General features: G+C 34.4%; 1 protein-coding gene across 2 annotated transcripts; it reads right to left on the reverse strand.

Moving 5' to 3' along the window:
• Nucleotides 1-31,271: 31,271 nt before the first annotated feature.
• On the reverse strand, nucleotides 31,272-121,239 carry LOC124368682 (single-stranded DNA-binding protein 3-like). 2 transcript variants are annotated; one of them, XM_046825967.1, is made up of 15 exons: nucleotides 120,983-121,239; nucleotides 106,777-106,849; nucleotides 104,589-104,650; nucleotides 99,273-99,357; nucleotides 98,472-98,561; nucleotides 93,766-93,843; nucleotides 91,418-91,466; nucleotides 87,659-87,688; nucleotides 83,399-83,634; nucleotides 78,558-78,596; nucleotides 74,773-74,833; nucleotides 65,392-65,457; nucleotides 51,367-51,437; nucleotides 47,360-47,557; nucleotides 31,272-33,148 (listed from the first exon to the last, which is right to left on the reverse strand). In XM_046825967.1, the coding sequence occupies exons 1-15, from the start codon at nucleotides 121,036-121,038 to the stop codon at nucleotides 33,044-33,046; spliced, it is 1,299 nt and encodes a 432-aa protein (XP_046681923.1). In that variant the 5' UTR covers nucleotides 121,039-121,239; the 3' UTR covers nucleotides 31,272-33,043. The 2 variants fall into 2 exon arrangements, with proteins under 2 accessions (XP_046681923.1, XP_046681924.1); XM_046825968.1 differs by lacking the exon at nucleotides 65,392-65,457.
• Nucleotides 121,240-133,511: the final 12,272 nt, after the last annotated feature.

The following is a 133,511-nucleotide window of genomic DNA, read 5'->3' on the forward strand; positions in this document are numbered from 1 at the left end:
TTGGAGGCTGTAATGTAAAGCTTTTTCTGTTGAATTAGTTATGACTATGTGTAGTCCTTTTGCTGTGCCATGTTGAAGAAGGAGTATTGTGTCATCTGCGTATATATAAGGAGGCGTTTCTGTGGTTAATGAAGTCATAGACACCATAAATAAACGTCACAAATAAGAAAGGACCCAGAACTGAGCCTTGGAGAACTTCTCTCCTTACTGGCTGAGCGTGGGATTGTAAATGAGTCCTAACCAACCAAATAGAGAGGTCTATAACGTAAGAGGTCTAACCTACAAACTCGTATATATAGACTTACTCATCTCTTAAACAGCCTCCAGCCTACAATACTAATACTGAATGAAAATGGGTCACTCATTTTAAATTTATAGAAAAACAACCCACACAGATCTTCTAATGTCCTCGTCCTCTAACCATCCCTGGAAACACAAATTAGCAGCATTTCACTACATTGTAAATAGAATGTTAAATATACCAATAAGTGGTGAGAATATAAAAAAGGAAATACAAGTAACAATACAAAATTAAGATGTGAAAATTTGATACTAACCCTTTATTGTAGACAAAAAATTAAGATGAAAACAAGAAAAATCAATAAAACCAACACAACAAAACCTAGTCCTACTCTAAATAAAATCAGAAATATATATGTGTACCTTTCAATATTAATTAATTAAATAACGCTTGTCGAAAAACCTTTCAAAAGTAAAAATTTTTATATCAGTTAAAAAACGAGAAATAATACATTTAAACTCATTGAAAACGAATTAAACCAAGTTGATCGCGAACAAGAATTATACAAACAATCTGGAGTATACAAAATTATTATATTGGACAAACTGGAAGAAATTTTAGTACACGGTTTAAGGAACATATACAAGCTTCATAAACAAATGGCATTTCTACATTAAAATTAAATTTCACTGAAACTGTATTAAAAGACTGACCATATATACAAAATTATTGAGTAGAACATGAAAATTTTAGATATTGAAGAGAAAGGAATAAAATTAAACACATAAGAAGCATTGAATGTTTATTAAAACTATAGTAAATATCCTCAAATATTCTAAACATTAATCTGAAAAACAAGACAAACCCAATTTTTGAAAAATCTAAAGTATTAAATCCGGAAAACTGATCATATTTACAACTTACTATATATATTTGTTTGTTTTAGACGTTATTCAAATATACACTGAAGATGGCTTGATGCCGAAACACGTGTATGTAAAATATATGTTTTAAAAAGGGGTTTTAATTTTTCTATTTTTACACTAATTTTGTTGTTATTAAAAAAAGAAAGTCCGTTCTCCATCCTCGACAGCCAGATTGTCTCTTACTAGTAATTTCTCCAGAGCAATGCCCGTCACAAACAGTCAGTTTTACTTCGATAAAAAGTTGTTTTTGCGAAAGACACATCCTTCTTTTACATAGTTGAAGCCTAAATTACAAAATTCTATTTACTAAAAACGATTCTGATGAGAAATTGTTGAAGCCTTATATTTTGCTTTAATTAATTCTAGATTGCAACAATACACAATCTGATGTTTTGGCGGAAAGTTTAAATATTGTATGGATTACGATTTTTTTTATTCAAATTTTTGCGGATCACAGTAAGTAAAAGTACAATAGATAGTTAACTTCCCCTTATCTCTGAATTAAAAACCCTTCCAGCCTTTAGATTTTAATATTTATGATTATTTTTTGACAATAGTGGTGACATTTTTAATGCAGCTTATATAAAAAAGCAAGTACAGATGTCTTATTATACCAGGCGAAGTTAGGGCTAAGAAACCCCCTCTAACACTAAAGCGGGCTGCTAAAGGATATACTAAAGGATATTTGCGAAAAACGTTTCGAATACCCAAAGTAAATAGATCATACTTTAAAATGTTGTGTATAGAATTTTATTTGAGGTTGCTCTACAATGAACGCACATTCGGGTTTTGGCGCTTTAAATTCTAACATCAAATTGCTTTAAAGAAAGTTTCCGAACTTTAAAAAAAATTTCAATTAGAATATAGAGTGTTTGCCATAAACTACTCACACCTTTTTCTAAAAAATTTATAATTTAAACACAGCGTGTGTAGTTCCTAACTACAAGCCTCCGCACATATCTATGGGACTGAGTCATTGTAAAAAAACGCACCTGTATAAATATTTTCAAGTGCAAAATGTTTTCGTACAGATCATTGGAGAAACATTAAATACCCTTTGAAGTTATGGATTCTCTAAACCCCCAGTTAGATCACAGCTCCCAATATACTAGTTCTATAAATAGCACTGAACAAGAAAGACACGTTCACGAACTCGGTTGCGCAATAACGTTACCTTGAACACACTCAGCTGGCACTTCCTCGTCACACGTAGTAATCTCACAAAAACATGCCAACATTAACCTTGTGGCATTATCACCGTGACGTCAGTAATAAGTTCTCTGATCGACATACGAAACGGTGGAAACGAAGTATTCTCACTAAAACATGCCTACATTAACCTTGTGGCATTATCACCGTGACGTCAGTAATAAGTTCTCTGATCGACATACGAAACGGTGGAAACGAAGTATTCTCACTAAAACATGCCTACATTAACCTTGTGGCATTATCACCGTGACGTCAGTAATAAGTTCTCTGATCGACATACGAAACGGTGGAAACGAATTATTCTCACTAAAACATGCCTACATTAACCTTGTGGCATTATCACCGTGACGTCAGTAATAAGTTCTCTGATCGACATACGAAACGGTGGAAACGAAGTATTCTCACTAAAACATGCCTACATTAACCGTGTGGCATTATCACTGTGACGTCAGTAATAAGTTCTCTGATCGACATACGAAACGGTGGAAACGAAGTATTCTCACTAAAACATGCCTACATTAACCGTGTGGCATTATCACTGTGACGTTAGTTATACGTCCACTGGTCGACACACAAAGTGATGGAAACGTAGTATTCTCACTAAAACATGCCTATATCAACCGTGTGGCATTATCGCCGTGACGTTAGTAATAAGCTCTCTGATCGACATACGAAGCGGTGGAAACGAATTATTCTCACTAAAACATGCCTACATTAACCGTGTGGCATTATCACTGTGACGTTAGTTATACGTCCTCTGGTCGACACACAAAGTGATGGAAACGTAGTATTCTCACTAAAACATGCCTATATCAACCGTGTGGCATTATCACTGTGACGTTAGTTATACGTCCTCTGGTCGACACACAAAGTGATGGAAACGAATTATTCTCACTAAAACATGCCTACATTAACCGTGTGGCATTATCACTGTGACGTTAGTTATACGTCCTCTGGTCGACACACAAAGTGATGGAAACGTAGTATTCTCACTAAAACATGCCTATATCAACCGTGTGGCATTATCACCGTGACGTTAGTAATAAGCTCTCTGATCGACATACGAAGCGGTGGAAACGAATTATTCTCACTAAAACATGCCTACATTAACCTTGTGGCATTATCACTGTGACGTTAGTTATACGTCCTCTGGTCGACACACAAAGTGATGGAAACGAAGTATTCTCACTAAAACATGCCTATATCAACCGTGTGCCATTATCACCGTGACGTTAGTAATAAGCTCTCTGATCGACATACGAAGCGGTGGAAACGAATTATTCTCACTAAAACATGCCTACATTAACCGTGTGGCATTATCACTGTGACGTTAGTTATACGTCCTCTGGTCGACACACAAAGTGATGGAAACGAAGTATTCTCACTAAAACATGCCTATATCAACCGTGTGGCATTATCACCGTGACGTTAGTAATAAGCTCTCTGATCGACATACGAAGCGGTGGAAACGAATTATTCTCACTAAAACATGCCTACATTAACCGTGTGGCATTATCACTGTGACGTTAGTTATACGTCCTCTGGTCGACACACAAAGTGATGGAAACGAAGTATTCTCACTAAAACATGCCTACATTACCTTGTGGCATTATCACTGTGACGTTAGTTATACGTCCTCTGGTCGACACACAAAGTGATGGAAACGAAGTATTCTCACTAAAACATGCCTACATTACCTTGTGGCATTATCACTGTGACGTTAGTTATACGTCCTCTGATCGATTCACAAAGTGATGGGAACGTAGTATTCTTGATAAAACATGCCTACACTGATACTGTAATAAACGCTTAATGTACTTACGGCGAAATTGTACCAGATTCTGAGTGAATGTAAAACGCAATGACGCACTTAATGAGAGGGTGCTACACGAACTTAATCAAAATTATTTAGAATAATATTGAAACCCTCAAAAACGTATACAATAACATTATGAGCCAGGAAAACGCCAGGTAGTTTTTAAAGGTGCACAATGCAACGTTGGGAAGTGCGAGATGGGTAGTAGAATATTGTCGTTTATCTATTAAGCGAATACCCCTGGTCACTATCTCGAAAATGAGTATGTTAACAAAGCCGAAATTTCTCATGTTGTTCCCTCGAGCTCTTATGTACAGGGTGTTCAGGTGTTTTCTTGAGTATACACCCTGCAATATTTCCAGTTTATATACGCTTCATAAAGATAAAATATACTCATGATATTCACGAACCTATTTCCTATAATCTTTTACGTGTTTTAGGTTAAGTGTAAGAAAGGGTAATATGGCCATAGCCTTGTATGTATAAATAGTGAATTTTTCATTTCCGTAGCTATTTCCAACTATTAGATGATCTTAAACTAACTCAAACCATTATTTGTTATTTAAATAACAATTACGGTTGCTCAAAAACTCTACTTTATTAGATCGTTTAAAGATTGTGCCTGCATTTGAAAGCACATCTGGAAAACCACATGGCCTATAAATCTGAAATATTGTCTGGTGGTTCTTATACGAGTAATACTGCAGAAACACCACACGGCTGTGGTTTAAAATTTCGCATAGTTGTTTAGATTTTGTCTTTTTCTAAACAATTAAAATTGCTCCTTTTCACAGTTTTCTTTTTTTAGAGGATAATCACGAATATTATGGTATTTGTTACTTACTATCGCTGAATATGATCTGCTAACTTAGTTATTTATCTTCCGCGACCAGGAGCATGGCTTTACCTGATATTATTCTCTTATAACCAATACCGCTAGTAAAGATAAATTCGGCATTTTTTATATATTCCCCTAACTAGTACTATCATACCTATTTCATTCCCTGCAAGTTTACAAGACGTATTTCAATTTACACAACTCTCTTTGTTTCTTATTAATTACCGAACTGATCCGTCAATTATAATGGCTCCTTGCATTTAGTTGTTTTGCAAAATTACTGTTAAAATTGTATACAAACTAAACTATTCGTTATTTTGAACGTGTAAGTATAGTTAATTTCGTTATTTCAGCCCTACATATTGGGCCTAGAGCACTGAAATCACAGGCTGCATGATTAGTGCCAACCATCAAGACAAGAACACAATCGGTACAATTTTCTTAGCTTCTTGTCCTAGGAATACAAAGAAAAGATAAAAACGTAGCCAGGAAATATTCTGGGGAGGGTCAAAACAACTGATATTTTTCCGTAGTGGACAGAACGTAAGTGCAGTCAACCGCTCATTTCCCATTTTGTTACTTAAGAAGTTCTTAACCCATTTCAATGTTGAGACCGATCTGTCAGCAGTACATGTCAGTAATACTGAATTATTTAAATAATAATAATAATTTCCTACGATTAAATACTAAAAAAAGTAATTGAACAAATTTCAGATTTTGTGGGTCCGGACCCACTTGGGGCTCCTCGCTGGCTACGCCCTTGCATCAAGGCCGTCACTACTGGATAGAGAAATAGAAATCCGACTCCTCCGTAAAAGCGCAACATGATAAACGTGGAACTGAAAAATCATAAAAATACTTTTATTTAATGAATGAGTTAGTTGATACAGTATTAATTGATATTAGTTAAATACTGTCTGTACGTAGAATTATCTATGTTCTGTTGCATTACAGCACAACCATCACCGAGTTTCTTTATATTATGAGTCTATAACTATATTATTAAAAACTCACGGTAGGGAAAGGTAAAGAATAAATTGCTAGTATTCTAAAAGTAGCAAGAGTAGAGGAAGATAAATTGGAACAAATATGATTGGCGATTATCAGCAAAATATGTTTCAAATCTTCTTGCAAAGGCTGATGGTTTATTACGAACGTTCTAGAGTTTTGGATCCGGAACAATACGGCTTTATAAAGCGATGCGGTCGCCAGTGTGTTGGCGTGTCGATGGGGTTTCGTTCTGCGCATCACATTTGATTCAAAAGCTTTTGACTCAAAAATACATTTTAGAGAGCTTTGTTGTCTTGAAGACACTGCTGCACCAGTTAGATAAATGCGGTGTTCGTTGCCTTCCGTACACACTGCACTATATTGTAGATGTTACACCCAAGTTAATGTAAAAAGATGTCTTTTATACCAGACAAAGACATAACTCAGTAACGTTCTTAAGAACGCAACCTGGGGGACAGCGCCCTAAAAGCAAATTTGAAACCATCACCAATTGCCGAGCAGGCGGAATATTGTCACCAATAATCCTCCGGGAGCAGCAAAGATTGTATTGTGACAATGCAACTACCTTGGCTTATAAAGTATGATACCCTTAGAGCACCTACGCAATAGAAGCGGTAACCGCACTTACGTAACACTAATACAAGGATTTTTCGACGCGGAAACGTAGACAACAGTCATGACCATGACTGCGTAGGCATAGGATCTAAGATTAGTATCAAATGTTCAGGTCTCGTGGGGACTTTATAATTGACCATTAACCTATACCCACGTTTATCTTTTCAACCAAAATAACAAATCATTCAGAAACGTTAATTCTCAGTTCAAAAAATCATACTCACTATTTAGGTTAAGATTAATCTGATGTTTCTAATATCTTAAAGCTATTTAAAATTAAAACTATATCTTGGTTAAAATTGTAGGTAAAATCTTTAATGATACAGACTTAAATTTTTGAAAACCAATTCCAAATTCAACTATTTATGTATCCATTTAGAAATTTAACTAGGATGGTAAATGTGAATTGTTGAAATTAAGATTAATCCACCCATGAATATCAAACCACAAACTTGTATTTTAATCTCCCTATCTCAGACGGCTAATTAAAAACCTGCGTTACGAATACATTTAGGATAACTAAACGAAGATATATATTGAATGTTCTTGATCGATCTCACTACTCAATGATTGTGTTGTGATCATATCGAAAACCTCTGATTTTACTGCATCGACTTTATACGATAACACTCTCTCGGAGTATAGAAATAGTGGAGGGATTGACGACGCGGTGCGCTCACCGCTACAAATACTCTCTGATCAGTGGGGGGACCCGCGGGCAGCGGGCCGCGCGCGTGGTGTGCGGGATGCGGGATGCGGGACGCACAACGCTCGTTGCCCTCGTCCCTTCTCGGAAGCCGCGGTCACTTACTCTAACAGGTGGAGGGAGACCAACTCTAATTATAAACATGAAACACAATTTTCGTTTGTTCGAACGGCGGACGTGTGCCAGAACCTGTGATAGACGGTCTTTGTGCTCACCGGTCAGTTTGCACCTGGGCAGGCCAGTGACGTTCACTGTCCCGCACCGAATTCGCGGATATTGTTTATATTCTCCTGGCATGCTCGCGGATCTGCCTGTTCGGCAAACATCGGGCACAGTGTTGAGATGTCTTGGTAACACCGAATTCACGGTTATTGTTTATATTCTCCTGGCGTGCTCTCGGACCTGCCTGTTCGGCAAACATCGGGCACAGTGTTGAGATGCCTTGGTAATACCGAATTCGCGGATATTGTTTATATTCTCCTGGCATGCTCGCGGATCTGCCTGTTCGGCAAACATCGGGCACAGTGTTGAGATGTCTTGGTAACACCGAATTCGCGGTTATTGTTTATATTCTCCTGGCATGCTCGCGGACCTGCCTGTTCGGCAAACATCGGGCACAGTGTTGAGATGTCTTGGTAACACTGATTTCACGGATATTGTTTATTTTCTCATGGAGGTTGAAACTGAATGGCACGATGCGGCGGTACAGTCTTTGACGACCCGGAAGGTGGTTTACAGGAGCTTCATACTAACAGGCGCCTTTAGCTTTTGTCTGGTGGAGGCATTCTTTGACAATCTTAATCAGTGGCACAGATGGCATTCATGATAACTGGAAGTGGCATTAAAGATCTTCTTAAACCGGTGACTTCGAGGGATACCATTACAAATATCATACGGCTTTTTCTGTCTGGATGGGTGGACAACAACAGATATATGTTATTGAGCTTGAAATCTGAAAAAGATCCAGATCAAATTTCCTTGTTTAACAATTCGAGTGTTATGCCAAAAGAAAGCGAAGCAGTGTAAGGCGTGTCCTTGGACTTAATAAAATGAGTAAGTAAGAGTGCAAACCTTGATCCTCTCCTTGAAAGCGTGGCCTCAAATTGACCTTGAATTGGAAAAGGTCAATATAACTTCTCATTTACATGAGGACAGATCATTGAGGCCGGTGCAGTGAAGCAGGTGGCATCCCTTGTCAAAAATCCTACTGATTTATTCTATTGACACTTTTGTAATCACAATTCTCTCCATGTCCACCGATGCCCAAACATCGGATTTCACGTGTTGTTTAAATGTATGCTCGATCTCTTAATCCACACTTCTATCCCAGAACTCCACCTCAGGGAATCCAGTGAACGACACACATTAAATACAGTGAAAATTGTAAACCAATGTTGAATAGTGTTCAATACTACAGAGAGTTGACATTCATTAACAGCCTCCATGTTTGTATTTCTTACATCACTAACTGGTAATTCCCGTCTAAACCTTTGGCAACTGCAGTTGAAAGTAATATTCAAAGTGTTACAACTGACCGAAAGGATGGTTTTGGACATGTTTGTACAGTCATAAACATAATCTAACTCATTTAATCATAGTTCCAACTGTACACTTTGATAAACGAACTGTGCTATAACAAACCCCAACTACGGCTATCTCCGAAAAAGCAGTTTGTTGACTGAAAATTATAGGATAGGTTATTTAGCTCATATCATCTTTATTAATTTTAAACCCATTTAAAACAGGATTCAAAGCACTAAATGCTATGGCAGATTAATAACAAGCTCTCAAAACTTGAAATGGTTTTCAATGTCCGTTCAAATTGTATTATTATTATTTTGGATTCATCGAGCCCTTCGAAATTACTTATATGTTTATCTACACGTAAATGTAAGATTTTCTCGAGCTATTACGCGATAACCTCTATGAGGACATATAATATCATTTACATCAAGTTTTACAATTTGTATTTTCTACGTTGATTTGTTAATTTTTGCTTATTAGGTTGAAACTTGTTCAAGTGAACCGTCCTCACGTGGCGATAGTACATAGCTGTATGTCAGTCATTTACATCCGAGTTACGAAGAACATTCTACTTCCTCCCCTACAGGAATTGTTAGTTTTGTCGAGAGTGGAATGTATCTGAAATTCCTAACTTTCATATTCAATATTCAAATTAATTTTTGTTTGTATGTGTTAAAACAACCGAATCAAACTTCCCTCTGGATGGAATTTGCTCGGACTTCTTAGCCAAGATCGATGTAACCAATGTGCAACTTTTTTAATCTCGTTTAGCACTTTGTAAACACATGTCACGCATATAAACTGTACTCTCCATCTTAAATATATTATCTTGGTGTATACATCAACTAGAACACATCTACTCACTTAGTAATTACTATCCGCCTAAAAGAATTGAGATCATCGGCATACTATAGTGTTATATCTAGCGGTAGTAACAAATTAACCCCATTAGAAATATTTGATTGATGCTTCTAATTTGAGGTGGGTAAAACAGACCATGATGACAAAAATGTCCTCAATATCACAAACTGAATCATAGGAGAGATTTGTGGTAGCTATTAGGAAAGAAGTACTGAAGCTAGAGAGAAGAGGGCGAAAGGGAATAGCCTACGGAAGGAAGAGAGATAACGTCGTAGAAGCTGTCAGACTGTAGCGAAGAAATGAACAGGAAAGGAATAAAAAAGTTTGGCGCCAAATATTGTGTCACGCGTTCAAACCACAAAAGTAGGATTGAAGCAACAACAATTCCAAAGGCACAGGAGTCAAAGATCCGATAGTCCTGGTCCGAAGCTCGTCATGATGAAGCAAGAAGGAAAATACAGTGAGAATATGAAGAAACTCCCAAAGAGGCTAACGAAACCATCGGAGATAGTCATATAATTAGAAATGAAATTCTAGTGATGCTGGTTTTACTGACAAGCGATGAAGAAGGAGAGGAAATTAATAGTAATTACGGTGTAGGATATGAACATAGAATTGAAAGACGAGGAGCACAAGACTGAAATGATGCATAAAGAAATGATATCAGTAAAGAGGACGTTAAACAAGAATTTGATACAAAAGAAAAACACACAAACTTGGAAGGACGATGAAGAAAAGCATGGATGTGGATACTGAAGTGGAAAGAAGGTTATGAATGCGTCACAAGAAAGACTTAATTAACATAAATTGGCTGAGCTGCAGTGTAAAGGCTACACCGACCTAAGAAGTAGACTTACGTAGTGTACTGCAAGCTGATGGATCCTCACTCTCATGACTTGATTTTGACAACTAAGAAGGCCTTAGTGGTAAGTAGAGGTAGACGGAACCGTAAATTATTTATTTTGCTTTCCTTAGGCCATTCCATTGTCGTAACAAAGTATTGGACAACAAAACAAAACCTTGGATAAACGTAAAAGGATTTGTTCATAAAGTAAACATTGGTATCACAAATATTGCATTAAATTAGCTTAAGCCATAGCTTACTCAAAAGACACAAATTACAAAAATCTGTCATAAATCCAAAAACAAAATAAAACGTTCAAATCCTACTGAAGAACGGTGTTCTTCGGTGTAATCAACGTTCCAAATCAGGTCCAATTCTGATTTTAGTACAAAAACACAATTTAATAGAGTTTAATTTAATAAAGTTTGTCTCGTTGAAAAATGTTGCTTGTACAGTTTGCTCTGGCAAAATACTTTTCACAAAAGGCAGCAATTGTGTAAATTTTTGAAATTAGTCATTTCTCATGGTAAATCAATTGGCGCAGTTGTTTCCACAATATTATTTATAAGTAAACCCAAATACAACCGGATGCATTTATGTACAAACAGAATAGAGAAATCGTTCAAAATAAACAACCCATAAACAGGCCAAGAATAAGTAGTGGACTAATGGTAAACAATTAGCAATACAGCATTCAACAGAATATTTTGGAGTGAGGTTGGACAATGTCCTCGGCTGATATGTACACAAGACAAATTGGAAAGCAAGTTGGGTAATGGGTTCGTATTGAGGCCAGCGAGTGAAGTTAAAAGTGTTTATCTATTGAATTTCTAAAATTATATATTATAGTCTAATTGAAACCCATATAGCATACTCAATAATCATTAGTGAGCAAAATAAGGCCACCTGAAAACAGTCTTTGCGTGGTAAAAGACCTTACAGCTTTGGCTAGTTTGCCTCCTCACACTCATTCCGCTATGTCGAAACGATTTAAAGGTTCGTTTAGAGCTTCTTCGTCGCCGACTTTGTTTGGACCTCTTCAGAGTGACATGACTCCAGATTCCAGGAGTCAAGTTTGAGACAGCGTCAGATCTCAGACTCTGCAATACCTTTCGACCTTCTGACTCTGGGGTTTAATCCTCGCCGTTCCATGCCTATTCGACATGGATGTCTGATATACGTATAAGTCTCTAATAACGCGAGTTTAAAGCCCAAAAAACATAAACATAACACAATGAACGAAATAGATTAGCTGTTCAACTTAAATTAACAATTTTTTAGTGAAAAACAGATTGATTAGGTAGCAAGTTTATTTGGGTACTTTCTGATTTTTGAGAAGCATAAATAAAGCTCACAAATGTACAGAGCAATTAAAAGTCAATGTAATCAAAAATTATTACTACATCTTTAAATAATATTTCTAATCCTTTGAATAGGAACCCTCCAATCCTTCCGATTCTCAACCTGGATCCCTACTGCCTACAAAACTGCTTACTCTGAAAAGCATGACTTGTACATGAAGAGTGTACATTTGTGGCGTAAGTACGTGTAATAAACAGAGTAAGCCTTGACGAGAGGCAGACAGAAACGTAGCAGGAAACGACTTACCTTGCACACTGTAGGCTTATAGGCTGTCTCACTCGTGATGGTGTTTTGACAACAGAATAAGCCTTGACGAGAGGCAGACAGAAACGTAGCAGGAAATGACTTACCTTGCACACTGTAGGCTTTTAGTCTGTCTCTCTCGTGATGGTGTTTTGACAACAGAGTAAGCCTTGACGAGAGGCAGACAGAAACGTAGCAGGAAACGACTTACCTTGCACACTGTAGGCTTATAGGCTGTCTCACTCGTGATGGTGTTTTGACAACAGAATAAGCCTTGACGAGAGGCAGACAGAAACGTAGCAGGAAATGACTTACCTTGCACACTGTAGGCTTATAGGCTGTCTCACTAGTGATGGTGTTTTGACAACAGAATAAGCCTTGACGAGAGGCAGACAGAAACGTAGCAGAAAATGACTTACCTTGCACACTGTAGGCTTATAGGCTGTCTCACTCGTGATGGTGTTTTGACAACAGAATAAGCCTTGACGAGAGGCAGACAGAAACGTAGCAGGAAATGACTTACCTTGCACACTGTAGGCTTTTAGTCTGTCTCTCTCGTGATGGTGTTTTGACAACAGAATAAGCCTTGACGAGAGGTAGACAGAAACGTAGCAGGAAATGACTTACCTTGCACACTGTAGGCTTTTAGTCTGTCTCTCTCGTGATGGTGTTTTGACAACAGAATAAGCCTTGACGAGAGGCAGACAGAAACGTAGCAGGAAATAACTTACCTTGCACACTGTAGGCTTTTAGTCTGTCTCTCTCGTGATGGTGTTTTGACAACAGAGTAAGCCTTGACGAGAGGCAGACAGAAACGTAGCAGGAAATGACTTACCTTGCACACTGCAGGCTTATAGGCTGTCTCACTCGTGATGGTGTTTTGACAACAGAATAAGCCTTGACGAGAGGCAGACAGAAACGTAGCAGGAAATGACTTACCTTGCACACTGTAGGCTTTTAGTCTGTCTCTCTCGTGATGGTGTTTTGACAACAGAGTAAGCCTTGACGAGAGGCAGACAGAAACGTAGCAGGAAATGACTTACCTTGCACACTGTAGGCTTTTAGTCTGTCTCTCTCGTGATGGTGTTTTGACAACAGAGTAAGCCTTGACGAGAGGTAGACAGAAACGTAGCAGGAAATGACTTACCTTGCACACTGTAGGCTTTTAGTCTGTCTCTCTCGTGATGGTGTTTTGACAACAGAATAAGCCTTGACGAGAGGCAGACAGAAACGTAGCAGGAAATGACTTACCTTGCACACTGTAGGCTTTTAGTCTGTCTCACTCGTGATGGTGTTTTGACAACAGAATAAGCCTTGACGAGAGGCAGACAGAAACGTAGCAGAAAATGACTTACCTTGCACACTGTAGGCTTTTAGTCTGTCTCTCTCGTGATGGTGTTTTGACAACAGAATAAGCCTTGACGAGAGGTAGACAGAAACGTAGCAGGAAATGACTTACCTTGCACACTGTAGGCGTTTAGTCTGTCTCTCTCGTGATGGTGTTTTGACAACAGAGTAAGCCTTGACGAGAGGCAGACAGAAACGTAGCAGGAAATGACTTACCTTGCACACTGTAGGCTTATAGGCTGTCTCTCTCGTGATGGTGTTTTGCCAACAGAGTAAGCCTTGACGAGAGGCAGACAGAAACGTAGCAGAAAATGACTTACCTTGCACACTGTAGGCGTTTAGTCTGTCTCTCTCGTGATGGTGTTTTGACAACAGAGTAAGCCTTGACGAGAGGCAGACAGAAACGTAGCAGGAAATGACTTACCTTGCACACTGTAGGCTTTTAGTCTGTCTCTCTCGTGATGGTGTTTTGACAACAGAATAAGCCTTGACGAGAGGCAGACAGAAACGTAGCAGGAAATGACTTACCTTGCACACTGTAGGCTTAGAGGCTGTCTCTCTCGTGATGGTGTTTTGACAACAGAGTAAGCCTTGACGAGAGGTAGACAGAAACGTAGCAGGAAATGACTTACCTTGCACACTGTAGGCTTATAGGCTGTCTCTCTCGTGATGGTGTTTTGCCAACAGAGTAAGCCTTGACGAGAGGTAGACAGAAACGTAGCAGGAAATGACTTACCTTGCACACTGTAGGCTTATAGGCTGTCTCTCTCGTGATGGTGTTTTGCCAACAGAATAAGCCTTGACGAGAGGTAGACAGAAACGTAGCAGGAAATGACTTACCTTGCACACTGTAGGCTTAGAGGCTGTCTCACTCGTGATGGTGTTTTGACAACAGAGGAAGACCTTGGTTCACCGAATTTAACTCTCGGAACTCTTCTGGAGCACGTGGTATCGGGGAGGTCGTTTGCTTGGACCGGTACTGTTGCCAACTGTTTCGGAAGCAGCTGGTACTTGGCAGCCTCCGCGATTGGCTCCAAAAATATCAACACTATTAACCTTCGCAAAAACGTAGGCCGTCCGTCAAGATTCTGTAATACTGCACAATACTGCGCTTTTTATGGAGTAATGTATTCTTCAAGTGCACAAATGAAATACATTGAAATTGTTTCAATACCGTAATACCTCGGGAATTTTAATTGAGATTGGAAAATCTAATTTATTGTAGGATAGTGGGAATGTATAGGACCCGATATGTAGGCCTATTTCAGTCGAATTTAAAATCAGTGATAAACAAGTCTGGAGTTTACAGGTTTTTAACTTTAATTCTGAAACCTATTCCACAAAGAAGTTATATTGTAACTGTCGAAACTACAACGCTATAATTAACATATTTAATCGGCCGTTCATGTACAGTTGAATAAAGACCAGGAAAAAATTATGAAACTAAAATTGAATATACTATGGATAATCTTAAAAATTGATGAATATTTAAGGTTGTATATTTGTTTTAAAAGATCCAAAATATCCTGTACCACTCTACATAAACAACATAGAACAAGACATAGAGAAACTATGGCTTTTACTACTCAAAATGTTTAAACTCAGATCAAATATGAATTATACACACCCATATCCTCCTTAACATGTTTGAGAGTGATGGGTACGTCAGAAGGTACATTAGAAATCCACGTTGTCCCCATCCAAACCTCTGTATCAGGATTGAAACCAAATTATGGCCTCCAACAAGCATACAATTGGTTATCCTTACTTGGATGTCAAGATTTTCCTCATCTACCCTTAATCAATGGCTGTAATTGGAAGATATCCACATCTTCACACTGTATCCCTTGTCACTGCACTAGGCATCAGAGTCCTATTATACATACAACAAGCATACAATTGGTTATCCTTACTTGGATGTCAAGATTTTCCTCATCTACCCTTAATCAATGGCTGTAATTGGAAGATATCCACATCTTCACACTGTATCCCTTGTCACTGCACTAGGCATCAGAGTCCTATTATACATACAACAAGCATACAATTGGTTATCCTTACTTGGATGTCAAGATTTTCCTCATCTACCCTTAATCAATGGCTGTAATTGGAAGATATCCACATCTTCACACTTTATCCCTTGTCACTGCACTAGGCATCAAGAGTCCTATTATACATACAACAAGCATACAATTGGTTATCCTTACTTGGATGTCAAGATTTTCCTCACCTTCCCTTAATCAATGGCTGTAATTGGAAGATATCCACATCTTCAAACTGTATCCCTTGTCACTGCACTAGGCATCAAGAGTCCTATTATACATACAACAAGCATACAATTGGTTATCCTTACTTGGATGTCAAGATTTTCCTCATCTACCCTTAATCAATGGCTGTAATTGGAAGATATCCACATCTTCACACTTTATCCCTTGTCACTGCACTAGGCATCAAGAGTCCTATTATACATACAACAAGCATACAATTGGTTATCCTTACTTGGATGTCAAGATTTTCCTCACCTTCCCTTAATCAATGGCTGTAATTGGAAGATATCCACATCTTCACACTGTATCCCTTGTCACTGCACTAGGCATCAAGAGTCCTATTATACATACAACAAGCATACAATTGGTTATCCTTACTTGGATGTCAAGATGTTCCTCATCTACCCTTAATCAATGGCTGTAATTGGAAGATATCCACATCTTCACACTTTATCCCTTGTCACTGCACTAGGCATCAAGAGTCCTATTATACATACAACAAGCATACAATTGGTTATCCTTACTTGGATGTCAAGATTTTCCTCACCTTCCCTTAATCAATGGCTGTAATTGGAAGATATCCACATCTTCACACTGTATCCCTTGTCACTGCACTAGGCATCAAGAGTCCTATTATACATACAACAAGCATACAATTGTTTATCCTTACTTGGATGTCAAGATGTTCCTCATCTACCCTTAATCAATGGCTGTAATTGGAAGATATCCACATCTTCACACTTTATCCCTTGTCACTGCACTAGGCATCAAGAGTCCTATTATACATACAACAAGCATACAATTGGTTATCCTTACTTGGATGTCAAGATTTTCCTCACCTTCCCTTAATCAATGGCTGTAATTGGAAGATATCCACATCTTCACACTTTATCCCTTGTCACTGCACTAGGCATCAAGAGTCCTATTATACATACAACAAGCATACAATTGGTTATCCTTACTTGGATGTCAAGATTTTCCTCACCTTCCCTTAATCAATGGCTGTAATTGGAAGATATCCACATCTTCACACTGTATCCCTTGTCACTGCACTAGGCATCAAGAGTCCTATTATACATACAACAAGCATACAATTGGTTATCCTTACTTGGATGTCAAGATGTTCCTCATCTACCCTTAATCAATGGCTGTAATTGGAAGATATCCACATCTTCACACTTTATCCCTTGTCACTGCACTAGGCATCAAGAGTCCTATTATACATACAACAAGCATACAATTGGTTATCCTTACTTGGATGTCAAGATTTTCCTCACCTTCCCTTAATCAATGGCTGTAATTGGAAGATATCCACATCTTCACACTGTATCCCTTGTCACTGCACTAGGCATCAAGAGTCCTATTATACATACAACAAGCATACAATTGTTTATCCTTACTTGGATGTCAAGATGTTCCTCATCTACCCTTAATCAATGGCTGTAATTGGAAGATATCCACATCTTCACACTTTATCCCTTGTCACTGCACTAGGCATCAAGAGTCCTATTATACATACAACAAGCATACAATTGGTTATCCTTACTTGGATGTCAAGATTTTCCTCACCTTCCCTTAATCAATGGCTGTAATTGGAAGATATCCACATCTTCACACTTTATCCCTTGTCACTGCACTAGGCATCAAGAGTCCTATTATACATACAACAAGCATACAATTGGTTATCCTTACTTGGATGTCAAGATTTTCCTCACCTTCCCTTAATCAATGGCTGTAATTGGAAGATATCCACATCTTCACACTTTATCCCTTGTCACTGCACTAGGCATCAAGAGTCCTATTATACGAGTACATACACCAAGATGTCCCCCAAATAACCCAGAGGTCAGTGATAGTCATAGTGAATTCCCTTCCTCTCATCTCACTGTAACCCTATTTCATATTCTGAAAGTGATTGGCATCCTACAGGGACATCATTGGATACCATTGTTTGGTCAAAGAGATGTCCTAAGCATCGCCGAGACAGTGTTGGTTATCGGAAGAAATCCAAACTTTTCACCTTATTCCAGCTCAATTCAACAGACCGAGAAATGCATAGGCTTCAACAGTAACATCATGAAAACCCTCTGTAAGAACGATTTGAGTGTCAGAGTATTAGAGAACCCAGGTGTCAAGCAGGACATTTAAATATTGCTATTAACTTTGGTGTTTGAAGATAAATAGGGGCTTAACACGCATTAAAGATTTCTCAATGAAAACTAAGACGCCTGTTATAATTTATTTAGTTTTTTTTCATGCAAAGAAACAATGTCATAGTCCAACTAGAGCAGCTCACAATATTATTATACATATAAACACATTAAATAAGGAAACAATAAACACCAGTTCTGTCATATATGTACGAAGTTATATTAATTAATTTATTATTCATTAAATTAAGTAGATTTTGTCGCACAAAGTTATGTAGAACTTGTTAGTGAGGTCTAGTTGCAACAAAATGCTGATTCCTCACAACTGTAACGTGTTTGTTCTTGTTGCTCCTGGCTTGTGCAAGCGTACATTTAAAATGGTCATGCTGGCTTATGCGTTGATGGATTACGTTTAAATAAGTACCATTGGAATCGTTACAAAAATTGCAAAATAACTGATATCTTGTAAATTTAAAACAATACTGTTTTTTTCTGACTTTACAATTTTTCAACAGGCGCTATTTTGTTGACGTTAAAGCAAATCACACAAATATTTTGAGTTTTCCTCTTTTTTACTCGTATCAAAACAATGTGCAAAGTTCGATATCTATAGCTTTACTAGTTCTATAGATAAAAACTGTTTAGCAAAAAGTATAAAGTAGCGGCTAAGCAACACATTAAGTTTATAGAACATCTTTTTGGAATTATAAGTAGGTACTATCAGCGACAGAAGCCTGTGTATGTGTATATATATATATATATATATATATATATATATATATATATATATATATATATATATATATATATATATATACAGGGTGATTCGGTTAGTGTTACCGGCACTTTCTGAGCTGATTGTACTATAAAAAATAAAGAAGAAAGTTCATATAAACATGGGTCCGGAAATGCTTCCTTACTGGGTTATGGCCAATTGAAGATTTCACCAAAAATTGTGTGCAGGAGGTCAAATGATGATTTGCCGCGTGTTTATGAAGAGATATTTATAGACGAATGCAACTTTTTCTAACAGATTTTTAGATGAGAAATTGAATAAAGTTCTTCTCATAGCTGTATCTCATTTAGTTTTTTTGTTATACTACAAAAAACAGAAATAAAATAATTTTGAAAACCCTTTTTTAAGGTTTAACGGACAATTATTTTGTTAAATAGGCATTGAAGACCCACATTTTTACAAAGAAACTTGCAGAAAATTTAATTCTGAATAAAATTATGTGCTACACGGCTATTAACAGCGAAGTATTAGTTTCTGGAATTTAATTTTACAACAAACATTCTACCAAGCAAGAAATTCCAAAGCAAAGGAAAACCGCATTTTAATGACATAGAGTAGCCTACACATAAGATTTATTAGGATGCAATTTAAATTAAGTTTTAAATAAATTATTGTTTTTCATCTAAAGCTTATAATACTACGTACCACTTTCATAACAGGTGTTCAAAAATCAGTCCTTGTACTTCAATACACTTAGCAGCTCGCTTTCTGATTGATCGAGTTATCCTCCGCAACGCTGCACGATTGTTTTTGATTTGTGCGGCGGCATCTTCAATTCGATTTATTAACTCTTCACGTGTATTTACTTTTTCCTGGTACACCAGGTTCTTCATCCAACCCCATATACAGAAATCTAATGGAGTTAGATCTGGTGATCTTGGTGGCCAAGTGTGTGGTCCACCGCGACCAATCCATCGCCCGGGAAACTGCTCGTTTAAGTGCATTGTTACATTATGGGAAAAGTGGGCAGGGGCACCATCATGTTGATAAATAATATTGCACCTTGCTGCTAATGGAACATCTTCTAATAATAGTGGTAGTTGTTCTGTAAGGAATTCTAGGTACATGCGGGAATTTAGATGTCCTCGGAGAATGAATGGTCCTATTAATCGATCATGAATGAGTCCACACCATACATTTACACTAAATCTGTGTTGAAAGTTGCGCACGATTGTACTATGTGGATTTACCTCTGCCCAAGTGTGTTCATTGTGAAGGTTGTTGACGCCATCTCGGGTAAATTGAGCTTCATCAGTGAATAAAATGGTTCTATGATGTTGACGGTTTCTAATTAACCAGTTGCAAAATTCCAATCGAAGAGGAGGATCTGTTGGTTGAATACTTTGAACTTGTTGTTTATGGTAAGGGAACATGCTATTTTTGCGCAAAGTTCTCCATACTTCAGACTGAGACACTGCGAATCGCCTAGAAAGACGCCGTGTACTGACACCAGGACTGCGTTCAGTAGCCATGATTATAGCCTCTTCCATATCTACATTATTCTGGGCAGGGCGATCCCGATAATTATTAATACTAGGAAGTTTACCTGTTACTCTTAGGGTACGAAATGATCCACTGATCGTTTTTGGGTTTGGAACTCTGCGATTAGGAAATCGTCTTCGGTATTCTGCAGTAGCAGCGGTTGCATTTCCGTCACAAACGCCTAAGACAAATACCATGTCGGCATATTCTTCCGTTGTAAATAACAAAGGCATTGCAATTGTGATAGTAAGTTACTTTAAAATACACTTCACTAACAAACGAGTAGTAAATTAATTGTATTAAATTGCACTCATTAAACTAGTACAGAATTGGTAACAAATAATTTGGATTCCTCAATACATTGCAGTGTATTGTTGAACAGCTGATTTGTGATACCAACTTATAAAAACATAATTTACCTTCTGTAAAGCTAACGTGACAAAGATATGTAGGTACATGATGTAAACCATTTGGATAGTCCTAAAAAGTAATAGTATTATTGTTTTTTAGTTGAGCATTAATCTATTAAAATCGTATTTACAATTGTATGCTAATCAATTATTTGTGTACCTTATATCATTACATTACGGTGTTTATTTACTAAATACGTATTTCTTGCTTGGTAGAATGTTTGTTGTAAAATTAAATTCCAGAAACTAATACTTCGCTGTTAATAGCCGTGTGGCACATAATTTTATTCAGAATTAAATTTTCTGCAAGTTTCTTTGTAAAAATGTGGGTCTTCAATGCCTATTTAACAAAATAATTGTCCGTTAAACCTTAAAAAAGTGTTTTCAAAATTATTTTATTTCTGTTTTTTGTAGTATAACAAAAAAAACTAAATGAGATACAGCTATGAGATGAACTTTATTCAATTTCTCATCTAAAAATCCGTTAGAAAAAGTTGCATTCGCCTATAAATATCTCTTCATAAACACGCGGCAAATCATCATTTGACCTCCTGCACACAATTTTTGGTGAAATCTTCAATTGGCCATAACCCAGTAAGGAAGCATTTCCGGACCCATGTTTATATGAACTTTTTTCTTTATTTTTTATAGTACAATCAGCTCAGAAAGTGCCGGTAACACTAACCGAATCACCCTGTATATATATATATATATATATATATATATATATATATATATACACGCACACACACATCAGTACCCTCATCTCTCCTTCTCATTCTGCTTGTTGAGATCATTGCGTAGGAAAGTGACACATGAAGATGGACAGAATAGCATAAAAAGGCTTAAAAGGAGATCGGACCCTTTAAAAAAAATGTACTGCCTCACTCACTGGCAGATGTAAGATAACTCCTGTTTAAATTACACAAAATTTCTATTAGACTAGTATTTTTAGATTCCTTAACCTGTAAAACTCTTTTATAAGACATGTAGTTAAATTTAGTTTTTTTTCTATAAAATTTAATACATTCTGTAACCACACAAGTTTTTTTTTTTTATTTCATTTCACAATTTATATTTGAGTGTTCTTCATAGTCCATTTATTTGCTTTATAGTTTACCCCTTTTTTGTTGTTACGTAGTTTATTTCTTTGTTATAGTTTTATAGTAATTTATCTCATTTTTATCATTCTTTTGAAATACACCGTTTATTAATTGAAGAAAATTCCTCCCACGAAGCCCAATTTGACAAAAGAAGAGAAATAAGGCTATGTCTTACACCCACTTCACAATGGAAGTGGGAGTCCAAACAAACTTCCTTTTTTTAGATTTGTTTGTATAAGGATATCCTTAAGACTATATGGTTTTCAGGAAGAAAACACACACAGGAAATCCTTTAAAAAATATTTAAACTATCAATTAAACCATCAAAAATCCTTCAAAGTAGTAGTCTACTTATTACTTGATAGAGCAAAGAGCTTATGATCAGATAAATGAATGAAAATAGGAATTGAATCGGATTTTAGATACAATGGATGCTACTAATAAACTACTGTAAGCGAAACAGAAGAATCATTCCATAGAAAGTAAATCAGAGTGCAAAAACTGTGTTTACGGTAAAAAAAAATAGAAATGTAATTGTAATAGGGAATACAAAGGTTAGAAATAAAGAGCATTAAACACTAGGACGAAAAAATATAATAAAGGGACTAATAGAACAAAAATTGCACATCATTGTTGGTCCGAAGACCATCATACGTTTGTTGAGATGAAGCCAAAATAATATATCAGGAGACTCATTTCTTCATAAGGAAATTAATTGAGGATTTATACATTAAATTGGCAGACCAACCATCAGTCGAAATAAGCCCGGTTTGGTTACCAATTCATAAAAACGAACTTAGAAGTAAACCTAAAGTATCAAACAGATTAGAGATTTGTAATAAACCAATGCAGTCACAGTATAGAATGCACCAACAATAAATAAAGGCCCGCTCTCGATTTCTTTTTTGTCTCCATCTTGTTTCTGCTGTGACGATTGCCATTTACTATTGGCCTCTGGTCAGTTCACTTAGTGTACACCTTTTGTGACCTGTATTCTTACAGTCGGTTTTCATAATTATTGTTTTGTTATTATTAAGTACATGTTTGAGAGTTAGTGTGCATAGAGTTGACAACGCTCTGGTATGATCGATGTATTTTGACCTATATTGTAGTTATGTGTTAGTCTAGTTATTCACCTAAGGAAGAGATCAGATTACAGATAGTTACTGGTTTCTTACATCTCTGAACGGCAAATGTCCGAAAAAATAATGTTTCCTTCATATTTATCATGTTATATTTGTAAGTTATAAAGTGTACATGTAATACATACCTAAGTGTCTTTCTTCGTTATGGGTTTTTAGTTCACACAGATTATTGCAGTGCACTTCTTAATGATACCATTTGTACCATTTGTAGGGTAAATCAAATATGAATGGTAGTTTTTATTTTTACCTTTATTTAAGAACCTTATACACTTTTTATTCTTTTAACATTTTTCAATATACTTTCCTGCGTGATCACACTTGTGCCATCGATTTAGAAGTTTCAGTATTACCTTATCATAGAAAGTCTGAGAGCGAGTTGTAAGCCAATCATGCACGTGCTCCTCGACTTCTTCGTTGCTCTAAAATCGTTTTCTTCCCAGTGATTCCTTCATATAGGCGCGAACAAAAATAGTCACAGGGGGACAAGTCAGGGCTATAAGGAGGGTGCTCAAGGGTTTTCTAGCCAATTTCTTCCAGTTTTTACCTTGTCAAAGCCGTGGTGTGAGGCCTGGCGTTGTCATGGAGGAGAATGACATCTCTGATGGTCATGTCTCTTCTCTTGTTTCTAAAGGTAGTTTCCGCCGACCGTAACAACTGACAGTAGTAAGCTGCATTCTCTGTACGTTGATCGTGCAGAAAATTAACAAATAAAATTCCCCTATAGTCCAAAAATATCATTGCAAGAACTTTTCCCGCAGAATTTGAACATCACGAATATTATCTTCTGTAAGGTTGCCCTTGAGCGTCGAACATAATTTTCGTTTTCAACCCGTTCTCGTCCACTCTTAAACACACGATTTTGAGACAGTGTACTGTCCCAACTGTGACCGCAAACAAGTTAAAATTTTAGACGGTTTAACGCCTTCATTGGTTAAAAACTTTAATCTGTTGCTCAACAGACAAAGGGACTTCTCACTTGGCCATGGCTGTACTGATAGCAATGCCAAATTGAACACTAACCAGACAGTTTCCCCACTCCTGATAAACCAAACATCTACTCCACACAGCATTATCTAGTTAAGCCTGCATTCTAAGAACAATAGCAAAATTGTAGTTAATATTTCATTTACCCACGTACCACCCATTATTATGAGTGGGCAACTGTACTCGGGTGTGTTGCTAAGGAAGTTTTGTAAAACAGCTTCTGGTGTAACTTAAGTCGATTCAGTCTAATTTTGACTTTGCTACAAGCACCAATTAATAACTCAAGAAGTCCTTTTCCCTGGCTTCCAGTGTAAAACTCCACTTTCATAATTGTTAAAGTTTTTCTGCTTATAGTCTGTGTTAATCACACACATTACAGTGGAACCTCAATAAGAAAAATTTTAAGGGCTACAAGCACCAATTAATAACTCAAGAAGTCCTTTTCCCTGGCTTCCAGTGTAAAACTCCACTTTCATAATTGTTAAAGTTTTTCTGCTTATAGTCTGTGTTAATCACACACATTACAGTGGAACCTCAATAAGAAAAATTTTAAGGGCTATGGAAAAAATCCGTCTTATCGAGATATTCTTAATAAAGAGGTTCGTTTTATCGAGGTTTAATACTGCCGTTATTCGTCTTATAAAGGTTTCTCCTGAGAGCTCTGTGATGACTTCTGTAAAACGAAGATATTTGTGGCCAACCTCCGTAATACGAATCGTCATTAACGTAACTGAAGATATTGTTAAATGTTGGCCTAGATCAAAAATAGACTGCGACAATTTAAAAAATACCCTATCCATGTAAATAGTAAATCACTTGTACATATTGTTGTAAAAAATTATACATAACAGATCAATACTTCACAAAAAATAAAAAATTGCGGTCAAGTCTTGAAAAAATCAATTTTTGAAAGTGGAATTTAACTCGAAGATACTTTGTGCAATATAATTAAACAAAATTGTTCACTATACTTTCATGTCAACAACTCTGTGAAAAAAAAAACATTTTAGTACCTTCTCTTGCGTCTTTCGTGGACAGTTCAGATCGATCACTCTCCGTCCGTGCATCCTCCTCATCATCTTCAGCTGATTCATCTTCTTGAGGATTTGAGGGTGAATTATAGAGAAATTAATTCCATTTAAAATTACGTGTATATGTAACAGTTTTGTTAGAATAGAGTTGTTTAATAAATTCAGCCCGAGAAGCCCAGAAGCACATCATGGTAATTAGACTGAGAGAGGGTTAATGCAGACACATTCACCAAACTAAATTCCATACTTACCTTATAACATAATAATTAAAAAGATAAAATCAATGTTTTATAAAAATTATAAACAAGCAGGTTCGGTAATTATTTAACGTTTTGCAAATTTCATTTTGCAGTTCCAACATTACATCTGTTAAAACAAGTGGGAACTCCATTAAACTAAATAGCGATGTCATCTGAGAATCCTTGGATCAAATTCTCCAAATTGGAAATTAACTTAATTTTTTTATGACGAAATCTGTCAGGATTAAATAAAACAAACCATGTTGATTTTGTAGCATATTTAAGGACTGTTAAAAGATTTACATTAAGAATAAAAATCATACAAATAACATTTAAATATGTATACATAATAAACTTTAAACGATGTTAAACAAGAAATAACTTACAATAAAATTTGATCAGGCGTTTGTTGCTTTTGTACATATATAGTAGACAATTAAATATCATTTTCAGAATTTATTATATTACGTTACGTACAAACTGTAGTTTACCTGCAAATAAAAAATAAAAGATTGCAAGGTTTCAATTACTTGAATAAGTACAATTTTTCCTTTCTTCCCATGGTGAACAAATTAAATATATCCTGTGACAGTGTATCGTACTCCAGTATGAATGTGTGATACAATTATTAACAACAAACAAAACAGTAATATTATTATATAATACTTTGTAATATAGAAGGTTGGTATTAAATAAAACTTTGTAATATAGAACGTTGGTATTATACAATACTTTGTTATATAGAATGTGTCTTAACAATTATAAGCCTTAACTTTGGGTCTGTATATGACAAGGTGTTATTTTATGTGATGTATATTAAATAATAATACATTATGTATATTTAAAATCATAATCTGTTGACAACAAAGGAAAATGAAAGACTTTGGTCATAAACATATACTTAAAACAGTGATGCAACAAAATTAAAAATAATATATAAATGACAAATATTATGTAAACTCTTGATTTGAAACAGTAATAATTTTAAGGGTTACATTACAGATTTACAAAATAAAATCTATTAACAGAACCAAGACAGATTAGATTGTTATTCATAAATATTATGTATTATCATTGGAAAATACTGAAGCTCAAATAAAATCAAAATCTTACAAAAAATAACAATTTTAACTTCTAAAAAGCAACAATAAAGATTTATACATTGTGTTTATACATATTATGTAACCCTACAGAAAGAAATAAAGTGAGGTTTCTTATACATAAAACTAATACTCAATACTTGTCAAACAGGTCTACCAGTGGTGGATCAACCCCTTCCTGCTGACCGTTACTTCAGGTCTACAAAGAGATCAAGACTCTGTAACTGCACACTATTTATTTTTGAAAAGACAATATCTTTTTTAATATCCCATAAAAGTATTTTCTTAATATTTAACTAATAAGATTTAAGGTTAAAATTTGGTAAAATACTAGGAAAAATATGTAATTTTCAAATTTTAATAATCAGTATAATAGCGCAAACGTTATGTTAGCTCCATTTCACCTTACGCATAGTTAGTGTCTATATCTGACACTGTCACTAACTTGACTCCCAGAATCTGGAGTCCACATCTGTCTGAAGAGATCCAAAGAAAATCAGTGACAAAGAAGCTCAAAATGATCTCTTTGCCTTGTTTCAACATTAGAGGCACCGAGACTACAAAATCAAGCTTAATCTTGATGAAAAGGAGCTGAACTGAACATTTGCACTGAACCACTCTTCCCATCATATCTACGTTATGCATAATAGCATTACAAGTTCAAAGCTTTTGAACCCTTATGATACTAGCCAATTTTGTTTTAATTTACAAAAATATGCCAACACTATTTTGCAGACCTTTATAAACAATTATTATTACAACTATTATCTGACAAAATTTCAAGACTTATTCAACTAAATCTGAAGTATACTACATTAGAATAAATTAAGAACACGAGGAATCCCGAGCCATTACCGCTATGTTATAATACATCCTGGCCAACTGCCTTCTCTGAGATCCACCACTGTTCCACATATCCACCCATTAACACAATTCACTTTTTTACAACTTAATATAACACTAATACTTTACTTATAAGTGTGTTACCACTTTAATTTCAACCTTAGAAAATAAGGCAGATTTTACAGCAATTCAAAATATACATACATGTTTACTGGTCTTGTGGTACCAATCCAGCCGGAACATGAACACATCTGCAGTTTGTACATTCTATTAATTTAGATTATGACCTAAAATAATCTAGACCAAAATTTTGACCATACAGCCTTACACCCCCTTTTATATACCTGGGGTTCAATTCTCTCTTTTTCAAATGATGTAATGTTATACATCATTTATAAATCTTTATAAATCACACATGTGAGTGAAAACAAAACTTAATTATCTTTTTCATTTCGAAATGGCAACCGAAAAACGGATACATTTAATGGAAGACTACATATTACACCATAATGAATGCAGTTGTGAAGATAAGAAATTTGTATTTTCATATCTGCTTTTACAATAAATTTACAATATTTTGGGTATTCAACATGATAATTTTGTCAATATGTCTCCATGTGGTCCAAGCCTAAATTTGGAATAACATCAAATTATCCTATCTCAAAATCTTTAGATGCTAACTTTTGTATTTGAACATTTTTTCTAGTATTTACATTAGAATAAAATGTGTTTTCAACATTTTAAACATATTTTAAATTTTATAATATAATGTTAAAACTAAAATCAGTGTATTAAACTAAAATAGTTCAAAACCACATATGTTTCATTAACTTAGCTGTTCATACAATTGTTGTTATTAGGCAGCTGTCACCTTGCATCTAAACAATGTATCATTAATTCTTCATTATAACTGTAAACTTTACCTACACAAACACACATCAAACTAGATACTGGTATAAAATGACAAGCCACATGAATTGATATACAAAAGAAAATGTTGAATACAGTTCAAATGGCCTTAACTCGGAATATGATCATGATTTGGTACATGACGTGAAACCTCATTTTAAATGTAAAGTACAGTAATGTTATTTACATTTATCTATTACTACCTGTTTTTGAGCAAGAACTCCAAAACTGGTACTTTTCATTATTAAAAATAGACATTCATTATCTGGTATTAAAGCTAGAAACTGTTACTACTGCATTACTATGGAGTCAGGTTATGTACCATTGTACATAAGATCTCATGAAAGTACGAGGTGTATTCATAAAGTAAGAGCTGTTTGCTCATATTTAAATATTAGTGCTTTGGAACACAGTTTTCAAAGAGGCAGGACCAGTATCCTGACTGATGAAATCGTTTCCCAAGTGGACCAAAAATTGCGATCTGATCGTCAATTGACAATTCATGGCCTGGCTGAATAATTTCCTCAACTTGGATACAATATTGTCAAGGAAAATCTCGGATAACACAAATTGTGTGTAAGGTGGGTACCGAAAATGCTGACCGACCACCACAAAGAGCAAAGAATGTCCTGTGGGCAACAGTTTTTGGGCCATTACCAACAAAGATGTAGAGGATTTGTTTTTCTGCATTGTTACAGGGAATGAGATGTGGATATCCTACATCAATTCAGAAACAAAGTAGCAATCGATGCAGTGGCGACACTCATCTTCACCAAAACCGAAAAAGTTAACGTAACTCCATAAGTAGAAAATTTATGGTACAGTTGTTTGGATATACAAGGTGTTCTTTTTGTATATTTTATGTAGTGTGGGACAACAATTATAATGTGTACTACGAAAAGCTCAATAAGTTGAGATGTGTGATCCAGAATAAACAACATGGGAAACTGTCATCGGGCATAATCCTCCTTCACGATGAAGCACATCCTCACACTGCTACCAAAAACAAGATTTTTGTTGGGAACTCTTTGACCATCCATCATACAGTCCTGACCTTGCACCTAGTGACTACTTCATCTTCTAGCACTTGAAACTTTGGTTCGGTGGACAACATTTTGAAACCAAAGAGGAACTGAAGAACGGAGTTGTAAACTGGTTCAACTCTCAGACAGCCAGCTTCTACACACAGGGGTTAAAGAAGCTGATGCAGCGGTATGAAAAATGCAAGTAAACTGCGATTATGTAGAGAAGTGAAGTAGCTAACTAAATGTGCTAATAAAATGCGTTTCTTATGAGTTTATTTGTTCCTGTGACCAAAACTGCTCTTATTTTATGAATATCCCTTCTATTTTAAACAGACTCCCTGCATGTGATTTAAGAACGTAGAACTCTGTTACAGTTCAAATCATTCTCCAGTTATATATTAAGTAGAACTCCTCATCTGCCTCATCCTGTTAAAGACATTCGAGACGGGTGGTTGGAAACACCCTGTATAACACTCAAATGACTAACTCTACAGATTTATCTACAGGTTGTCAAAAGACGTTACAAACTAAGTAATTTTTATGGATTGGACGCACAGGTAAACGTTGGTGGTTGTCAAAAGACGTTACAAACTAAGTAATTTTTATGGATTGGACGCACAGGTAAACGTTGGTGGTTGTCAAAAGACGTTACAAACTAAGTAATTTTTATGGATTGGACGCACAGGTAAACGTTGGTGGTTGTCAAAAGACGTTACAAACTAAGTAATTTTTATGGATTGGACGCACAGGTAAACGTTGGTGGTTGTCAAAAGACGTTACAAACTAAGTAATTTTTATGGATTGGACGCACAGGTAAACGTTGGTGGTTGTCAAGCTACCCAGTAAAATTATAATAATAACAAGGCTGAAATAAACTGCACCACAAAATCAACAATTATTTTCAATATTTAAAAACCAAACTGATTGGTACCAACAAGACACAAAGCATAATAACATAATTATAATTTCATGTGTTCTTACTACTATCACTAACTGCCAATATACACATTGACACAAAACAATTAATTAAAAGTATCCTATAACTCATTCCAGATTATTAGTTTTCCTTTTTTTACAAAAGAATCTAACAACGAGATCATTCTACAACCTAGGAAGAAGGGAGATTTTCACTCATTATGTAAAATTACACCTATTTGAACAGTGTGAGGCTAGCTACTAATGCTTACCATAGCTTGCTAACAATTTGGAAAACTAAAATAATTAAATTATACAGAGTAACACCAAGAAGGCAATCGACTCAACACCATTCAACCACTTGTGAAATATACAGGGTGATTTGCACAACATTCACCATAACATGTTATAATCACCATAGCATGAGCCGTAAACGACTTGCACAGTAGGGCAACGCGCGCATATGTATTAAGATGGGGTTTACTTTGAAAACCTTTAAATAATTACTTTAACAGTAATTTCAGCACATTTTTTAAGTGATTACTTCTTTTGGCAAAATATGGATGTGTGCTTTCATGGGTTAAAACTTTCGTTTCACGTTTAGTTCATATAAAATTGATTGACTTACTGCATCATTTAATAGCAGTATTTAAAGCTCATCGGATTCTAAATTGAATTTCAGCACGGTTAATATTAATTCAAATTCAAGTTCACTACTAGTTTCATCCAGATCGGATTATAAAAGGAGTAAAAATAAATTGATTACATCTTTTCTAGCAAACAAAGCCAAAGTGTAATTTAATCCTGGAAGAAAATTAGTCTTTTGGTTGAATATAATTATAACCTTTACTAAATTACATTGGCCCTCACCTCTCATTCACTTAAAAAATAAATTACGTAAAAACAGATTTTAATACAAATTGTGCTGAAGAAACTTCTATGCTATTAATTGGCTTTTTAAAAATAAATAAAATTTAACAATGTCAAACGATAAAAACGTAAGTACATAGGGATATGAAACAAACATATATGCTGTGTTTACAAGAAATTTATCAAGATTTTATCAAAAAACCTATAATTTCATATTTAGAATATAAATACAATGAAAATAAATCAATTATTTCAGAAATACAAGATTGTACTGGAAATGATACTGACCCAATTGTAAAAACTAATATAAACTATAATAATGAAAATGTATAAATATTTATTACTTCAATATTTAGCAGTCAGTATGTATAAAATTAATAGGAAATATAACACTTTTTTGTGCTCAAGGATCTAGTGTGTTATTATTATTTTTAAAACTAAAAAAAATAACCATTTAATAATTAGGAATTGTACTTTTTCAAGATATATATATATTCACAGTCCGTTATAAAAAAGTAACTTTTGTCAGTCAGTCCCGCGACTGCCTTTCCATTATTTTGTATAAAATAAAATATTTGTCAAATTGAAACAACTTTCTAACATTCCACTGAAAATAATATTGCACATTGAGTTAGATTTATACTTGTAGTGGCTAAACGATTAAGTGCATCCAAACAATAACAAGAATGAAAAAATCTAAGAAGTTTATGTTTAAACCAAATCAGTAAGAAAAAACAGAGGTTCCCATAAGAAAAAGCCCAAAGCTGACCAACATATTATAAAGTTTTTGAAGTGAGAAAGTAATTGTAATAAGCATAAAAAATAAATACCCAATTTAAAGTTTGCTGTAAAATTGGTACTTTCTGAGATCCCAATGGTGGCCACCTTCAGTTGATCACCCTGTATATACAGGGGTGCTGAAAAGTCTTGAAATAATCTAATATCTTCGGTACTGGTAAACCTACAAACATAAAACTTTCTACAGTCACATAGGGCATAAAATTTAATTTTTTGATTCAATCAATAGCTCTTCACCACCTCAGGGGGATGGCCTATTATAAAGGTCTTAATTAGTAGAACATCATGCTGCAAATTAGACCTCAAAAGGTTAATCCTAAAAAAATTGCGGCACTCGAAAGTTTCAATACTGATCTTAGTGCAAGTTCAAGAATGGCTTCTTTTTATTGTAACCATATCATATGAAGCTACGAAACTTCACACACATACTACAAGACTTTTCAGCACCCCTGTATATAGATGCAAAGTGAAACTATGCCTTATGTATTTCCTGATACTGCAATACAATTTTAAAATACTAACGTATTGACTGTACTATTGGAGAACACTGACATCTAGAACTAGCTAAGATAGCAGATAATATTAAAATTTAGTTTTACACAAAGAACTAAACCGTTCTACAGTTTTACAGTTGCAACGGCCATGTCCTCATGTCTCAGAAGAGATGAGTGCTCAAATTTTAAAATACCTGCTCGTTATATAACTGATCTCATATTGATTCACTGAGATGACTCATGTCTAATGTCATAACAGACCAAGTCATCTAATTGACAACATCAACTAATTATTCAATCCGAGTTTACCGTAAGACACCAGTTTTAAATTAAATTTAAAGTAATTGAGAACAATTGCCTTCCTAATGTTACATTGAATACAACCGAAACACTTGTATTATTCCTAACAAAGGAACTCACTATATTATTATGTTAAACACAGGCAGGTTTAAAATAACAGTAATCATTGGTAAAATTCGGAGTCAAGGGTCCTCAGATCTGATGAGCTGGAGGTTTTGGGAAGAATGCTCATACCCCATAATTTTACCTTTTAACATTTAAACAAATGAAATCTAAAACAGTTATCATTATGTTTCATTATTCAAAATCATAATTTCTGCTATTTCTTCAACATTTATGCATAAAAATGTAGTTTCTGGCTGTTTAAAATGCGAAGTATAATCATTTTTTTCTTTTTTGTATAAAATATATAATTTCTGATCAGATTATTATTTATAGACTGGAACAGAAAAAGAGCTGTGCGAAAAAGGGTATCAGTTGACCTAGGGACCCTGACTCATCAACTGCCTACAGAGACAGGGCAGAGACAGACGAAGTGGGAATGTCGAGAGACTGTGGGCGAGGACGGGAAGAGGGTGTAGAGTGGGCTTGAGGGCAGGGGCAGGGTGGGCTCAGACCACAGGAACTAGGGACAGGTGGGTGTTATTGCATGAAATAATCTGGATGGTCGGAGTCTTTTTCGAACCTCTTCGCTTCTTCTTGCATACTTTCCTTAATTTTGAGAATGGCAGCCGACTCAGTTTGGTCCTGCAAGAAAAACAAAGTCTGTTTGCTTTCTCACTCAATCTAATGAATCCACTCATATCAATCTTCTGAGAAGAGTGTACTTCTTCAAACTATTAAGTAAATTTTGTATCAAATTCGTGAACGATATTTTTTCCAAGAGGAATTAAGCAAGAAGAAATAGAGAATTATGTCATGCAATACACCCTTCTAACGTGAGAGTGAGATGGTGGAATCAGAGAGTGAAGGAAGAGTACAGTAAACTACAGCGTGTCCCATCTCTCCGCTCCGCATCTAGTGTTACCTGAGTGACTGGCAACGACGGATGCAACGACAACACATCGTACACCTACACGCTACGATGGGACACGCTGGAGGTTACTCATTGACTAAACAAATACAACACATTATGTTAATTGCTAAACACTCTACACGTACTGGACATAACCACTTAGGCTATATCCGTACGGTAGAACTCATTTTCTCAATCGTTGTTAATTATAATACTTACAAATTAATCAACTACTTATAGATATTACCAAAATGAAGATAAAAGCTTCCTTTGAAAACAAAAATTGAAGTTATTACTTAGGTTTTATAAAATATTATAAGGCATAAGACTGAATCCATCATATAAGGAAATAAATGTTAACACTTGTTACAACTTGAACTAAAACTATTAAAACATTTTTTATATTAGCAAAAAGCAGACTTTAAGTCATGAATCACAACCATGTAATAATGTTGAGCAATTTCAAGTAACTAATAACTAAACAACACAATATACACCTAAAACTCACATTCTCATGAATCAAGCACAAAACTTGTATTCTAATAAGTACCAGATAAGATGTGACAATGTTACAACAGGCAAAGCTAACACCCAAAAAAAATTAAGTACACATTCATTACACGGGTATCAAGTTTATAAATGATCAGCAATTAATAATTTGATTTATTTTAAGAGAGCTGGTCTAAAAAGTAAATATAAGAAGTAAATCAAATTAAATTTTATTTTCAATCAATGTTTTATGTTAAATCTATGTGATTTTTCAAATAACTTTTACCAATGGGTGCTCATCTCAACAATAGACTAACTAGATATTGTTTCCCATTGTCCTACAACTCAGTCTTTTTAACCCACCCTAAAACTCAAATATCTATTTCTTATCAGTTATTATAAATCTGTCTATATTATACTGGATGGTGCCAAAGGTTGGTTGGATTTGAACTGTGTAGTAGTGATAGAAGAAGGGTCAGTGACTGTTAGCAACAATAAAGACCGGTTTGTACGGAGATGGGACAGTGGAATGTTGTACATTGGATTTGAACTGTGTAGTAGTGATAGAAGAAGGGTCAGTGACTGTTAGCAACAATAAAGACCGGTTTGTACGGAGATGGGACAGTGGAATGTTGTACATTGGATTTGAACTGTGTAGTAATGATAGAAGAAGGGTCAGTGACTGTTAGCAACAATAAAGACCGGTTTGTACGGAGATGGGACAGTGGAATGTTGTACATTGGATTTGAACTGTGTAGTAGTGATAGAAGAAGGGTCAGTGACTGTTAGCAACAATAAAGACCGGTTTGTACGGAGATGGGACAGTGGAATGTTGTACATTGGATTTTCACCGTGGATAATTTCTTTTTCAAGCAACGAACGTTAAACCTACTGGGTGTTCCCATTCAGTAGCAACTCCAGGAAACATGGAGTGTCAGTGCTTCAGAGGCCTCATCGGTCCATTTAGCAGCATGTTGCAATGTTGGTTCTTAGCCATTGTTCGCTACAACGCACTTTACATGAGTTGAACTTTCACAGCGTGTAAAATAATGGTCACTCATAAGCTTCATGAACACCGTTTCAGGAAATAATGCTAGATATGTCATACTCTGGAGATGTGCTCATGATGTCAGATGGTGTTTATTTTGATTTGGACGTGTATGTCAACAAGCAGAATTGTAGGTACTGGGCAATGGGAAATCCTAAACAATTACACCAAAAGCCTCTTCACAGTACCAAATTATCGGTTTGATGTGGAATATCCAAATTGAAGGTTTCTGGTCCGTATTTCTTTGAAGATAATATGGCTACAGTCAAAGTGAACTCAGTGACCTATTTCATTATGCTACAAAACATTTTACGAACACAACTTCGAAAGTTAAGGTTCAATAGGAATCAAATCTGGTTTCAGCCTAATCATGTAAACTCGTGCTTCTGTGACCTGCAATGGCCAGCTCGGTCACCTGATCTTTCAGCCTGTAATTTTGTTCTTTGTTGGTATCTAAAGTCTAAAGTGTATGTATGTAACCTCAACAATTAGATGATCTACAGAAGGCTATCCATTGAGAATTAGCGACACTTCAAAGAGAAACTGTAGTGTAAGTTATGAAGAATTTCTAAGAAAGTCTTCTTACATGTACAAATGAGGAAGGATGCCAGAAGTATATTTTCATAAGTAAATCAACTTTATTTAGACTGATTTGCTGTAACTAGATTAAATTTAAATTATAAAAATATTTTTTTTTATTAAAATTATGTTGATAATTATAGAAGTTATATTTATTTTAAAAGTGACAATTCTTTTTGTGGCCCCCAGAATGACACAAAGATCAATAACTATTAATTATGTATGCACTATAGGTTCCCAACATAAAACACGCACAGTCGATTACTTTGTTCTTCACATATGAGCACTGTAGGTCATAATTTTCCCACGATAAACTAAATAAAGTTGATAATTAAGTTCCACAGTCTTTAAATTTTCTGCCTACACAAAACCTAGCCTAATGTTACAATTAGCCAGAGTTGTCAGAAGCATTGAGTTCTCCTGATCTAAATAACTGAACGTACTAAATGATACAACTAGACTTAGCCGTAGCAATGAAACATGTAGCTGGACATTAAACATCTATTTAAACATCGCTTTCATTACTTCAAGTAAAAAATAAAGGATACTTTCTAGACAGCTTAGAGTATTAAAGTTACATTCATTTCCTTCCAGTCACAAAACATGTTGAACAACTAATATTATTAAATCAAACACTTAAAATTCACAAAATTTGTGAAGAATGCATTGCTCTCAGAAACATAAATGATAAATTGATAAAGAAAAAAATATTAAAACTACAGGCAAGATTTTTATCAAGTGGCAAGAGTAACTTTTATAACTTAAATGATAAATTAGTTTTAACATTATTTTAGTGATGACAGCAGTCATGTTTTGTAATGTACCGTAGATAATTTGGCATACATTGTAGTTTGAATTTAAGATAAAAGATACCTTTTAAATTAATGTTCAAACAGTGTTAAGCTAACCACTGTACCATAATTTTTGACCAAGCTAACTTTTCCTTTACGACTGCAGATTATTCAGAGCACATTTTCATATCTGGGTGTAATCAACATTTATATACCGCACACATTTTTAGTTTTCAAATTTTTAAGTTTGTGGGTTTTATTCTTAATGAACAAAACTTAACTACTTTTCAGTTATTTTTTGTTTAAATTGCAACACAATTCCAACATTTAAAAGGGTTAATTTCAGGGGGGGGTTTTCAAGGGGTTTTTTCAAGTGGAGGAGGCTGTGTACGACGACCCGTGATAACGGAAACGTCAGATGATGATGATGAATTTCATCCTAGTTTATTTACATTAATTACACCTATTCTGTGTTATTCAATTTCTCCCTCCTTTTCAAATACCTCATTTGGATTGTTTATGAGTTTCAAAATTCAAGTCAACTTTTGATTACCCACTAGTTAACAAATCTGATTTTCATATTTACCATGATGGTTTAACAAATTTAAAAAAAAAGAATAAAATTTCCTAAAATCACATGCTGAACATGAAATTAAATATAGAATAAGAAAGTGAAACAATAACCTAACATCAAAAGACCAGCCTGTACTGCAGCACTAAAAGGTAAAAGTTTCCAAATTTCCAGCTATTCCCATCTCTTTGACTAATTTAATTTTAAAATCTTTAGGTAAACATCTCAAACACAATAAGCTACCACTGTATTTGGGGTTCATTATAAACGGATCTCAATTTCCAGAGGCATATTGAAAAGGCAATTTGAAGATAACGACTAAGTTTCAACAGTTAACAGAATTAGCTTGGAGAAGAATGATGAAGTCTTGTGATCATCATCTCTGTACAAGGCTACTCAACTATAAAGTCATGTTTGTTATAGTGTTCATGTGAGAGAAGTTGATGTACACCTGGCCTGGGTAACTGATGGATTAGCTACGGCACCTTACGGCTAATCTTCTTGAATAGCATTATTGTCCCTCGGAATATGAGGCACAAGTTTTATAAAATCTTGTCCATTTATAATTCTTCAATCCCATTTCACAATTACTTATGCCATCATTACTCAAATTTACAAAATTCCCAAATGCATCAACAACTAAATCTCCAATATCAAATTTTGATCTGAGCCAATCTGATTGACATAACTCTGGTGAAGGTGACTTCTGGATGATGAGACATTGTGCTTTTGTTAACAGTGAGAGTAAACCTTAGAAATCTGAACAGAAATCAAGAACTTTGGACACAATATTCAACCTTGTCATAAAGACCTTCGTAAAGAATTCTTACTTTTCATACCAAAACTGTACATAATACAGTTTCATTGATTCTACCAACAGTGCTACCAATTTCAGAAAGAGAAATATTCCCTTTAGCCATGTTCTGCATGAATTTAGGACACAACTTCAGAACCTTTTCTGAATGTACTTTGCTTATAGATGACACTCAAAACTATACAACCACAATCAGTATATTTATATATGGTAGCATTCTGCTACATCATTTATTTCAAAGTAAACAAAAATATACAACCACAATCAGTATATTTTATATATGGTAGCATTCTGCTACATCATTTATTTCAAAGTAAACAAAACTCTAAATTTTAAATTTAAAAAAAAATAGGTAAAGGAATAAAACATTAGAATATTGAAGAATATTCAATAGTTTAAGTTAGAATTGTATGAACAGGTTTAAAACATGTTATGTAGTTCCTACAGCAAGGACTGAACTTAAGGTCCGGTGTGATGTTTAAACAAAGGCAGTTGACTTAGACCAAACAGGTTTCTGTGATGTTGCATTAGACTCAGCTGTTCTCATTCCTGTATTATACTTTTTGCTCATCAACACTTGCCATGACTGAAAGAACCTTACCTAAAAGGTTGGCTGCTTAATGAATTAGATGGCATTGAAATTACTTCAAGGAAATAGAAAAGTGAGGAGGGAATTCCGTTTCTGCGATAGAATTGACTCGGTCACCTGTAGAGTGTGTTCAAGTGTGTCAAGACAGGAAGATCATAAGGGAGTGTGTGTAAGACAGCAGAGTTGTTTTTCATGGTTTTCTTGAATATGATCCGGCTATATAAAGTAATTAAAAAAGTATTGGAGTATATCCATTAAATACAGAAGAAACCTACGAGGCTTCTTTTTCCTGTCATGTCTGGAAAGTTACAAGTTTCATAAGAACGAAATATATAATTTGATTTAATTAAACCGCTTATATCCTTTAATAGATGTTTTTAAAATATAAAAAAATACAAATTCTTGTAAGTTTTGGTAATGAACTTACAATGAGAGGTATTACAAGCGGTCAAGACTATATCAACAAATAGTATAATGTAAATACTCCACTGCTTGCCAGAAATAGAAAATCAGATGGGACAATTACATACAGCACTGAGTATAACTAGTTTAAGCCGGTTCTACGACATTAATGAAATATATGTTCGCTGAGTGTAAGTTATGGGGGGGGGGGAATCAGTTGTAGCATTACCAGGCTTATGGTCAAGGGCAGTTTGATCTAAGCGAGCATATACTGCAGGATAGATGAGAGGGCTTTATATTGTTTCTCAAGGCATTTTGAATTTTTTCCACAGTATTTCATAAGCTGATATATTCTATTTCAATTTTAATTTACATTCAAATTTAATAAAATCCACTTTTAAAATTTGTCTAAATTAATAAAACTTTTCTGTAACTACCACAACAAAGACTAGTTGTCACTTGGAAGTTTAATACCAAGAATCTTTATAAGTTTCAAGTAAATATAATTAATTAAATTTCAGTAATTTTTCTGAGTTTTACATGTTTTTTTTTCAGTTAAATAGGTTTTACTTGAATTTTAGTATATATATACAAGAAAATACTTGTTATTAGTATACTTTTCTTATTTTAGTTTGATTCCTGTTCTTGAGGGAAAGAAAAAAAACAGACTTTAGACTTTTAAAACTGTATTTGTTTGAAAACCGGTTACACATGCACACAGACAGCGTGTGGCCTTGTGGCAAAAGTTTCATTGAGAATATCATGCTTGATTTCAAAATAAATTTTCCAAATCTTGATTTTAAAATTATGTAAAAATTTAATTTGAGTTATAATACCTTGCATATAGTGACCACAGCTTGGAAACAGAAATTAATCTAATATTGGTAAAATTATGGACAATGTTTTGATGTAGCTTCTACAGTGAATACTAAATATATTCAAAGAATAAGATGGTATTTAGAGATCTCTAGTTTCAAGGTTTAATCATTTTAGTTGAAGCAGTGGCTTATGGAAGGAAATTTGAAATAAATCTTAATTCACAGGTATTTTTGTTTGTTTATTGATGTATTAAATAATTTGTTGGGTGTATGTTTTTTTGTTATTGTATAATTCTATTTATTATGTACATTATTACTGTTATTGTTAGGAATTATTTATAGCACTCAGTTAAAAAAAGCTACAGTTGAGTAATCCCACCACTTCCAATCTTGGATATAGTACACGCTCTCTGACACTTACGAGAGTCTAATGTATTGTAATATCTAGTTGAATTTATATGTTGTGTAGTTGCTTGCAGTTTGTTTTGCTTTTGGCATTGTTTTTGTAATAATTATAAATAATGTGATTTTGGTAAATCTGCTGAAAAAAACCTGTCCTGACATTTTTAGGTATAATGTATTTTAATTTTTAAAATGTAAAAATATATATATACACAGTCACAAAGCACAATAAACCCTATATAGGACACGCTTAATAGCCACAGTGTACTCACTCACGTTTGATCAGACACCGACTAGTACACCTATACAGATAGCGTTAAACAACCAAGGTGTACTCACTTCTATACGACCGCTGAGCAATATACCTATATAGGACACGCTTAATAGCCACAGTGTACTCACTCACGTTTGATCAGACACCGACTAGTACAACTATACAGATAGCGTTAAACAACCAAGGTGTACTCACTTCTATACGACCGCTGAGCAATATACCTATATAGGACACGCTTAATAGCCACAGTGTACTCACTCACGTTTGATCAGACACCGACTAGTACACCTATACAGATAGCGTTGAACAACCAAGGTGTACTCACTTCTATATGACCGCTGAGCAATATACCTATATAGGACACGCTTAATAGCCACAGTGTACTCACTCACGTTTGATCAGACACCGACTAGTACACCTATACAGATAACATTGAACAACCAAGATGTACTCACTTCTATATGACCGCTGAGCAATATACCTATATAGGACACGCTTAATAGCCACAGTGTACTCACTCACGTTTGATCAGACACCGACTAGTACACCTATACAGATAGCGTTAAACAACCAAGGTGTACTCACTTCTATATGACCGCTGAGCAATATACCTATATAGGACACGCTTAATAGCCACAGTGTACTCACTCACGTTTGATCAGACACCGACTAGTACACCTATACAGATAGCGTTAAACAACCAAGGTGTACTCACTTCTATATGACCGCTGAGCAATATACCTATATAGGACACGCTTAATAGCCACAGTGTACTCACTCACGTTTGATCAGACACCGACTAGTACACCTATACAGATAACATTGAACAACCAAGATGTACTCACTTCTATATGACCCCTGAGCAATATACCTATATAGGACACGCTTAATAGCCACAGTGTACTCACTCACGTTTGATCAGACACCGACTAGTACACCTATACAGATAGCGTTAAACAACCAAGGTGTACTCACTTCTATATGACCGCTGAGCAATATACCTATATAGGACACGCTTAATAGCCACAGTGTACTCACTCACGTTTGATCAGACACCGACTAGTACACCTATACAGATAGCGTTAAACAACCAAGGTGTACTCACTTCTATATGACCGCTGAGCAATATACCTATATAGGACACGCTTAATAGCCACAGTGTACTCACTCACGTTTGATCAGACACCGACTAGTACACCTATACAGATAGCGTTAAACAACCAAGATGTACTCACTTCTATATGACCGCTGAGCAATATACCTATATAGGACACGCTTAATAGCCACAGTGTACTCACTTATATCTGAACAGTCACCCAGTAGTACACCTATACAGATAGCGTTAAACAACCAAGGTGTACTCACTTCTATATGGCCGCACTCACGTTTGATCAGACACCGACTAGTACACCTATACAGATAGCGTTAAACAACCAAGATGTACTCACTTCTATATGACCGCTGAGCAATATACCTATATAGGACACGCTTAATAGCCACAGTGTACTCACTCACGTTTGATCAGACACCGACTAGTACAACTATACAGATAGCGTTAAACAACCAAGGTGTACTCACTTCTATATGACCGCTGAGCAATATACCTATATAGGACACGCTTAATAGCCACAGTGTACTCACTCACGTTTGATCAGACACCGACTAGTACACCTATACAGATAGCGTTAAACAACCAAGATGTACTCACTTCTATATGACCCCTGAGCAATATACCTATATAGGACACGCTTAATAGCCACAGTGTACTCACTCACGTTTGATCAGACACCGACTAGTACACCTATACAGATAGCGTTAAACAACCAAGATGTACTCACTTCTATATGACCCCTGAGCAATATACCTATATAGGACACGCTTAATAGCCACAGTGTACTCACTCACGTTTGATCAGACACCGACTAGTACACCTATACAGATAGCGTTAAACAACCAAGATGTACTCACTTCTATATGACCCCTGAGCAATATACCTATATAGGACACGCTTAATAGCCACAGTGTACTCACTCACGTTTGATCAGACACCGACTAGTACACCTATACAGATAGCGTTAAACAACCAAGGTGTACTCACTTCTATATGACCCCTGAGCAATATACCTATATAGGACACGCTTAATAGCCACAGTGTACTCACTCACGTTTGATCAGACACCGACTAGTACACCTATACAGATAGCGTTAAACAACCAAGGTGTACTCACTTCTATATGACCCCTGAGCAATATACCTATATAGGACACGCTTAATAGCCACAGTGTACTCACTCACGTTTGATCAGACACCGACTAGTACACCTATACAGATAGCGTTAAACAACCAAGATGTACTCACTTCTATATGACCCCTGAGCAATATACCTATATAGGACACGCTTAATAGCCACAGTGTACTTACTCACGTTTGATCAGACACCGACTAGTACACCTATACAGATAGCGTTAAACAACCAAGATGTACTCACTTCTATATGACCCCTGAGCAATATACCTATATAGGACACGCTTAATAGCCACAGTGTACTCACTTATATCTGAACAGTCACCCAGTAGTACACCTATACAGATAGCGTTAAACAACCAAGGTGTACTCACTTCTATATGACCCCTGAGCAATATACCTATATAGGACACGCTTAATAGCCACAGTGTACTCACTCACGTTTGATCAGACACCGACTAGTACACCTATACAGATAGCGTTAAACAACCAAGATGTACTCACTTCTATATGACCCCTGAGCAATATACCTATATAGGACACGCTTAATAGCCACAGTGTACTCACTCACGTTTGATCAGACACCGACTAGTACACCTATACAGATAGCGTTAAACAACCAAGATGTACTCACTTCTATATGACCCCTGAGCAATATACCTATATAGGACACGCTTAATAGCCACAGTGTACTCACTTATATCTGAACAGACACCCAGTAGTACACCTATACAGATAGCGTTAAACAACCAAGGTGTACTCACTTCTATATGACCCCTGAGCAATATACCTATATAGGACACGCTTAATAGCCACAGTGTACTCACTCACGTTTGATCAGACACCGACTAGTACACCTATACAGATAGCGTTAAACAACCAAGATGTACTCACTTCTATATGACCCCTGAGCAATATACCTATATAGGACACGCTTAATAGCCACAGTGTACTCACTCACGTTTGATCAGACACCGACTAGTACACCTATACAGATAGCGTTAAACAACCAAGATGTACTCACTTCTATATGACCGCTGAGCAATATACCTATATAGGACACGCTTGATAGCCACTCACACATATTATGTCCAGTAACTAGTACATCTATATAGATAGCAGCCATGGCACATGTACATCTATATGGCCACAGACCAGTACATCTATACAGATAATGCTCAAGAGCCACTCTGCATACTCACATCTTTGAGACCACCAACCAGTATATCTATAGATAATGCTCAACAGCCATGTTGCACATTGTGAACACTTGCTGCTAGCCTTCAATAAAAGTGAAAGATTACCAACATTTATCTGTAATAATGGCCAATATTTTATTTCACATTTTAACCCTTTCAGTGCCAGACTTTTTATGCCAAGGGTATTTTAAAGCAGTTATCAAAAAGTGCTGTGCCACTTTTAGCAATTCCCACAAATTTGTTATAAAAGTCATAACTCTGTTATTCATTGGCTAGTTTAAATAATTTTTGTATTTTTTCACAAATGTGTATATTAACATTGTATATACTTGAAAACTTCTTAAAATAGAAAAAAAACACTAAAAATCGTACCTTGTTTTTTTTCAAATTTAACATTTAAAAATAGTACTAAAAAAATTACGCATTCAATAAAATAAAGCACACCAGAAGAACACTTTGTTTTTAAAATATACATAAATTTTTATTAAATTGTCACATAAAATAAAAATATTAATGCATTTTTTTAATGTTACTCACCTTTTAATGAGGAATTACATTCACGTTTTATGAAACTTTCGTCACTGCTACTGATTGATCAGCTGTGTTTGTGCACTATGTGCGATGCTTATCAAAAAGAACATTTATTCATGTATTATATTTTTTTAAACATGCGGTAAACTGGACGTTAGCACTTTATGCACATTCTTAAAACATATAATAAACCAGACGTTGGCACACTATGTACGTTCTTATATCATCCAGTTACCCAGATTTTGGGACTGAAAGGGTTAAGCCATATGATTCTAATTTTTATCAAAGCAGCCTAAGATAAAACTGTGAACTTTTTAAGTACTTTCAGTTAGACCACCTTTGGTTACAAGGTTTACTGTGATATTAAAACACAAATCAGACAAGTCCTAAATTTATATAGCATTACATATTTTGTTTTAGAGCACAGTATTACCTGCAAATACTTTTTATTTGTGGAATTATTTTGACAGATAATTAAGTCACCAGCTGGTTCTATTTGATTTATTTAGTGCTGTCAGAAGTTATAGTGATTTTAACACTTCCTTCTAATCTGTGGAGTATCTGTTTTGTAGAATTTATTTACCTTGCAAGGTTTATACATAGCCTATTGGTTTTTTATTTTTGCCACGTTTTTCTAGCCTTTACTGACTAAACCTATTACATGTATGCTACTTGTTAATTGGGTAATAAAGTTGTCTATTGTCTACAAGACCCCACAATTATTCTACAAAAAGGTCTATTATTACTGCAACTATAACAATTATCCTGAGAGGGACATCAAACATTTAAATACGTTGGCATCATAGGCCAAAATCAAATTTCACTCATCAAAAAAGTCCCAGTTACAAAAGTCGTAACATTTTAATAAACAGCTTGGATTCATTAACTTTGGAAGGTTAACTTTAGGTCTTAGCAGCTATTGTAGGCTAAGAGGTAAGAGGTGTTCTATTGGTTCAAAAATACCCTGTATAAATAAAAAATTATTACAGGTAAATTTAGACATATGTGTTTGTTTATGTAATAGTAGTATGCAAAATCTTTTTCAGAACAAAATGTTTACATTAACTTTTATGTAAGAAAACATTATTATAGCTGTTAGCTACTCTTCAAAGAAATTTTTTAATTTTACGTAAAATTAATCTTTCCTTGTAAAAACAATTATATTATTTTGTAATGAAAACTGTATTTATAAAGGATCTTAAAAAATATTTTATTAAACATAATGTGGCTCGGCAAAAAATATACTGCAGCCGTTGGAAAGGTCTTGCCTGTTCAAAATATGGGGTTTCTCAAATTTGGAAAGGTTTTTGTAACATATATTAATATTAATGACTTGTATCACTTTACATACTGTGGGTTACCATTATTTTAAGGGGTTTTACATGAACAATAGTTCAACAGACTCTCTGATCATATATTTGTTTATATCGATTTACATTTTATTTACTGATGTAATTTAAAACTACTACTTGCAAATTTTATATAAGCCGTTACATTGCTACTGACATATTTTGACGCCGCACATTTTAATGAGCGTTAATAGTTAATACTGGTCAATAATATTAAATAAAAAGGACACGTTCTCTTATGTATTGTAATTGACAATGCAATACACTTGTATGTGTGTTATTTGTAAAACAACACAAGTGTTAGCTGGAAAAATATTGGTTACTCGCTAAAAGTATTCAAATGAATTAAAAAAAAACACACTAATTGGCTAGTGACCATTACACAACTGAATTATATAACTCGTTAAGTGTTAATAATTTAACACTGTTTAACAAGCACTGTACAATTACGGACATCTAAATAAAACAGGTTTAGACATTAAATAATAATTTAAATTACTAATGTACCGCCCTACATTTGTACACAGAGAACACTCATTAATAAAAAGTTTCGTTGTATTTCTTAAGAAATGAATATAAGTATGAATTGTGAAAATACATATAGTTTAAACTACCTTACCTACTGGGATGACAGTAAAAACTTATCAAATATTTATATTTTAAAAGATAGTAATATAGAAATTAAATTTAGTCATAATATATATTGAGCATGTCATACAGAGAATACCATTGGAAACATCATTACAGCAGTACATCATTGAAGCCAACAAATAGGTTGGCCAACCTGAATCACAGCATCATCCATTACATAATGATAACTACTGATCAAGTCAGAACAAATTTTAAAACTTGATCAAAGTTTTTAATTTTGAAGTTGACCCCTAAATATGCGGTATTGTATTTTATAAACCGATACACGATTTTGTGTTCAAAAATCACCTTTATACACAATGAATTAATAAAATGTTAATAATTGATATATTTACACCTCAACTAATGCTGTATCAAACTATACATGCTCTGTAAGTTTCTTAGGCTAGTATTATGATTATTTCTTCTAAAGTACGCAATCACAGGACTCATGAGCTTATGAAATTAAAGCACATGAAAAAATCTTATGTGAAGCAAAAAAAAGTATTAAAGATTATGTAGAAAAATATCTCTCACGAGTGCTGTAATGATATTTACAACAAGTTACAAAACACTGATAGCTTTGAGTTCTACAAAAATACTCAAGGACCAAGGAAAAAAATCACTAATTTCAAAACTACAGAGTAGTTTTATTCAAAGACTTTTAACTCAATCATTTAATGATTGTAATTTTAAAGATATCTTTATAAATTAAAGCCACGACACACAGAGCTGGCATATTGATGGTATAAGCTTTTGAGAACAAGACTGAGACATTACAATAAATAAAAAAACTAGTAATAGTGCACCCATTTTACATATTACAATTTTAAATACATTTTTGACAATGATTACAAAACACATTTTATATGTTGTGCATAATAGGAACAAAAGAATTTAATTCTTCTTTAGTAAATTGTATATTACAAAACATCACTGTTACGTAATTTCTTCTTGTCATGTTTAAACAAAAAAGTTATTCTTTATTGCAAAAAATTGTTATATTAGTTCTGCGAAACGCCACACATTTAGAAACATGACAAATTATGTAACAGTTATACACACAAAGCGATTACAGAGTATTCTAGGACTGATCGATTGTTTTACCTTGGTCCTTGATACAATATTGTAATCCTGACTGGCAACTATTTTACCATTCTTCTTTAGTAGAAAGTTTGGGTTCGGAGAAGTAACCGGCAGACGCCATACTTACATTCTCACCCGGACCAAAGCCCCCAAGATTGTAGTCCCCCATGCCACTGCCACTATCCTCTCGCGGTGTTCCCGGTCCACCGTTTGCGGGAGAGTTCTTCATCCCATCGATCCCGTCCCCATTCATCACGGGCCCCATAGTGCTAGGTCCCATCGGACCCAGGGATCCACCCTCGGGTCCTCCACTCATCGGGAAATCCTGTCACAGACATAATTTAACTTAGTTTCAATGTGTGTTGAAAATTAAAAACTGTAGACGATACATCAAAGCTAAATTGGACAATGATCGGAAGTGGACTATGAAACATGGGACAGTGGATGAAGTGTTACTGTCACCCTAGGAACGGTGTTTGATTAGACTGAGGTGTTAGGCTGAAGTTCTTGTTCCTCCTCCACTCCTGGCACATGACAGAGACTTATTTTCCTGACTTCTTTCCATACATCGTAATCTTTTCCTTCTTTCACCCTGAACACCCGTAGTTAAACCCTACACCTCTGCCTACCTCCTCCAATGCCCAGTGTGCCGAGATCATTGGTTTTCAACTCTTCCTCTGGTTAACTGATCCTACATATTTTATTTGCCAAGCATATTCAGAAAATCCACAGTCCAACTAATTTATTACGTTTTCACCGCTCTTTCATACACTGGACATCCTTTCCATCCTGTATAGTGCTGGTTGTCTTCATGACCTTCTCCCCTACAGTTCACACAGGCTACTCTATCCTTGATGTTCTTTTTCTTACACTCTCTGTATTTATGTTTCTCTTATAGTATTAACTACATAGCACTGCAGTGCTTTGCAACAATCTGAATCTTTAGCACTTGCAGCACTTTGGTAGGTCTATGCAAATCTTTCACCCTGCAGCTATGTCAGTCTATATATAATTCCAATTTTCTTGTAAGTACGTTCCCTAACCTGGTTGAACATTCCACAACTAAATATACCTTTCTTCTAACAGCATTTTATCCACGTTTTACTTCCTTGTATTTATGCTTTATTTTAAAATCTACTGATTTTGTTTTGATATCTACGCTCACATCTTAGATTATGAGTTTTATTGACCACATCCCACCTTCCTTCAGTGCAGCGTTCTACACCAGCTTCTCTGCTAGTTACTCGGCTTCCACTTCTAGTTTGTCTCATTGTTAACTCTTCTTATTGCCATCTGTTTCACCCTGCACAGTTTCAATATTTTCCAGCGGGTTGACCCAGTGTCTCTCCTTTTTTTCACTCTACAACCAATTCTGTATCAGCGAGTTTCTCTTAATTACTGAAAAATGTCCCTGGGGTCGAGTCACCTCTTTCCTTTCCCGACCTTCGTTCCTTCAGATGCTTTCCCTGGAGCTCTTTCTTAACTGCTATCCTGTCTTCTTTCTTTCTTATTCATCCTCCTCAGGCCTGTTAGGGTATCCTTTTTGCCTAAATTTTACATTTGTTCCACCCAGAAAAGCCAACAGTTAACTAACCAACTAATTTTACACTTTCCTTAGGCCAAGGTCTGAATATGCCAACAGTCAAAACTCATTTAGGGGTTTAAGTTCCTCGGTTAATGGGATCTTTCAGTCTATTGCTCCGGCGTTTTCCTCTAACCTTGACCTGTAGGTCAAACTTCCTTGACACCCGTAGGGGCATATAGCCCCTGTAAGACCTACTAAAGTCGCAAGAGTGGCTTATGGGGATATATGCTAGAATACATCAGGAGGGCCCAAACACCCCCAGCAAAGAAGCTGGGCTTGAACTCATGCCATTTCCTATGGTTAAGCCACAGGGGACCTAGATCCCCAGTTCATCAAGGTTTTAAATGACAACCTGGCATTCTTACCTTGTTTTAATGGACTGCCTGCCACTTGAGTTCCCTAAAATTTTTGAGGGCAGCGGCAGACAGTCATTTTTGGCCAAAAGAGATCGGGACACCTAATAGCAGAGAAGCAGTAATAGTTTTTCTTCAACAAACTATGGTTGATGGTACATACTATCCAGGCCACGATATTAATTGACTTGTGTAAGAAGTTTTTATGAAATGGGAAGACAGATCTGTCAATGGGGGAGATTTTAAGATCTTTAAAAAGAACCAGAGCATACAAGTAATACTTTTGAGACAGAGAATATTCTAAACCCCATTTTAGGCAGCCACCTACACCATGCAGGAAATATGTCTAGAATAGCACAGGAGATGGGAGGGGAACAGTGGCAGAGATGGGAAGAGTGGAGGATATGGGAACAGTGGAGGAGATGTAGTGTGGCACTGGGGGCAGTAGTGGAGGTGTAAGACCACTCAGAGGTGAATGATGTAAATTCCTTGTAAATTAAATATTATATAAATTTGTACTCCACACCAATTCTGACTGTGAAATGGGCAATGGAACTGATATTGGTTGCCCAGATGCACTGAGACTTCAGTTACACACATATAATTACACATTATATATGAAGACACAAAATTACAATTTCACAACACAGCACTGAAACAAACATATTATAAATATAACTTTAGCACAAAGTTATCAATTACTTGACACCAGGGGCAGTTAAACTAAACCCATAACCAATAATGGGTAACGCATATTGGGACGAATAAAAGGGTATGTACTACATTCTTATTATTTGTATTAGTGTAGCTTTTAGGAATTTAAAACATTAATTTTGATCTGTCTACCACGTATTAAGTGGTTTTTGAAATGAAGTCCTGTCTGATAATGATGAATATACAACAAAACAAAGCTAACAAGAATTTTAATGTCATTGTGCAGTATCAGCTAATTAGCCACAATTATGATGTATTTTATTTTAACACAGCTACCACAACTCAGACTTGATTAAATGGATGTTGTTCTATTTTTAATGGTGTAATATGAACATATATTGAATAGCAATGTAGTTTTCTATACAGCAAGTGCAGATGAACTAAGACATTTTGTTAGTAAATATATATTTGCTAATGAAAACCACACCATTGTATTGAAACTAAAATGTTGTTGAATAAAATATATAAAGACTAATGTAAGCCAAATAATATATTATAATTTAAGTCATTTTTACATTATAGTAAGAATAATTAGTTATTTTATAAATTGGTTTGTAATAAAATGAATGAATGAATATTTATTTCCTCATAGATACAAAGATATCAACATACATGCAAAAAACAGGAAATGACAACACATGGTCACATGGTGGTTGTAATGTTACAATCCAGTCTGTACTTAACCATGACAAACACATATAGTATAAATAACATAACATCTATGTGGTATCATTATATTTAAAGTGTCTACAAATTTTGTAGTTTAGCAATTATAGTTTTACTTTGATTAAATTAATAATAAATTATGTTTGGTAAATGGATGTGAAAACTCTATTATCGGTCAAGTTCAAGCCACAAGAATAGGACTTGGCCCTGTTCGAAAACCAACCTGACAAATTGTTGTATCCATGGACCAAGTGAAACTGATTTCTTCTTTATTTGAAATAGTTTCCCCCATTTAATTAAATGTGCAAGACAAGTTGCCGATTAGAGAGACAGTTGATTCTGTTTTGTCTCATAAAATTGTTGCTTGTTATTTTCTTGTTTTAATCTAGCTTTTATAAACTTGCATATCTTCTGTTAAACCTAATAATCACATTCATTTCTGAAAGTACATAAATTATTTGTTAAGATTTGGGATAACATTTGAGAATTTGTCAATCTTAATAAAATGGTGAGGGGCAGAATTTTCAAAAATTACCATCTGTGTTTGCTTATATGAGATAGTAATGCAATAAGAGCATTTGTCAGTATAGGACTCAACAGCCTTCAAAAAGTGGAGAAATAAGTATAATTAAAACTTTTTACAAAGTGAAAATTTTTTTTAAATAAATCAATTTTAGAGCTAATGAAGTCTCCAATTTGGTTAATCAGATGAAAATTAGTTTTATATATCTGAATTGTTCATAATACCGTACCAATTGCATGTATTCTTAGAAACATTTTGGTATTAGGCTAAATGACAATATCAGAGATATTTACCCCAGGCATATTGCCACCGGGAACAGGCTTCATCATAGTATACATGTTTTCTCCTCCAGAGTTAGATGAATCTGAAATCAAAATTAACTTTAAGTGACTAGGTCTTAACTAAAAAGCAAATTTGTCAATCACTTACTTATTCATCACAATGTTCTTCATTCAAAGCTCTTAAAGGATTCAAAACAAAATACTTATATAAAACAACAAATGATAATGTTTGAAAAGGTCACAAAAATATTTATTTAAACAAAATAAAATTACAATTTCAATAATAATGAAAAACAAATAAGTGTAATTATAACCACACAACAGTATCAAGACTACTTATACCTAACTAAATAATCTGGTACAAACGCACCGATCAGTAACAACAAATCTGACCTAAACACGAAGCAGGCAACTTCTGTCCCAACAGTATCAAGACTACTTATACCTAACTAAATAATCTGGTACAAACGCACTGATCAGTAACAACAAATCTGACCTAAACACGAAGCAGGCAACTTCTGTCCCAACAGTATCAAGACTACTTATACCTAACTAAATAATCTGGTACAAACGCACTGATCAGTAACAACAAATCTGACCTAAACACGAAGCAGGCAACTTCTGTCCCAACAGTATCAAGACTACTTATACCTAACTAAATAATCTGGTACAAACGCACTGATCAGTAACAACAAATCTGACCTAAACACGAAGCAGGCAACTTCTGTCCCAACAGTATCAAGACTACTTATACCTAACTAAATAATCTGGTACAAACGCACTGATCAGTAACAACAAATCTGACCTAAACACGAAGCAGGCAACTTCTGTCCCAACAGTATCAAGACTACTTATACCTAACTAAATAATCTGGTACAAACGCACTGATCAGTAACAACAAATCTGACCTAAACACGAAGCAGGCAACTTCTGTCCCAACAGTATCAAGACTACTTATACCTAACTAAATAATCTGGTACAAACGCACTGATCAGTAACAACAAATCTGACCTAAACACGAAGCAGGCAACTTCTGTCCCAACAGTATCAAGACTACTTATACCTAACTAAATAATCTGGTACAAACGCACTGATCAGTAACAACAAATCTGACCTAAACACGAAGCAGGCAACTTCTGTCCCAACAGTATCAAGACTACTTATACCTAACTAAATAATCTGGTACAAACGCACTGATCAGTAACAACAAATCTGACCTAAACACGAAGCAGGCAACTTCTGTCCCAACAGTATCAAGACTACTTATACCTAACTAAATAATCTGGTACAAACGCACTGATCAGTAACAACAAATCTGACCTAAACACGAAGCAGGCAACTTCTGTCCCAACAACCTAACAGAATGTACTTCTAACCAAATCAATGATTTCTTGATAACATTTTTCTACTTGTAACTAGCCCACAATCGAGCAGGCACTAGGTCCCATTGATGGATCAACCACATTGTAGACGGTATTTCTATATTTGATCGGTACAATATTCTCTCCTACTGGTATCTGGCCAACAATCTCAAAGATGCAGAACTAGTTTTTCGATTGGCCTGTCCTATTACCTTACAGAAGGCAGCCATACTGATATCTGGTCTGACCACATGGCAGCAGAATCCCAGACTACTCTATGACAACTGTATTCCATCCCTCTGTTTACAACAGTCCTACAGCCCCACTTGACTCACACCACTAAACACAGTGCTGTTTGTGAAACATTTAAACGCATGATGGCTGGAATAATAAAACGTAGATGGCTTAATAAACAAAAACTAGTCTCTACATGCACTGGCCAATCCATAAAAATTACAAATCCACATCCTTATGGAGTAACTTTCAATCCAAGATACTAGAGAATTATATTTAATAATTGACAATAATATTTCGAGATTTAAAATAAAATTTCAATCTCCAATTACAGAAACTTTGTGTCATATTTATAAAAACTCATATTCCTTCAACAGATTTTTGAAACCAAAGACAAAATGGCACAACATAAACGTATGACATTTAGGATTCGTACAAAATTGGACATCATAATAACATTGGTAAAAGGTGAGAACATATACAGTGTTTAGGCCGAATTCAATACAGCATCTTCTACTATATTATATAAAAAAAAGAACTAAACAAATTTGTTGTTGAATTAGCTACTGCTAAGTCTTATCATAAAGCAAACCTGAGGCTCTCGAAATTGTAACAAACTTTCCTTTTATTTATTCTGCTCAGTGAAACGCTTGCATGATAGCACAGCTATTTTAAACATGTATTTTTATCAATTCGTTCTCGACATCAAAGACAACTTTCAAAAACTTGGTGTTCCACAAAACTCTGATTGACAACTACTGAGTTCAGCCTAAAAAACCTGATCTTGTGTCAGAAAATATTATTGTTATTATAATTTAAAAAATACTAACACACAGACTGCCCCATAAGTCAATGTTAATAGTTCAAGGGGTGTTAGGTAAGTTGTTATTTTGACCTTTGTAAAAGTTGCTTAGTTTCCAAGATATCTACACTTTTTGTAAATCACAAAAAATGCAACTCTAGATTTAATTCCTCATGTGCTACTATTTTTTCGTTACAATTTTTTTCTTGAATTGAAGTCACAATGATAGGAAATCTGGTGGTAATGAAAATCATTTGAAAGCCATAACGGTTTTCTCATCAAAATGAAACTTATTTCATTTTACAAGAAAAACAATCATCACCCTATATAACCCATGCCAGCAATAAATCCAAGCCTATGTGGGAGGTTATAAATAAAACTTGGTCAAAAAAAAATAAAATTCATAGTTGAAGTTGATAGGAAAATATTTAACAAATCAACAGAAGTAGCTGAAAAGCTTAAATAATATTTTGTGCTTATTGATGACAAATACTTTAGAACAAAATAAACTGCATTAGTAATCTTATGCCAGTTAAAAAAATCTTTAACTGTCTTAAAAATCATAAAATTTTGCTCTTAAGAACTTCATCATGACTTTACTAAAGGAAGATATAGCATCTGTACAATCAAAATGGTTGAAACTTTAGTAAGCTGTTGCTTAGAAAAGTGAACAGTTAGGACCAGAATATTTCCTAACAGGCAGACTGCCTCAGCCATGATCTATAACAGTAATAGCAAACACATAGTTTCAAAGTTATCTTGAGGGACGGAGACAACTAAATGACACAGAAAGTAGAATATATAAACTTGAAAGGTCCTGTCCCCTACCGAGTTAGTCCAAATAAGGATCTGTTTTGGGGCCAGTGTTTTTATTCTCTTCATTAATGACTTGCCCCGATACGTGGAAGACACTTGCTTAACGTTGATGTACGTTGACAACACAAACCTGGTGTTTAATGAAAATCTGGGTATCACATCTTAAATATCTCTCAATATAGCGTGTCAATACTGCCACAATGACTTAGCAGTAAACACTTCCAAAACTGCCCAAATACAATCTGGAAGGCAATTTGAATGTGTGCCATATATACCAAAGGTGTGATCAATGATGAAGAAAACTTAGGCATTATTCCTGACAGTAAATTATCATGGACACCTCATATGGACAAAATGTTGTTGTAAGAAGCTGAGTTCTAGTCTCTATGCAACTAAAAATATCAAAGCTTCAACAGAAAAAACAACAACAAGAATTACACAGATACTAATATTGAGCGTGTCAAAAACCATTGGTGACAATATTTGCAGGATTGAAACAACTCGACGGCTGCAGAGAAGCCTTAAGGACTCACAAAATCCAATTGCGTCTCTATATTCAGGTAACTGGTATGATCGTAATAAGGTTATATTACTAAGAATTTGTATTACAGTGTGACACTATTACAAAGTAGTATTGACACATTGTACAAAATGTATAAATTTAATACAGATTTGATCGAAGAGAATTCCTGCCTAAACGCAGTTAACTTTACCTATACCATCTGAGAAACATTACATTATATGACCTTCCATTGCACCATCTGACTCAGTTTGAAAAGTAACCAATGTACATGGGAATGAAGCTGCACAAACTCCCTCCACTGGAACTGAGAAACTAGGTGATGAACTCAAACCCGCACTGCACAGATGGCTAATTGATTTTCTCTTCTACTCCATATAAGAATTCTATCGAGGAACTATTAACACATAATTTTGTATACCGACATGTAGCAGTAACTATGATGCAAACATTGTTTGTTCTCAATTAATATGTGAATAAAGAACATTGTCTATTGTCCAGTGTCTATATGAAATACTAAGCAACATACCTCAAACCTCCTAGTTCTCAGTATACCAATGAACTAGTTCAACTACAGTAAGGACACTGTTACTCCAACTTCAATAGATCATCCTCTACACCAAGCACAGTATAACTCACTCTAATCTTCCTTACTACCAGGCCCTTCTACTATACACTATTCACATTGTATCCAACCTGAAGTACAGTGTACCTGTCCTTGGGGAACCTACCTACCAGATCCTCCTATACACTGAGCACAGTATAACTCACTCTAATCTTCCTTACTACCAGGCCCTTCTACTATACACTATTCACATTGTATCCAACCTGAAGTACAGTGTACCTGTCCTTGGGGAACCTACCTACCAGATCCTCATATACACTGAGCACAGTATAACTCACTCTAATCTACCTTACTACCAGGCCCTTCTACTATACACTATTCACATTGTATCCAACCTGAAGTACAGTGTACCTGTCCTTGGGGAACCTACCTACCAGATCCTCCTATACACTGAGCACAGTATAACTCACTCTAATCTACCTTACTACCAGGCCCTTCTACTATACACTATTCACATTGTATCCAACCTGAAGTACAGTGTACCTGTCCTTGGGGAACCTACCTACCAGATCCTCCTATACACCAAGCACAGTATAACTCACTCTAATCTTCCTTACTACCAGGCCCTTCTACTATACACTATTCACATTGTATCCAACCTAAAGTACAGTGTACCTGTCCTTGGGGAACCTACCTACCAGATCCTCCTATACACCAAGCACAGTATAACTCACTCTAATCTTCCTTACTACCAGGCCCTTATACTACATATAATTCACATTGTATCCAACCTGAAGTACAGTGTACCTGTCCTTGGGGAACCTACCTACCAGATCCTCCTATACACTGAGCACAGTATAACTCACTCTAATCTTCCTTACTACCAGGCCCTTCTACTATACACTATTCACATTGTATCCAACCTGAAGTACAGTGTACCTGTCCTTGGGAAACCTACCTACCAGATCCTCCTATACACCAAGCACAGTATAACTCACTCTAATCTTCCTTACTACCAGGCCCTTCTACTATACACTATTCACATTGTATCCAACCTGAAGTACAGTGTACCTGTCCTTGGGAAACCTACCTACCAGATCCTCCTATACACCAAGCACAGTATAACTCACTCTAATCTTCCTTACTACCAGGCCCTTCTACTATACACTATTCACATTGTATGCAACCTGAAGTACAGTGTACCTGTCCTTGGGGAACCTACCTACCAGATCCTCCTATACACTGAGCACAGTGTACTCAGCCTTGGACCTCCTTACTACCAGGCCCTTCTACTATACACTATTCACATTGTATCCAACCTGAAGTACAGTGTACCTGTCCTTGGGGAACCTACCTACCAGATCCTCCTATACACTGAGCACAGTGTACTCAGCCTTGGACCTCCTTACTACCAGGCCCTTCTACTATACACTATTCACATTGTATCCAACCTGAAGTACAGTGTACCTGTCCTTGAGGAATCTACCTACCAGATCCTCCTATACACTGAGCACAGTGTACTCAGCCTTGGACCTCCTTACTACCAGGCCCTTCTACTATACACTATTCACATTGTATCCAACCTGAAGTACAGTGTACCTGTCCTTGGGGAACCTACCTACCAGACCCTCCTATACACTGAGCACAATGTACTCAGCCTTGGACCTCCTTACTACCAGGCCCTTCTACTATACACTATTCACATTGTATCCAACCTGAAGTACAGTGTACCTGTCCTTGGGGAACCTACCTACCAGATCCTCCTATACACTGAGCACAGTGTAACTCACTCTAATCTTCCTTACTACCAGGCCCTTCTACTATACACTATTCACATTGTATCCAACCTGAAGTACAGTGTACCTGTCCTTGGGAAACCTACCTACCAGATCCTCCTATACACCAAGCACAGTATAACTCACTCTGGACCTCCTTACTACCAGGCCCTTCTACTATACACTATTCACATTGTATCCAACCTGAAGTACAGTGTACCTGTCCTTGGGAAACCTACCTACCAGATCCTCCTATACACCAAGCACAGTATAATTCACTCTAATCTTCCTTACTACCAGGCCCTTCTACTATACACTATTCACATTGTATGCAACCTGAAGTACAGTGTACCTGTCCTTGGGGAACCTACCTACCAGATCCTCCTATACACTGAGCACAGTGTACTCAGCCTTGGACCTCCTTACTACCAGGCCCTTCTACTATACACTATTCACATTGTATCCAACCTGAAGTACAGTGTACCTGTCCTTGGGGAACCTACCTACCAGATCCTCCTATACACTGAGCACAGTGTACTCAGCCTTGGACCTCCTTACTACCAGGCCCTTCTACTATACACTATTCACATTGTATCCAACCTGAAGTACAGTGTACCTGTCCTTGAGGAATCTACCTACCAGATCCTCCTATACACTGAGCACAGTGTACTCAGCCTTGGACCTCCTTACTACGCCCTTCTACACATTGTATCCAACCTGAAGTACAGTGTACCTGTCCTTGGGGAACCTACCTACCTGTACCAGCACTCGCACAATGTACTCAGCCTTGGACCTCCTTACTACCAGGCCCTTCTACTATACACTATTCACATTGTATCCAACCTGAAGTACAGTGTACCTGTCCTTGGGGAACCTACCTACCAGATCCTCCTATACACTGAGCACAGTATAACTCACTCTAATCTTCCTTACTACCAGGCCCTTCTACTATACACTATTCACATTGTATCCAACCTGAAGTACAGTGTACCTGTCCTTGGGAAACCTACCTACCAGATCCTCCTATACACCAAGCACAGTATAACTCACTCTAATCTTCCTTACTACCAGGCCCTTCTACTATACACTATTCACATTGTATCCAACCTGAAGTACAGTGTACCTGTCCTTGGGAAACCTACCTACCAGATCCTCCTATACACCAAGCACAGTATAATTCACTCTAATCTTCCTTACTACCAGGCCCTTCTACTATACACTATTCACATTGTATGCAACCTGAAGTACAGTGTACCTGTCCTTGGGGAACCTACCTACCAGATCCTCCTATACACTGAGCACAGTGTACTCAGCCTTGGACCTCCTTACTACCAGGCCCTTCTACTATACACTATTCACATTGTATCCAACCTGAAGTACAGTGTACCTGTCCTTGGGGAACCTACCTACCAGATCCTCCTATACACTGAGCACAGTGTACTCAGCCTTGGACCTCCTTACTACCAGGCCCTTCTACTATACACTATTCACATTGTATCCAACCTGAAGTACAGTGTACCTGTCCTTGAGGAATCTACCTACCAGATCCTCCTATACACTGAGCACATTGTACTCAGCCTTGGACCTCCTTACTACCAGGCCCTTCTACTATACACTATTCACATTGTATCCAACCTGAAGTACAGTGTACCTGTCCTTGGGGAACCTACCTACCAGACCCTCCTATACACTGAGCACAATGTACTCAGCCTTGGACCTCCTTACTACCAGGCCCTTCTACTATACACTATTCACATTGTATCCAACCTGAAGTACAGTGTACCTGTCCTTGGGGAACCTACCTACCAGATCCTCCTATACACTGAGCACAGTGTACTCAGCCTTGGACCTCCTTACTACCAGGCCCTTCTACTATACACTATTCACATTGTATCCAACCTGAAGTACAGTGTACCTGTCCTTGAGGAATCTACCTACCAGATCCTCCTATACACTGAGCACAGTGTACTCAGCCTTGGACCTCCTTACTACCAGGCCCTTCTACTATACACTATTCACATTGTATCCAACCTGAAGTACAGTGTACCTGTCCTTGGGGAACCTACCTACCAGACCCTCCTATACACTGAGCACAATGTACTCAGCCTTGGACCTCCTTACTACCAGGCCCTTCTACTATACACTATTCACATTGTATCCAACCTGAAGTACAGTGTCCCTGTCCTTGGGGAACCTACCTACCAGGTCATCTATACACTAAGAACAGTGAAACTCACCTTGTATTTCTCAGCTACCAGACCATGATGTGTGGTAACTGAGCACATTTTGACTATATAGGCCTCCCAGTTACCAGATCTCTTATACACTGAGTAGTGCTGAATTGCTTCGATTAGTTTGTCATTTATGATTAACAATCCAATTAGCTATTTGTTAACAGTTCATATATTTGCTTTACTAATGGCCATGTCTGCCCTTTTTATTAATGTTGTTGTCTTTTGGTTTTGTTGTGACAAAAATCTTAATTTATCTAATATTTTCTATACAAAATTAAGTATTTGGAGAATAGAAATAACGTTTCCATTTAAAATTATTAGATTTCCAAACACTAACTTTTAATTTTAAATACTGTGTAATTTGTTTACTACTAAATGTTTACACAACTCTATTTGTGTTTACTCAATTAACAATAACTGAGCAAATCTTACATTTCATGGAATATTAGTTAATGGTTAAGTTAGCAACATTTAATTTTCTTATAGTAATCACTACCAATGAGTAGAATTGGCAGGATAAGTCCATCTAAGGGTCAATGTACTTTTCCTACTGAAATAATTTCATCCATCATTACTTCGCCCATTTCGTAAAAATGAGTTAAATTAATTGTATTAACTATAACAGAAACCTACAATTCAATGCCAATCAATAATAATTGGTATATCAGAATGACGTTACAACAAATCATAATCAAATAAAAATGAGTTAAATTAATTGTATTAACTATAACAGAAACCTACAATTCAATTCCAATCAATAATAATTGGCATATCAGAATGACGTTACAACAAATCATAATCAAATAAAAATGAGTTAAATTAATTGTATTAACTATAACAGAAACCTACAATTCAATGCCAATCAAGAATAATTGGCATATCAGAATGACGTTACAACAAATCATAATCAAATAAAAATGAGTTAAATTAATTGTATTAACTATAACAGAAACCTACAATTCAATGCCAATCAAGTGATAATTGCCAAACGTATCAGAAAGAAGTCACAACAAAGCATAATCATGTTAAATATTTGATAAGAACAGCATTTCACTCTACTGACTGTAATGCTTCTGTGTAGCAGCCTATAATGAAAGACTCTGTCATAAAACTATTCAATTGATTATAAACATTGGAAAAAAAGCCATTTTGGCTTTTAGAATAATTATTGCAAATGAAATATTTAACCATGCCTAAAGCAAGTAAGTGAAAATAACTTGTAAATTTTTAATTATTTTATATTATTATATCTTTATACTGTATGAAAACTGAAACCATTTAATTGACAATTGAATTACTTGTTAGCTTAATATAAAAACTGTTTTTAACATACAATTCTAATGTTTAATTGTTTGTACGAGGCATTTTCTGATAGAATCAACAATGGTATTCACAGTGAATTTTCTGGATTTCTGTGATTTATTCATTTAAAATACTATACAGATAATTTTTAAAATGTTAACAGTATGTTGAAAACACTGTTTTTAATATATATATATATATATATATATATATATATATATATATATATATGTTTATAAGTTCGGATGAGTTTTTACACAATATTCTTAATACTGCCAAAATTAATGATTTTATTTCTTTATTTTGTTTACATGATGACCATAAGACGTTACTGAGAAAAATGCGATATCTATGTTAATACTAGCCATGGTGTGGTATCGTATAACATACTTAGTTTCTAAAAATTGTTCCTCATTTCAACCTATTGTTATAAGTTGATTTCATATTTACTGGAGTAAATACTAATTAAACAAACAAAATAAGACAATAAACAAAACCATAAGTAAAGTTTTAATATGATTTTAAATTACTTACGAAAAGTAAATATTACCATACACCTCATTAAAACTTAAACTATCCATTTTTACGTTTATATTAGCTAAATCATACACTTAAGAACATCATGCAGTGATTTTGATAAATTAGGTACAGTCAACTCGCCACTAATTGTGAGAAGGAAGACAACCACGAATACATAAATCAAAACAGAACATAACACGAACATTCTGTGTATAAGCTGTTATTATTAAATAACTACAATTCCTATCGGGTTACAGCAGTTGATGATATCCGTTGATGATATTCAATTCATTGGTGACAGTAAACATGGTGATCAAAAAGTAAATTATCTTGAAAATATTCCTATATCAGAAGGGCCTACTATTTGGCATATTTTAAATTCTAAATGGCAAAACTCCTATTGGGAATATTTTAACATTCACGTGTTACTTTGATTGAAAATGCTCACTGTTGTTAGCAATTATAAGACAAACGTACAGGACAAATCTCGCTTAGAATTTCTCATTTCAAACAAAGACATCAATACTTAAATTCTCATTAGTGTTGGGTCAAAAACTTCTTTTACTACCGTCAACAAAACCTAGATTGTGGACTTCAAACGTGGACAGCACTTTCAACATTCTGGAAGACAATATCTGCATCTGATGAAATCATTGCCTCAGCTGATAAATTCAACAATAATGACTGCCAGCTGAAATTGATTGCTAGCATATCAAAGCAGAGAGTGCATCATATATGAACTGAACTTGGCTCTTTCAGATCAAACCTCTCCAAACTCTGTTTCCGAACCTACAAAAATTAACTTGATAGGAAATCATAAGGGGTCAGATACCGAGGTGATAGAAGCGACAAATGTTATTTGTCAGTTACCTATACACGGCTTTTCATATAAGGTACGACTGACACGTTTTAGAGATTGGTAATTTGCGTAATGCTGACCAACTGTAGTCAAAGAAGAGATACAGCTGACTGGCACTGGAACGGAGTAAAAAGAGCTGCGGTCGTCGATACCACTAAGTACCAATTATCGGCATCAACCCATCTCTACTATAGATAATCTACATTAGGCGATGACCTAGATGAAACACTTGCTATCTGAATGTCTTGAGTTAACTAGAGAACGTTTCAACTTTGGCACTTTAGCTAAGGACGGTGAGTTTACTCAGGAAGACCTGATCAGTTGTTTTCTCGAACTGGTAGATTTATAAACTGCAAGGACTTGTTTCTTCCACAGCTCCATAGTGTGCAATAGGTCCTTATAGCTTGACTATTAGAAGAAGAGAAATAGCTAAACTGATGTGTTTCAGGCTGTGCAAAGGAACAAAAGAGCCAACAGAACACATGAATGGAATGATCATCATCTCTACTATCAATAAAGGAAAGACCAAAGGTGGTAAAAGGCACAGATCCAATATGTAAAATACGAAGGACCTTTTAGGTTTAAGTCCTTGAGTTAAAAAAGGAATGTTTATTTAATGAACATTGCACATATTTCCACTGACAGGAATTCACAAGCTAAATAACAACACCAAATATGCAGTTATAAGACGCTGTTGGAGAAATGTTTATCGCGAGAGGCGGATTGCAGAAACTTTGAAATGACAACAGAAACTGACAGAGAGAATAGGAATATATGATGCATCCATAAAATAATATTCTTTACTAGGATCACATATAAATCAAACCTAACTGACAGAGAAAATAGGAATGGATGATGCATTCATAAAATAATATGCTTACTAAGGTCAGATAGCAATCAAACAAAACTGACAGAGAGAATGGGAATGGATGATGCATGCCTATGATAATATGCTTTACTACGGTGATAATAACCTAACTAACAGAGAGAATGAGAATGAGTGATGCATCCATAAAATAATACGCTTTACTAGGGTCAGATAACATTCAAACGTAACTGATACAGAGAATGGGAATGGATGATGCATCCATAACGTAATATGCTCTACCAGGGTCGGACAACAATCAAACCTACCTGACAAGAGAGAATGGGAATGGATGATGCATCCATAAAATAATATGCTTTACTACGGTCAGATAATAAACAAACGTAACTGATACAGAGAATGGGAATGGATGATGCATCCATAAAATAATATACTCTACTACGGTCAGATAACATTCAAACGTAACTGATAATGGGAATGGGAATGGATGATGCATCCATAAAATAATATGCTTTACTACGGTCAGATAACATTCAAACGTAACTGATAATGGGAATGGGAATGGATGATGCATCCGTAAAATAATATGCTCTACTCGGGTCATCATATAGCAATCTAACCTAACTGACAGAGAGAATGGGAATGAATGATGCATCCATAAAATAATATTCTTTACCAGGGTCAGATAACATTCAAACGTAACTGATACAGAGAATGGGAATGGATGATGCATCCATAACGTAATATGCTCTACCAGGGTCGGACAACAATCAAACCTACCTGACAAGAGAAAATGGGAATGGATGATGCATCCATAAAATAATATGCTTTACTACGGTCAGATAACATTCAAACGTAACTGATAATGGGAATGGGAATGGATGATGCATCCATAAAATAATATGCTCTACTCGGGTCATCATATAGCAATCTAACCTAACTGACAGAGAGAATGGGAATGAATGATGCATCCATAAAATAATATTCTTTACCAGGGTCAGATAACATTCAAACGTAACTGATACAGAGAATGGGAATGAATGATGCATCCATAAAATAATATGCTCTACTAGGGTTGGATAAGAATCAAACATAACTAACAGAAAGAATGGGAATGGATGATATGTCTATAAAACAATATGTTTTATTAGGGTCAGACAAACAATCAAACTTATCTAATAGAGATTTTAACAAATAGGGGGAGAAAAATATTAAGTTATTGTTCTTCAATATTACGCTACCACTGCGGCTGCTGCACTACTTTATCTTATACCTAAATAAATTAGTTGACTTTGCCATTCTCATTTTATAAATACAGGAACTGAAAGTTTACATTTTTATAATGTATTGTTTTTTAGACAATTAAGACAAATATATTAAATAACTGAAAAGAAATACCCATTAATGTTCATTTACATTACTTTTCTTAATGTACCTACACTAATTTCTGCTTGCATGTACTGACTTTCCCATATTCTACATCTAAATGAAAAGTTACTATCACTGATGTGAGTACTTGATTTCGATGTAGTCACAGTAATTTTGAAACGTTAACCCTTTTCCGAATAGTAGGGAGTTGACTGTATATAAGGAAAAAATAGTAGGCCATAAATAAAATGCCTTATATTTAATTAATTCCTCCACAGAAACAAATATTGCACTACCTACTTCTTAGAGCTCTGGTTATTTCCAGAAAGCTGTGTAATTTTGCTTTCAAGCATGCATGTTATTTAACTACAAAACCATCTTACATCACAGTTTATTACAACTCGTAGACAAATTTCTCACATTCAAAACAGTGAATATAACACTCGTGTTAATTAAAAATTAAATTACTCTAACAGATAAACAATAATAATCAATCAACAAAATATGCTGAACATATTATGTAGGTTTAAAGACCAATAGAAATATATTGTCTCATTTTCAGAGGTATCTAAAAAAGAAACAAAATTCTTGCACTTTAATAAAACAGTATTCCAATAAATTTGGATAGAAGAAGGAAGACATAAAACCTTGATTTTTTATAGTAAATACCAACAAATAGTAAAAACTCATGGACATTAGTAGATCTACCCAAAACCATTATACACATTCAGTAAGACAGTCAAGCTAAACGCCAAATCAAAAGAGGATAAGGAGAATAATGAGGAAGCTTCAAACCAACTTAACCAATGTTAAGGTATGAATAAAAACCAACAAACTAAATTGAAAAAAAGATCACCTTGTCTTGTAACAGGACTAGGAGTAGGCAATCTGTGACTAGCTGGGGAATAGGGACCCACAGAACCTAGGACAGAAACACATAATGTTCATTCCGGCCACGTTCATTTTGGCCACGTTCTTTCTGGCCAGAGAAAGCTGTGGTTTCCTAGGAACACATCACAGTACCAAAGTGCTTTGTTGTACCACTTTACTGAGTGTACCAGGGTGATGCAAGGCATTGTTATGCCACATTTGTTTGTATTCTAGACGATTCCAACAACCTATTCACTTAATCACTTAGAAAAGCTGTGTGAAATGACCACAAATTAATACGTATGTTTTTGTATCCAAAATTAAAAGGTAATTGATATTTCATAGAACGATTCATACATTGTTCAAGTTAAATAAATTACCCACTAATCACATTTAAACTAAAAATACATTAATAATCTAAAATTTAATCAAAGTAAATCACACAAAGCCCTCAAAAGCTGAATAATAAATAATTATTTAATAAAAAAACACAATAAATTGGACAGCCAACATTGTTCTGCTTGATATACTGCAAGTCACACCACTCGCTGACTTAATGAGTTGCTAGGAAACCACAGCTAATATGGGACGTGGTACATACTTGCTTATCAATCATTTGTATTCAATTGTATGACTGCAAATTTGGCTTCATGACAGGCTAGCTGCCCTACAGATACAAACTGTTAACCAGAGTAAGTCACTAGAATACTTCTCTTAACATTCTACAAAATTTTACATGCTTTTGATAGTTAATACATTATAATACAGTATTGTACATAGAGTTATATACATATACTTATTAATACAATATATATATTATTAGGTCTACTAGTGTCAATTTGCGTATCCCACAAAGATGGATTACAATTATCATAAAATCTTTAATATTCTGCAGGATCTAAAATAGTTAATTTTAAAATATTTGCATCCAATGAGAAAATATTATTTTAATAAGACTGAACATAATTTTGAGACTATAGGTTTCAAATTATTACACCAAATACAACATTTGTACAAACATAATTTCCAGTTAAATACTTTTTAGTAAAATGTAAAGAGAACTTAATGTATTAACTCTTTTAGGGTGAACGTATGCATACATACGGATATATGAAAACCCACCAAAAAAACTAACATTCATCATGCACAAGGATTCCCCCCCTTTTAGGGGGCTGGCTATTTGATATGGTTCAAGTAATCTATTGGTAATTAATTGATAAATATTGATGTATTTGAAATGTACCATGTCTGTATACACAGACATCATAATATGATGATACATGTCCTCATGTTTGGATAATCTAATGTTTTCATTTTTAACACCATTCTCTTTGTGACATATTTTCTGTTTAGAAATCTCCTATGTTCAGGTAAAGCCTAGAAAAAAGAAAAATCATTGGTTTACAAAAGGCATTGTGTTTTCTCCACAGTTTTATGTACATAAAATTAATTTTGGTGTGTGAGTATGTGCTTTTTGACCTTTCATTTCTCAACAGTACCTTAAGAAAATTCACAGCATTCTTTGGAAAATTTTAATTCTACAAATTTGTAAATTTCTTCATTGGAACACATTTGTATATAGTAAAAGTTACTAGCTAGCTAACCAAACACTGTACACAAAGCAAATTATGTTGCTTAACTTTACTGAACTATATTTAAATATTTAAGTCAAGAACAAGTTCTCTGTGCTTCTTTTGTTTCAAAAAATCTTAACCCTTTGAATGCTAAGAGCCAATGAGATGGGTCCACAAGTATTTTTTTTAATGCTGAGGGCCATCTAGATCGTCTTTTCAAATATTTATTATTCTGTTACTAAATGTTGAGATATGGCATTATACTTAGTCTCATTTTATACATAATAAGTAAAATAAATATAGATTATCTATCTTGATTGAATTTTTTCACCTGGTAAAAAAGCTATTTGCCAAATATGAGAGATAACTTTTATGTGAGTGGAGATTTTCAATATTTTGCACTAACATATAAGAAAATTCATACTCTGTATTACAGATACTTTTTTAAATCTTGGTAAGTTATGTTTGTTCCTACTTACATAGGGAACAATGAAAAAGTTGCATACAAGTGTATTAAGATAAAATTACAATTTTCTTCATCAACACGTTAAAAATCTAAATGTTTTTATATAAAATTTTTATTTTAAAATTACAACAGATTTTATCATCCAAATAAATATTATGTCATATCCTATATTCCACACAACAACAAAAATCATCCCATTATGTTTGAAAATTTTTGAATTATTTTTGACAAATACCAAACAATCATAACTCAGTACTTTTTGAAATTTGGTACATCTGTTTCTATGTTCATACGAAACAATCATAACTCGGTACTTTTTGAAATTTGGTACATATGTTTCTATGTTCATACGAAACAATCATAACTCAGTACTTTTTGAAATTTGGTACATATGTTTCTATGTTCATACGAAACAATCATAACTCGGTACTTTTTGAAATTTGGTACATATGTTTCTATGTTCATACAAAACAATCATAACTCGGTACTTTTTGAAATTTGGTATATCTTTTTCTATGTTCATACGAAACAATCATAACTCGGTACTTTTTGAAATTTGGTACATATGTTTCTATGTTCATACGAAACAATCATAACTCGGTACTTTTTGAAATTTGGTACATATGTTTCTATGTTCATACGAAACAATCATAACTCGGTACTTTTTGAAATTTGGTATATCTGTTTCTATGTTCATACGAAACAATCATAACTCGGTACTTTTTGAAATTTGGTACATATGTTTCTATGTTCATACGAAACAATCATAACTCAGTACTTTTTGAAATTTGGTATATCTGTTTCTATGTTCATACGAAACAATAATAAAGATTTGTACAAATAAATTAATATCATAAATAAAAAATTGTTATTTCATAGTTTTAAAAATTTAATGTTTGTATTATTCTTCTTTATTAAAATTTTTTACATGTTTGATCATATAAATAAATATTACACGTTATACCCTACTTTAACTGTACATAACACAAGAAATATCATCTTATTATGTTTGTTTTTGTAAAAGTTATGAATTATTTGGCTGAACACAATACAAATACCAAATGAGTGCTAGGCACTAAAACACCTGCCATAAATGCTTGGCATTGGCAGTACCATCTCCTCAAAAGTACTTAGCACTAAAAGGGTTAAAACACTGGAGAGTTTTATGAGTTTAAGAAATATTGAATAATATGTGTCAAAAACAGGCAAAAGCAATATTGTTAGCATTGTTCTTTTAACTTTCAATCGAGAATTTCTTCTTGACTTGGCTTCATTTGTATTACATATGGACCCAACTTAAAATATGTTAAATATTTATTAATAAATAACCAATTACATGAGTAAAAAAAAACTTAGAAAATATACGCACTATACAAAACATTGGTTAAATATTTGTTCACTTTTTACACTGATATAATCCTAATTTGTTTTTTTCTTATACACCCATGAAAAGCAGGAAACATGTATTATAAAAGACATTAAAGCTAATAACGTATTTGTGTTAATTCAATGTCCAATTCTGGTCCATTAATGTCTAAAACAACTTAGCAAAATATGATTCGTTACTGTGACAAAAATAAATAAGAGTTTAACAAAAGACGTGATTGCAAACAATATTTTCAATACTTCTTGACCCACTGGTAAACTAGTGATTACTAATATATATTGGATGATCCCACTCATATATCTGTTATACCGGGTTAAAACTTATATGTTTCTATGTTGCTTTAGACACCAATACCGAACCAATTCCAATCATTTATTAGGAAGTAAAAACTTTATTTTGAAGCAGTTAGTAATGTTTCTTTGAGGCTGAACAAGATACCAGAAACTGTGTTATTTCACTTTTTCATTCTCAAGATATTAAGGATTTTAAAAATAATTAAAAGTTTGCTGTGTAAAATATTACTAAACTACAACAGATGTAAAATAAATATTGTCTATTAAATACATATTATAGAATTTAGCAAACAATGATCATTTTTATGCTGTTCTCCAAGATGACTACTCTCATTTAATTGACATTCACTACTAACTCCAGCAAATTTCTATGAGTTAGGATAGTATATAAAAATTATGTAGGAGTTTTTTTTTTTTTAATTATTTCAAAAATAAAATACGATTTTAAAAATTATTTCAATTGTAGTATTTTTTTAATCACTACAAGTTTTTAACATGAAAAGGAATTGGATATTATGTGTCAAACACCAAAATTACATTTTCTCATAATTTCCAAAATAATAGATTCGAAATTATTAGACAAAAATGCAAATTATTTACTACCCAGGAAAAATATGTGGTGGTGTATCAGTTTCTGAAGAAATTATAAGATGGGGTGTGCAACTCCCCCTCTGTATTCATAAGAAGACTTAATATATGGCTACCTTAAGTTCAGTTACTATGACATTCAAGTGAAACAGTAACATGTTAATGAACATAACACAGATGGTGAAAATATTTTTTTAATTTTGAATAAAGTTTAAGCTTAAAAAAAAATAAATGCGTAAAATATAAGTCGTCCAGAAAGTAATTAACACACTAATTCTAAAGTTATTAAGCTCTGAAACAAGACAACACATTTTAGCTTCAGTCATTGGTGACAAACAAATATAACACCAGCATCGAAAAATTTGTGTCTCATTATGATAACTGCTTAGATAGTCTATAAATAGAGAAATTAATGAAGCCATTACAGGTAATAAACGCAACATGTTATTATTTTTGGACCTAAAAGCTTCTGACTCCATTTAAAGAAACAAGCTTTTCAAAATATTAGGAGTGATTGATGTACGATTCACAAGTTATTTGACTATGGGGTTGTGCAGGGCAGTGCTTTTAGCCCAAGTTTATTTTAAATTTATAATAATAATAAAATGTCTTATTTACATTTAAATGGTATACTTTTACTCTTTGCAGACGGCACATAAGTTTTATAAAAGGAAACTACTGAGAGAATGTGGACGTAAAGCCCTTCAGTAACCTGTTCATTTTCTCCCTCAATGTTTCCAAAACAAAATGTATGCCATTATTGTCAAGGGATGGCACAGACTATGATACAATTTGCACATTTACAAGATGCGTAACCATTTCAGTGAGTGATAATACAATATGTACAAACATTGTATTAGAAACTTTTTATGTCATTTTTTATAGCCACTAGTTGCAAATAAATGTATTCTAAGTGCTTTAAATTTACTGCAATACCTTAATAAAATATCAACACTTGTTTTTTATAATTTACAAAGAAACCAGCCCAATAAAACTACTAACTCAATTATTTTTCTATGACAGCATGGTAGGAAAAAATTAGTTATTTATTGAATTTGCATACATATATTCAACAATCTAGTATCCAACCACATAACTGAGGGTCTACTGTACACAAGGTGTTTGGAAACTATGGACCAAAACTTTGGAAAATGGATAAAATTAAATAACTAATTAAATTTATTTATTACAATACATCTCTTCTCCAACCATTCTAAGCGGATTTATCAAACTTATAATATTTACTTTAAAAGAAAAAACGGACTGTTTCACTTGTTTCTTATATGGCCACCACAAGCAAGAAATCGATTTTTTTTTAGGTTTCTTTTTTCCTAAGATTTCATTGACTGTGATATAATGGCTGATATTTTTTATTGTAAACGACAACTTTTATCAAATTAAATTTTAATAATAAAATGACAGAAAACTTGAGTACTGTATCTTAAATTGTACATAAATTATGAACTTTAAGTGAAAAAATAGATTAGGCGATGTTAAACAAGGTGAGACGGAAAATATGAGCAGATTAACTATTTAGACCATTTCCTCCTCAAATTTTGGTCCACGTTTTCAAACACCCTGTACAACCTTAGTCTGTTAAACTATATTCAGTTGTTTTTGCTTCATGTTCTTGTGTTTCTATGAAGCTGCTTGTCCTGTTGCATACGGAGGTTTCCTGTTTTCCATCACCACTCATTTCTTAAAAACTCTGCACTGTATTTAAGTGAAAACATTTTTTGTTCTCACTGATTTCTTTTTAGTTTTTTAGTCCTGTAAAGTCAGGTTTTTCGGCTTTATAATGTTGTAGAAGCACTACAAAAAATTCCTCCACAAACAAATGTAATGAAAAGTCACTTATTTACCAATATTTTGTTCTAACATTGATAAAAAAATATGTTTTACATAAATTTCTTCTTTTCATTTCCCACATGATTCGTATTACATAAACCAAGGACCTAAAATTGTTTATGAAGTATTTCTGTTTGGGTTTTGAACAAAATACATAGAAGGAAACATAACATTGATTAATGAAACTGTTTCTACACTTGATGTTCATTAGTACCCAAGATCAAACCTTCGGAGAAAGTTCAGTTACAAAGAGGAAGTAACACACTTTGGGCCATTGCTAACATTGCTTTTTGATCAACACATCACATTAAAAGGACCTCTTGATTTTATGAACATTTTTCTCTTCTAAAGATTATCAATGATACCTTCTGTAACAGTGATAGTTTTTCCTACTTTGCGCTTACTGACTGTGTCTGTATATCGTACACCTGATTCGTCAGTCGACATCTTTACAGAGAAGCTGGCTAATTCTTATTGACTTTGTAAATAAATACAGAAATTTCAAGATGATAATTGCGGGCGATATAAACATGGATCCAAAAAGTGACGACCCTAAAGTGCAAAAACTTTGTAAATATTCTACGATCTCTTGATTTTTGTCTGTTTAAATTTCCAGCCCACCGCCTTGCCTCCTGTCTTGATAATTTTATCACTAACCTACACCCCTCAATGCTTACCTGTGAAATTATCCAACCTCATCTTTCTGACCATTGTGCATTACTTTTAAATTATAATATGCAACACCTAACCTCATCTTCTGAATATTTTCAAAATAGTCACGGTACATTTGAAACACATAGGCCGTTGAGCAAACCTTGTCTAGATAGACTTAAGCATAGGTTAAGATCTGTAACCTGGGATAGCATCTTTTTAACAGTAAACTAATGTTGAGTTAGCTTTTCAAACTTTTTCTGCAAGTTTTATCTGATTGTTTGAATGAATCATGCCCTCTAAAAAAGAAAAGTCTTGTCAACCATAGTAGGCCTAGATATAAGTCAAAAAAGCTTAAAGTTGAACTGGTACACTCCTCTGCTAAGGGAAATAAGGCTATTGCTAGACTTAAGTCATGAAAAAGGAAGGACTGATCCTCAGTGCATGGCAATTCATGGTAGGCTTAAGAAAATGTATAGGCAGGAAATTATTTTGGCTAAAAAAAGAGCAAATGGAAAAGTTTATTTTTGAGTCACACAATAAATGTAAGGCTGCATGGAAAGTTATAAACACTGAAACAGGTCGTGTGCCTAACAAAGCCAAAGAAAAAATCCCAATAACAGCTGATGATTTTAATAGCTTTTTTATTAATGTTGTTAATGTGTTAAAAAATAGCTGTGATATTTTAGATGTAGCAAGTTCTGTTGATATGTTGAAATCGTCAGGTATTAAACCCCCTGGCCTGTGTAGTTTTAAGTGGACAGTTGTAAATAGTAGAGATGTATATAGTTCTGTGTATAGGTTAAGTAATTCCAGATCAGAAGATGTCTATGGACTTTCCAACTTTGTATTAAAGGAAATATTAGATGTTATAATCTATCCTTTAACACAGCTGATAAACTGGGTGCTTACTGATGGAATATATCCACAGTGCCTTAAAAATAACAATAACGGTACCTTTGCATAAGAAGGGTGACAAAATGAATTTAAACAATTATCGGCCTATTGCCCTAGTACCCGTTATATCAAAGTTAATAGAGACTATTGTGAAAAAACCAATTGGAATATTATTTTGAGTACAATAATTTGATTTCTTCATCTCAGTATGGGTTTAGGAAAAATCTGTCAACTGTTTTTAAAGCTGTAGATAATATTGTCTCTTATGTATTGAATAACTTTGAAAAATAAGGAAGAAACAGCTGCTGTGTTATTGGACTTAAGTAAGGCATTTGACGTTGTACCTCATGATGAACTCATTCAAAAATTGAAATATTATGGTCTGGAGAACAATGCTTTGTCTTTGATTATGTCTTATTTGAGCAATAGACTTCAGCTTGTCAAAGTAGGTGACCAGAGATCAGGACTTAGGAGGGTAGCAAGCGGGGTTCCCCAGGGCTCAGTCTTGGGGCCCCTTCTTGTTTACTGTCTTCATTAATGATCTCCCTAAATTTGTCCCTGGTAAGGTTGTTTTGTATGCTGATGATACTACTCTGTTATCATCAGACAGAGACTCAAAATTAAATGATGTCATTATGGGCTATATGAGGGAAAGGTCCTATCTCTGGTTCTCTGCTAATAAATTAACTGTTAATAATAACAAGACCGAGGAAATTGTCTTTAGTTTACGTAATGCTGAAAAATAAGTCTGTAAAACTACTTGGTATCAATTTAGACTCAAAAGCTTAAACTGGGGGAATCCATACAAAACCATTTATGTATTAGATTAGCAAGAGTGATATTTCTACTAAAAAAACTAAAATTGTATACAAGTCTTAATCTAGTCATTAGTGCATATTACGCTTTTTTTAATGTACACCTTCTGTATGGGGTTTTACTGTGGGGCAACTCTAGTGGAGCCAAGACTGTGTTTAAGTGGCAAAAGAAAGCCATACGCTGTATAGTAGGAATTAGCGACAATGAGTCCTGTAGGCCATTTTTTGAAGAACTGGGTTATACTTACGCTTCCATGTATATATATATTACACAGTTTAGTTTTTGTTAAGGAAAATCTTGACTCTTTCAATCTTAGAAGCTTTAACCATGAATACAACACTAGAATTAAAAATACAATTGATGTACAATATGCTAGGTTAAGTAAAACTCAACAGAACTATGCAATAACCGGAGCTAGGCTATTCAATAAGTTACCATTTAAGTGCTAGATCAATTTCTGTTGGTAGGTTTAAGAATGTTGTTGCAGAGTGGCTCAAGAGAAAAACGTTTTATTCTGTAGATGAGATTTTTAATGATAATTTTAGTGACTTACAATTTTAAACTTTTAACGTAGATATAGATTGTATTTATTTTAGGCTCTGTAGGCCTACTTAGTGATATTTTTAATATCACACTTGACTTTGTCAATACAATTTTGTAATTGTTGGACGACAATAAAATGATTCTGATTCTGATTCTGATTCTGATTCTGGGGTATTCAATGACAGTGGGTTCTAGGTTACACTATAGACTCAACTTTCATTACAGGAAAGTGGATGGGTTTTTTTAGGTATTTTCCAGACAAAGCGAAAGTTTAATATAATTGTTGGTTGAGTAAACGACTTACCTTGTGGGCTAGGCATTATAGGAGTACCAGGGCCAGGGGGGCCGGTCGAACCCGGTGGACCCTGAGCAAACAGATCATTTATTAACAGGAGTAAGTCAATTTTAGCCCTTAGAGTGCCGCAGCGTCGCTAATTTAGATGGCACAAAAAATGCATAAAGTGCCAGCATCTCTAATTTTGATGTTTCATATTTTTATATAGTACAAGGTTATTTTGTCCAGATAGCTATATCAAATAGGTTCCAAACTATCAATAAATATGAGTTTTAAGTTGTTTCCCTACTCTTTAATCTGTGAAACATATGTTTTTTGGGTACTTATCAGGAGGCCACTATTTTTGGACGAGTTTTCCTTATCGGCGACAAAATAAATTAAAGTATTCAAAAGAACAGCCTTTTTAAACCTATTTTGAAATGTACACGTTATTAGGAAAAGCGATGAAAACAAAAACTAAAAGAACAACATTTTATTATTCAAAAATGACAGGTGATTCGTGAGCCTAGGCCCACTTGAAGAGTCACTCGTCTAGGTCTATTTGCAGGTGATTTGGCAATAGGAAGTATGACTCAGAGTATTTTTTGATTCATTATGGAAGAAGAAAAGTATTAGGAACGTATAACGAAGTTTATTTTGGTCCCCGATAAGGAAAACTCATCCAAAAATAGTACGCTGCGATAATACTGTGGTACCTATGCGATGATTTTGTCTTCTAGTCATGAAGTAGCGGACAAGTACTGTGTTGCACAAGGGCCATTCTTGTTGTTTATGTACAGATAACCAAGCATTTGAGTAAATATAAACTAAAATAGTAACTTATACAGTCTTTCTTTATAAAAGAAATATGATTTGAGTTGTGTCCAAGCAAGAAAACATCAGTTTTCAGTGTAAATATAATACAGTTATTTTGGTTTTTACAAAGTTGCTAACACCCATTCAAAAGAAATGTAAGCAAGTATTTGTCTCTACATTTTTTTTTTTCCTTCCTGAGGGAAAAGGACAGTTTGTCCCCGCGCTTAGTCCTAAAAGGACCTTTGCACCTCCCTTACTTTAGTTTTGTGTCCTCAAAGTCCGAGGCTTTTGCAGAAACCAATCAGATTTGAGGGCTCCTGTTCTCTGATATCCTTGGGGCTGAGGAGATATGCTCCCAGGTATCTTTTCCGAGTTTCTACGATGGCAGGACAATCTAACCAAATGTGCTCTGCTGACTCCTCCTCCTCTCCACAGAGTCTACACTCGTTAGTCTGGCTAAGGCCTACCTTCATAAGATGCTTCCTTAGAGGGCCATGTCCTGTCAACATTCTCTACATTTACTAATCATATTTATTTGTGTTATCTTGATGTTTTATTTTATGTATTGTGAAAACTACAGTATTACTATGTAATTTATAAACTGTGACAAATGAAGTATAATTTATTAAATGTCGGTACCACACAGCATTTTATTTATACATATAATAACATGATTGTTTTTAATGTAGAATCGTATATTATACATGGGTTTTATTTAGAATGTTATGGCCTTTATCATGGTATAAAGAAATAATCTTAAAAATACCATATACACTCAAATTAGGTTGAAACTTAACTTTTTATAATACACTTTTTGTAAAAACTGAAATTTTTATAAAACAAATTTTGTTTGTAACGATATGTGTCATATTTTACACTTAATAGGGAAAAAAACAACAATAAAATTATGAAAATCTGTTAGATCGTTATTTTACAACAGCCATTTTCCCAAAAGCTTACAGATATGTAAAAAATAGCCTGGCACTTTATGCATATGACTTGGGAAAATGCAAGCGGCACTTAAAGGGTTAACTTTAGAAACAAACAGACCTACCTTTAACACTAAGTACACCAAAAATTTAGTTTGAAAACAGCTAATATAAATAGAGCAATAAAGTAGAGAAGCAGGATCATTTTACATTAACTTATGAGAGAAAACAGCAGAACTTTCACACAAACACTTCCTACTTTTATTTAGGATTTGCAATGCAGGCTCTTGTTTATCTTTCCGCAATGCAAGAACAAGTTACCAGTTTTTAGTTTTTTAAATAATCACTACAACAATTACGAAGCCAAATAAAATCCCTTAATAAATAAACACAGACAGTAATTTTGACTATTACTCACACTGATATAATAATAAACACAAGTACTTTCATTTTCTTACAGTTAAAACTTCACTAAAACTCACCAGCATTCAGAAGTCAATGTATATGTACTCCTCAATACTATTTATTTCCAATTATTTTACACAGTATTAAATATATTATAGATGTCATTAATTTTTTAAATCGTCATTTTCTAATATCAAAAGGAGAACAACATTGAAGATCTACACAATAAAACAAGATTAAAAAGCTGAAGAAAATTAATGACAGTAAAATAGAATCAATGTTTGGTAATAATGTTTTGGTAAATTAATGTTACGGATAATAGTTAAAAATATTATTTCAATTCTATATTATATTAAAAGTACAGTACTTAGATTAATATTTTACAGAAAAGAACCTCTCTTGTTTTGTTCTTAAACTAAGAGAACAATTAAATATTACAAAACTTGTTACAAAACAAATATACTGTATGTCCACAAAGCCATTACACATTTTTTAATTTCTCTATCCACAAAATTATATTTACAACACAAGACTGAGGTAAGTATCAGTGTAAAAGTCAACACATTAAACAGTTTCACTTTGGCTTATCTCAACTCAACATTTCGCCGGCAGCCGGAGTCCAAGCGAAAGTTCACCTACTCCTCCGATACTTTATTAACGACTTCTAGGGTGACTGATTCAATTGATCCATCGCTCTAAGTGTTTGACGTTTTCAATCATTTCACAATGCACGTGTTTTCACATTTACCCCATACAAAAATATACGGTAAGGTGAGCAGGATACAGACCGCACTAAACATGAGAGTTGTCCTTACATTCCCAAAAAGCGTGAGAATTCTTAATTTCCCAAATTCAATTGTTATGAAAAAAATGTCCTGAAATGTGAAAGGCAACCTCATCGCTAAAAATGATGCAGTTCGTAAAATTTTGATCAAATTCATTTTCACCGGAATGTAAACACCAAAATCATACTTCCTTAATTTGTCACCAGGATTAAAAACCATACAATAGTTACATTTTGTAAATAGTGAACTTAATCTTCTACTCAAAGCTCATAATTTGCACTAAATGAACTGTTGACTGCAGAACATCTACCTCATGAATACATTTTTCTATTCACCTTATGAGCACTACTAAACAGCTGTTTCAAATGTTTTAGACGGTCTAATCACCTGTTCTAGTCCTATTTTACCTCCTTAAAACACATTCACGGAACACTTAGCAATACTGACATTGCATTGAAATCACAGAATTAAATTTTGAAAGCCAAAAACAAATTAAACTTTTCTTTACGGTGTCATCATGCTCACTGTTTTCATAAAGACGTATGCCACTTGTTATTAGATCCCAAACAGTGGGTAAACCAATCAATGAAAACAAAACTTCTTAAACCACTGTATCATTTGGTAGTTGTTTCATATCTATATGAGTAATAACTTAATAGATATTGACATTTAAAAGTGTATCATGAATTTGTGTATATTGCTACTTTAAACATGTTTTCTGTACTAGTGTAGAGGCATCTCTTATAGAAAAATTCTTTAAGTAATTTAAAAAAAGTAAAAAAATTTACTATTGAAAGGTTTAGACTTTAGTATGAGTATATCAATCGGCCTTTACTTGTATTAATTAGGTTGAATTGGTAAATTTACACTATTATCTTACCACATAATTCCCAGGTGATGAGGAAGAATAGTTCATGGGCTGAAAAAAGACATTACATTGAATGAGAAATATTAGTAAAATTAACTTGAAAGAATGTCAGAATACATGTCCACAACATTTCACATTGCATGAAAGCATATGTACTGTGTAAAACAGTTAAGATGTGTTTATTTAAAGAGGCTGAGTTATGACTAAAAGAGTACTCTGTACCACTCAACCTCAAAAGCATATGTACTGTGTAAAACAGTTAAGATGTGTTTATTTAAAGAGGCTGAGTTATGACTAAAAGAGTACTCTGTACCACCCAACCTCAAAAGCATATGTACTGTGTAAAACAGTTAAGATGTGTTTATTTAAAGAGGCTGAGTTATGACTAAAAGAGTACTCTGTACCACTCAACCTCAAAAGCATATGTACTGTGTAAAACAGTTAAGATGTGTTTATTTAAAGAGGCTGAGTTATGACTAAAAGAGTACTCTGTACCACTCAACCTCAAAAGCATATGTACTGTGTAAAACAGTTAAGATGTGTTTATTTAAAGAGGCTGAGTTATGACTAAAAGAGTACTCTGTACCACTCAACCTCAAAAGCATATGTACTGTGTAAAACAGTTAAGATGTGTTTATTTAAAGAGGCTGAGTTATGACTAAAAGAGTACTCTGTACCACCCAACCTCAAAAGCATATGTACTGTGTAAAACAGTTAAGATGTGTTTATTTAAAGAGGCTGAGTTATGACTAAAAGAGTACTCTGTACCACCCAACCTCAAAAGCATATGTACTGTGTAAAACAGTTAAGATGTGTTTATTTAAAGAGGCTGAGTTATGACTAAAAGAGTACTCTGTACCACTCAACCTCAAAAGCATATGTACTGTGTAAAACAGTTAAGATGTGTTTATTTAAAGAGGCTGAGTTATGACTAAAAGAGTACTCTGTACCACTCAACCTCAAAAGCATATGTACTGTGTAAAACAGTTAAGATGTGTTTATTTAAAGAGGCTGAGTTATGACTAAAAGAGTACTCTGTACCACTCAACCTCAAAAGCATATGTACTGTGTAAAACAGTTAAGATGTGTTTATTTAAAGAGGCTGAGTTATGACTAAAAGAGTACTCTGTACCACTCAACCTCAAAAGCATATGTACTGTGTAAAACAGTTAAGATGTGTTTATTTAAAGAGGCTGAGTTATGACTAAAAGAGTACTCTGTACCACCCAACCTCAAAAGCATATGTACTGTGTAAAACAGTTAAGATGTGTTTATTTAAAGAGGCTGAGTTATGACTAAAAGAGTACTCTGTACCACTCAACCTCAAAAGCATATGTACTGTGTAAAACAGTTAGATGTGTTTATTTAAAGAGGCTGAGTTATGACTAAAAGAGTACTCTGTACCACTCAACCTCAAAAGCATATGTACTGTGTAAAACAGTTAAGATGTGTTTATTTAAAGAGGCTGAGTTATGACTAAAAGAGTACTCTGTACCACCCAACCTCAAAAGCATATGTACTGTGTAAAACAGTTAAGATGTGTTTATTTAAAGAGGCTGAGTTATGACTAAAAGAGTACTCTGTACCACTCAACCTCAAAACAATATCAAAAGTCAAAGACATAAATGCAAGTCTAGGATTGAAGTAATCATATAATAAATTAGGACAGACTTTAATTTTCATAAGCACAAGATATACAAAATTTCATTTTTATAATATAACACATTTCATTTACTTTAACTTAGTAAATTGCCTCTTTACAGACTACCAATCGTAGAAAATTTCATCTGCATATTGTATCAAAGTACAGTATTTTTAATTGTTAACCCTTTCACTGCCAACGTCCTGTTTTAAGGACGTTGTAAAACTATACCTAAACTGCCAACGACCTTAAAACCGGACGTCGGTAATCTACGCCTAAACTGCCAGCGTCCTTTTTTCCGGACGTTCGTAAAATAATTAATTAATAATATATAAGCTCACATAATTGTCTTTTATTTGTGTTTACTGTGTTCAGAATGAAGCACAGAATACGTAACACATGTTGTAAAGTAATATTCTATTAACAGATGATTTACATCAGCTGGTATAGTTGGCATTTGTGCCGCTAGTAGCGCTGAGTGCAAACATCAGCATGGTCACCGAGTGAGCTTTGGTTATCGTGTTTGTATACATTTGAATCAGAGTAATTAATGTGGTTTATTTGTTGTTTACGAGTGTAATGTGATAATATATTAAATATGAAGAGGTCTCGATCTCCCGTAAGTGAGGGAACTATCAGAAATATTATTGAAGAAGACTATTTGAGTGACAGTTTTGTCAGTGACATTTCCAACCTCGGCCATTCTTCAGACAGCAGTTCTGATGTTGATGATACGGATGTAGACCCCGATTTCGATCCCAATGAAGCTGGAACATCATCAGGTAATCGTGGACTTGGGCTAACCCATAATTTCAGTCGGTATATTTCTGATTCCGATTCTGATGGCAGTGACAATGACGTCCCAATTAGAAATAGGCAACATATGCAATCTAGGCCTAGGCTACCCGCTCAACCTATTGGCCTAAATGAGTCAGAAATGCCCCCTAATGAAGAAATAAACACTTCTAGTGAATCAGAGGATGAAATGGGATGGATTGAGGTTACGGAAGCTAATGATCATTTGCATAGACCAGACCAAACTTTTAGTTTTCATGAACTTCCAGGCCCAAAACATTGCCCTGAAAAAGACTCACCCCCATGCTCTTATTTCAAACTGTTTTTCACGGCTTCTCTAATTGACATAATAGTTCAGTACACTAATAAGTATGCCAGAGAATTTATTGAAGCTAACCGTGACAAGCTAAAAAGGCACAGCCGAGCACAAGTCTGGAGATCAGTCACTCCGTCAGAAATATATGCCTTTATTATCGTTTTGATAAATATGGGAATTAAAAACATGCCTAGTATTGAGTCCTATTGGTGGACCTCTCAAAGTCAAATCATTCCCTGGTTCTCCCGTATGTTCACCAGAAACCGCTTTCAGGCAATTTTGCAATTTTTCCACCTTGTTGACACAAGAAACCTGCCAAAACCAAATGAAAATGGATATGATCCCTGTACTAGGTTCAAACCTTTAGTCGATCACATGAATCGTGTTTCAAAACTTCACTTCACACCTGGTCAAAATATATCAGTGGATGAGAGTATGATTGCCACAAAATCCCATTCACAACTTTTACAATACATGCCCAAGAAACACCATCGCTGGGGTGTGAAGTTGTGGATGCTGTGCGAAGCAGCATCACACTACTGTGTTAGTTTATTTGTTTACCAGAGAGCTGAAGGTGAATACAAGAGTTTGATAACCAGGAGAGGTTTGGGGTTTTCAGTTGTAGACACTCTCATGAAAAAAGCTAATCTTTATGAAAAAGGTTACCACATTTATATAGATAACTTTTTTTCGTCTACTAAACTGGCAAAATATTTATACAAGAAAGGTACATATGTAACAGGTACACTACGTCACAACCGAAAAGGCATTCCTGAACAAATGAAGACAACATTTTCAGTTGGTGAAACTAAGTACATGAGGAGAAATCCTCTGATTCTACTGGGTTACCGTGAAAAAAAGAGCCAAAAAAAGCATGTATTACTACTATCAACCAGTGGCAAAGCTGAGTCCGTAACAAAATCCAAGAGAAGAGGTAACAAAGTACATATTTCTACAAAGCCTTCCATTATAAGAGCATATAACTCATTTATGGGAGGAGTTGATGGTGCAGACCAGATGCTGTACCAGTACCAGGATGACCGAAAAAATATGAAGTTCTGGAAGAAAGTAGCCCTCAACTTGTTTGGTAGAATGATGCTCAATGCATACTTACTGTATAAAGTAAAAACGACAAAGCCTTTAAGCCATTTAGATTTTATAGCATCAGTTGTAGAGGAAATGGGCAGGGAGTGGATACAAGAGCAGGAAAGCAGACATGGACCCAGACTCAGCCCTAATCCGAGAGGTACTCCAACCAACCGAGGTGGTGGTAATGCAGATTCAAGCAAGTTTTTTGAAAAAATTGAAAACAATAAAGAAAAAAACTGCTGTGTGTGTAGTGCTGCCAGTACAAAGGCGGGTGGTAAGAGGAAAAAGTCTACGTACCAGTGTACAAAGTGCAAGAAGGGATTGCACACTAAGTGCTTCCCATTTCACTCGTGCTAAATTTGCTAACATGGATTCTTTTGTAAATATGACAAGAATGATTGTAAATAGCCTAAGAAAATATTCTAAGAACTATTTTTAAGTTGAAAAGAATAATAAAACAGTTTAGAATAGTTGAATAAGACAATAACTTGGTGAAGCAGTTGTTACAGTGTGGTTTTTCAGATTGCCTTTAAATTTTGTGAGTTTGTAATAAGTCATAAAAACACTCATAAAAACTATAATTTTAAAGATATTTACATAATTTCTTTTTTAAATTGCTTAAAATAGTATTGAGCTTCAAAATAAAACACTTTAATTTATATTGAATGAAGTTTACAAAATATAATCTCAAGTCAAACTAAAAAAAAAAATTTATATAAAAGGTAAGTACATATTTTGTTTCAAAAATATTATAAGTTCCTGAATTGTACATTTAGATATTGTATTAAATACTACATTATCTTGAGGAAAAAAACAAAGCATTATTTAGCTTTCAATGACTATAAATAGCAAAGCTATGAATTTGTATGTGAAACATTGCAAAATGTCCAAAATCGGCCTGGCAGTTTGGGTACATGCCCATGATGAACAGCCTGGCAGGTTGGGCGCATGTAGTAACAAAATTGTCTGGCAGTAAAAGGGTTAAAATTAGTAAAAGATGTATTTACTTACTGTAGATGAGTTAGGCTGCCACTGGGGTCGACCTCCTGGTCCTGTTACGGACATAGGGGGCATGCCAGGTCCCCCTGGTCCTCCAGGACCTCCGGGCCCACCGGGTCCCGGTCCCAAACTGCTGTTGGGCGGCGGTCCTCTCATGCCAGGACCATAGGAGCCCGGACCCATTGGTCCCATTCCCGGTCCTCTCGGCGGATTCATCCGGGGGTTCATGGGACTCATACCAGGAGGCCCTACAAGCATTCTCTTATCAGCAGTACCCCCAATACTCCACAAACTCTAGTTATTCCAGCAATAGACAAGTCAGAGCTATAACTCACTACAATTCCCTAAATTTTTGTTTAAGTATCTGTTTACACATAAAAGTTTTATGTATAAAAATTCCATTTTTAAAATATTGACTGCCCAAAAGTAAAAATCCAAAACAATTTAAACAAAGCTTCTCCATAGTAAATAGGTCAATTAGAACAATTTAACTTTGTCTGCATACCCAAAATCCACATCTCCAATTACTATTTTGTATGAATATTAAATTTGTACAGTTATTGCTGAAAATGATAATTATTGTCAACTCTTTGGCATATTTGGACATTGTAATTACGCAGTTATTCATTTCATAGATGTTTTGCTGTACTCAGCTTGTTCTATAATACTTGATGGAAACAAATTAGTTTCCCGAATGCTCCGTTAAAATTATTTGATATTAGCAGAGTACCATTTTGGACAATATCAATATTAGAATGAATACCGAATATTGATAAACTGTAATTCCACACAACAATATTGTGCTGGATCAGCAGTTTTGAACTGAAAGTTAGTTGATTGCAAATCAGCTGACCATATTTGATATTAACAGAGTACCATTTTGGACAATATCAATATTAGAATGAATACCAAATATTGATAAACTGTAATTCCACACAACAATATTGTGCTGGATCAGCAGTTTTGAACTGAAAGTTAGTTGATTGCAAATCAGCTGACCATATTTGATATTAGCAGAGTACCATTTTGGACAATATCAATATTAGAATGAATACCGAATATTGATAAACTGTAATTCCACACAACAATATTGTGCTGGATCAGCAGTTTTGAACTGAAAGTTAGTTGATTGCAAATCAGCTGACCATATTTGATATTAGCAGAGTACCATTTTGGACAATATCAATATTAGAATGAATACCGAATATTGATAAACTGTAATTCCACACAACAATATTGTGCTGGATCAGCAGTTTTGAACTGAAAGTTAGTTGATTGCAAATCAGCTGACCATATTTGATATTAGCAGAGTACCATTTTGGACAATATCAATATTAGAATGAATACCGAATATTGATAAACTGTAATTCCACACAACAATATTGTGCTGGATCAGCAGTTTTGAACTGAAAGTTAGTTGATTGCAAATCAGCTGACCATATTTGATATTAGCAGAGTACCATTTTGGACAATATCAATATTAGAATGAATACCGAATATTGATAAACTGTAATTCCACACAACAATATTGTGCTGGATCAGCAGTTTTGAACTGAAAGTTAGTTGATTGCAATCAGCTGACCATATTTGATATTAGCAGAGTACCATTTTGGACAATATCAATATTAGAATGAATACCGAATATTGATAAACTGTAATTCCACACAACAATATTGTGCTGGATCAGCAGTTTTGAACTGAAAGTTAGTTGATTGCAAATCAGCTGACCATATTTGATATTAGCAGAGTACCATTTTGGACAATATCAATATTAGAATGAATACCGAATATTGATAAACTGTAATTCCACACAACAATATTGTGCTGGATCAGCAGTTTTGAACTGAAAGTTAGTTGATTGCAAATCAGCTGACCATATTTGATATTAGCAGAGTACCATTTTGGACAATATCAATATTAGAATGAATACCGAATATTGATAAACTGTAATTCCACACAACAATATTTCCACACAACAATATTGTGCTGGATCAGCAGTTTTGAACTGAAAGTTAGTTGATTGCAAATCAGCTGACCATATTTGATATTAGCAGAGTACCATTTTGGACAATATCAATATTAGAATGAATACCAAATATTGATAAACTGTAATTCCACACAACAATATTGTGCTGGATCAGCAGTTTTGAACTGAAAGTTAGTTGATTGCAAATCAGCTGACCATATTTGAGTTGTACTAACCACACATACAATTTTATTGTATTCTATTGTACTGTAATTTGAATTTTGTTAGTTTCAGAAACCTATTACAGTTGTTTTAGTTAAAACAATGATCAGGCTGTTATTATCTGAGAATATAATATTTTATTAAGAGAGTCAAGCTAATAAATGTATGTTGTGTAATCCTATGTTCATCAGAACTATGATGACCACATTCTACATTATAAATTTAAGTCTGAAACATAAACTGTACTAAAGAATAAAATACCTTGTTATTAAGTCACAAAATGTTAGTAACCCATTTTAGTAAAACTTACTACAATAATACACTCAGGTAGGAGCTGATTAACTGTAAAAAGTAATATTAAAAGGTTAAGAACTCAATTACGTTTGTAAAATATCAACTGCTTTAATGAAATAGATTATGAACTACGGACTGGTAGGATTTTCTCAACATTTATTCTTAGTGGAATATTTAACACATAAAATAACTAATATATACAGCATTATTATAATCAGCGGTGTTGCAATTCAATTAATTAATTTGTTATGACAGTTAAGCTCCTTAGAGGCTGTTAACCATGTATAATCTATTAAAAGATAATATTTGCCAACTACAAGCTTGATAGTAACAGTTAAATAACAAATAAATTAAACCAATTGTGCAGTGTTCTTAAACACTAATTGAATTATAGCAAAATAAGCTGTGATTTTGCAGAGGAAGTGCAAAGCCATTGGGAAACAAGACAAATGAAAAATGCACATGAAACACAAAAACAAAGCCAAAATTCTGGACAGGATGAGGACCAACTTGTTACCAAAATATATCCTAGTGTTATATTTCACTGTAATATTGTACACTATTATAAGATTATCAAGAAAGGAAAGAACCGTTCCGTGACGTGGTACACCACCATTGCTTCGCAGCTAATGACATCAACAACCCAATTCCAATATGATACTAAAAGCCACACAAATGAGTGTCGTGTTGTATTCTAATACTGAATTAATTAAAAAATAAAAAGTGTATTGTTAAATATAGTTTTGCACATATAATGTGTATGAAAATTAAGCCATAAAAACTAGACCAAATAAATCAGCTCACATAGATCGTCTGACAATTCTGCCAGAGAGAACTAAGATTTTCAATCGTGTATGGCATTAAAAGTCGTCCACTACGTATCTTTAGTGATTCAGTTGTGGACTTCAACCTTCAATCTTAAGGAGTTCAACTTAAGGAGTTTCTCATACTTCGGCCTTACGTTGTACAACGACCTCCCCCTTAGCCTAAAAGAATGCAGTTGTTCCTCATTTAAAAGGAAACTTAAAGACTTTTTGATTGTTGACAATTAACTTAGTTAAGCTATTAGTATGTAAGAATAAGAAATGTTAAAGTTTTTACCACTGCATTATTTTTAATTAGCCACTAGATTTTATTGTACCTGTTTAAATTAAGTTTAGTTTGGTTTTTGTTATCTAGTTTTTAAGGCATTCAGTGACTTGAGTTATTCTGAAAAACAGTAACTGTCCTGAGAAACGCCTGTAAATAAAGGCATTTTTATTTATTTAATCTGGGACGTGAGGGCAGAATATATGTAAGTATTCTACTCACACTTCAGTGTTACGGTTAAAATGTGTGACAATGGATGATCCGGCCAAATGTCCAGTGAATTGTGTGATTCCTACAGTGATGTTTGTGATAATACGATGTACAAATCTTCATTCAATTTGAGGCAGTCTAACAAAAGTTTTAGGTAAAATATTCCTGAGCCAATATTTTGAAATGAATAAAAATTCAAGAAAATAAAAAGTTTTACACTTACATTGGGAGTTTTACACTTTTATTGGAAACATTTATTTGATTCCAGAACATAAAAAACTAAGTAATTATAGTTTTCTTTAACTATTTATAGTTGTCACTTTTCTCAACTATTCAAGAGGATCCAAAATACAAAGTGAACAGGGAAATAGAACACACGGCCGTACATTTGGTCAGCAACATTGGTCACGATACTGTTAATGGACAAGCATGCAAGGGGTGGGTGGGGTAAGCCAAGCTGACATTGATAGTGGTACATGACTCGGGCCTACCTTGCCAACCCACATACTCGCCGCCTTCACCTAGACGATAGACAGACAAGAGTCAGCAAGTACACAGTACACTAGCTCATCTTAAATACACTGACACTTCCGTGTTCTAAAAATATTTTACTAAGATTAACCATTAGAAGACAAGAGTAAAGGTAAAGTTATATTATATCATTTTACAGCTTAAAGAACAACAACTTTTTTCTGGTATTAGCACCTTTTCACGATATATAATATGGAAATCATTGCCCTGTATATCTTGTTACTTATTTCACAAAAAAACATAAAATTTTGCTTAACCACAATTTCTTTTTCGTATTAAAGTTATTTAAAAACAATTGGTTTTCCTCTATTCCTATGTAAAATGTAAAGATTTCAAAATCTATTTCAAAAGTGAAAAAATGTTAATAAATTAATGGTAAATACTAACTTTTGCTAAAACAAAACACAATGTTTAAAACAATAAAAATGTTTATTAATAAAGCTTCAATGGAGTAGAAAAATCAAATTTCTATTTTTTCACTAATATTTGCTATTTACACTAAACATATTGTAACACTAACTTAATTATCTTTGTGAATTACATTAATTCATAAAGTTGTATTAGTTGCTGATACTTGTTTACCACATAAGACATCCCAAGTGCAAATAAAGTCACTTGATATCAGGGTATATCATGAATATAAATTTAAATTTTTTTAAAATATCACAATTAGATTTTTTTAAATCTAGGCATGAATTTTATTTTGAATAATTGTATTTTACAGTTGTATAATATTGCTGAAACATGCCACATAAAGAATAAGCAGGTAAACAATTTAAACTAATAATCATATTTCAATTCATTGTTTACTATGTTCTCTGTTCATCCACTAATACTTGTTACTATTTGCTACTCTTAAGTAGGAATATCAGCAATGACCATCTTAAAGTACTACATAAAAACTTAAATAGTTTGTAAGTTATCGTCAGTTGTTAAAGGTTCTACCATGTTAGCGGTAGAAGATTCTTTGAGTTAAAAATATCAGAATTTTTAATGTGCTTACAATGTTTTACTTTAAACCTTTACTGAGTGAAATCGAGTCATCTCAAAACAAAGCATACTCTAAGAGGTTTGCCACAATCAGTGTATTAATAGATCGATCTTGATAGATTAATTTCCACCGGTAGTCAGTGATGTGAAGCACTGAAGCCTTTTTATCGGGGAACAGTTGGGGCTAATTTAAGACTGCTTTAAAAAATACATTTTAAACATCTTTTTTTATGTGAAATGATTGCAGCAAAAGCAAATGGTGCATTTCATAACAAGCAGAAAATAAGTAATCAATCAGCTGTGGTTCCTGTTTCGAGTTTTTTCAAGAAACCTGTGGCATTGGTTACAGGAAATGACACTTAATTAGTTTTGATACTTTTTTCTAATGCATAATATTAAGACCATAAAAAAATTCTGTATACATCAAAAATAAGAACTGACAAAAAGTTACAGAATCAAATTTTCCAAAAACCCTAACCTTTATTTTAATAAAAAACTTTAAACAGACAATAATTTTACATTATTAATCTTTTCTATGTATATAGAAAAATATGACACAAATAAGAAACATTACTCTAACCATAATATTAATACAATATCATGTAACCTGTATTAAACAAACACTATGGTATATTTATACATGATTCCAAAAAATACACAAATATCTGTGAAACGTTTTTTTATTATGTGCATACTAAATCTCTACATAGACTAGTAAAGCAAATTGTAAATTAGATAAACTACAATCTTAAAGTGAGTTTAGTTTAATCTCAAACATTTCAATCCAAAATACAAAAACATTACTCTTTGAGAAATTACTTATACAAGAATAGTCTGTTTAGTAAACCCAATAGCCCGTGCTAAAAATCTGCTTAGTGGTCTCATATTAGTTATCATAAACCAAAACCAAGTTTGTAAAAATAAATGTACTAAAAGCTAATGTGCCAACTGGAAATGATTATATAAAATAATTTCAAATAAGATTCAACAGAGTTAAAAAATTTTTTGTTTAGGTTGTCAGGGCAAACATGCATGTTACTAGTTGTAGGAATTTGCAATGTTTCAACTAATTAAAAGTATTTATGGCTAATGTTACTGTGATTAAGTAAATATGTAAAATATGCATTAGTATTATTAAAAGTTAAATGAACCTGAATCTTTTCATCTATCCAGAATCTGCTTTAATTAAAAATATAGCAAATTAAAATTTTGTTTCAGTAATTTTGATTACTCACAAAGATTTTACTTCAATAAAGTTGAATTTATTATATTATACATTTATACGAGGACACTCAAGAAAGTAAACACAGTTCCACTCATGCGCACTAGTCTTCCTTATTTCCTGGTTCTAAACTGACATCTTTTTGGTTGCTCTACGTTGTGTTTTCAGTTTACTGTGCAAATTTAAAATATTTAAGCTAGTTACGAAACCAACAAACTGTGAGATTCATTCTATAATTCAATTTTTAAATGCAAGGAATATGAACCCAACTGATATTTATCACCAAGTTGAAGATGTTTATGAATGGTGGAATGGTGAGAAAATGAGTTAGAATGTTTAATGAGGTGGAACAAATGTCCATAATGAGGCTCGGAGTGGTCGGTTCTCTGTTGTCAAATGATCTTGTAAGGAAAGTTGATGAAAAAATCAATAAGAACTGAAGTTTCAGACCGATTTCCGCAAGTTTCATGAATAATTTTGTATGGAATTGTTACAGGCCAGTTAGATTACCACAAGCATGTTCTCAATGGGTTCAAAAATGTTCATTGATGGTCACATCAATCATCTACACATTTAACCACTGGTAAAAAATATGCAGTCTTATTAAGTATTAGAAAATAATATTAATCAAAAATGAACTAATAAAAGTTTGTGCTTCGGAAAAGCTCCTTATGTTATATTCTTCATGATAAACTGACAGAAAACATTTTTCTAGAACAGATTGTGCTTTTACTTAGAGGGAAATATTGTAATTTAACAAAAAAAATGCTAGAAATCCAATATACAAAAACAAAGTTTAATAGTTGAAAAAGTAACAATAGTAGGTGAAGTGGGACAACTGAGAACAATCAGATACAATACATTATAAAAGAATGGCTTTCACTTTCATTTTGAAGTATCAAATAGAGCAGATTAATTTTACATAATCAGGAATTCTTTTTGCCCTCACTTGATTTTGATCCAAATTCCAAGTGTCAATAAAAGGGCCAAACTGGCCTACAAAACAAAAATTCAATCTTTATTTTTAATTTACTATTTAACAGTAAAATCTTGAGAGTATTACAAAATTATTTTTATGAATGTTAGAAATATTAATGGACAGATGAAATAGTAGACATAGTAATTCAATTTAAATGAGTAATGATTTCTTTTTAATATTTAACTGAATTATGGATTATTTTAAACAATACTCTGCAGTCCGGTTAGAATCAATAACCTAACAGGTAGCATTACTCTATTCACTAGGTAAATAAATGATCTTTTATCAAGATGAGTTTATTGTTCTTGTTATATTAACAGGCGAGTCAAACTAATTACATGTATCAGGCAAACAGAAGTATTAGATCTCTCTTTGATACACACATCATGATGTGCAGGCGATTTTTAGTAAAATTAAGTACCTATCACGTAACATTGGTCACAAGTAAATCACAGAAATACTAATTGGAACTTTTTTACTTGAGAACGAATGAATACTAAAGATTTTAAGTAAATGAAAGCTACTGACCTGGTCGTGTAGGGTCCATACTGTTGGGCATCATGGGCTGGCCAGGTGGCTGTACAAACACTCATATCATTTTACACCAGTTGTAACACTTGTTACAAAACTAAACTCAATAATTGCACTTTTACTGACTAAACTTAAATTATAAAACTACTATAGTTATTAAATAGAGCTAATAATTTCATAGTGTGTACAAATGGCTTCAAAGAGTATCGGGGATAGGATTAGCAGCAAAGGGTACACTGGCTTAATAGGCATTTGTTACACTAATAGAACTAATGTCAATAAATACATTCCATTCAATCATAACCCAAATCAAATAGGCTATTAACAACGATGCCAAAAAACAACATTATACCTAGATTATTAAATTAGTTTCAACATTTTAATGAAATATTGTGTATTTTAGCGTTCAGCATTGGCATGGCAACCAAAGGATTTAATTCGGAATAACAATTACAGTTTTGTTCATTTTTGCCAGTGCTTTTTACAATAGAATTTTCAGGCTTGAGTTGGTCAAACTATATAAATTCACTTAAACTTATATAATTCAAGTGAAGTGTAATATAGAAAAGCTTCAATGAAAATGTAAACTTTTTAAATGCCCCTATTAATAAATAAATCTTTTAAACAGAGATTTAAAAAAACAGGTCACCCCCAGCTGCAGAATTGTTTAATTTATTTCAGGCTAAACTGACAGTACTTAACAAACAATACATTATTTGATTTATATGTAATACCCTTTGATGTAGTGGATACAGACCAAAAGTGAATAAAATTTATTGCAAGCTAACTACGAGGGTCGTCCACAAAGTAACCTCCGTTTTGAAATAAAAAATAAACTAGTTGAGATACAAAAATTGTATTATATAAATGTTAAAACTGCAGCTTTTCTCTACTTTTCTACATATTCACCATACAAATTCAAGCACTTATCATATCTTTTAACAGTTTTTTAAATTCCGTCTTTAAAAAAATCTGCTGCCTGAGAACGTAGCCAACATGTTACAGCGTTTTGAAGCTCTTCATCACTCGCAAACCTCTGAGATGCAAGCCACCGCTTCATGTACGGGAAAAGATGGAAATCACTGGGAGCCAAATCCGGGCTGTAGAGGGGGTGGTCAAAAACGTCCCATTTGAACTTTTTCAAAAGTTCTGTCGTTCTTTGAGCTGTATGAGGGCGGGCGTTGTCATGGACAAACACAACACCAGATGTCAGAAGACCACGACGCTTGTTTTGAATCGCTCGTCGTAGCCGTTTTAAGGTTTCACAGTAAGCTGCAGCTGTAATGGTCGTACCACGCTCCATAAATCAACGAGCAAGATGCCCTTAGCATCCCAAAAAACTGTAGCCATCAATTTTCTCGCTGAAAAAGATTGGCGAGCTTTCTTCGGCTTGCTTGGCGAAGCATTATGACCCCATTGCATTGACGGACTACACCTTCGCTCATAATGTTTGGGCCATACACCGCACTCAATTCATGATGAATTTCAGCTGCTGTGTAACTTTTCGACCACAGAAATCTTATTACACCACGCACTTCACACGTGGCGGGATTTTCTATCACGGCGCTCATGTTTTTACGTTGTACCAAAAGAACGCGCGATCGCGCGATCGCACGATGCTCTCCCTTGCACAGCTAGAAGCGTACTGAACGGCTGCGCACACCGATGTGAGAATGGCGGCGCTACCCCCACTACTTATCGTGCCACGCCCAAACGGCGGTTACTTTATGGACGACCCTCGTATTAAAATCAAAACTAATATAATAAATATTGTTTACCTAATGCTTATTTCAATATGATTTTGTAAGCCATAATCGCAATATTTTTGTTTGTTCTCTTAGGACAAGAAGCTGAAAAAATTGCACTTAGTCCTAAAAGGACCTTTGCATTGCTTCCGGAGTGACAGGATATTCTGGATATTTAAGGTTGGGGGTAGGAGTCACCTCCTGTGGAGGGATCCATGAGGAGGGATTTTGGGCATTAACCTCAGCCATGTCTCCTTGGAAGAGAGGGAGGCAGGAGTGACATGCTCTTACATCCCATAGGGTTTCCCAAATTTAAGTGACACTCAGTTTTTCCTGTACCAGTATAGGTTCAACTCAGTCAACCAATCAGAAGTGAACTCTCCAGAGGTCTGCAATTGTTTAGTTATCTAATGAAATATATAAAACCTTACTAAACTAATAACACTCCCCTTGATAACCAACACTCTAAAACACACAAAATATACACCATAAACAAGCATGCAACCTCAAAATTCAACAAAAGATTATTTCACAGAAGACCCGCCTAGTAATACAAGGAACATTTTTATGTTAACATAAAAAAATTGAAAGTTCACTTACACCATTAAACTCGTTGCCCAGTTGTGGCATCCGTACTCCAGGCCGAGGCCCAGCTGGATATCTGGGACCCATAAAAGGCTGGAACAATAATCATAACACTCAGAACTAGTGATGTAAACTGGGGATATTGGAGCTGGGAGGGAACACATATACTGGAAATATTTCAGGTTATTTTTCTATAACAATGTCACAATGTGTGAAAATAATTTATATTTTGAAATTTGTATGTGTCACTGGATTTATCCAAACGTACTAATTTTCACAAAAACTTATTAATTTAAAGTTACTTTTAAAATAGCAGAACTCTGTAACAGTTTCATGAACTGACAAAGTTTTTCACGAGAATCAAAACATCTGTTTCAAAATTTAATAGAAAATATTATTTGTTACTTAACGTGAAAGTCATATGTATTCTTGAATGAAAGTTAAAATGATGAAGAATTTATAGTGTTAACATATCATTTTGCTGTTGTTTTTCTTTTAAATATATTCAATTACTGAATTAAATATTCTAAATTTAAAATTAATTATAACTAAAAAAAGATTTTCTAGAAAAAATAATACATTTACAATTAAGTAATATACATAATTTATATCTTAATACTAAATTAAAACTTCTTTCATCATATGAACTTGGTTTTGGGTTTTCTCATTTTCTTATAATACCAGTGAAAAATGCTGCCAAAATATTTACAAACATTGAACAAATTCTGTATGGCACATCCAAGATTTGTTGTAAAAACTCTGATATACTGTTTTCTAGAATCCCAACAACTTTTGTCAGGATGCCAGTTTGGTTTCCGCAAAGGAATGTCTACCACAGATGCCCTAGAGCATTTGGTCTCTGGAATTCTCTCTGCTTTTGAAGGCGGAAGTCATGCCCAGATTACTGCTTGTGATCTGAGCAGGGCTTTCGATTGTATAGATCACGATATACTTTTGGGTAAGTTGGGGTACTATGGTATCTGTGGTGTCCACCTAATTTTTTTCAAATCTTACCTGAAAGGCAGAACTCAGTTTGTTGATGCAGGTGGTAAGAAATCAAATTGTTCCGAGGTCATTTTTGGGGTGCCTCAAGGTCTGTGCTGGGGCCTCTCCTCTTTATAGTTGTTATTAATGACTTGGAAACTAATATCATTGCCTCATCAACATGTTTGCAGATGACACTACTTTTTTAAGTGTGCATTCAGATAAAAGCCTCTTAAAATTACATTTTGACGACACTCTTGAAAGGGCCTGCTCCTGGTTTAGTGCAAACAGCCTTCTTTTAAATAACGATAAAACCCAGAACCTACTTGGTAGCCTTAAAACACTAATCATAGTTTAATAGAAAATACTAACGTAAAAACCCTCGGTATAATATTTGATAATTCATTGTCTTGGGTATCACATGTAGAATCTGTTTGTATTAGATTATCCAGAGTTATATTATTGTTAAGATCCCTAATGAGCAATGTTCCAGAGAATTATGTAAGAACAGCTTACTTTGGATTCTTTCAGTCTGTGATAAACTATGGCCTAATTCTATGGGGAAATAGCTGTCATGTTAATAGGATATTAGTGTTGCAGAAAAAAGCTTTAAGAATAATGAATAAGGCAACTTTCAAAGAACATTGTAAACCATTATTTATTAAATGTAAGATTTTGACTGTGATAAACTTGTATATTTATGTATGTTTATTGAATATGAAGAAAAATTTTAATTTAGGTTTAGTTGTACATAGATCTGATGTACAAAATCACAATACCAGAAATCTGTTTTGTATCTCATCAATCTATATGTTGATGGCCATTGACGTTGTCTATTGCATGTACTGTATGTGTTTTGCTTACAGACAATAAAGGTAAAGGTAAAGGTAAAGGTTTATTTGACACATTACTTAAACTGTAGTTTAGATGATGGTATTTCGACATATTGGTATCCATATTTATGTAGATACCTCAAAACAAATAAGGGATCACTTTTTAAATAGTTTGTACTTAGTTTATTGTTGATATCTAACATTTATTTTTTTATATTTAAAGCCTTATACAAGCACAGAATACTTTCTTTTTTCATTTTGAAATTCTTATTTAGGATTGGGCAGTTAACGAACCTCCAAAACATAAAAATAAAAATAACACTTTTAATAAATCTTTGAAATTCCACACTCAATGTCTCTTGTTACCTCCTCTGGCTGATATAGATAACATGCTGGTTCTAATGAGTCATCTGAGGCTGTGTCGAGGCAACCACAATCATTCTTCTCGTAACACCATTTCCAGATCATTTAAAGGACCTTTGAAGTTCTCTAGCAATTCAAAAGTAATTACTAAGTGGATTAATTCATACAAATCTATCTTTTATTTGTGCAGTGGACCTCAAACGACCTTATCCTGGTACCGGTTCCACAATCTTGAAACCACTGAATGATCCACACCTAACCGTCTACCCACATCGAGTTGGGAAACACCTCTCAAAAAACTGATCAACTAACTTCTGAATCGTACAAAAACCATCTAAAACCCACCATTACAATGAAAACCAAACAGAGCAACCATAAAATATCAACTGATATAAGCTCAGCTAGTTACAGAACTAACCTCATATTTTTCTTATCTCGGTCTTCTTTTGATAAGCAAATCAGCAGCATTTATCTTTAACAGTCCAATTTCAAAATAAAACAAAATGACTTGTCTTCCTTATCAAGATACTGCCTTTCTCTGTGGGTAAAGTATAACTCTCTTATGTTATTTATATTTACCCTACACCAACCAATAGAAGTGATCTCTTAATTGTTTTAAGGTGTGTATTTGTACATTATTTTAATAAATTCCACCTGCAAATAAAGTGAAGTTACATCAGGAATTTTTGACCTTGCCATTTAAAGAGTTAAATCAATAACATTGCATAATTTACCAGAATTCACATAGTTTTTATTTCCAACAAGTGATAAAATATTAAAGTTTTGGATTTTCTTGATATTTTACATTTATATCCTTTTTTAACACCAGAGTTTTCTAAAAATAGATCAATAACATTTGTAACAGACCCATCATTAAGTTCCCAGTGATTTGTATTAAGTTCCCATCAAATAGGAAGTTTTTAAAATAATTGAAAATTTGTACTTTCAGATGCTTTTAGAATAACCACCTTTAATTAAATCGATTAAATATGCCTTCATCAGAAAAAGTATGCCTTTTTAATTTGAACGTCTTTGAAATAATTAAAAGAAAATATAATATCCGCATAATACTTTTTTACCTCCAAAAATGTAAAATAATACTAATTAATATTTCAAAATCTTCCTCAGTTTTAGTGACCTATAATTTTTTTTTATTATATGAATGTACTTTAAAAAATCATAGGCTACATCAAAATAAAAGTAAAACTCCTCAATATTAAACGATAGTCAAAGTGGATTTGTTTAAAACTCACAAAAAATTAACAAATACATTTTTTTACTTTTAGACCAATAGAGGAAAGAAGGGGGAATAAGCTTTGAATTAGTGAATGCAATTTTTAAAAGTATTTTTAGACAGTGAAATGATTGAGAAGGAAACAGGATTTTTCTGGACATTTGCCGTAGTTCAGTGATATAGGGAATCAGTAATACTAAATTTCGAGATCTGTAATCTCATCTCTTCTTCAGGTGGTTAACATCTAACACGTAACTACAATCTAGGTTTAAAAAAACAAATCAATCTATGCTTAAATCACAATGCTCAGGTATGATTTGTATTGAAAAGCAACCTTTTTATATACCATTGTCATAGAAGTTTATGATCTGATTTAACAGCTACTAACTACATCATGCTATTAATAGTTTCAACGCTTTTGTCATTGCAGTGCTGACCTTTAAGATGCTTCTTCAGTTGCAAAAACACAACAGTAGTTACTAGGTGCTAAATTGAAGCTGTAATAGAATGATCAAATTTTTGCAAAGCCAAATGTCATAATGGAAAACATGACAATTCGCTTTGCCGCGTGTGAACACCCACCGTCATGCAGCAAAATGATCTATTTTTTGAATAGTTTAAATGTTCAATACAAATTTTATAAAACTTGAGAAAACTCCTGTAATAATGATAAAATCATAAAATGTCCGTTTATTTTCACTTTTTGCACTAAATTAGAAGTAACCACTGAGGATCATCCACTCCATTTTTCATGTACATTCTTTCAGTTCTTGCTCATACGTATGACATTCAATTGCTCATACGTATGACATTCAATTACTTTAAAGTTTTGTCCGTACACTCCACAGTTCTGACAGTGAATTTCAACTGTTTACACGTCTTTAGCACTATGAAAATAATAACGGCACGTATTTCTTAGTCAGGTGGTTTCCCAATCAACCGAGGAATTACAAATACGCATAAACAGATGCAAACACAACTGATTTTTGCTGTAATTACATCTGTAGCCTGCAAACAGATGAATGTAGGCATTGAGGTTGTGCAGGACACCGACCACAGCGCTGGAAAGATTGCCAAAGGTCAATAAGTCGTTTGTACTAGATTTCAAATGCACAGTTTCATGAAAGAGTCTGCCTGTACAATATTTTAGGTATAAGCTACTTTCAAGAAACTTTAAAACAGAGTACCTGTTAGTTCCTAAGGAATTTAGCACGTAGATTAACATGTACGATTTTTTAAGTTACTCCCAATAAATATTAAGATTTTACAGCCAAGCCATTATTTTTAAAAACTAACATCGTACTTACAGGAAAGAAACCAGGGGGCATGCCAGGGCCTCCCGGTATCCCGTCATTGGGAGGCATCTGGCCAAGGGGGCTGGGTGCTGGTCCGGCATTCTGTAACATCAATTCACTTATAAACAACTGTCAGTTGACCTATACGAGTATGTTATGTGGCAGATCTTCATCTAACATTGGTGTGATCTCCAGTCTGTATATGTCCATATAAAAGATTGTATAAGCAATCTAAATAATTGGTTTAATATCAATGGACTAAAAATGAACAACAAAAACCCTAGATATTAACATTCAAATCTACTCAAAAGAACTGGAATTGTAGAGATTTATCTATCACTAATCGAGTAAAATGTCTATGTGTTTTTATAGGTTCCACATTAACCTTTATTTATCACATTGAATACATTGCAAAATAGACAAAATTCAGTTTGCTTTGCAATTAAAGTATTGTCAGACTGCATAGATTTTAACACACTAAAACTGTTTACTTTGCTAATTTTTATAGTATTGTGGTGTATGGGCTGGCAGTCAGAGGTGGTATACATTCAGAAAACTTTGACATAATATTTAGAACCAAAAAACCGCAATCAGAACTATTAATAAAAATGTTTATTTGAAAACTGCAAACCTTACTCTACTCTATGCTCAACCAAGCAAATATATTCTTAAGATCTGTAAATTTTATTTTTACAGTACAGCATATGGTAAATGGAAATAAAAATACATTTACACTTGGTAGAAACATAAAATAAAATTAAAACTGTAACTTTTCACCTGGAAAAGAACAAAATGAAGTGAAGTTCAACTCACATAATCATGGAATGCCCTTGCTTCGCTAGAGTGTTCGCAGGTGTCTCTTCTCTCTGGAGCAGCACAATAGAGATCCCAGAAAACACTGGAAAACGCAAAGAAATTCATCTGCATGGACTCACATGTCACACATCATGTCCAATCAAAGATTGAAAGGAGAGAACTTGGTACTGCCACATATTTTCAAAATTACTAATTGATAAATATCTAATATCCACCAGTCAATATTAAATATGGTCAATATCCACCATCCTACAGAGTAAACAGTTAATCCAATGCTTAACATGGGGGGAGTTAATTAATCTTTTAATTCCTCTGACGGTTTACCATAAACTGGCCAGAATTCTACAATATTAACCCTGGAACTGGCAATCACTTTTTCCTCATATTGCAGGCCATTTTTGGGTGTTTTGTACCAATCCTTTAACCGTTTCCACTCGGTGCGGTAATGTTAGAATGTCCACAGAGATCGGATGGGCAGCAGTGTTGGCCACCACCATTTCCTCTAGCGCGTGCATTATTTTTAGAGTTGCCGTCCTCAGTGATCAGATGGTCAGCTGTGCTGTCCGTTGAATAATCCTACTAGCGCTCGGATGGACAGCAGCGTTGACCACAAGTTATAAACTCTTTTTTTTATTCTGACGTATTTTTTATAATACAACGCATTAAGATCAATTAGCTGTTTCATTACAAAGCTTGGAAATTGATCATCTGGTCAATATTGCATTCTAGGCTTTCTTTTTAGTGCGCTTTTAACCACATTGTCACTAGTGAGTTAACGCATTATTAGAACGGATTGTTTATTATTCTTAGTATTGTGCAATTTTATTAAATATTAGTGTAAATGAAGTATTGTAGATATCAGTGTATATATAACTGTAAATAAAAGTGTAAATATATCAGTATTAATACCTGGTTTTATTGGTATTGTTATTAATTACTGGTATTAGAGCTTGTTGGCGATGTAAGGAACACAAATAAAAAAGGAAGACCATCCCAATTGCAAGACATTTCCCAACTAAATGGGAAACTTCATCTACCATATCCTCTTGAAGGTAGAAAAGTGAAGGATTGCGTCGTGTGTAGCAGCAGAGCACAAGGCGGCACTAGGAAAAGAGTGAAGTTTTATTGCAAAACTTGTGAAAATGAGCCCGATCTTCACATCAGTGTTTGTTTTGAAAAGTACCATTCATCTCAGATATTTCAACAACAAGATGACAACTAGCCTGCAGTTAAATTTGTATTCGGAACAATAATAAGCAGTTCAATTTTATTTTTTATCATGTTATAATTATTTACTGTCACATTATTAATACTCATTGTAACTCATGTTAGTTTATAGAAATATAACATTTCCATTGCAATACTTTTCGACTACATTATTATTTACCTTTGGACCTTTAAATCCATTTAACTTTTTAAAAGGCACAGTATCAATGACGCGCTGAAAATAAATCCGAGCTGGTGGGGACGCAACAATGACATGGCTGCTGTGTGCACGCAGGCGCCATAGTGGACAGCACCGCTGCCCATCCGATCTGAGTGGAAAGTACACGCTAAAATAATACGAGCCTACGAGAAGCCATATTTGGTCAGCACTGCTGCCCATCCGAGCGGAAAGGGTTAAACATTTTGAAAAAATACATTTTTACTATAAACTTATATGTGTAATACATTATTGAGTTTATTGAGTAGGCTTAATACAAGATCTTCAAGATCTGAATTGGTGTCAAACAGTGTAGGATATGAAGGATATTATTGTTTTTAGGAGAATGGGGAGATAATGTTTGTATAAAAACATTATGCATAAACCATTAAAAAATATGACAACACTAAAAGAAAGTTACTAAAAAAGTTTTGTTTAATTCGTGGAACGTAAAGTGAGGTAATATAATAAATACTAGAATTTGAAATATCCTGATGTATTTATAATTTTATCTAGTTTACAGAAAATATATAATTGTATCCAGGTACTCTTGAAGATAAATTAAATATATTGTAAAAACCACAAATAGTACAAGAAATTTTTTTACTATGGGTACAATTATTTTTTTAATCTGCAAAAAAGTATCATTCTTACACTAAATATTTCCAAAATATACCAAAATTTAGAGAATAATATGACATGTACAAAAAAACAGTTAATTGATTAATAAACAATTTCTTATTTTTTAATTTTTTTTTACTTTTGAAAAGTGGTATCTAAATTTGTTACTATAGGTATGATTATTTTCAAAAATTAAAATCTTAAATTTTGATATGGAAATACTACCTAATTATATTAATTTTACAACAAATAAATGCTAATTTTGAACTTTTGCTGTGTGTGATATTGGCTTAGTTTTTGGTTCCAGAAAGCATGTAATGAAATCTAGGTGTCATTGCAAAGGCCTAGGTTGTCTGATCCTGGCAGGACAACAAGTTCTATAATGTCAGAAATCAGTAAACATTTGGGACATTATTTAAACAAAAGTCTAACATAATAAACCATATTCATGATATATCACTAATATTGTAGCTCCAAAACACTTTCACAGTACTACAAAATACGCTAGGCTTACTAATTACGACATATCGAACATAAAACCATGAACTTACTAGCAAAAACTTTTCATACTAATTTAAAAAGATCCTTAATAAACTCGTTTATAAGTAACTAGCTGTTACCCGCGGCTTCGTACGCAATTTTTAGAACCGAAGTCCTTATAAAAAGCAATTATGATGTGATATGATGGGAGTCCTACAAACATTTTAAAACGTAAGTAGGCATACATCAGGTAGATATTATTTAAGTTCATGGTAAATAGTATCGAGTTTAACTTAATTATTATATCATGTTTGGCACGTGTAGGAGCATTTCTGGTTCTAATTAATCATATACATAACGTCACAGCTGAATCTGCCTCGATCAAGAAAACACAAATCTCGGATCACACAGGTCTCGGAAACTTACTTCGGTCAAAAAGCGTATATTTCCAGTCCTTGTCATATATTTCAGGTCTAAGATATTTCCAGTACCATAGTAGAGTTTGCCTTGTTGTTCTGACGAAGAAAAAATATATATACTTACATAGGACCGAGATGCCTACTTAAGACCGTTTAAATTCACTTATGTCACAGGCTAGCTTGCCATATTGCCTCGATTAAAATACTATATACGTTCGATTATATAGTTCTAGGAAATCTATTTTGGTCAAAATCGTGTTGGCATAGTTGAGTTTGCTAGGACTGAAAAGCCTATTACGACCTAGGGGGAAGTCCTACCTACTTCTTATGTACTTCCGGTATAAGGGGGAAATCCTTATTAAGGTTATGCAACATTCCAAAATAATCGTTATTAAAGTTTTCACTTGTTTTTTGGACTGTAGCCAGGGAAAGAATGAATCGTTAAGGTATGTTAGTATTCATTTCTCTGTTTTTCCGTAAGCCACTGTTAAAATGTAATATCATAATGTCAAGGAAGCCCACCAGTTTAAAGTAACTTATGTGAAAACATTCATAACTTTATTCATTAAGGTTAGTTTTATAACAGTATATAATGCATTAGATGATTTTAATTCGTCACTGGCGCAATCTGGAGTAATTTATATAGTAATGTTTTATTTACTATCTGCATTACACTACCGATCAAGCACTGTTTACTTATTATTGATACAATTTAAATGTAAACAGATGTTTCAGAAAGTTTGTCAAATTATAGCTGTCAACAGCTGTTTAGTGCCAGTTTAATTTGAATTATGAAACGACATCACATTAGAAACCTCAAAAATAACAGTATTTCTCCACTATTTAATGGATGTTATCATACCTTCCTCTTGAATCACTCTGTCTATTAAATAAAACCGTATCAAAATTCGTTGCGTAGTTTTAAAGATTTAAGCATACAAAGGGACATAGGGACAGAGAAAGCGACTTTGTTTTATACTATGTAGTGATTAACACTATCTCGCGAAATAAATACTTTTTTTTTTACTAAATCTAAAGACCAAAGCAGACAGACACCTGCTTCAAAATAGATGAAGACGATTGTTCTGACAAGTTTATGACGTCACCGTGACATAACTGTCGCCAAAACAGCTCTGCTGTAGCAGCTTTGCACACGGAAAAATCTTCAGTTAAAATCAAATAAACTGAAACACTAGTGATGCTTACCTCTGTAGCTAGTTCACAAATAGAAATATGTCGTCCACCATCGGTAAAACGCGAACTCGGTCCATAACTCCATCACCTCTACATGTCGCTGGTCTTCCAGAACGATCTCACTGTTCACTGAAGTGTGACCCTCTTTAAACCTGTCGTACCACTCCTTATCTGTGTCATACTCAAAGCGTCTTGTCTAAAGGCCTGTCAAATTTTCAAACTGTATCAACTAAAGAATTGTCAAGTATTTGGAACAAATGTTATGCAATATCGCTGTTCCATACATTCTGTAATACTGCAAAACAAAAAAATGTGATGAGCACTTTAAACAGGATTTGGCGTTTAATCGTCCGAAGCCGACTGACACAATGTTGAGGTCACATGATTAATCTGTGTAATGCTCACTATAGTTGATTATGTACAGTCAGCACACACCTCACTCCAGTAATTTTCTTAAAATAAAACCAACAAGCACTAAAATATCTTAACAAATCAGCCAAAGAAGGTCTGTCTGAGCACGGTGAAAGTAGATGGCCAGTTCTAGGATTAAATATTAAGTAATTTTTTTGTTTATTCTGGATCAGCCGTCTAGTACATTTCAGATTACCATGACTTCTGCTTGGAATCCAGTGGTTTTCCTCGGCAGATATGATGAAACTATGACCTTGAATACAATGTGAGTTATTTCAGAACAGCTTTTGATAGGGCAAACTTCCTATGCTTGCCTCTTATCCATGCTTCCATGAAAACTATACAGTTTGTCAAAGGATTATTTTTTAATCACATTTTAAAATAAATTTCTTGTCATTTCATCGTCTTAAAATTCACAAACTCTTAAAAATCTAGGAAAAACTAAACAAGAAGTCATTGATCATATAAATCACAAAACTAATCTATGTTCAGAAATTATATCTAATTATAAAATGTCTGCTGAAATTGCAGTGCTAATATGAGTGGTGCATAAAAAAGTGGTATATCCGTAGGACTCCTTAATTTCTATCCACAGATTGGTAAGGGGAAAATGTATCCTTTTAAAACTTATTTGTTGCACTTAAAGTTGAAAATTATAGGCCTGGACATTGGCGATATGAACACAAGCTCTAACAGTTGAAAGTTATCATTCTATAATGTTATAATTAAACCTTTAAGATAAAAATTGTACTTGAAAATACTCACCACCACCACGAATGTAAGAACCCTGGTGGTTCTCCAAGTGTTATATTCTTCTCCCATCGTATCTACAAAACAGGAAAAACTAATATTAATAAGGCACACCATCCAACAAATAAAACGGCAAAATACAGCAGGTTAAACCTTGATATTCCCACATTATACACTAAACATTGTATTTCACCAGTCCACATATCAAGGGTGTTTCAAAGTCTAAATAAGGAAGTCATTTGGGTTTCCATAGTTCCAATTATATTTCTGTACAAAACAAAAGTTAAATCTCTCTTTTGAAGAAAATTTATATAATTTCATATTCAATGAATGGTGAATATTTCATAAAAACTGTTGGAGCCTTTAATATAAAGAACTGTTTACACTAAAACTATTATTTTTTTCAGTTAAAAATCATGATTAATATTATTTAACATGATCAATACAAAGTGCTGTAAATATGCAATGGCCGATTCATTTCAAACGAATCTAAAAAAATGTGGGGCAAGTACTATGCAGAGTTAATATAGTATCAGACTAAGCAAATAGTCCCACTCCTGTGGTCACAGATGTACATCTTAAGTCTCTCTTAATGAGTCCACATACTACAAGTACACATGATCTGTCCCTCATTTAAAACCTGTCACCATTCAACTTATACAGGCTATTTATAAAGACTCCCTCTCTGATAATTTTTGAACTGCAAATCCAAAGATGAAACTATGCAAGAAGTTTCTAGATGAATAGTACACCCCTTTAGTAGAGAACTACTGTGTAAAGAATGGCATACAATCCCACCACAAGGATACTGCACACTGCTGATACTGCTGCTACACATCAAGGAGGAGTTAGACAGTGCGACTTAAGAGCTAAATACCACATAAAAAGAGTTATGGGAACTCATATATTTACGCTTTTAAAGTTCATGACTTTAACTACACAGGTAGAGGTGATGATTAACTCACGTCCTCTTACACCGATTAATAATGACCCCAATGACCTCCAGGCACTAAATGCTCCTCTGACCGCACTTCCGTAGCCCTGATTCCATTTCCGATGTCCCAATCAACTGTATGAATCACTGACAATTAGTCCGAGCTCTGAACCAGAGCATACAGAATTATTGGCGACAGGAGCAACTCCACACCGTGCAGTAACATGAAAAGTGTCGTGTGCAAACCCTGGACATTAAGTAGGGTGTTATGCCTGAAGCCTGAGCTTCAAGACACTATCCCTTTCACTTCACCATTGGCCAGAATAACGCAAGTGTTCCCAGGTAAATACGGTGTTGTCCGAGTGGAGAACCTCACGACCATGAAGGTCTTTCCGGTACCAATCTACTAACACCCCCCAATGATTTAGAAATAGGTTTGGTTACAGTGTAAGTGTTTTTTTGCAGTTAGGTTCCATTTTTAATGGTCAAACCTGACGTGAAAATGTATTGCTGCCATGCATTCCAATGATTCCCACAGACGTGCCAACTGAATTCAAACGCATTCACAATTTCCTATTAGATTGGCATTCGCAATGACAATCAATAAGTCGCAAGACCAAATAATGTCCATTTGCAGATTATATTTGGACACACCATGTTTTCATATGGACAATTGATACATGGCACTCAGGGGGCAAACCATCGAGCTTATTTATGTTGGCTAAAGACGGACTTTAAAAAATATTGTACACTCAATTGCTCTTCAAAATTAATATTGATTTTCTTTATTTCATTTTTCTACTTACAATAAAATTATATTACTTTTTCATTCTACATTTAGCTTTTGAGATATCAAACAATGGCTGAATCAGTAACGTTAATGAAATACATTGAATTGAGAAAATAAATTATAGGAGATTTTTTATTTTTATCAGCAATCATCGCCTACAATGCTCCATTCCTGTTTCTGCCACGTGGCAGAACAACGTTTGCCAAATCAGCTGGTTCAAAATTCTAATTGTGAAAAACAAATTCAATCATTTCTTCCATTTTAAAAATTGTACTTCTGTGAGTAACCGTTTGCGGTAATTTAAGTGGAAGGTGTAAGTTGTGCCTGTGAGTTTGAATGGTAGGAATGTGGGTGGTTCATCTATAAATCTTAACACTCACCCTGTTTTCAAATGTGAACTTAGCTTAGAAATTTTGGAATAGGGCTTAAGTCTGTAGGACTGACTGACTCTTGATTAGCAGAACTTGCTTATAACCTACCTCTGAAAGAAACGTTTGTGCAGCCTTCTGGGCCCCAACGTGCAGCAGATATTCATACACATACAGCGCTAATCTGAAACAAATATGAAACTTTAATTTGTGCTACTTTCAAATATATACTTCAATACACCTACTTGTTTGTAATAAATGTGCAAGCTGATTGTTTAAACTTCTATCAGCTTAAGCTTAGATTACAAAAGAAATAATATACAGTAATTACATAATAATTGTATTCTTTTTTCAAGCCAGCCTATTTATAAGTGGATCTTGCTCATATTTTAAACAATATGATCTCCTTGCATTGAGATCAGATCCTATAGTGAACAGTACTAATATCTGATGAGACGTTCAATATTTTTCTGATGGAAAAAATGTACAAAATGATTACATCTCTGGTGAGGTTTGTGATAGTAGCTTCGGCTTTCAACTGCAAGATTGGTATATTTTCTCAATATACTTAATAATTACGTAATTAATAGACCACAGTGAAGTTATCAACAACCAGGGAGTACATTACAGTCTTGAACATATAGTACTTCTAGGCGTTGTTCTAACAGGCAATGGTCCTTTTTTGAAATATGTATACTATATACCATACAGTTTGCGTAATTTAGCAACCTTCATTCTAATAATGAGTAATAATAATAATACTTAACAACAAGTAATAATAAAAAAAACAATAATGATAACAATAATTGATAATGGTAAATCAATAACTTAATATATTTTTTAAAGGTATTATAAGCTTACTGCCGATTCATGGTCAAAAAATCAGGGAATCATCAATGGCCAAGAGGTGATTGCGAAATCTGAAAGTGGTGGCACAGAATAAGTCCATATTTTCATGTAAAACAGGGTTTCCACTGAATTTTAATTATCTAAGTCACGGCTCTTTCATTGTCGATTGTTTTTATAAAGAATGTTACGAATGAAAATATAAAAAAAATGGTGTTGCTTTCACACAGCGATTTCAGTCTATATTTATAAAACGTTCCATGAGCACATGCAAAAGCCCAAAACTATGCACTTTTGACATCTGTTGTCGGTCTTAACGTCTCAACTCAGATTGATTACAGGTGTGTTTTGTTTTAGTTAGTTTCTCAGACAAGGCGGAATGGTGAAAATATTTAAAACTTTTCCTTATTTCACTAACAGTATCGAAGATTCCTGCAGGAATGGACGATGCATTTAAAAAACTATGAAGTCATTTTAGGACTTGGCTACAACACAAGCAAGGGGCTGTAAGAGTCCAGCGGTATGGTTTCATAAATAATGAGCAAAAAAGGGGATAAAATCTGCCACTTGTATCATACCAGAGCTCCTACTATTAAAGGACCCGTAGGAGCGGTTCACACAAGCGAGAATTGCGCAAGACTAGTCGTGGCGACTCACGGCGATCGGTCCTGGCGCGATTTAGAGGGGTTTTACACAGGCCACGAAACGCCGACGGATCGCAAAAAAAACTGTTGGTTGTGGCAGCGAAATCGCGTGTCCCCTCAGGTGTCGAACGAGAGTTTCGGCGTTGTACTCCGATAAACATTCCTCTTACCCACCTCATTCGGCAGTTGTCTCTTGATGAAACAACATAAATTTATTTGTTATAATGCTTTGCTCTTCCATGATTTAAGGTGGCGCAGAAGAGACCGAAGAGTTGCAAAGACAGTTTTTAGTTTATCTCATCTTTAGTTCCAGATTTGTATGTTCAGTTTTACCAACTGCTACCGTACTAAAGAGCTTAAGGAAGATGCCAGAATTTGTACGAATTATTACCAAACGTCCAAAAGATCATTCAACGTACAGTTATGGAATATTAACTTATTTGTTTTGGCGCTAGACCCTGAAATCGGCCACTCCGTGTGAAAGCATTTTGCGGCCCGTTTGAATTGGTCCTAGTGGTTTATTGAATCGTATTATGAAGCGGTTCACACGAGCGAGCGCGAGCTGGCCGATCACTGCCGACCGCAACGTGCGAGCGCGACGATCGCACACAATCGTCACCACTACCAGATCGCAGCTGACAAGTCATCGGTCATCCGCGACCGGTGTACATGAGTGGGAGCATTGGACGGTTAAGAGGGGCTGCCAGTCGATCGCCATTATTGGCGGACACCACTCTTCTTGAAATAGCAATGCCGATGTATTCGATTGGAACTGTTAGTAGAAGAAAATTATGAACAATTTAGTCATCTCGGCCGTCATAATTAAAATTGTTTCGTAGCAAAACATGTCGGTACTTTTTAATTAAACAGAGGCCTCTCTGTCCCTATCTTTACTGGTTACTACGCGATAAAAGTAGGTAAATACATACGTGCGTACTATCAATAAAAAAGTTTACCTTTACGAGTACTCACGTGATCTGAGTTTGAATTTAGGTGCTATCCTGAGGGATTTTCTTCTCTCACCAGAAGTGCAATGCATTTCCGATCGGAATTTTTCCGACCTTGATCGCTTGCCAGATGATCCAGCGTGATCTGACGTCGTATTGGATGCTATCGAGAGATGTTTTTCTTCTATCGCCAAAAGTACGGAGCATTTCCGATTGATATTTTTCCGACGTCAGATCACGTTGGACAATCTGGCATGTGATCGAGGTCGGGAAAGTACCGCTCATTACTCCTATACTAGTATTCAAGAAAATTCGTAATCCCATGAAAATTTAACGAAAATGTATGAAGAAGAAACAACAAATATATTTATACAAAACAAATAATGATGAATTATTCTTGTATACATTATTTCTTTCTTATGTTCTATGTATTTTACTATTATTAACTCTTATTATTACACATTTTTAGCAGATGCAATTTAAATGGAATTATAAATTGGATTGAATTTAGGAAAAATTAATTTACACTTTAAGCCAATTTCAAAGTATCGTATTCAAAATTCATAAAATTAAATTATTCACATGTTAAGCTGTGAATGTAAAACATTTAAATTTAAATAACTTTTTACAGCAAACGTAATTAAATCATATCACGCGAAATTAATAGCAAATTTACGAGTACCTGACATGGTTCCTTTAGTAAAATAACATAATCATTATTAAATGCACTTCTCTTGCATTGAAAAACTACTATCTCTGATGAGAAAATCTACTTATAAAGTACTATATTCGTTTTTAAGGTAGGTAATCTAAGTGACAAAACAAATAAATAACAATAAATGAAAGTTTTTATTTAGTACCGCAAGGTTATCATATGAAATATTGCAAATAAAAACAATGTTAACATTGCAATGTACAAAAAGTAATGTATACCTGTTATTGAGGTATCAACACTTGGACTCCAGGTATCAAACCGAATGTACGGCACCCATATTTCGAGAAAGATTGTCGCTGGTGCACGCACGATATTCGCCTGCGAGGACTGGTAGCCAGTGTGACCCGAACACTACTAGTCGTCGGAGATGCTACAATTGAGGTATCAACACTTGGACTCCAGGTATCAAACCGAATGTACGGCACCCATATTTCGAGAAAGATTGTCGCTGGTGCACGCACGATATTCGCCTGCGAGGACTGGTAGCCAGTGTGACCCGAACACTACTAGTCGTCGGAGATGCTACAATTGAGGTATCAACACTTGGACTCCAGGTATCAAACCGAATGTACGGCACCCATATTTCGAGAAAGATTGTCGCTGGTGCACGCACGATATTCGCCTGCGAGGACTGGTAGCCAGTGTGACCCGAACACTACTAGTCGTCGGAGATGCTACAATTGAGGTATCAACACTTGGACTCCAGGTATCAAACCGAATGTACGGCACCCATATTTCGAAAAAGATTGACGCTGGTGCACGCACGATATTCGCCTGCGAGGACTGGTAGCCAGTGTGACCCGAACACTATTAGTCGTCGGAGATGCTACAATTGAGGTATCAACACTTGGACTCCAGGTATCAAACCGAATGTACGGCACCCATATTTCGAGAAAGATTGTCGCTGGTGCACGCACGATATTCGCCTGCGAGGACTGGTAGCCAGTGTGACCCGAACACTATTAGTCGTCGGAGATGCTACAATTGAGGTATCAACACTTGGACTCCAGGTATCAAACCGAATGTACGGCACCCATATTTCGAGAAAGATTGTCGCTGGTGCACGCACGATATTCGCCTGCGAGGACCGGTAGCCAGTGTGACCCGAACACTACTAGTCGTCGGAGATGCTACACACTGCGGTCGACTGCGATCGTCCTGCTCGCGCTCGCTCTAGTGAACCACGCCATTTGACCAGGTACACTACTAAATCGCGCCAGTACCGATCGCCGCGATTAGTGAACCGGACCTTACGACTTAGTCGCGGCGACGCTGCATGATGATTGATTTCATCGTAAGTTGTAGAGATTTATACTGTTTTTAAGTTAAATTCGCGGCTTATTAAGTTATTATTATTCAGTTTTTTCTCGGTGAACGAAATTCACAGCTTAATCGCGGTTTCAAGGTCGGGTGGGGACCCTGTAGAAGGTTCACCCTGGATGGGATCATTTTGCTATAGTTCCATGATGAGCAAACCACTATTGGAAGTTGATCAGCACCAAAGTTCAGGATAGTTGAAGCCTCGAGGGCCTTTTGCGCACCCGAAAGAGTATTATGAAGTCTACCAATTTACAATTTTAGCAGTCCCACACAATTCTGAAATAAATTAATCAGGTCCTTCTGGGAAAATTCACCACCCTTGTCCAGAATGCCAAAGATGAATTTCTTACTATTGCAGGAAAGTCAAAAAGCAGGTGTTTACATACTCTCATTACATAATCTACAGAATGGATCATCGATAAAAATGCTGATACTATGAAGATGTCCTGTAATCAAACCCACAACATGAGAAGACAGCGATTTACTTAAGGAGAGATCATGTATCATCCTTGACATGTTTAATCCTGGATGCAATCTCCGCTTCAGCTTGATAGTATGTAATAGTCGAGCTGCAATAGTAATGTTAATGTAATGTTAACAGTAATGTTGAGTTGTATCATATCTCTGATGTAGTTAACAAATAACAGGTATTCTAGGTATATAGAAATTTAATAGTGCTTTTAATGCAGAACTCTGTTTAATCTTGCTGACAAATCTCCTGGAATTATTTATTCCCTAAGCTGTTCAAAAAAATAAAGTTAAACCCGTTTCACTCATCAGGATCCTGTACATCATATATAACGGATGTATTTGTTCAAAAGTTATAAATATGTTTTTTAATATTGTTTTAATATTACAGCATAAAATTTACGTATTGTAACATTATGGGATTTGTAACTTCTTTGTTTGGAAATAAATAAATCTTGAATATTGGAATGAGAGACGATATCCCTCACTGCTTTACATTTATTAGAAATACCTTCAATGCCATTTTCCACGCTTTTTACTTTGCAAGAACAATTTCAGTTCCTTTTACATCCAAGATTAGTTTTATAGGCCTTATTGGCTAGTTAACAACCACACCACTACAAATTGAAGTGAAGCAAATTTCTGTAACACTGTTAGCCCACTAATAAACCAATATTTTTTTATTTGTGATTTGTTGGTTTTCTTTTTTTTAGGGAAATGGAGAACAGTAATACCTTAAACTAACATAAAGTGAATTATAATATATAATTTTTATAAGATGAATTAAAATACATGTCAGCACTTTCAGATTGTTATTCATAAATAAAATTCCAATCAATCCATTTCAAAACTTTCAATAAATGCATCTATGACTCCTCTAATGAATAGATCGATTGTCACTGCACGAAGGGCTAGTTAGGCTTGTCATGCCCTTCTTGGATAAAACAAGGCAATACTTGAAATAATAGGATTATAATTGGTGAAACAGCTGTGAACACATAAACAGAATAATTATTACACAAAAATTTAACTCTATGCAGGCATTGTTCTGTATTGGCTTGTAATACATCATAATAAATTTAAATATTTGAAAATTGAATTTAAATAATTTAATTCAACGGTAAAATAACCCTAAAGAATGCTTGTTTGATTTTTACTTTTGTACATAAAAATAACACATTCTTTACACTGTAGAAACTACATTTATACAATCACTTGGGACCCGATATAAACGTAAAAATGCAACTTAATACACATTTTAGCTTCGAAGTTAACTGGTTTAAATCAATTCTTAAACTATTAATACTATTCAAAAACAGGGCGGTCACTAAAAACCTTCTTCCAAGTTTCCGGTTTTTTCTGGTCTTCCCGGTTGAAAATATCTGATTTCCTAGTCCAGTTTCAAACCAAATATAAACAACTGTATGAAACCTTGCTCCAAGGGGTCTTTTCTAGCATGTCCCCGTATTCTCTATTTTAATTTCTATAAATTAGATTACGTTACTAGAGCTACAAATGTAATTTCTAAAGGTAATTGAGGTTAGGTTAAGCTAGGTTTTTGACAATAATTTGCAAAACAATTGAAAAACGAGTTTATTAATTTGTACGAAAAAACACAAATTAGTAATGAAAGATGTTTAAAATAATATACTATTCTGGTGGCAAGAACGCTTTAATGTCCTCCAGGATTTGTTCGAACAAATCTGTGTTTTGGTGGCGATGTTTCCACAGAAACTCACACAAGTATGAGTCTAGCAAGTTGCGACTTGTACCGCATTCGTTCCTATTACGCCGTTTTGCCGACGCCCAGAGCGATTCGATTCTCTGTGTGTGTGCTCCTGTTGTAGGATCAACAAAATTTTCAGAATGGGTTAGATCACGCGATGCTTGCCCGCTGCTTGCTTTTTTAGAAAAAAAATTTACTCGAGCTTGCAAAGTCCAAGCCCAGATCAAGCGGCGCGCGTTTATCACTGATATTTAATTACGATCTTTGTGAATGCGGGGACATTTTAGAAAAGACCCGCTCCAAGTGCCACGGTGATGGATTTTCATCACCAGTTACATTTTCAGACAACGCCACGAAGTTGCGGTGACCTAGCGAGTTTCGCCGCTAACGGTGTATGCGAGAAAGTCCATGACGATTCTTCGCTGCCACATATTTCACAGCTCCTTTGTATTTCGGTTTCTGCCAATGTGACGGCATAACATCGCGTACATCTGATACGTGTCTTATCTGTGATGTTTGAAGGATATAGGTTTCCAATGCGGAAAAAAAACAATTACCAACACAGCTCTACCTAGCACCAACTGGCGGTACAAGACCACGATTTTCAGATACACGAGATCGGTTCAATACAACCAAACAATAAACAAAAGAAACTTTCGTCTGAACTCTACTAAAGGGGGGCTAGCAGAAGAATACCACACTATTTCAAAGGAATTTGCAAAGGCTCAGTGAAACGGAAATGTTTTGAATACAAGGAAATGTTGAATAATCACGTTTTTTCAATCGGTTATTTGCGTACTGATCAGTTGTTTAGATTCGCCACTATGCGGCAAAATAAATATAAAAATACAATTATAACAAAAACATTATTTTCTAAACTACAGTAACTTGTTAATTTGATTATATTTCTACGTTTTTTTCACACAGAAGTACAAAAACCCGTGTTAGCAATCGAGATTGAGCTTCGAGACTTCACGAGGCGTAATCTTGTGAAATCGCGACTTTCCAGTCGTATTCTGAGCACTTTTATTGGTACCGAAATGGAGTGAAAAGATCCACGGGATTGAGTGTCGTATTCGACCCATCTTAGTACATAATTCGTGACATTATAAAACTTCACGCATAATCCACGCACTTTCTTCCCGGTGTCCGAAATTTACGTGCAATCCACGTCTTTCCATCGTCGGTTGCAGCAGCCCTAACTTTAGTCCCGTTAAAGTACCGTTGTTCCGAAGGTATCACACTACCAACCAATATGAAGAACGCATCTGCGACGTAAGTTACATAGTTCCTTACAAAAGCTCCTTGTATTACACAGTTGTCCCAGATTGTGAGCGTTATTAACGTAACCAATTAGCCTACTGGCTCATAATTATTATATATTTTTGTATTTGCCTTACATAAGAATAAAATCACGCCAATACGGAAAACAAATTCAAAGCAAATCATTCAAGAAAGGCTGTGGTTCAAGTCAGAAGTGTTTGTTAGACTATAGGCATGGACTATGAAACAGTACAACGTAAGTTTCCTCGTACACTTAACGATTGGTTGGACGATCTGGTTTGAACAGTTCGATTTGTTTGCTCAATCAACACGTGAACGGGGAAGTCGATCAGAGGAATAAGTTGATTTTAAAAGAATAGACGAACACAAGGAATTTCCACCAGTAGCCGGCTAACCAATGCCGCTCTGGCGATGGAAACTGACTGGGTGTGTGGGGAATTCGGCCGGCCGGCTAGACTAGCGGCAATATTGGTTCAGCCGAGATTTTGATGTAACCATTATATCAATACATAACCTCACTTTCTCTGTTTTGTTTGACCTATACAATCAAACGACCAATCGGAACGTGTGAGAGGAACAATTAAAAACAATTTATAAACTAAAAATAGTTCGGCCGATTTAAATTTTTCGGCGGATCGTTGCTTCTATTAGGGTCTTGACATAAGGATAGAAGTAATCAAAATAAACTCTAGGACACTGGTGGTAGCAACCTTGAACTGGCCGGCGTCAGATGGTGAACGCGTACACACACTGTATTAACCACAGGCTGTCCACGTAGTTGTATTAACCCTCACACGTAGTCGATTTTCATTAACAGTTTCACGTCACGTAAAATACGATTTTTCAATTAATCGAATCCTGAATCACGGAGCTGTCAAATTATTTCTCGATTTCTAAAGTTCTTAGTGAAAGGACTTCTTTTGAGGTTTTTACTTTTTACAGGGAGATTCCTGACTGCTTTAAATTTCCTGATTTCGTCTTGTAAACCACCCTAAAAAATCATCTGCACTGCTATCCTTTCAAACATTCCTACACCTTATATCTGCAGCAATGATGGCCTAAGGAGTAAACACAATGACAGAATCTACTGTGAACCAATACTTGAATATTGAGTAATAATTCACAGAACTGTAAAAACAGAGCTTAAACTACGCTATTACTATTATTAGTTATAGTTAGTCATATTAGTTTCAAGTTCAGTCAAGTTGGGAGTAAACAATCTGAGCCCTAAAACTACATTTACCCTATTCTTTACATTTCAATTTTTTTCTAATATTAATGAATGACGATGATTAATGATAAACGAAAAGGGTAGCCACTTTACTATTAACCCTACAACTGGTGGTGATTACACCCTGTAGCGGTCTGTTTTAGGGGTAAATTTTTAAACTTTGAGGGGGGCCCATGCCAATAAAATCGTTATAGTGAGGAAAATGTAAAAAGTATAAATATGAGATAGCTACTATGTGTCAAATTTCATCTAGTTTCAAAAAAATACTTTATAAACATACATAATAAAGCTATCAAACAAAAATAAGCTATGCACATAAATTACGAAAATCAGATGTATATGTAAGAGGTTTGTAATACAAGTTTTGCTAGTAAAATTGTACATGAATATATGTTATATTGCATATTTTCTTACTCAGAATGAAATGAACTATACCGAAGCATGAAATAAACTCCATAACTTATGTTTTGAAAAGTATAAAAAAGTGATTTTTGTCATTTATTAAAAAGTTTACGAAACATTTTTATTCAGCAAAGCAAAAACTGTTTTTGAACGTTTTTACTATACAAAAACTTGTAATTTTATGGTTTATAACTCTGATAGGAAATGTTATTTATTTTTATAAAATTATAAACAGATATGTGATCATACATGCTTTGTATACATTTATTATGAAGTATATGTTAATAATTTTACTCGTATACAATTCTTGGTAATTCTCTATACTGATATGAGGTTGATTAAGTGATAGAGAGGGCTTAATAGCCAGAATTCCGCCTTTTTAATAGTAATTTTTTATTTAATCAAATCTACTAACAAAAAAGTAAATGTAAATTGGAGGGTTATATTGTTTTTTATATCCAGTGTTGATTATCAGGGTTATATTATTTTAATAAAATAAAATAATCACAATAAAACTATATTAAATACGCTTACATTTGTATAAATGCCATTTTCTATTGACAGAACCATTTTGGGTTGGATTTTGTCATTGTGTTCCCCTAATAGAAACGTGTTCTACTACTCAAAACTCAAAACTACCATTCATGAGTACTACTACTTGACTCTTTAAATTTTTTTTACATTTCTTTGGTCTGTACCTTTACACAATAAAAATAAGATATTTGTATCAAAAGGTAGATATTAGGTACAATATTGGTGTGTAAAGATTTAATGTTTTATCTGCAATAGTTCTAAATTTATAATGGTGTCCCCAGGATACGATCTGATTAGGTGATATTTTTTTAGTAATTAATTTTTATACTCATGTTGGCAATTTATACATTACGCTTACGCTCAGGCTTTATTCTGAACCAGGACATGATAATAATAGTCCACTTAACAATATATCATTCAGAAAACATTTTGAGAAAATACAGTATGTTCCATAAGAAATTTTTAAGTTGGTTGTCCATAATAATGGAAATTGCTGGCCAAATTTGGAAATTCTATAATTTAAATCCTATGTTGGCACTAAAAAGTATGTGTAGTCTCCCCAAATATAATTGTTTTTGAGATACCAATGGTGGAACAGTTAAATAAATAGTCGCACACAGCTCAAATGAACACCCTCTATAGCCTACTATAAAAAATGGCATATAAAACTAAGATTTATAGTAAAAATGGTGAAATAAAGAAAACATTTTTCTAAGTTCTTTATGTTTTTACTTGTTGGTTGGAAATAGTGGTAATTCTAAGTAATATATGGGTCAACCTCGATTTTTCTCACATTACAATATAATGTTCCAATAGTCTATTAGAAAAGGAAATGACTAGAATTTCTTGCCGGAAAGCAGTTATAGGGAGCAGGCAACTCATATTATAATATAATGTTCCAATAGTCAATTAGAAAAGGAAATGACTAGAATTTCTTGCTGGAAAGCAGTTATAGGGAGCAGGCAACCGCGAGAATTACCTATTAGTGATCAGGGGCACTGACGTGATCTGGGCTTCAAATTTGGAACTACTCGAGTTAATTTTTTTTTCTAAAAGAGCAAGCAGCGCGAAGCGCTGCGCAGCGGGCAAGCATCGTGCGTGATCTTCGTCTATACTGAATTGATTCAGGCCAAAGGAATGACACAGATTCCTTTACCAGATTTTTACGGAGATTTTGTATTGGGCGGATTATATTGGTTTACTTTGCTTTCCAGCATGTAATTATGTGTTTAAAATTGTTTTACATACATTACCTACATTATATTGTAATATGTAATAACAATTTATCAGAAATTTTTAATAAAAAAAAGGATCACGCACGAAGCCTGCCCGCTGCGCAGCGCTTCGCGCTGCTTGCTCTTTTAGAAAAAAAATTAACTCGAGTAGTTCCAAATTTGAAGCCCAGATCACGTCAGTGCCTCTGATCACTAATAGGTAACTCTAAGCAATATATGACCGTCTGGCGGTTGCCTGCTCCCTATAACTGCTTTCCGGCAAGAAATTCTAGTCATTTCCTTTTCTAATTGACTATTGGAACATTATATTGTAATATGAGAAAAATCGAGGTTGACCCATATATTGCTTAGAATTACCGAAATAGTAAAGTTATGTATAACTTGCTAATTTATATATCCAGTCTATATTTAACTTCTTAAAAAATCAAATTAAAAAACTTGCATAAAAATAAACCCTATAAAAAGTATACATCACTAGAAAACAACAGTAAGGGATTTAAATTGTTAAAAAATATTAGTGGACTTCCAAATGTACAGAGAGTTACATATCATTCAATATGGTAAATGAAATTATTTCTTATAAGATGTTTAGTAAACACTGCTAAATAAAAAAAAAGAAAGAATTATTTCTAAGACCATTCGTAATGATTTTACTTGTTAGCACAAACAGCAGGGTTTTATAACTCACAAACATGTAACGATTTTACCATCCGGCCTTCATTTACCTTCTCAAATAATGAAATAAAACAAGTATGATTTTCTAAATTTTATGCACACTGAAGGGATCTTGGAAACTATAAGAGATACAGCACAGATTAAATGGACAAAGTTGAGCGTAATAACAAGAACAACAAATTAATGTGGTCAAGTTGATTATTGGTCAAAATTGTCAAACTGTCACAGCTCTCTTATTAATCCCTATATTAAAACGGTTTTTGCATGAAATTTCTTCCAGTTTTTAAATATTATAATGACAAATTTTTCGATACCAGCAAGCAGGAAGTGTGGGTTCAAGTGATTATTTTTTTTAATGCAATGACCCATTTTTTACTTTATCAAACAAAATTAGATTATTTAGTGATTTGAAAAATACTAAGTATGTTATATTTTCCTTATTGTTTTCATCCAAAAATTCATTAAAACCAGTTTTTTTTACAGTTGTGTGAAGGGAATATTTATTCTACTATTGATTAGGCAGTAAACTGACTGATATTTCACTGCACACAGTGTTGGAATCAGGTGATTGGTAAAACATAGAAATTCTCAGACAAGGTCAACCTAAAAATGGCTATTGCTGACTTGATTAGTGAATTTGCATGTTATTTTGTAATTGTGTAACAATTTATAATTTTATATTAAATAATAATAGTAACAAAATAATAAAAATATAAAATGTTGCCAAGTCTTGAGAGCATGTGGGCCAGCAGACGGCTTTAGTTAGAGTTAAATAAGTAGTGCTCCAATTTATATATATGTATATATATATATATATTATATATATATATATATATTTATAATTAGTATGTAATATTGAAGTGTTATTCAGATATTTACATAAAGGTACAGTAATGAGTCTTTTATGTGATTAGTCACTTAGGTAAAATTCAATTTTTTATTGTCAGATTTCACTCCTTTTAGTTTTTATAAACTTTATATCTACTAAAATTAAATTAAAACGTGAAAAAATATAAGGAATAAAATATGTTTATAAAAAGAATGTTAAAGGTGGCTAAAAATGTTAAATTAATCCAACCAAGTAGTTCCTCCTCTCACACTGTTATGAATACGTTTTATACAAAGAAAACGAAAGTTTATACACTACCTGACAAGTTATCGACTCACGAAACTATAGAATTATTACATAAAACTATTGAAATTTACATAAACATTACATTCCTTCAAAATTAAGTGTTACAAACAAGATACTAGGCCTACTTCTGAAATCAGCATAAATATCAAACAAAATGTAACATATTTTGTATTTTTTTGCAATATACATTTGAAGTTACTTATAGGACGTAATTTAAATATATGAATATATTTTTGAAAATTATTTTCAAGTTTTTGGAAAAAACAATTTTGCCAGTAAATGTTTAAATGTTTGGGCATAGTATTTATTTCATTCTACCTACAATTTGTTCTGAAAGTTGATGTATGACATGTTACATTTAGAGCAATGGTTGAGGTTCATATAATTGTCCAAAAAGATACTTTGAGTATGATAAACCTAAAATTCTTTGGCACTACTCACAAGGCCAGGCTGTTCAACGGTATTAAGAGAATAGAAAAGAATTCCATGCATCAAATTTTATCATGTGATATATCCTTTTGATGTTTGTCGATGTCAATAATTAAACCTCTAACCATTTACACAAAAATTACAATAGTATTGTCATTGACTAATAATATACTACAGAGGACACTAAATATTAATTTCATAAACAGGGATTAAAGAAACTGGTTAGCCTAACTGAAGCTCATTTATTCGCGGTTGAAATTAATAAAATAATATGTGCCATTGAAAGTGCCGCTCAAGTTACAATTTTTTAAAGAGACAAGTGATTAAAAATAATCGTGTAGTTTAAAATTACCCAGTAGTACTTGATCAACCAATTAAGACTTTAGTTTTGGTATAAATAAATTTGTATAAACAAGTTAAAAACCACTGTAACATACTAATAGGCTTCAGTAAAATAAAATTGTAAGCAAACTAATGGTTTGGAATAATTAAATTTTTAACGAGACTGTAAACATTATTCTTAATTTACCTAAGTTTTATCAGTTATCCTTGAAGTTTCTGTATGTATGTGATAACCTCAATTTACACAATATTTAAGTTAGGTTATGTTAGTAGAATAAATAAAATTATAATTAAAATGCATACTTGTACGATCTAATTCTTAAATATAATTATATCTAAGTTTCAGAATTTTTACACATTTAAGAATAATCATAAATATTTTACTTTTCTCTAGCCTGAGCATCTGAAGGTACTGTAGCACCCTTCCCTTTAGCGTACATTATTGTAAATATATCTTCTTGAACGGGGTAATATTCCCGTCACACACTAATATTTAAATTATGTCAACAAAAATGGAATAAACACTCATTTTAAATACATTCATAGAGAGACAATTCACCACTCTAAGAACAAAAGACTCGTAGACCTAGCAGTAATAGCGTCTGCACATAAACAAACTAAAGTACAAGTACGCAATCCGCCATTGGATAAACGATAACAGGGTAGCTGTTCTGATCACTGACATACTCCCCTCTAAAAGACACAAACATTGAATAGTATTAAAGTTTTCTCAAAATAATTGAACTTTTAGATGCATGATTTTTTTTAAACGTATTTAATATTAAACAAATTCTAATATCATATAATAATTTTGAATATTTTATTCGTAGTAACGTTAAATGCTCTAAACCAAATCTAACTTCTGCTTCTACAGAGTGAAAACATAGGGAGTATGGTAGCATGGTGAAACGCTCTAATGATAAATTTGTTGAAGGACTTCATCAATGGTTTCCCCATTGGGAAGTCAATAATCTCTCAGAACAAAATATTTATGAAGATTTCTATGAATCCCATGATAGGTTCTAGGAAATTCAATAATTTGGATTGAACAGTCAATCACTGGAAGGAATTAATTCAAAAAGACTATAAGCCCATTTTTATCTTAGTTCGTTTTACCATTTATAACATGCAGTTATCGTCTTCCAAACTGATATAGGTAATTCTTTTTGAAAGATAAAATACTATTATTTTAAAAGAACAACTAAATCAGTCAACCTTTGTTTAATGTGGTCATCATTCTCTAGTTTTATAATTTGTACTCGTAACGAACCCTTAATCTAATTTTGTAAAACAGTATTGTATTTTGTGGGCATTCTACATTGCGTAGTACATTGTTGATAAGATACTAAAAGATACTTATTAAGCTGACAAAATTTACTTAACTAACCACATTCTGGTTGTTTGGAATACATTTAAAAGTTATCAAAAAGAGTTGAATGAGTCAATTATATAGCATTCATGCGATGCAATGTCCGACCTAACATTTTGTAGGATTTGGTTTTTAAATGGGATGATTGGAATCATATATTATTATACGCCAATTAAGGCATGGAATATCTATGTGATTACGATTGTGAGAATCGATGGTGTACTCTAATTCAATTCAAAGAAGTAGTAAAATACTAAATATGGACCTGAAAAAAGAGTTGTAAGGAGTAAGTCGTCTGAAATAGGTTACACATGGCTCCGCTTATAACATGGGGCTAAACACTAAAGTTTAAACTGTTTATAAATAGAAATTCGTCTCAAATCCAAACCGTTTCCATTTCAAAACTTAGATTTTAGTCTCAATGTTAATTGTTAAACATACGATTATAAGTAAATAATAAAAATTTATAGTTTATGTTTAATTTACATTGTCTTTCAAACAAGTTCAGATTTATAACTTAAATTTAAACTTAGCCCAATTATATAAGTGGAGCCTCAGATCCTCGACCGACAGTTAAGCTGTGTGCTCTCTTAAGTACGGCGAGTGAAATACATACAGACGTACTTTATTTGTTTACATAGAATACAATATGAGCGCCTGTAACTCTAACTGATGCACAGTGATATATGGTAGGTGGCACAGAGGGTCCTGTCTGTATATTCCTGTGGTCATCGGGGATGAGACGATCTCACTTCCACCAACCAGTTCTGCAACCTCATCTTCAATGGACTTGGGCTGCCTTCCTTGACATTTGCTGGCAGCATGTTGTAATGCCTCTCACCAGAACACCAGGGCTACTTTTTTAAGTAGAGAGATTCAGCCTTGGGAGGGAAAGCTGAAAGCTTCAGCATTTGTGGTATTATAATCATAAACATTGATGTTTTTGTCCAGACCCTGGTTGACCTCCCAAAGGATGACCTCTGACCTCCAATATAAAGATAGACACAACCCCCAAAACCCCGAGTTCTCGAAAGGCACGTCTGCAGCGCTCGTTATACTGAAGGCCGGCCATCATGATCCTGACAGCCTTCTTCGGAGAACCAGTACATGCTCCATGTTACCGGCAGAATGTTCCCCACAAAGTGATGGCATACTATACGTGAGACTCGAATAAGGCATATGTGACTTTCGTTGCATGTGACGTGCTGATTGAGTAGCACTTGTCAGAATAAACAGTGTGGAGCTTATGTTTGTCAGAGGTGGTCAATATATATTTTCGTGACAACTGGTCGGTATTTTCTCGTTGAAAGTAGGATCATTAGTGATGCAGTAATCAGTTGATAAGTTAATTGAAACAAAGACGATATCCATCGTTTTAGCGGGACTGTTGCTGGTAATAATCACAATGATTCGGTGATTTAATGCCTCATTAAATCATGTCAAGTCTTAAGTATACAGATTGAAAACACCGGCTCCAACATGGAGCCAATCTTCTATTTGTTAGAGGAGGCAACTTCACCTGTTTCACCTCAAAAATCTCTATTACCTTCAGTGTTCGATCTTGCAGGTATGTAATTTTGAAGCATTGGAAGGCTGTTTTCAATGCCCAAGTAGTTCCAATCTTTTTGATATGCATGGCCCTGACAAACTGAACGCCCTGCTAAGATCGAAGAATATATTAGCTACGGTATCTCCAGTCTCTAAGCTGTCGATGATACGTTCTACTAGATATACAAATGCTGTCTTTGTTGACTTTTCACGGCGAAACTATGCTGGTTTATGATAAAGGGGTTATTCATTTGGAGGTGGTTCAATAACCTTGTTAGCACTACTTTCTCAATAACCTGGAACACAGTAGAGAACAGCGAGATTGGTCTGTACTTTCCCAAATCCCTTTCTTGTATGGAGTGTACTTTTGATATTTTCAGTTTTGAGGGGAAGGTTCCTTGTACCAAGTACTTGTTAATTTTTTGATTGTGTGGCGTAAGCAAGCTTCCAGGATCTAGCGGGACTTATCGTTGACCCCTACTGGTTTTGGTGTCGTCGCTTTAATAGTGTTGGGTCACTTCTTTAGCGTTTGTTAGTTGAAAAATTGGGAGCTTATGGTCGAGACTGTGGGCGCAAATTTTTGGCAGAATGAGATGCTAGCTGTGTTATTGATCTTGATTGTGCCGTCTACTTTTTTTAACTAAGTACTCTTTAAAGTGTTCCACCACCTTGTTGATATCCTCCAAAGACACTTTCTCCGAAATCTCAATATACTCTATATAACTACACGTATAGACGGAATGGACCGGTTCTGTGGGCTGACTGACATGCTCTATATACCTGCACGTATAGACGGACTTGACCTGTTCTGTTGTGCTGACAGACATGCTCTATATACCTGCACGTATAGACGGACTGGACCTGTTCTGTTGTGCTGACAGACATACTCTATATACCTGCACGTCTAGACGGACTGGACCTGTTCTGTTGTGCTGACAGACATGCTCTATATACCTGCACGTATAGACGGACTGGACCTGTTCTGTTGTGCTGACAGACATGCTCTATATACCTGCACGTATAGACGGACTGGACCTGTTCTGTTGTGCTGACAGACATGCTCTATATACCTGCACGTATAGACGGACTGGACCTGTTCTGTTGTGCTGACAGACATGCTCTATATACCTGCACGTATAGACGGACTGGACCTGTTCTGTTGTGCTGACAGACATGTTCTATATACCTGCACGTATAGACGGACTGGACCTGTTCTGTTGTGCTGACAGACATGCTCTATATACCTGCACGTATAGACGGACTGGACCTGTTCTGTTGTGCTGACAGACATGCTCTATATACCTGCACATATAGACGGACTGGACCTGTTCTGTTGTGCTGACAGACATGCTCTATATACCTGCACATATAGACGGACTGAACCTTTCCTGTTGTGCTGACAGACATGCTCTATATACCTGCACATATAGACGGACTGGACCTTTTCTGTTGTGCTGACAGACATGCTCTATATACCTGCACGTATAGACGGACTGGACCTGTTCTGTTGTGCTAACAGACATGCTCTATATACCTGCACATATAGACGGACTGGACCTGTTCTGTTGTGCTGACAGACATGCTCTATATACCTGCACGTATAGACGGACTGGACCTGTTCTGTTGTGCTGACAGACATGCTCTATATACCTGCACATATAGACGGACTGAACCTTTCCTGTTGTGCTGACAGACATGCTCTATATACCTGCACGTATAGACGGACTGGACCTGTTCTGTTGTGCTGACAGACATGCTCTATATACCTGCACGTGTAGACGGACTGGACCTGTTCTGTTGTGCTGACAGACATGCTCTATATACCTGCACATATAGACGGACTGGACCTGTTCTGTTGTGCTGACAGACATGCTCTATATACCTGCACATATAGACGGACTGGACCTGTTCTGTTGTGCTGACAGACATGCTCTATATACCTGCACGTATAGACAGACTGGACCTGTTCTATTGTGATGCGTCGTACTACATTCGGTAGGTCTAGGTGGTAGCAGGGAAGACGAGTATCACTGAACACTAGTACAGGGGTTGTGATTAGATCCACCTCGGTCCACACGAGCGAAGGTCTCTTGTCAGACACTCTGGGGTGTAACCACCCCACACTATATAACTTTTCCTCTGCAGCACAATTGGGTGGTGCAGGGAAAGTTTGGTGGCCATGTAAATTCAGTTGGTATTCTTGCTGCTCAGGAGCCATTGTTGTTTACTCCATTCTACCTGTCATTTTCCAACTGGAAAGGTCAAAACGTTGCTTGGGGTGTGCTGCAACCCAGTGTGTCTTCGGTGTGACGGTTTTAGTTTGCTACAAACTTAGTACTTGTAATTTTCAAACTAGTTTGTGTATTGATTAACTGTCTATTTTTCATTTGTTAAATGTTATTACCGTTTCATTGTAAGAGTTATTTATAATATAAATAGTTATGTCTGCTGAACTAAGAAGTGATGCAATTCGTGATATTATTTGACACTGAAAGTGATGATGAAAGTTTATTTGGTGATAATGATACGGATGATGATCAGGGTTATGTAGAGAAATTCTTGGTATCGCGAATGAAGATAAAAGGCAGATCCCTGCCCCTAAAAGACGCCAGAGAAAATGTTGCTTCTGTGGCACAAGCAAGGACAAAAACTAAGCAATGCTGTACAACATGCCAGCACCCAATGTGAGACGAACGCCGTGTTCAGTTGTGCTATGAATGTGTGGACTAGGAACTTTGACCGCCTGGCTAAGATAAGTTTATGTAACTTTTGGAGTTTTTACTAATGTTTAATACAAATAAATTTGTGCTTATTTCTTTACTGTTTATTTTCCCCCAATATTTTTATTTGTAGGTATTTTTACTGACAAAAACTGTACCGACTATCTTTTGCAACACTTTTGTATTTTATAAACAAAAATTAAAAATATGTGTGTTTAAAAATTAAATAAATTAAAAATTAATCTATTTGTATTTTAAAGAGATGTTTGTTTATTTACTTATATTGGTATATTACAGGTATGTCACTTCATAGATTTAATAAGCTTGATTATAAGTTTGCATTTAAAAATCGAATTTATCTAATCATATGGCATCTGCATTATACTCGTATGGATTAGTTTAGTCGTAAAGTAATATAAATTTTTTGACATTGTGATAGATATTTTAAGTTAATTTAACTATATGTATTACAACAGTTGTTTTTGTGAATCGCAAAATATTAAGATTTACTTTTTTCAGAAATAATTAAGGCTTAATATTTGAACACATCGGATTTTTTGTTTACATATAGAGTAAGTATTTCCTCTTATGCACACAGATCAGTACATAATTTCACACTATTCTAATATCACAAAAAATATAACTTCGTGTACTCGGATTAAATTTAGTTTGAAAGTTGTGGTATACTTTGTGAATTGAAAACGGACCGGGATATCCGTTTTAAAATCTAATTAGTTATTTATTTCCATATTAGATAGCCTTGAAATCTGGATCGACAAATAACAATAACAACGTACCTTCGTCTACATGATATCATCACTATCAAATGTTGTATTTCTTGTATTATTTATTTCTTCGTTGTGTTCTGTGCTGTGTTCGTAAATTTTGAACTGTGACGACTCCAGATGGACAATCCTGGCTTTTAATATTTATTAACACGGACACTAGAAAGTGACTTATTAAAAGTCGAAACTATAGTAGTGTATGACTACAGTATGAACCGTTTGACCAAGATTTTACCATTTGTTTGCCTATTTTATGCATTTAAATTAGTCGAAACTAGTTTAGTGTTGTCTAAGACATACTGTAAAATTTCATATACATTTTGATAGTATATATTATTACTTGCTTTCATAAATGTTTAATGTATTATTACAACATACAGGGTGATTCAGACCACCTAGGCCACTGATTGTTGAGAAATACCAAGTGAATATAATACTCCGTATCAACTGCACCCCCTCCTCTCTATTTGTGATTCATCATTTTAAAGGTCTCTTTAAAATGTTACCAACTATCTTGCTGTGTAATATACAGCGTGCTCGAACATTTACAAATTCCAGGTTTTACAGGTTGTTTTTGCTACTTTATTGAAAAACACTCCCAAAATAGCCGAGGACCTACCCTTCCAAGAAAAAACAAATAAAGTTTAGTTGACCAAAAACAATGACATTACACATTAAATTTACTTTTTGAACATTTTACAATGTTATAAGTAAAACCCGTTACATCAATCGTATGGTTTTCATTACACCAAAGTAAATGTAGTAAAAGCAATTAAAAAAATCTAATCTTAGACTTGTCTTCAGCGGTTTCATTCTGTAGAGAAAATATAAATTTCAATGAATGTTTTTAATTTGTTTTCAAACAATTTTATCCAAACAATCGACGGTATACAAAAACCCCTGATGACTCGCAAAATCGTTGCAGATCCTAAAACCAATAATCCTTGAATACAATGTCTTCTCATCCAATTTCAATGCATGCCGTGACGATGCCAAGCAATTTGCCTTATCTTTATGTTTTAGCTTCTCTGGCATTTGACCGTCAACACACGATACCTAGTTAGTATCTGAGAACGGCAGTTGATAAGGTGTGCATTGTTCTGCTTGTAAATAACGAACAATAATGGTCATAAACCACATAGTTTATTAATTTAGAACCGAACAACCAAATGTGGCTAGGAAGCACATCTTTGAGGTTTGTCGGTCTTGCAACAGTTTTAAAACTCACTTTCTGAAACTTACTGACAGTAAAATTATGTATTTTTCGTTTCTTTTAAGGGAATTCTAATAGAGATTTGCACATTAATTTCCTCAACAATGTCTTGCTTGGCCTACTGATGGATCTTCCGAACGAAGTTAGACAAAGGCATCAAGATGCCAAACCTCCACATTATGCTATTGCTGTTTGTACTACGCTTGGCAAGATATAAATACCGGAAATAACGAAAAAGGACTCTGATCGAACTATTCGACCGATTTTAAAAGAACAATTTATACATTTATAAAATATTACTGTCCATAAAATGACCACTTATAAATTTTCATTTTCAAATTTTAAATAGAAGTTATTTGTAATTAGTTTATTATTATAAATAAAAAAAATCTGCCTGTATGTATATCAAATTCTATAACTGTCTAGCTAACAAATCAGTTTTCAAAATTAAAATCGGTTGGAAATCGAAAGGGAAAACAATAAATTTGGCCACAGAGGTGCTGCTGTCCCTTGGATATATTTCGTGACACTTTTCGATATAAGAACAGTCTCCTGATAAGTGGGTAAAGCAAGGTGCAGCGGTCGTATAGACCTTCTCCAGAGCCGACCTGATGGACTGCTACCGTTGGTGGTGGTTGTTGAAGTACTGTATATGGTTTATGTCACAAGACCTACTACTAGATAGCCAATAGCGTGGTGTAGCGGGTACAACGGTTATCGCAAGATAACCGGATCAAGCAATGTCGAGCGTGGCTGCTGCTCGGATGGGTGACCGCAGAGCGATCCTGTCCTTGCAAGCAGCCCGCCTGCCCGGCCGTCGGTGGTGGTTCGGAAGTCATCTTTCATCTGCTGGTCCCCGAGTTGTCTTAGAGAGGGTTTCTTAGCCCTAATTTCGCCTGGTAAAATGAGACTACTTTGCTTTACTTTAGAGAGGATATGGTGGAAAGGATTAGAAATGCGCTCAGTAGACAACTTCGTGCGGCTTTGCATTGCCAACGATGGTAAGCAATTTAAGCACTTCTAAGGTGTTGGTGCCCTAATGAAGACACTTTCGATTTATTAATAGTTTTAAATTGTCCTATTACGATTAGTTGCAAGAGTAAAGTACATAAAATTAATTGTAATTAATTGTAGAGAATTGAAACAAAAAGATACAGCCAAAGTGTACACACATAAAGGTTTTAAACAACCTGTAATTTGGTGTAATGCAAACCATACGGTTGTATTGCAAATCTTTTAGCTATAAATAGGTATGTCCTCAGCTAGTTTGGTAACATTTGGAGTTCTGTGCTTTTTTCAGTAAAGTTATGGTAAAAACATTAGTAAATCATAGATTTATGTAATTTTTATCACAGCATAAATTCGACACGTTTTCCCCTTTATTTCTAAACGTAAAGATTAGAGGGTTACTTACAATTGTGGAGGTTCATATTTAAGGTTACATGATCTGTGTCAAGATACCTTTAAAATGAGGTACCACTTCACTCTACCTTTATATTTGAAAATAATGTTATCGAATTCTTTGGCCAAAACATACGTAGGGTAGGGAGACGATTAAAATGCAGTCTTTATCTTCAATTCTTAAACCACTACAATCACTGGTTCAGGTGATCTGAGTCACCCTGTATTAAAGGGTTTGTATATTTTAAAATCAATAAGTTAGGAACAGTTCAAACTGATGTTGGCATTAAAAAGGACAGTATTTTGTACAGCTATTACATTCGAGCTAACGTACAATGAGACACATTATTTATATTTATCAACAAAATAAGTGGTTTTTAAGTTATTCTTCTTTTGAAGGATTAAAATAGTTCCTTTCTTATGTATCATTAATCTCAACATTTAGGTTCGAATTCGTGCTAAAGATAAAAAATAATAATGTAAAATATGAGTATGTTACATTTTAGGCGGGCAGACAAGCAAGTAGAGCTGAAACTGATGACTACGATATTTTCTAAATTATTTACCACTAATCCCTATGAAGTCTCTTTCTTCCACCATTAATCTCTATGAAATCTCTTTTGAGGAAGAAAGAGATTTCATAGAGATTAATGGTTGAACACTTTCAGGGACTTCTATAAATTCAGAGACTAAGAAATCTTTGATAGTGATTGTATAAAATTATTCCATTCAAACATTAGAGGCTTTTCCAAAAACTGCGATTTAATTATATATTTAATCTTAATAATTGACAATGTAGATCTATAGTATTAACGAAGCATTGGTTCCAACATGCCCAGTTATGAGGAGACAACCAACATTTACAAAAAAAACCCATCTCTGTCCCATTTCTTTAATAAGGGTCTTTTCAAAAATACATATAAATAATACTTTAAGAAGAACCCGTATCATAATTAAACATATAAAATTCTATTGAGTGTCAGTACGGGTTTAGCACAAACTAAAGCATCAACTATACGTTGTTTGATATTAATATGGATTTAAACAAAGCCATTAAGAAATATAATAGAGCAAATCTTCTCGACCTATGAAATATATTAGAACATGTATTTTAGTCCGCTTCTTTTTAAGTGTTCAAGCAAAACTTTACCAAATTTCTACTACAAATAGGGCTCGAGGATGCCGAGACCTTAATTTCACGTAAATATGAGCGTTGAACACAGACCCTTCACCAGCTTTATCGATTCCAACTGTCAATGATCATAAAAATACGAGTATATGACAATATATTTTTGTTCTTTTACTTCTGGTCTACGCACAAGTGTGGTGCCCGAGTGGGCTAATTTCCAAGTATCATTTTATTTTAAAACCTAGAAAAAAAGTTTATATAGTCCAAGTAATATCCACATAACTTCATGTTATACTATAAATTAAATGTAAACACTGTAAGAAATACCATAATATGTAAGAAACCCAATATTGTAGTATGCAAGTTTCTTAATCTCATTTGACTTGAATCGTTGTCCACCGAGTCCTTTATTAAGTTCGGAAATAAAAAAGGCCTCTTGGGCCAAATCCATTAAGTATGGGAAATGAGGTATTAATTCAAACCTCAATCCCCAATTTTAGCCATAGAAACTACATAAGTGTGAACGTATAAAGTACGAGTACATCGCCTTGGTTGAAGAGGGCTTTTTCTGGTTTACATTAAGACGTGTTTCTTTACTTCTTCACTCAACGATGCAATAACGATACATACAATAATCTTCAGTATTTTTTCCTTTTTTGAGTAGTTAATGATAACTATTGTGCTTACCAAAATACGAGTACGTTTCCCTCACTTTGCTAACAGATTTAACCGTCTTCACCTTGTTCAACACCCGCTAAATAAACCCACTGTTTTTATTGTTCCTTTGTATCTGGAGTGTAATATTGTATCCATATTTTGTCCACAGAATTATGTTATTGACGCTGAACTTTGTCAGGGTTCCGATGGAAAAGCACCAAAACAGTCCCAGAGTCAACCACACGATTGCTTTATTTTCCTCTGAAAGCAAACGCGGCTTTGGCACTGCATAGCCAATGTATTGTTCAAAATGGAACACACTGTACATTGAGTAAACGTCTGTTGCCTCAACTATGTTGCAGACTCTGATTCGTTGATCACTCTAAACCGTATCGTGGATTTGTCAATCAATTTTCGGGAGTAGTCACTTCCACTGGACATCCGTTCTTTATCTTTTGTGGATGTACGATAACGTTGAACTCATTCATCCAACGGTACACAGTTGCAGACATCTCCTTCATTGTTATGGCTTTCAAATACAAATGTTTAATCACCGCCTAAAACTCGTTATTTCAATTTTTTCAATAAACGAAAGTTTGCTGCTTCACTTGACTATTAGGCTAAAATGAATCGACAAGATGGATATAGCTCAAACTCTGATAGGAGTCCAGTAGGATATGAAGCTAACTGATAGTAAACCTGTTTCGATACTACTATCGCTTTATCTTGGTATAAATACTAACTGATAATAAACCTGTTTCGATACTACTATCGCTTTATCTTGGTATAAATACTAACTGATAATAAACCTGTTTCTATACTACTATCGCTGTATCTTGGTATAAATACTAACTGATAATAAACCTGTTTCTATACTACTATCGCTGTATCTTGGTATAAATACTAACTGATAATAAACCTGTTTCTATACTACTAGAGCTTTATCTTGGTATAAATACTAACTGATAATAAACCTGTTTCGATACTACTAGAGCTTTATCTTGGTATAAATACTAACTGATAATAAACCTGTTTCTATACTACTAGAGCTTTATCTTGGTATAAATACTAACTGATAATAAACCTGTTTCGATACTACTATCGCTTTATCTTGGTATAAATACTAACTGATAATAAACCTGTTTCGATACTACTATCGCTTTATCTTGGTATAAATACTAACTGATAATAAACCTGTTTCGATACTACTATCGCTTTATCTTGGTATAAATACTAACTGATAATAAACCTGTTTCTATACTACTAGAGCTTTATCTTGGTATAAATACTAACTGATAATAAACCTGTTTCGATACTACTATCGCTTTATCTTGGTATAAATACTAACTGATAATAAACCTGTTTCTATACTACTACAGCTTTATCTTGGTATAAATACTAACTGATAATAAACCTGTTTCTATACTACTATCGCTGTATCTTGGTATAAATACTAACTGATAATAAACCTGTTTCTATACTACTATCGCTGTATCTTGGTATAAATACTAACTGATAATAAACCTGTTTCTATACTACTAGAGCTTTATCTTGGTATAAATACTAACTGATAATAAACCTGTTTCTATACTACTATCGCTTTATCTTGGTATAAATACTAACTGATAATAAACCTGTTTCTATACTACTAGAGCTTTATCTTGGTATAAATACTAACTGATAATAAACCTGTTTCGATACTACTATCGCTTTATCTTGGTATAAATACTAACTGATAATAAACCTGTTTCGATACTACTATCGCTTTATCTTTGGTATAAATACTAACTGATAATAAACCTGTTTCGATACTACTATCGCTTTATCTTGGTATAAATACTAACTGATAATAAACCTGTTTCTATACTACTAGAGCTTTATCTTGGTATAAATACTAACTGATAATAAACCTGTTTCGATACTACTATCGCTTTATCTTGGTATAAATACTAACTGATAATAAACCTGTTTCGATACTACTATCGCTTTATCTTGGTATAAATACTAACTGATAATAAACCTGTTTCTATACTACTAGAGCTTTTTATTGTTGTATAATAACTATTGGATAAACATATCTAAGGAGTCAAT

Source organism: Homalodisca vitripennis, chromosome X, assembly GCF_021130785.1.
Source record: "Homalodisca vitripennis isolate AUS2020 chromosome X, UT_GWSS_2.1, whole genome shotgun sequence".
Classification (NCBI taxonomy): Eukaryota; Metazoa; Arthropoda; class Insecta; order Hemiptera; family Cicadellidae; genus Homalodisca; species Homalodisca vitripennis.

What these genes read in the sequence shown, in the direction of transcription:
- LOC124368682 (XM_046825967.1), bottom strand. Translation starts at nt 121,038, where the DNA reads ATGTACGCTAAAGGGAAGGGTGCTACAGTACCTTCAGATGCTCAGGCT. An exon ending in TATGGACCCTACACGACCAG is followed by an intron (nt 87,689 to 91,417) that starts GTCAGTAGCTTT and finishes TCTATCGTCTAG; the next exon opens with GTGAAGGCGGCGAGTATGTG. An exon ending in CCGGTGGCAATATGCCTGGG is followed by an intron (nt 47,558 to 51,366) that starts GTAAATATCTCT and finishes TGTCTGTGACAG; the next exon opens with GATTTCCCGATGAGTGGAGG.